The sequence below is a fragment of the Mytilus galloprovincialis genome, chromosome 12, assembly GCF_965363235.1.
Source record: "Mytilus galloprovincialis chromosome 12, xbMytGall1.hap1.1, whole genome shotgun sequence".
NCBI lineage: Eukaryota > Metazoa > Mollusca > Bivalvia > Mytilida > Mytilidae > Mytilus > Mytilus galloprovincialis.
Window position 1 is genome coordinate 42,672,571 of NC_134849.1, and position 144,179 is coordinate 42,816,749.

Genomic DNA, 144,179 nt, shown 5'->3' on the forward strand with positions numbered 1-144,179 from the left:
TACATCAAATTTAATATAATATAACAAATCAAGAAAACGCCTGTTCACATGCTTTTAAAAGAACTTGTAATTCAATGGTTGTTAGTGTACACAATATTTGTATTTCGTTCATTCTTTTGAACTGAACTCAGGCCGTAAGTTTTCCGTTTAAGTTGTTTCGTATTTGTCATGTAGGATACATGCATAACTTACTCTGAGGTATGGGTTTTACTTATTGTTGGAGGCCGTCCGATGTCATAAAGTCGTTAACTTATATGTCATTTGGTCTCTGGTTGAGATTTGACTCATTAGTAATCATCAACTTGAGAAAGGAAATGTGGAATGTGTCAAAGCGACAATAACCAGACCATAGAGCAGACAACAGCCGAAGGCCATCAATGGGTCTTCAATGTAGCGAGAAACTCCGGCACCCGTGGTCGTCCTTCAGCTTTAAGATATGTATACTAGTACAGTTATAATCAAAGTCAAACTTAACTACAATGTACACAAGAAACTAAAATTAAAAACAATACAAGACTAACAAAGCCCAGAGGATCCTGAATTATGACAGCCGCAAAATGCGGCGGAGTTAGACATGTTTATGATATCTCAAACCTCCCCCTATACCTCTAGCCAATGTAAAAAAGTAAATGGATAACAATACGCACATAAAAAAGAGAAGTCTGAGTCCGATGTCAGAAGATGTAACAAAAGAAAACAAATAAAATGACAATAATACATAAATAACCACAGACTACTAGCAGTTTAATGACAAGCCAGCGCCAGACCTCAATTAAACTCATTGAAAGATTATGTCTTCATTATATATATTACGTCTTCTTATTTGTTTAAGCAATTCCCTATTGTACCTCAACATATATTGAGAGATGAAAGTTAAAGTATGGCAAATGTTGATAAATCACGACAGACAGACAGACAGATCAGAAATTGTACACACGTCAAAACTCGTCGCTGTCAAGCTGATGAGCAAATATGGAGTTATTCAGTAAGGTTATTTTGGAGAAAAGTAACAAACATATTGTTATACCATCGGACAGAAGAACAAACAATGTGGCGTATAAAATTGTAATCCTGGTACTTTTGATAACTATTAGCAATATAGCTTTACTTCTAGAAAAACAAATAAGTCAATTAGCATACATATATACGCCGTATACAATGTATTGTAACTTATCTACTGATAAACTAAAGACCCTGTTCAATATTTTTTCTCTAATACCGGCTGCTGTACCTCCTATGAAATGTTATACTACAACTTCATTTTCGGTCGATTGAGGCAATATGACATGAAACTGCACGTCGGGGCCCTTTTAGGTTGGTCGTCTCCGTCAAACATTCAGTATGCCTTCGGAAAATACAAATACCAATTATGGTATAATTGTCAACAATTTTAAAAACATCCGGGAAACTGACTATGGCCTTTTTAAGCTGAAGATACGGTATCTGTTCTATCATTGTCGAAGGTTATGCGGTTGTCAATTAATGGTATAACCACTTAATTTATAGTTGGTTAACATTTTGCCATTTTGAAATGGTTTTGTCTATCCTATTTCAGTACATGTAGAAAAAAAGAACTAATATATCATTGAGATATCAGTACTAGTAGTAAACGAAATGGGGAATGTGTCAAAGCGACAGCAACTCAACAATAGCGCAGACAACATCCGAAGACCACCAATGGGTCTTCAATGTAGCAAGAATCTCCCGCACCTGTATGTGTCCTTCAGCTGGCCTCTTAAAAATATATATACTACATTTGTAGTACAGTGATAATGGACGTCATACTAATCTCCGAATTATACACAAGAAACTAAAACTAAAAATCATACAAGACAACCAAAGGCCAGAGGTTTCTGACTGGGGACAGGGGGGGGGGGTCAACATGTTTATGAGATCTCAACCACCCTATACCTCTAGACAATGTAGAAAAGTAAACGCATAACAAAATGCACATTAAAATTCAGTTCAAGAGAAGTCCGAGTCCGATATCAGAAGATGTAACATATTTTTTTTTTTAAATACACCTTTTTACCTCTATCAGAATGTTCTTCTTTGCCGTACATCTGACAATTAAAGTAATCTGCTTGAATCTTTTTGCAAATTTTGAACCAAATCATCCCAAAAGGTAAGTCGTGAAGGTACTTTTTTCTTTGCATATTTGGAAGGTACACATTGAAATTGAATTTCTGTCAAAATGTTAAGAAAAAATCAAAGAGGGATCTATACTGTGTCGTATGCCCTTAACACCTTATTGTGTCGACCTTCAACAAAACAAAATAAAAATTAAAAAAAACAGATATACAGTTTGTATTTGCTTCAATCTCAGACAAATACAAGACATCAGAGAATACGCCGACAAATTTAAATTCGAAAAAGCAATTTTGTTTCAAGACTTTTGAAAAGCATTTGATACTTTAAAATGGACCTATACGTTTTTTGATTGAGTTAGGCCTTCCATATGGTGTAATGGTATAAGATGTATAGTGCTATGGGGTATGGTGTAATTGGAATGGTGTAATGGTGTTTGAGGAATAGTGTGATTGTGTAACGTGCAGTCGATATGGTGTAAATGATGGTGTACGACATTTAATTGATTGAAAACGAAGTTGTTTTTATTTTATTTTATCGAATTGTAAAAATAAACAATATTAATAATCTTAATATATGAGATTTAGTTGCATTATGGGTAATATTAGATCATGTAGATAAAATGGTGAATGGTGTATGGTGAATGGTGTAATGGTGTATGGTGTAAGTGGGAAGTATGCACTATCCAAGGACTGTATACAGCAGTTTGGCAAACACTAATTTCGATCGTTGAAAATCTTGATTTTTCCCAATTTACATTATGTGATTAAAACACTCAGCTGATTTTTAAGAGTTAACTCTCTTAAGTGTTAAATACCCCCTTTAGGAGAATGAGTAGACCACTGTTAACAAAACACGTAGTACAAATCGATCCTCAAGTAAAAACAAATAGTTTATGATTGTAGTAAGAACCATGATAATGTTAACTTAAATTAAATCAACATTGGTATCTTTCAACAGGTTTTATTTTTTGTTTTATTTTACTTAGAAATAATAGCATGTTTTTTTTTTTTATAAAAAGTAAGATATTTAAAATACCGGTCGTAAAAGAAACTCATCATCGAATGTTTTTTTAACATAAACATTCACGCATTGTTTTGTAGATTCCATTATGAAATATTATTTTGAAGTTTTATTAATTTAGACAGTATTAAATGTTGCCCACGTCATATTTTTTGCAAACCAAAATGATCTCCGCTTTTTTTTTTTTTTACACTTCATTGCTTAGGTGTCTTTAGAACACAATATAATCACGTTGAAGGACGTTTAACCCGGTTTTACCAGATTGATTCATGTCTTAAATAAACATGTCATATTACACATGTTACATGCGTTGTATTTATAGTAGACTTTTTTTTTAAATATTGTTTTTTTAAATACATATTTACACAAGGATAGCGGCTTGATACGTAAGCTTTTTAGAATTACAATGTATTTGTATTTTTAACATCGTTATGATTCAAATTTCATATGAACATTATATTATTAATTTTTTTTCTCAAACATTTGTTGTAAACTAAATAACTTAAACGACCTCAATGCTTATCCAGTAAGATCTCGCACTCGGTCAGCTCTACGCTTTCACCTAGTTCATGATAATACAATAATTGTTGAAGCCTGTGGTGTTCTAGCAGGGACAGATTTAGCCATTTTAAAAAGGGGGAGTCCCAACCAATGAAAAAAGGGCGGGGGGGTATCCAACTATATGTCCCCATTCAAATGGATTGATCGGCAAAAAAAAGGTGGTTCCAACCCCCGGACCCCCCCCTCCCCCCTCCAACCCGCACCCCTGGATCCGGCAATGACTAGTCCAATAATGTAAGAATTTGGAGTTTCATATCATTTATCATTTACATTCTACATTTTTAATCGGATACTACTTTTTTTTATTATCAACGTTGACCCCCCCCCCCCCACCCCAAAAAAAAAAATATGTATCCGATAAAAATCGTTGAATGTAAATCATTTTAAACTCCATAGTCTTGTATCAATAGACTAATGGTTGTTATTCACTTTGGTTCAAATCTGTCACTTCACAAAATGGTATTTGTTTTTCGTAACTATTTTTTTCAAAAAGGCCGTTGATTTTCTCGTTTGAATTTTTTTTTGCATTTTTCATATCGGGGTATTTTGTGGCCTACACATTATGTTTTTGTCCCTTTAATAGCTGAAAACAGTTTAGTGTTAATAGTTATTGCTTACATCGACTTCATTTAACCAGTGGCGGGTAGTTGACTCATTGGATGTCATACCACATCTCCTTATTGTGTTAAATAATATAAATAGGAAAGTTATGCATTTGCATTATGTAGACGCTATATTCGTAAGGCACTACACTATGTAAACCCGTGTATACATAATCTCCGTGCATAAAACTGAGCACATACTTATAACTTTTTATTAGGTATTTTTTTAAAGCATCGAACAAGATAATTCTCATAAGGTCACAATCTTATATCATTAATTGTACACCAGTTAATTTAAAGCATTACTTCAAGAATTTCAATAACGACCGGAAAACAGACTAAAATCCGTGTTACCCCAACGGATGACTTGGGAAACGAGATATGGTCGCTTGGTCTTCTCCCGACCGGCAGTAAAACACTTGCCGAAGAGGAGCGTCCGTTTGGCTGTGCAGGATGTATTAAGCTGTCAATCCCGTCCGGTCAGAATGTAGACGCTAAATCTAATGCCTCGTGAAAAGAGAGTGCCAACTCTATGCCTATTTGAGAATTGCGAAAGTGGACTGTTGCACGGCAAAATGTCTGTCCCTATCGAATATACCCTCATTTTATAGTTACACTCCAAATTTCACAGACCATCATCCCGGATGGCCTCTATTATGAACAAAACTTCCTATTGTATTTATTGTTAACTTGTTCTCGTCCTGAACATGCAAGAAATATTTGCCACTGGACATTAAGCAACCAACAATTAATCAATCAATTTAAATCCTTAAATTTGTTTTTTTTAACAAATAATGCATGGATCAAACACATTTTTTCTTATGTTTCTGAAATTTCATTCAGCAAACATAACACCATTCTTTGTCATTTAGTTAAAGAAAAGGGAAAGTGATCGAGTCGGGGAATTTTGAAAATAAAATATGTTTTGGCAGAGATGCGTCTTGAGCATGTGTATAGCCATGACTAATGAAATATGTTTATAATGTAGACTATATTGTGTGCAAATCCTCCGATTAACAACATGCAGAAATGACGAACATAAAAATATGCAGAAAATAGGTCTACTTTTGTTTTAATACAAACATGCAGAAGTAAGATTGAAAACGAGGTGTATACCCGATCCTAATATTAAACCCGACCAATTCATTCTGACAACACTGCGTTAACCGGGACAAATTCAAACTCGATAGTTGATTCATAAAATAGTAAAACAATATATGCAAGCATTAAAAAAGGTTCGGAAATCACTCTAATAAAAAAAAGATGAAATTAAAGTCTACGGTAAATTTGTTTCATTTGCGGAAAATTTATTACAAACTTACATTTTCTTTTGCGACAGAATTATTCTTTAAAACTAGTTAGTTTATTTCCGTATCAATTGTATCAGTTGTAGTTTGTAGTTTAGTTTTTTTTCTCTATCGATTGTTTAATTTTGAACAGCGTTATAATACTGTTGCCTTTATATAAAATTTTAACTTTTTAATAAAGACATGTTATTTTAATCTGTTCATCTCCTGAGTTTAGAATATTTCATGGGAATAACTTTCACTCATTGAGATGTAGTTTTTGTAAATACTCATAATTTTGTTTCGAGAATATTTACGAATTGAACTACAAAAAGGACTCAAAAGTGTAAGAAGGACTCAAATAGACATTTGAATATACACTTTATTTTATTTTATTAAAATTAAATGATCACGTTTACCCTTTATCTAGCTGTAATAATATTTATTACATTTTTACATGTAGAAAAGGCCAATTGCAGATATGTTCAACTACAATTAACCCATACTGGAGCAAATACATTTAAGATCCAGCTCTTACCAGACCGTACGAGTATACTCATAAAGTCCGCCCGTACGGTTATAGTCGGACCTACGAGTATACGCATACAGTAAAAATACCCATATGGTTTGGAACATAAACACATGTCACAACATAGGAATTAAGATAAATGTGTAGTAAGTAGAAACAGAAAATTGTATTGTCGCTTTTAGTGCTGTTTAAACACAGCTAGACTAATAACTAGTGGGAATCAACGCAGCTAACACTACACTGTTTTCGTTGCACGGATATTTGTTAGTTGTCTTTGTGGTTGTTTATTCGATTGAGAGATACAAATTGTTAAATATAATAGATGCTCATTCAAATACATGTATGCCCCACCATGACGGAGATATAAAGAAAATACATGCAAAACGTACCTAGTTGACTCTTGAATGATAAAAGTATGGTATCTTTAACGAATACCAGCACATTTAAACTTATGTGTCATAACACATGACAACATAGGTTAGAAAAGGAAAAAAAAATGTTATTTCGAGATAATCATGACCGACTTAGTTGAAGGTAAGATTGACCCTGTTTGTTGAAAGGGTTGCAATCCACTGTAAAACCCTATAAGCCAATGATATTGAATTAAACATACTGCATGTTCTGTCGCACGTTATATATACATATGCATTGTCTTAAACATTTTACATATGTAATACTTTGTCATGACCTCACAAACAGAAAACGTTACAGGTATTAGTAAAAAAAGGAAATGTATGTTGTGATTTTTTTTTAATTATTTTTGATAGTTGGTCAAAAAGAAATGAGACAAACACGTACATCTTTACATGGCCTTTACAATTTTTGAATACAATTCAGGTTGCTGTCATATAAATGAATGTTTTGTTTGTCTCCATGAGCAGGTGTCTTTACTGATTTATTAGATAGCCTAGATTTTCACCTTTGTATTATCCGGTCAAAATCCTGATATTTTTACATAAACATTATGAAGTATAGTTTTAAAAAAATCCAACAATACATGTGATAGACCTAATCTTATTATACAATCTGAGTCACGATTTTGGGCGGTTATTGCAAAACCAAAATAAATGTGAATTATATCCTAATTCAATTTTATGATATAAGTCCCGGAATATAACAAAATTATTGGACATGTCTTACCATATAATACAAGAAAGATGTACAGTCTTTGGGAAAGTTTCTTCAAAATTAAAATATGTGCCCTTTTGTCCTTTGAAGTGTTATTTTTACAACAAAAAATGATCCCCCATTTAAAGTGTAGTCATTTCATTGAAGTGTTACTCTCATTCGAGGGGTTGTTCCCAAATCTTCCCAATCTTTTGTATACATTTCTTCATAACGACAGTTTTCTTCTCTAGACCATTGTAAATGATAAAGTGGAGAAGTAAAACTACGCTTGAAACACGTGTATCACTTAAACGACTCAAATCAATTATATATTTCAAAGTCAAAGGATAAAGTTATAAATCTTGCTTTTGAACATTTTTCGTCATAAAAACATTTTTCTTTTCTTGACTGTCATTAAAAGTTTGCTTCAAGCACGTGCGTCTCAAAATGATTAATACATCCTTTAAGTGACATGTGACGGACGCCATTTAACACATCATTTTGTCAAACAATATATGTACAACCAACACCTTTATAAATTAGTCCATTCTTGTCCATAGCTTGAAAAAGCAATCACCTGGGTATTGGTTTTCTGTCAAAATCTGAGTTCAAGGTGAATTCCGAGTATTTTCCGATCAGGTAAAGCAGGAGAAATCCGAAAAAAGTAAATAAATAAGTTGGTTGAAAACAAATCGTTATATATTTCTTTCGCCAAATTCTTTCGACAATGAAGAATTTTATTCACCACAATTATTATTTTTCCGCACATTGCGAAAATGGCGACCGCCAGCGGAAACCTTGTTGATTGTCAAAGGTCTAAAAGATGCAATGATGACATGTGCATATGATTCTGAAAATCCTCTATTAATAAGAGATTTCCGGATACAATATACACGGTTCAATTAAGTCTCTTTCGTAATAGGTGGCATTCTCCTGTATGCGACATCATTATAAAATCTTTGTGTTGAGAGACATTTTAACTGAGAAATAAATTAACATTGGTATTAACAAAGAAAACCATCTTTGTCATGTTTGTGCGAAAGGAATAATCAAAATACACTTCTCAACTGTGTCACTAATAATTTACATTAACATTTTCCCCGATAAAGTGAAAAGTGGGAAAATATATGGTCCAAAATTAGACCATGAAACAGTAAAAGCAACAACATAAGTAGCTTGTGGGTCAAATGCCCACGATGCAAATATAGGGATCTGAAAATCCAAACGTAAACATAACAACGTTTGGAACAAAGAAATGTTTACAAATTATATCAAAGATGTTTACTTCATACCTACACTATGTAGAATATACTGAGCTGTGATGGAATTATCCATGTGTGAAAGAACACCAAGCCCAAATCTCTGCAGCAAACTTGTCAAGTGACAATAATGGCATACCTCCAATTTCATTAATATAAGCTACTGCAATTTTATTTTCTGATCGTTTACCAATATGACAGGTTTTTGTGACTAAAAAATGTCCTAAAAGAGAAAATATATCCAACAATTCTAAGGAATTTATATAAAATGAGCATGCTGACAAGCTCCATCTTCCACCATCAAATTGTTTTTTAAATTCGGAAGCCCAGTTTTAGAATGAAGCATCTATCTTAATCCAACAAATAATTGTATGAGTCTTATAATTAATTTATCCATTTTCAGATTGTTATTGATAACCCACCAACACATTGCAATATTTTACTCTTTTCAGAGTCAAGTCTATATTACAACTATTCAGTGCTTACACTTTATTTCTCTCTATGTTACAATGTACTCGTAATGTATTGGTCCGATAGAATCTGCATTTAAAGCATGTACAATGATGTATAACAAGACTAATACATAATACAAAATACACATCTGTTGAAGAATTATTTTCTCAAGGGAGATAATTTTATTTATTTTTCCATCTCAGTTTCAGAAATGAGACCAACGAAAACAATACGTTTTGAAGAAATAAGGACAGATTTTTATAATTTATTTTGATCCATGATACGAGATTCATCAATGTAATAAATATAGCTAATGCTTTTGTTTTCGAAAAAAAAAAAATGCATAGACAGGTTTTAAATCATTAGTCAAAACGCTTAGTACAGAAGCCAAACTAAAATAAAGAAAATGAAATTCATATAAATATCCTTTCCATATGATATGCAAATATACATTATTGATACTTATACTAAAATAAGCATATGTGGGATCTGTGCATGTTAGATAAACATCCCTTTGAATTTCAACTAAAACAACTGATCAATGTTCTTGGTTAAAGATTACAAGGCACGAAATTGTTTAAAATTTCCAAATGGATAACAGGTCTTGAAGACACATTGTTCTAAGGAACTAAGAAAATATTGGAAAGACACTGGTTCTCTAATGATTCAACTTCTTCAGTAGCTCCCTTAGCTAGTAATTTGTGGACTTTGGAAATTATTTCAACCTTATGTAAAGGGAAATGTATTTAATTTAATAAATATGAACCTTGTATAACATCAAATTCAATTTTATAACCATTTCTAACTATATAATATCCATAGATCACTTGTAATATTTTCCATTCGGAATAATTAAGTTCTCTCACCTATTGCAAAAAACGGTTGTTCTGGTAGAACCCTTTCTGAGAGTTGTGACCTCTTTGAGATTTCCTTTCCCTGTCATGAAACTTTTCCTTCTGCCCCTTAGTGAGTCGAATTGCCGTCCGTTCTGGCGACCGACAGGGCCTCTGGAGAATACAGATATATATTGGTCTCTTCTATATTTTCTTTTGGCGCTACTATTGGCAAAATTTGATCCTCCGCCAACGAATCTAGGATTACCTACTGGAATCTTAGTGCAATCATCCAGTTCCTTCAGCTCCTTCATACAATCAGCACTAAAAGCAATAAATCAACCGGAACATAAAAATGGCAATTTGGTCTAAACTTATCATTAATGTAAGGTATAATAGCTGGGCGTCCACTTTGTGTCAGAGACAGAAAACAACAGCCTAACAAACAAATAGAATATGACAATAGCTTTCTAGTATTATCAACGTCTAATGGCTCATTCTTACACTACTGATTGTCAATCTGAACAATAGGGGTCAACCCATTAAAAAAAAATCTCTGAGTTTCCTGCCTTTTAGAATCCACACTGTAACCTTGTCTAAGCAGTGCAGTCCAAATCTTCATATTGATTTAAGGAACACAAAGGTTCCCACATTTTTCAGGCCGTTAGTATCTCTCCTCTATCAACTTTATACTATCACTTTGTACAACCAATGCTGCATTTACAGCCTTAGAAAGACCATAAATATATTTAAGGTCTTGTCTTCTTGTATGTTTTTAAAGGTGGGATTTCTCAAGCAAAATAATGATCATATTGACCTACCTGTTCAACAACAGGTTGACATACTCGTACATAAAGAGTGGCCCTAAAAAGGTACCAGGGTTAAGATTTATTACGCCAGACGCGCGTTTCATCATCTTGAAACCCTAATGCAGGTCCAAAAGAAGTGCAAAAAACAAAGTATTAATAATGTGTGATTATATTTTTTTTCTTTTTTCTAAAATTTGTTCCCTTGTGATTACCACACTCTGACTATTAGCGCAACACGCTAGTGTGATCTGCTTTCCCGTCTATAGTACTTTGATCACTCAGATTTGAGGAGAAGTTCGAGTTTATCAGTAATTATCACTGTTTTATCGACTGACTTCGCCATATGTATCTTTACGTCTGCTTTTCTGTGCATCTTTGAAAGCTATAAAATATATCTTAATACCAATCTCACTTTAGCGCAGGAGCCGGGAACTTCACTGAAACTGCAAGCCTGTGTCTGCTATAAATGCTTCTTATTTTTCAGACAAAATGAATCAACTGATATGGATTGTTTTCCTTACTGAGATAAAATTAGCATTACTCGTCAGTGGTCAGCTTTCAGGTTTGTTACAATGTTTTGACATTCATTTTGACCAGTTACTCTGACTGTATTCCTATAACACATGTGGGTTAAAATGCATAGTATATAGAATTATTATGTAAATAAATTAATAAAACATGTTTCATCAAGCAATCAATAAACAAACATTAATTTGAAAGAGACACTGGTTAAAACACTTCTTAATATTTTCCAGACGACGATTGGTAGTTTTGTTTTTGTAAAATTGAGAACATGACTAATAATTTTAGAGAAAATTTTCAAACCAAATTGGATGCATTAGAAAATGTATGGCACATTCATTCAACTTGACTGCTCTACATATGAACATATTCCTTGTTAGCATACTAAAATTTAAAGACATCACCTAAAATGTATACGCCTTATGTTTTATTAAACACCTATTTATTTATTTTTGAATATTATACTACTTTTTAACGAACATGTTTCTTGTCCTTTTTGCAGGTAGTTTGCGTTTAACTGCGGGTTACGCTGCGAACGCAGGACGATTGGAAATCTTTCATAACGGTGAATGGGGGACAGTTTGCGATAACCACTTTGATAACATCGATGCAACAGTAGCTTGTAAAGAACTCGGATATTGGTTTGTAAAGCTTTAAAAAAAAAGAATCACAAATGATTAGTTTAAATCCTTTTTTTAAATTTGTAGCCATTCCATGAGAAAAAGAATCAGGGCTAAATGTTCAAAGATTGATATTTAATAATAAGATCCGGTTAAATAATCTCTGACATTGTGCCAATGATTTATGATCTTTAGTATATATTAAACCAATATTAATAATGAATACCACACATCGATACAAATCATACAACCTTGTTCAACAAACTTAATAGTTTGTACAAAACCTTCTTTTTAAGTTTACTCAGCAACTTTATCTGCCTTATATACATGTTTTTATTCAAATTTTGTTACATGCTTTTTTGTCGATAATAATAGGACATAAACTGTTATTTAAACACCGAAGCGAAGGTAAGATTGCCCTAAGTATAGCTGTTGTAGTTAACACCTGTAACGATAAGGAATATACATTACAATTAAAAAGGTGTTGCATGAGTTATTGTCAAATAACCACTATGAAAAAGGTGCAATCCTTATAAGTAATAACCCAAACATATCTTTTTTCGTTGTCTACTATTTACTCTCATATCCACTGTTGATACGTCGTAACTAAAGTTTCTGCCGGCATTTGCAAATGCTGAAATTGACAAATATGCCAATAGTGCAAAGTGATACATTATCTACCTCAAATTAACCTGGGATAGAATCCGAACTTAATATGTATAAAAAAGTAGATATTGTAAAATTGTGAATGGAAAGGGGGAATTGACCAAAGAGACAACAACCCGACCTTAGCAAAAACAACAGCATAAGATCACCAACAGGTCTTCAATATTACGAGAAATTCCCACACCCGGAGTGTGTTAGATAGTGTATACGTTGCTCTCATTTATTTATAGTTCAGGAATCAAGCATCAGGCAGATCGTATAAGTGATGGTCACGGTGCCATCTGGTTAACTGACTTAAATTGCACTGGTTCAGAGAGAAAACTGCTGCATTGTGCATACAATCCCGATTCAACGCGATGTCGTCATAATGAAGATGTGGGAATTCATTGTTTTCTCAGCTGTTCAACAGAGGAAGATGGTACGTTTTTGATCAAACAAACGTTCTTAACTTCCGTAAGGTATGATACCACTTATGTTTAAGCCCCATTGCTTTTATGTATAACTCTGAAATTCCAAGCATCAAAGGATATTGTGTCTTAAGTTCAAATAAAGGGGCAGTAATATCATGTCAACACTAGATATTATCCTAATTAGTGCTAAAAATTCAACATTCCTCCAATAACATTTTGAGCATTCCTTGTTCCCGAAAGCGTGATAGTTCAACCAAATTTTTTTCCAAACAAAACCTTAAGGGCAAATGAACTCTCGCTTTCTTTGAAATCCGAACGTCCAAATATGTCATCTACTAACACAAATACAGCTATGCGTAGGACCTGTTTTGTTTAAACTATGTAGTATCTAATCAATAGTGTAAATAACGGATTACAAATGTTTTGAGGTTTGCTATTGAACAGATGTTAGTATATATTTAGAAAAATGCCGGGATATAAAAGACGTTTATATCCCCAGTAAGAACCCCATAACGTCATCATAAAACACTATGTGACGTAGTCGAACGCTATACAGAACACAAGTGAGTCAGAGACTAACAGATGGAAAATAATGACGAACATCAGTCCATTATATATCTTTTTAATACCAGATCACGCAATTATTCGCTTTAAATGCTTAAATTTAATGTTAAAAGTGTTTTATAGATTATTACAACATGTACAAGCTCGATAATTATTTTTACCGCAAATTACAGCATCCTTCTTATGCCAAATTTATCTAGTTGGGTTTTTCATTAAATATGTTGTAAAAAATAAAGCCACACACATTTACAAACTCACAATATGAAATATAATTTTTTTTTTATCCGAAACATTTTCCAAACGGAAAAAAAAGGAAATATAATTAGAGGTTCTAACGAGCCTGTGTCGCTTACATTGGTCAATTTGCATATTAAACAAAGGACACCGATGGATTTATGAAAACATTGTATTTTGGCGATGGTGATGTGTTCGTAGATATTTGACCTGTGATGCCATATTATTTTACGGATCACTCTTGCTGTTTACAATATATCTATCTATAATACACTTATCCCAGTACTTACAAAGAAATACATTTTGTAAAAAAAAAATACCAAAATGTACCAAAATTATAGAAAAATGTTTAAAAATTGACTATACATGCTATAAGGGCAATTACTCTATAGGGGGTCATCTGACCATTTTGTTCATCATGACTTATTTATTAATCATACTTTTTTGTACATCATTGCTGTTTACAGTTTATCTCTATCTACAACAGTTTTGAAGATAATAACCCCAAAACAGCAAAATTTCCTTAAAATAACTAATTCAGGGGCTGCAACCCATCAACCAGTTGTTCGATTCATTTGCAAATTTCAGGGCAGTAAGTTCTTGACATGTCAAACAATTGTACCTATGTCAGATATGTTCTAAATGCCTTGGATTCAGATATATAAGCAAAAATCTACATTTTACCCCTATGTTCAATTTTTAGCCAGGGCGGATAGTTGGCATACCTGGTCACTGGACATATGTTTTAAAACTAAATACCCAAATGATGATTTTGGCAAAGTTTAGTTAAATTTGGCTTCGCAGGTTAAGAGGAGAAGATTTTGGTAAAAGATTACAAGAAGTTGAGAAAAAAATGTAAAATTTAATATAACGGTCAATAACTCCTATGGGGCAAGTGACCATTTTAATCATGTTGACTTATTTGTTGATCTTACTTTGCTGAACATTATCACTGTTTACAGATTATCTCTTTCTATTTGATATTCAGGAAAGACACCAAAAACTGCAAAATTTCTTGAAAATTACCAATAAAGGGGCAGATTCCCAACAACGGATTGTCCGATTCATATAAAAATACCAGGGCAGATTGATCTTGACTTAATCTTAATAAACAATTTAAACCCGGTCAAAATTATAAGCCAGAATCTACATTTTACCCCTATGGAAAGATGTTATGGATATACATGCTGCATTATCAATGATTGATAAATAGGCGTACCTTCACTGAAAAAAACACAATAACAGAGGTAGTCTGTAATATATGTGTAGTCAAGGTCTCAGACAGGGTATACACTGTGAAATTCCCGGCTTAGCACTTATATTCCTCTCGCCTTCTGCACAGTGGGTATAAACTATAAGCCGGAAATGTTACAGTAAATACCTTGTCTGGGACCTGAATAACATATAATACTGGGGTGCTAGCCAATTACATAAAATGAACGAGTGTTCATGCAGTGTATATGTTACAGCGAATTTGTATAATCAGGGAATATGTAGAATCCCTGTGCTTTTTAGGGAAAGTGACGAATTTAATTTATTAGTAATTATGTATAATTCTTGAAAAAGACCAGTGATTTTGATTAATCACTGAACATTTTAATAATTATTCTACAATATAATTTCAGGGATTATAAATAATTAAAAGATCCTTTGTTTGATAAAAAAAAATTAGATAAGCTATCAATGTTTACTTTTATATTCTTTGCAAAATGACAATTCTGCTTTCAAATAAGTAGTATTTGAATATTGATACAATGTTGACTGTCCTTCTGGTTGAATTTGCCCCCTTTCTTAAGATGGTTATAGTTTGCCTAATGTAAGACTTTCAAAGTAGTGCCACATAACTATTTAACTTATATTTTTAAAGACTGACACTCAATCAAGTATGATTTAAAACTGTTGTTTGGTTCGGAAGAGCTCTTTGATTACTGAGCGATACATTAAAAATACAAATGTACCGTCTTAAGTTCTCAGTGAATATTCAGACATAAGATATGTAATCAATAATAACAAACTATACTTACCAGGAAACAATAACAATCAAAACTAAGGAGTAGAAAAAAGACTCATATAATCAAAAGAACATTTACATCAACAGCTATCAATAATAATTCTAAAAAGATCATCTAAGTCATCTAAACACAATGCTTGACACGATTTTCACAGAAACAAACATCTTAAATCTTATTAACAAAACTGTTTCTGTAGGTGGTTTGCGTATAACTGCTGGTTACGCTGGACATCAAGGACGACTAGAAGTTAAGTATAGAGGTGAATGGGGAACTGTTTGTGGTGATCACTTTGGGAATGTTGATGCAGAAGTAGCCTGTAGACAGCTCGGATATTGGTTTGTATCACGTTTAAACATAATACATGTAGAACATTAAAATCATTCAGAAATCACTTAGATAGTAAAAATATTAAACTATTTGACATGAATATTGCAACAAAACAAATATATTGTTTTAAATTGTTTTCTATAAACTCTTTGATAACATAATTAAGAATACATACTTTCATGATAAAACCCGTATATAATATATATCGATTAAATTTATAATGATGCATTATTTGTAATGCATTGTAACCGCATTTCGAAAAAAAGAATAATTCTTGACGTGATTTTGAATTAGACAAGTTTATGACAAGCACATCTAATTATTCAACATTTGTATTTTACCATTCACAATCTTAAGGGAGTATTTGCAAGTTGATCAAAGCACATCTGAAATGTATATATGTATATGGACAACATTTCGCTTGTAATTTGAACGAGCAAGTGTTAAAATTTTCAGCTGAATTGAACTGAAATCTTGAAGTTCTATGTTAATGAAAGATTCATAACTAAAACGTAACTTCTATTCACTATTTCTGTGTGTTTTTCATTTTCTCTAGTTCTGGAATTATGCAGCCTGCAACACGTATACGGTCTGGACAGGGCGCCATCTGGTTAAATGACATAAACTGCTCTGGTTCTGAAAGTAAATTATTGGACTGTCATTTCAATAATGTGACATACCAATGTTATCATTGGCATGATATTGGTGTCCATTGTTTTATCAACTGTACAACAGAAGATGAAGGTATGATAGTCAAAACAAACGTGTTAAGCATTATTTTCTTGAAAAAAAATACTATACAGTGAAGATATTAATTTTGAAGCAAACTAACTAGTGTTATTGTCATATGTCTATATTGCAATATTCTTCGCAAAAAATATCGATTTCGGTTGAATCTGTGTATGTTGTAATTCAAAGTGAAAAAAGAGCTGCATATTATAAAACCTCTCTTATCTGCCGTGAGTATTCGTACATACATTATTATATTTACCTTAAAAGAGTTTGGGGTCTGATTAATAAAATCGCAAAATAAGTGATGTATTCCGAAACTCGCAAATGAAGCCACATAATAAAGATTACGGAAAACTATACAGAGATGTATAAGAATACAATGAAACGAATACATTTTCCTTATGTTGGTGTAAATAGATAATGGTTTTGTCTTCCGTGCAAACATTTCATACTATGTAATTGCTAACAATTTTCAAATCAAACATTTTGATACGCTAAAACGGGTTTTGGTTGCATTTCTGTAAATATTGACAATGCATTTCCCCATTGGACCTCCCTTAAAAACTAAAACATTTTGTAAAACTGTACCACTTTTACTGTGAAATTTTGAAAATAAATCATATCCTTGAATTGAAAGATCATATATATTACTAGTGTTTTCAAATGTCAAAATATAGGGCTGTGCCGCATATTTTCAACATTTATAGGCCCCGAACTTCATAAAATTGAAACTTACACTCAACTTCTTAACTATCCCTACCTCGACAGTATAGTTACCATTGGTTTCCATATAAACAAATTTCACATATGTATCTACTGGCAACACTACCAATATCAAAAAGAAGATGTGGTATTATTGCCAATGAGACAACTATCGACATAAGACCAAAAATAACACAAACATTAACAACTATAGGTCACCGTACGGCCTTCAACAATGAGCGAAGCCCATACCGCATAGTCAGCTATAAAAGTTTTGTCTCTATGAGATGCAGCCTATAGATCAGAACTGGGTACAAGTATGTTAACAAAAATAATCATTTAGAAATATTCTTAATCTCCCCCAAAAAAGGCGTGGTTTGAGAAACAGTTGTATTTACAAAGTGCAACCTTGAACCTATCCAAGTTTCTACATGGTAACCCGGTTAATCTTACGAACTTTGGTGTTCTGTTAAATCATCTTGCATACTCGTTTTTTATAATTTCTATTTATAATGGAATATCTTATTTTGATGTCAATATTATCAACATTTGTGTTGTTCTTACGCAAACACTGTTGAGTGTTCACTTTGAATATGAATTTAAGAAAAAGAAAAACTTAAATGTTTTCGCTAATTGATGAATAAAACAAGTGTCTCAGAGACAAACAGCTGCATGTTATCAATTGATTGTGTTTAAGATGATTTGCGTATAACTGCGGGTTACGCTAAGAATCAAGGACGCCTGGAAATAAAGTATAGAGGTGAATGGGGAACTATTTGTGGTGATCACTTTGGGAATGTTGATGCAGAAGTAGCATGTAGACAGCTCGGATATTGGTTTGTATCACGTTTAAACATAATACATGTAGCACATTAAAATCATTCAGAAATCACTTAGATAGTAAAAATATTAAACTATTTGACATGACTATTGCAACAAAACAAATATATTGTTTTAAATTGTTTTCTATAAATTCTTTTGTAACATTATTAAGAATACATACGTTCATGATAAAACCCGTATATAATATATATCGATTAAATTTATAATCATGATAATGATGCAGTATTTGTAATGCATTGTAACTGCATGTCGAAAAACGAATAATTCTTGACGTGATTTTGAATTAGACAAGTTTATGACAAGCACATCTAATTATTCAACATTTGTGTTTTACCATTCACAATCTTAAGGGAGTATTTGCAAGTTGATTAAAGCACATCGGAAATGTATATATGTATATGGACAACATTTCGCTTGTAATTTGAACGAGCAAGTGTTAAAATTTTCAACTGAATTGAACTGCAATCTTGAAGTTCTATGGTAATGAAAGATTCATAACTAAAACGTAACTTCTATTCACTATTTCTGTGTGTTTTTCATTTTCTCTAGTTCTGGAATTATGCAGCCTGCAACACGTATACCGTCTGGACAGGGCGCCATCTGGTTAAATGACGTAAATTGCTCTGGTTCTGAAAGTAAATTATTGGACTGTCATTTCAATAATGTGACATACCAATGTTATCATTGGCATGATATTGGTGTCCATTGTTTTATCAACTGTACAACAGAAGATGAAGGTATGATAGTCAAAACAAACGTGTTAAGCATAGTTTTCTGGAAAAAAATACTAAACAGTGAAGATATTAATTTTGAAGCAAACTAACTAGCGTTATTGTCATATGTCTATATTGCAATATTCTTCGCAAAAAAATTTCGATTTCGGTTGAATCTGTGTATGTTGTAATTCAACATGAAAACAGAGCTGCATATTATAAAACCTCTCTTATCTGCCGTGAGTATTCGTACATAAATTATTATATTTACCTCAAACAGTTTGGGGTCTGATTAATAAAATCGCAAAATAAGTGATGTATTCCGAAACTCGCAAATGAAGCCACATAATAAAGATTACGGAAAACTATTCAGAGATGTATAAGAATACAATGAAACGAATACATTTTCCTTATGTTGGTGTAAATAGATAATGGTTTTGTCTTCCGTGCAAACATTTCATACTATGTAATTTAATTGCTAACAATTTTCAAATCAAACATTTTGATACGCTAGAACGTGTTTTTTGTTGCATTTCTGTAAATATTGCCAATGCATTTTCCCAAAGGACCTTCCTTAACAGCTAAAAAAATTTGTAAAACTGTACCACTTTTACTGTGCAATTTTGAAAACAAATCATATCCTTGAATTGAAAGATCATATATATTACTAGTGATTTCAAATGTCAAAATATAGGGCTGTGCGGCATATATTCAACATTTTAAGCCACGAACTTCATAAAATTGAAACTTACACTCAACTTCTTAACTATCGCTACCTCGACTGTATCGTTACCATTGGTTTCCATATAAACAAATTTCACATGTGTATCTACTGGCAACACTCCCAAGTTTTGTCTCTATGAGATGCAGCCTATAGATCAGAACTGGGTACAAGTATGTTAACAAAATTAATCATTTATATATATTCTCAATCTTTCAAGAAAGGCGTGTTATAAGAAACAGCTGTATTTACAAAGTGCAACCTTCAACATATCCAAGTTTCTACATGGTAACCCGGTAAATCTAACGAACTATAGTGTTCTGTTAAATCATCTTGCATACTCGTTTTTTTTAATTTTTATGTATAATGGAATACCCTATTTTGATGTCCATACTATCAACATTTGTGTTGTTCTTACACAAACACTGTTGAGTGTTCACTTTGAATATGAATTTAAGTAGGAGAAAAACCTTAATGTTTTCGCTAATTCATGAATAAAACAAGTGTCTCAGAGACAAACAGCTGCATATTATCAATTATGTTTAAGGTGATTTGCGTATAACTGCGGGTTACGCTAAGAATCAAGGACGCCTGGAAATAAAGTATAGAGGTGAATGGGGAACTGTTTGTGGTGATCACTTTGGGAATGTTGATGCAGAAGTAGCCTGTAGACAGCTCGGATATTGGTTTGTATCACGTTTAAACCTAATACATGTAGAACATTAAAATCATTCAGAAATCACTTAGATAGTAAAAATATTAAACTATTTGACATGAATATTGCAACAAAACAAACATATTGTTTTAAATTGTTTTCTATAAACTCTTTGATAACATAATTAAGAATACATACTTTCATGATAAAACCCGTATATAATATATATCGATTAAATTTATAATGATGCATTATTTGTAATGCATTGTAACCGCATTTCGAAAAAAAGAATAATTCTTGACGTGATTTTGAATTAGACAAGTTTATGACAAGCACATCTAATTATTCAACATTTGTATTTTACCATTCACAATCTTAAGGGAGTATTTGCAAGTTGATCAAAGCACATCTGAAATGTATATATGTATATGGACAACATTTCGCTTGTAATTTGAACGAGCAAGTGTTAAAATTTTCAGCTGAATTGAACTGCAATCTTGAAGTTCTATGGTAATGAAAGATTCATAACTAAAACATAACTTCTATTCACTATTTCTGTGTGTTTTTCATTTTCTCTAGTTCTGGAACTATGCAGCCTGCAACACGTATACCGTCTGGACAGGGCGCCACTTGGTTAAATGACATCAACTGCTCTGGTTCTGAAAGTAAATTATTGGACTGTCATTTCAATAATGTGACATACCAATGTTATCATTGGCATGATATTGGTGTCCATTGTTTTATCAACTGTACAACAGAAGATGAAGGTATGATAATCAAAACAAACGTGTTAAGCATTATTTTCTTGAAAAAAAATACTATACAGTGAAGATATTAATTTTGAAGCAAACTAACTAGTGTTATTGTCATATGTCTATATTGCAATATTCTTCGCAAAAAATATCGATTTCGGTTGAATCTGTGTATGTTGTAATTCAAAGTAAAAAAGAGCTGCATATTATAAAACCTCTCTTATCTGCCGTGAGTATTCGTACATACATTATTATATTTACCTTAAAAGAGTTTAGGGTCTGATTAATAAAATCGCAAAATAAGTGATGTATTCCGAAACTCGCAAATGAAGCCACATAATAAAGATTACGGAAAACTATACAGAGATGTATAAGAATACAATGAAACGAATACATTTTCCTTATGTTTGTGTAAATAGATAATGGTTTTGTCTTCCGTGCAAACATTTCATACTATGTAATTGCTAACAATTTTCAAATCAAACATTTTGATACGCTAGAACGGGTTTTGGTTGCATTTCTGTAAATATTGACAATGCATTTCCCCATTGGACCTCCCTTAAAAACTAAAACATTTTGTAAAACTGTACCACTTTTACTGTGAAATTTTGAAAATAAATCATATCCTTGAATTGAAAGATCATATATATTACTAGTGTTTTCAAATGTCAAAATATAGGGCTGTGCCGCATATTTTCAACATTTATAGGCCCCGAACTTCATAAAATTGAAACTTACACTCAACTTCTTAACTATCCCTACCTCGACAGTATAGTTACCTTTGGTTTCCATATAAACAAATTTCACATATGTATCTACTGGCAACACTACCAATATAAAAAAGAAGATGTGGTATTATTGCCAATGAGACAACTATCGACATAAGACCAAAAATAACACAAACATTAACAACTATAGGTCACCGTACGGCCTTCAACAATGAGCGAAGCCCATACCGCATAGTCAGCTATAAAGGTTTTGTCTCTATGAGATGCAGCCTATAGACAAGAACTGGGTACAAGTATGTTAACAAAAATAATCATTTAGAAATATTCTTAATCTCCCCCAAAAAAGGCGTGGTTTGAGAAACAGTTGTATTTACAAAGTGCAACCTTTAACCTATCCAAGTTTCTACATGGTAACCCGGTTAATCTTACGAACTTTGGTGTTCTGTTAAATCATCTTGCATACTCGTTTTTTTTTAATTTCTATTTATAATGGAATATCTTATTTTGATGTCAATATTATCAACATTTGTGTTGTTCTTACGCAAACACTGTTGAGTGTTCACTTTGAATATGAATTTAAGAAGAAGAAAAACTTAAATGTTTTCGCTAATTGATGAATAAAACAAGTGTCTCAGAGACAAACAGCTGCATGTTATCAATTGATTGTGTTTAAGATGATTTGCGTATAACTGCGGGTTACGCTAAGAATCAAGGACGCCTGGAAATAAAGTATAGAGGTGAATGGGGAACTGTTTGTGGTGATCACTTTGGGAATGTTGATGCAGAAGTAGCATGTAGACAGCTCGGATATTGGTTTGTATCACGTTTAAACATAATACATGTAGCACATTAAAATCATTCAGAAATCACTTAGATAGTAAAAATATTAAACTATTTGACATGACTATTGCAACAAAACAAATATATTGTTTTAAATTGTTTTCTATAAACTCTTTTGTAACATTATTTTAAAGAATACATACTTTTATGATAAAACCCGTATATAATATATATCGATTAGATTTATAATGATGCAGTATTTGTAATGCATTGTAACTGCATGTCGAAAAACGAATAATTCTTGACGTGATTTTGAATTAGACAAGTTTATGACAAGCACATCTAATTATTCAACATTTGTGTTTTACCATTCACAATCTTAAGGGAGTATTTGCAAGTTGATTAAAGCACATCGGAAATGTATATATGTATATGGACAACATTTCGCTTGTAATTTGAACGAGCAAGTGTTAAAATTTTCAGCTGAATTGAACTGAAATCTTGAAGTTCTATGGTAAAAATTAATTCATAACTAAAACATAACTTCTATTCACTATTTCTGTGTGTTTTTCATTTTCTCTAGTTCTGGAATTATGCAGCCTGCAACACGTATACGGTCTGGACAGGGCGTCACTTGGTTAAATGACGTAAATTGCTCTGGTTCTGAAAGTAAATTATTGGACTGTCATTTCAATAATGTGACATACGAATGTTATCATTGGCATGATATTGGTGTCCATTGTTTTATCAACTGTACAAGCGAAAATGAAGGTATGATAGTCAAAACAAACCTGTTAAGCATTGTTTTCTTGAAAAAATACTATATAGTGAGGATATTAATTTTGAAGCAAACTAACTAGCGTTATTGTCATATGTCTATATTGCAATATTCTTCGCAAAAAAATGTCGATTTCGGTTGAATCTGTGTATGTAGTAATTCAAAGTGAAAAAAGAGCTGCATATTATAAAACCTCTCTTATCTGCCGTGAGTAGTCGTACATAAATTATTATATTTACCTCAAAACAGTTTGGGGTCTGATTAAAAAAAATTGCAAAATAAGTGATGTATTCCGAAACTCGCAAATAAGGCCACATAATAAAGATTACGGAAAATTATTCAGAGATGTAAAAGAATACAATGAAACGAATACATTGTCCTTGACTTTCAGAAGAAAAATCTGTTTTTTTTTAATTGATGAATAAAACAAGTGTCTCAGAGACAAACAGCTGCATGTTATCAATTGTGTTTAAGGTGATTTGCGTATAAGTGAGGGTTACGCTAAGAATCAAGGACGCCTGGAAATAAAGTATAGAGGTGAATGGGGAACTGTTTGTGGTGATCACTTTGGGAATGTTGATGCAGAAGTAGCATGTAGACAGCTCGGATATTGGTTTGTTTAATATTTAAACAGAATAGCACATTAAAATCATTAAAAAAAACATACGTAAAGCATCAAAGCAGCACCGATATTGTTCAAATATAAAAATTATTGGGATGAATATACAAATAAAACAAAAACAAAATCTTTAAATTGGTCTCTATAAACTCTTTTATAACATTATTAAGAATAACATACTTTCATGATAAAACCCGTATATAATATACATCGATTATATTTAATGATGCATAATTCGTAATGCATCGTAACTGCACTTCGATATAATAAAAATTCTAGACGTGATTCTGCAATATACAAGTTAATGGCAAGCACACCTTATTATCTTACATCTGTATTTCATCATTTACCTTCTTCTTAAGGGAGTATTTGCAAGTTAATCAAAGCACATCGGAAATGTATATATGTATATGGACAACATTTCGCTTGTAATTTGAACGAGCAAGTGTTGAAATTTTCAGTTGAATTGAACTGAAATCTTGAAGTTCTATGGTAAAGAAAGATTCATAACTAAACATAACTTCTATTCACTATTTCTGTGTGTTTTTCATTTTCTCTAGTTCTGGAATTATGCAGCCTGCAACACGTATACGGTCTGGACAGGGCGTCACTTGGTTAAATGATGTAAATTGCTCTGGTTCTGAAAGTAAATTATTGGACTGTCATTTCAATAATGTGACATACCAATGTTATCATTGGCATGATATTGGTGTCCATTGTTTTATGAACTGTACAACAGAAGATGAAGGTAAGAAAGTCAAAACAAACATGTTAAGGTAGATGGGGTGTCTAAATTATAATCCATAGATTTTTTAAATAATTTGCCAAAATAAAGTTTATATTATGCCCTTTAAAAAAAGAGGAATAAATAGAATGGGTCACCGGGCTTATTTCCATGCTACATGGTGTTCAAAATTGACAAATTTTGTATAGATTATGCATGGAAATCTAAATGTTCTGCAATAAAGCGTAAACTACACCATAACATTTTGAGATAACATATGAGAAGATAGCTTTTATAATATGCTTTCAGTTAAGAAAAAGAAAAATGGGGTCAATGGACCCGTTTTCTTGCTACATAATAAAATAAAGAAATTCCTAACACATTCTATTGTAAAAGTATTTTAATCTGAATTATCTACCCTTGCATTTGAGTTACCTCCCCTTATGTGGCAAAGTTGGGGAATTGTTTTTTTTTTCAAACAAAAGATTTCTGTTTTTTGTAAAATATAACCATAAATATGATAAAACATGTCATTTTCTATATACTAGTGGAAGTTTTTACATGTGAATTACCTACTACTCTAAAATTTTGCACATTCTACCTAGACCTTGTTTTCTGGTATTTCCAAATTCAAGATGGAGGAAGACACCTAGCTTTTGAAGAATACCAAGCACCGAACACGTTTGTTTGATGTTGCTTTTAAAAGATTATGGTTTGGTTTCTTCCGTGCAATACATTTCTTCCTAACTGATTGCTAACAATTTTCAAACAGATACTCATCTCCACTGGTTTTCTCCGCTTCGGAACCTCAAATCCGTGTTAAACATAGCAGTGTTTCTACGTTGTAACCTAGTTAGCAAATAAACATAGTGTCATGCCAAATCTTATTGCATACTCGTTTGTTTCTAATTTCTATTTACAAACATACTTTGAAGCCCAAATTGACAATGTTGGTAGTGTTCTTTAATAAAAATGGTTGATATGACTTTCAGAAGAAAAATCTGTGTTTTTTTTAATTGATGAATATAACAAGTGTCTCAGAGACAAACGACTGCATGTTATCAATTTTGTTTCAGGAGAGTTGCGTATAAATTCGGGTTACGCTAAGCAACAAGGACGACTGGAAATAAAGTATAGAGGTGAATGGGGAACAGTTTGTGAAAATCACTTTGGGAATGTTGATGCAGAAGTAGCATGTAGACAGCTCGGATATTGGTATATATTGATGATATTATATGTAATCAAAATACCAGTTAGTCAGTGTATCTATAACAATTTCATGCATTTCAATATGGTCCAAGTGCACCTGGTTCTAGTTCAAAAAAGTAATATCTAACCTTTCAATGATCTTTTTTTTGACAGCTCAATTCATTAAAAATTGTAATACAATATATAGAAAATGAAGACAACAGGTTTAAATATTTCTTTTGTCCGACGCGCTTTTGTTAAACTGTAGTTGTTAAACTTTGAAATTACACAATTAAAACATTTAGTCAGCAGTGAGATACTGAAACTATGAGATCTGTTGATATCAACTTAAAACTAAACAATACTATGTAATAGTTGGTTTATATAAAGTCTTTATAAACATAATATAATTAAGAATAACGCACATTCTCTATGTTATTGTAATCTCATTGCATTGATATATTATTTGTTAATTTATCATTAACTCATTTTGGGAATTTTATTCTTGTTTTGTTAGCATATAAAAAAAATATATACCATGACAATAGCACACTTAATTATGTAAATAAGTTGATAAAACATCGATTACCACCGTGTATCATCGTACAGCGGATATAGGTACTAACCAAGCGGGCGTGAGCGATTTTGGTCTTACACGGTAACGAAACTCTTTGTTTTGTTCACATAATATCAATATGTACCTCAATCTAAACATAGTAGCTGTTTTAAGAAATGATTTTGTCGTAGGTTGATGATCAGAGATGTCTTATTATTTTCCCAAAACAAGACGGATTACTAAAACATTGTAAAAACATTTGTAAATACTTGTCGACGAAGTTGGCCCTCGTCTTATCTGATATAATTCTATACTTATTGCAACTCTTTTTCTGATAGAAGGTCAATGTGTGTGTTTAATAAGTATAGCTGTTTCAATAATTGGCATTGAAATCTTTCATACATGTGTTATTTTTCGATATTTTATCCCTAAAGAAGCGTTGTGTACGGTGTTTAGCTGACAATACAAATCCTTATGTACAGTGCATAGTTACGTTGTTGTACACCGTACACAAAAACTTTATTTTCATACTCGTTTATTACCCAAAAAATTTCAAGGAATGAGTAATCACAGGTAGGTTTATGTTTGGTAACTATTACTGTTGCCCTGTATTAGGTTTATTTCAGATAAAACATGCAAATGTCTGAACAACTGTATCGAAATTGAAAGTGCATGTTGACATTCACAACTATTTGCACATCCACAAGTTAATTGTTCTTATTAGAATATCAAAGTTGTTTTATGAATAGGTAAAAATCGATGCGAAAATTATTTTGGAGCAGGAATTTCAAATGTTGAGAAATGTACACTGAATATTGATAAAACAAAACAGAGATTTTCGTTACCGTGTGAGGTCAAAATCGATCATGCCCGCTTGGTTAGTACATATATCCGGTGTACTGATGATACACGGTGATTACACAGATATGAAACGTATCAATCTTACAGCTTGGTTATAGCATATACATGTTGAAACCTAGACAACATTTTCATTATACGAACAGGTGTAAAAATGTTTCTTCTGCGTTAAACAGATAATAAAGTGTTCAGAATAAAGATACCTGAATAGAAATGTATGAAAATAATCTATCTATGTATGTCTTTAATTTATTTATAGTTCTGGAATCATGCAGCCTTCAAATCTTATATATGATGGTAAAGGTGCAATTTGGTTAAATGACGTAAATTGCTCTGGTTCAGAAAATAAATTACTGGATTGTAATTTCAATAATGTGACATACCAATGTGATCATCGTGATGATGTGGGTATACATTGTTTTCTGAGCTGTTCAACAGAAGATGAAGGTATGAATGTCAGATCAAACTTTTTACGCAATTTTAACATATGCAGAATACTCTTTGGTAGAGTAATGTATTAAGGTACAAAACACATCAACAAACCCTGCGTTATGTATGTATAATATATTTGCCTTACATTATATTCCTCAATTTTTGGTTGAATGCAAAGTCGAGAATGGTAGAAATATGCTTTAATTAAGAAAGCAATTGTTAACATGTTTTGATTACGTAATCTGATGCAGGTTTCAGCTAAACAATGTCAAATCTTTTTTTTTGTTTGGTTTCGTGTATCTGAAACATAAACAAAACGTATGTCTTTGTGTCTCTCAGAGGAACTCAGAGGAAAATCAATACGGAAAGTCCATAATCACATGGCAAAATCAAATAACAAAACGCATCAAAAACGAATAGACAAGAACTGTCATATTCCTGACTTGGTACAGGCATGTTGAAATGTAGAAAATGGTGGATTAAACCTGGTTCTATAGCGCTTACCCTCTCTCTTTAATAACAGTCTCATCACATTCCGTTATATTTACATGATGCGTTAAATAAACAGTCACAATTAATAAAATAGTCAAAATATGGGTACATCAGTCATCATCGCATAACAATTTTAAAAGGGACAATTTAACAGAACACAAAAACATCTATCTACGAACACATGGATTGACTTGAGTGTCTGACGTCATAAAATTTGTATACGTCACATACATTTGTCGTTCAATGTGCATACAAAACGTTTTAAAATTTACATAGGCAATGTAAGCATACAGAGTTAAAAAATCAAAAGTATGTAAGAACAAATTACAGAAATAGACCGAGATTTAAACTAGTCCAAAAGTTATAGGTAGAATTTATGAGAATCCAAAAATAGTTAATTCCACTACGCAATTGAATGATTTTGACGTTTGTGGTTCAACGTATATAGTAATTCATAATAGAAATATATCCTAATGACATATAATAGACCAAAATAATACTGACGGGATCATAACTTAACATTGTAGTTTTATATCACCGCTAGTCTATTGCTTATCGTTTCAAATACATTCTTATCAAATAATTTATTTTATGTATTTGAAACGATAAGCAATCGACCAGTGGTTAAAACAAACTACAATTTGTTATTATTTTACAAATTATTTTTGTTTATTCCTAATGACCTATTTCATGTACTATATAAAGACTGTATAGGGCAAATATCAAATTGATTCAAAATATGAGTTATTGTTCCACCAAAAAAATATCATTGAAATCCGTCAGCATAATATTCAAACAACTGCATGTGATGTATTTGAAACGATAAGCAATCGACCAAAGGTGATATTTATTTAACTAAACTGTTTGTTGTCAGACTACACAAATCACATATTCACAATAAAACTAGTTGTGCCGAACACTAGGCTTATGATGCAGAAAAAAAATCTGTATGAGTATAAACAGAAAAAACCCCTGATATCTTTTGTTTAGCAAAGCTTTTGTGATTTTCTTAGTGTCCCACTTCAATTGATTGAGGAAGCCAGATATCCCTGAGTAAAACCACACACCTTCAATAGGAAAACTGACGATCATTCTCAATTAAGTCTAGAAACGAGTGCACGAGAGGGGTTCGAACTCACAACCGGTGTGCAGGATGAATTGTAAATTACACTATGAAATTATAAATTAGCAAATTTTAATATCATTGTATTTAATGTTGTCACTATTTATGGAAGTATTCAGTTGTCATGGATTAGATCTTGTACATCCAGCTTTTTTGTTATTGTGCTATGGTAATTTTTTGCATTCTGATCTTTCATTTTTGATTATGTGCTTTGTCTTGATGCCTTTTTGTCTGTCTTTGTTGTGTTTTTTTTTTGGTTTTTATGTAGTTTTTAAGAACATATCACACTGTTGACTGACGTACCGTTTTTTTTAATGTTTACCTTTTTATGTCTGTTTTGGGTTTTGTCCACACATCATTGTCAATATAATATAAAATTGAATGCAACTTTAATAGAAAATAGAGACTTAAGTTACAAGAAGGACAGTCAAACTCAAAGATAGAAAATAAAATACAAAGCCATGGCTAAAAATCAAAAGACAAATAATAGAACAGCAGACATAACCTAGAAAACTTAAGACTAAGCAACAGAGATGTATAGAAGGTTTGCAAAAAGTTTTAATCCACTGTTTTCTATAAAGAAAATACTTGTACCAATGAAGAAATATGACATTTATTATCTTCTTAGTTGTTGTGTTTAATCATTTTTAATTGCCAGTTTCGTTTAGAGTTTTCCTCCAAGTTTTAAGTATTTTTGAAAGTCCACTTTTTCTAGAGTGTGAATTTGCTTATCTTATTGTATTTCAGGAAAAGAAGCTATTCGCAAAGCTAACAAAAAAAAACTATGTAAACATGAAAATTAACAAACTCTGTATTATATACACATACTTTTGACTACCATTCACAAAATATATTAATTAACATGCAGAACCCTTCTCTACAGGTCGTTTGCGTATAGCTGATGGCTACGCTATGCATCAAGGACGACTCGAAGTTCATTATAAAGGTGAATGGGGAACAGTTTGTGATAATCACTTTGATGATATCGATGCAGAAGTAGCATGTAGACAGCTCGGATATTGGTATGTACTATACTGAACGACATTAAAAACGCAACACTCATTTTGTTGATTTTTGTTAACGAAATCTTTTTTGATTCTCTTACAACTTTTCATGCGTATCATACTTCTTTCTCTTTACAAAAAATCAAGATCTGATATACCTGAGGTTATTAAACATACCGAATTTTTGAAGTCGCACGAATTTCTTAAAGCGAAAATTTGGACCCGTGAAAGATTTTTCAGGTTTTTTTTGTTGCTTTGTGACACAGTTCTTCCAATCCTTTGTCTCACTTAAATCACTTAAAACATGTTGCATCTCCAAATTGCCAAGACTGAAAAATAAAAACAAAATGCATTAGCCCTTAAGAATACTGCAAACATGAAAACATAAACGTGATGCAACCATACTGTATGACTTCAGAAACTCGTCTTACTGTTCTTCCGTTCACGATACAAGTAGACCAGATTTGTTGCTGGCCATCAATAGACAAATCAACGTGTAGTGACAATGAAACGTCATTTGCCAGACATGTTTACGGTCGCAATGTCAACTGCTAATTAAATTGTCGAGTGCCATTGTGTACAGATTCATATCACAATGTTTCAATCATCTGAATTGCCAAAGAATTGATTGAAGGAAAACATTTAAAGCCATCAAGTTCAGACCGCATAATTGCAAAAACCAATTAATGGGTGGAACAAATGCAAAATCAGAAGGTGTAAAACAGAACCAAAAACAATGTCAGACAGAATTTGTTTACCTTTCTGATAAACAATTTGGCGTTCGTAAACGGCAGTTATTGCTTTTTCACGGTGACACATTCATTCAAATATAACAAAACAAATAGTCTAGTAGTTTGGTCAGTATATGATTAAAGCCCATGACACAAGATATTTCAAATCAGTTATGCTATCTCTATTTGTACAAAAATCAACTAAGATCAGTTTGAAGCCTAATACTTAACGATTATAAAGTCTTATCTGACATCAGAATTTGACAACAAATGATTTTAAACAATTTATTAATTCAAGAGCCTAAAACAAAAACAGTTAATCAGCGGTACAATACGACTATTAAGGGGGTACCCAACACTATACCCCAAAAAATTCCTGTCGTTTAATTTTTCTTAATTTTTTTTCATTGATAAACTAGGCCAACCTTAACATCTTGTAAAAATTTTAAAAGATTTGAACCATAGGTTTAAAAGATTTGGCAATTCAAATATGGCATCTTTTACATACTAGTATCGGTCAAAATTGGAAGTTTCTGAAATCTGGGTATAGGGTTGAATTTGTAAAAAAAAAAAAAATTTAATCGTAAATTGACAATAGCATAGCTAATAATGATAGCTGAGGAGAATATTAGTTCACTGATACCCCATTCTTGTAAGTTTTTTATTCCGGTTAAAAAAAATTGTCAGAACTTTAATAGGGGGTATCAGAATGAGCCCCGAAAAGTGAAGGCTGTGCTTCTAGTATTTGAAGAAGAATTTTTTTTTTTAAAAAAAATGTGTCGTTTAATTTTTTCATAAAACTAAGCATTTGGAGTGCTATACTAGTCGGTTGTTCTTGCAAATTTTTTTTAAAATTTAACCGTTAGAATTTTTGGAATTTAAGTTTAAATTAGGCCCCACCCTCAAATTGGTTCATTAAATAAGAGCAAAATCTATTCAAAAAGTACATAATGGCCATAATTTTGTTTGTCTTTTGAACTAGGCCTTAGCTATTTGGCATGTGGATTTATCATCACAGGGTTAAGTGTCTGGCATCATGATGACCTTTGTGTGACCTTCAAATGTGACCTCAAGGTCAAATTTATGGGTGTTTTTCCGTGAAAAACACAACCATGTAGGCCATAACTTCTTTGCCTTTTGACCTAGGCCTTACATCTTTGGCATGTGGATGTATCACCATGAGGTAGTGTGCCTTCTTAAAATTTTGACCTTCATATGACCTTGAACTTTGACCTCAAGAACGATATATGTGTTTTTTTTGGTGAGAAACACTTGTACAGGCTATGACTTTCATGTAGTTATGAATTCATATTTATTTAAAACAAAATCATATAACAAATGCTTTAATCGACCATACAACAATATAGACACATTTTATGACATTTCAAGCCATTCAATGCACACGGAATACATAATGGACATGTAGTGACATAGAATTGTTTGAAAAGGGAATAATTTCTATTGAAGCGCAGTGTACATACTAAAATACTCAACAGACAGCGAAGTGAAAACTTTCTAGGAATCAAACAATAGGAGGAGTTATGCCAAATAACTATATATATACCAATAATACCAATAAAGGGACAGACGGACAGGGGTAACAACCCCCCCCCCCCCAAACCGACAATCAGTTGCAGGGGGAACAAAAGGATGTAATTGATTTTTGATTTGAGATACGAGCTGTTGAAATTAATAGCATGACACACCAAAAGTACACCTGATACATACTTATTAGGCAAAAGCTTTAAAGTTGGCAGATGCTTTACATGATCAAGATTTCAATTTATTGGTCGTTTGGCCAGATTCCAAAATATACGATTCAAAACATAACGTCAAAACCATTGGTGCAAAGAATTACGGCTTATGAGAGATGAAACAGAGCTGACTGTGCAAAATCCTTATACTGTTAAATCAAGTTCGTTAAACATAGACCATTTTTTAGTATTTATGCAGAGGTTTATAAATATGACAATTAGATACAACTGATTTTTAGTTAAAAGCACGGCAGTTACAAGTTTCACATTATTTTTGGGCCCCTTATTATGATAGAGAATGATTACTCTATTCGGTAATAATCTTGAATTAACATTTTCACTTGTCACTTGCAATAACATCACACTTTCTTTTTTATATTTATTTCAAAATTGCATTTGATAAAAAAAAATATCGGAAAGATACACAAACATGACTATGGAACAACAAAAGAAAATAGCAAATTTTGCTATCCCTTCGAAATTTAAGTTCGATAAAGTGAAAATAACATGTTCTATTTATATCATACATGTGTAGTTTCAGTTTCAACTATGATTCTAAATATAGACTTTACTTTCCCTAAAATTGCGGACGGAATAGAAGACACCCGTTAATTTTCTACTCATGTCAAGATAAAGGTTGGAAAAAGATACTAGAAAGATAAAGTTTTTTTAGATGAATTAAGAAAGCAAAAATATGTGTAGAATTTTTTGGACTGAATGAGATGTTTTTTTCTTCTTTTTGCCTTGTTCCGTGACATTTTAATGATGCACTGGTGGTTGAGTATCCCTCTGGGTATCTTCAAACTTTTTACATGAATATAAATCATTCAATAAAATATTCAATTGCACTTTAAATAATATGACAGCAATTATAAAATCATGAAGTATTCGTAATCTTTTTTATATTACTGTACTACATGTATTACTAAGGTCATAGTGTATTTTATTTAAAAATACTAGTTTTGTTTAACAAAAAAAAGTATGAGAAGTCAATTCAGTTTTGATTTAATCAAGTTGATAAGAAGATCTACGAACATAAGCATTGTGAAATTGTCCAGGGATTCTTATTTATTTGGTTAAAATTTTATTGTCGGAGGGAGCTACCATTTGAGAGGAGGGTAGGAGGGGTCCTGATCCCGAAATCCCGGCTTAAAAACATGAAATCCCGAGGTCCCGAATTTAGATAAATTTAAATCCCGATATCCGAAAATAGAATTTCGGATCTCGAAGGTTCAATCCCTAAATCTTAACATTAGAAACACTCGATCCCGGAGTCCCGATAAAGGTCATATCCACCCTCATTTGAGGAGGGGGGCTTGGATGGAATTTGAAAAAGGCAAGACAGGCTTTGTAACAAACAAAGGCAGGATCAGTAATTTAGCATAACAGGAAATGAAAATTACAGGTCCGCAAAGAATGAAAAATAAAAAATGCAGGACAATATAATGAGTTCAACTATAAAAAAAAAAATGCAGGACAAAGTTTTATAAGTCCTACCCCCCCCTCCCTAATATCAAATGGTAGCATCCTTAGACATTTTGCACTTTATTTCATTTTATTTAAGACCTACATGTAGGCATTGCCAAGTAAAAAACGAAAACAGTTATGGTCCCTTCTCTTTCTGTTTCCCTCCTTTTCAAACGTCCTTGTTTTCTTTTGGTAAATTTTTTTCACTTTGAAATTTCCCTATTATGTCTCATTGACGGTTCATTTATTGAAAATGATTGACTTTAAATGATTTTTAAGGATTAAATGAATAACAAAGGGTGTACAGCTGGTCTTAGCAATAATGTAAACATTCTGATCATGATCTTTTAAAAGCTTGCATATTGCCGATAATTTTAAAACGCAGCAATGAATCAGACTATGAGTAAGAGTTATCTTTTCTTAGGTGTTCTGTACCCCCTTAAAGCCTTTTAAATGAATATTAGAACAAAAAAAAAAGAAAAGAATTGTATCAAATTTGGTTCAGTTGCACTTTTCAGAGATGACAAAACATGGCTTTTGTTTTATTATATTACAACAATTATAAAAGTCGCTTCACTTTAAAAACATGATATTTTGGTTTAGTTCGTGTCATCACTTTATGACGTCTCATAATAATGTAATGCATTTCATTGCGTATGTTAATTCATTCATTGGAAGGACAAAGTGGTTCATTACTTGTCTGAATGAGAACTATGACCACTTGAGAGTCAATTTAGAAACGAAAATTTATCTTTTATGCATAAGTAGCTGCAAAGCCGTCTTACAAATCACAAAACAAGTCGTGCCTTCATGCAGAATCAATTTACTGAACGGAAAGCAATTAAACTCTAGCCCTGTATTTTTTATTCTATTTTTTTTTATAAATTTTAGTTCAGGAATTTTGCAATCCAAATTGCTGATAAGGGATGGTCACGGTCCGATTTGGATAAATGACGTCAATTGCTTGGGTTCAGAAACAAGATTACTGAATTGCATATACAATGCAGATACATCAAACTGTCGTCACTCTGAAGATGTTGGCATACATTGTTTTCTCAACTGTTCAACAGAGGATCAGGAAGATGAAGGTATGGTTTTGGTAAAAATAAACGTTCAAAACAACTGTAGCATGATCGTTATACTGATACATTTCCCAAATATTCAATTAAGTTACTCATCGATGTGTTGTAACATGTTAGCCATCCGATTGAATCCAAAAACTCTATTTTTTCCCTTACATTTTAAGATAGTATGTTGCAGTGCAAACAATTTATAGTTGATCGTGCGTTAATTAAAAACTTTAAGCTGTTTAAACAAAGATTTTATAAAAAACCAGTGGTTATTATAATATTTGGTTTTTTTAATATGTTTTGTTAACCAGGGCGTTTTTCAAAATAGAAGTCATGGTAGTTATTTTAAATGTACTATACAAAAACGCCCTTTGACTTTTCGCGTAACTGTGGTTTTAATTTATACAGCATGTGCATGTTTTTTGTTGAATTCGAAAATGTAAGAGCTATATCTTTTGATATCATTAGGCTCTGTTTTATTGGTATTTTTGTTTGCAAATGTACTGAAACATTTTGGAATGGTTATAGAAATGAAGTTGGCAGTAAATGACAATGAATAAATTGAACATTTAAACAGACATATTTGAAAGGCAATGTATTTAAAAAGAAATGTATTTGAAAGGAAATGTATGTTAGGCCGTTATTCAAACATTGTCCAAATTATCATAACTTCTTAAATGGTCGAATGTTTTCAGAAAAAGAATTAAATGTATACCCAGTCTCTTTTTTTGTCAGAGCTGTTGATGTAACGTTCGATACAAAATTGAGTTAAAGTCTGGTTTGAACAAAAGTATAGCTGATATTTGATTTGAACAAGAGTGGAACACGTGCATTATTTTCGAAAAAAAACTAGGGGGAACGGAGAAGTTAACAAACACATGTTTTTTTACTTATTAGTTAACTAATCGGAAGTGTAACGTTTGTCTGAATTCCACATGTAATTTGTGCCTTGTTATGATTTCGGTGTTGACATGTATATCAATAATGTGGTCATTTTTATAAATTTTCTATTAACGAAACTTTGAATTTTCGAAAAAATAAAAATTTTCTTATCCGAAGAATAGATTACCTTAGCCGTATTTGGCACAATTTTCTTGAATATTGGATCCTCAATGCTCTTCATCTTTGAACTTGTTTGGCATTATAAATATTTTGATATGAGCGTCATTGATGAGTCTTAAATAGACGAAACACGCCTCTTGCGTTCTAAATTAGGATCCTGGTACCTTTGATATCTATTATAGTCTTTTGTCCATGGATTGATGAGTTTTGAACAGCGGTATACTACTGTTGCCTTTATTTAGACGATAGTAGAACACCACGTATCGGAAGAGTTTAATCTTGGTCGGCTGATCACATTTTAAGGTGCTTGTGTACCATTATACTTTTTAAGATAAAAGCCAAAAGCTACAAAATGATAAAACTCATTGTGAAAAAAGTATAACTCATATACAGAGTCAACTTGAAAGTTCAGCCTTGATGATTTGTTTCACATATCATTTCTTTGTAATCAGATTTGATATTTGATCTGGTATCTATATATCTACTATGATTTCAAGATAATCAGCGAAAACACAACAATGCAAAACAAAAAAAAAACATTGGCACAAATTGAATGAAAAGTAATGAATCTTAGAATGATAAAAATAGCAGTAAAATTCATCAAAAATCGATAATGAGAAGTCGTCTGACGATTTAAAACGGTAAACACACGCTTTAGAAAATATTTTTTTATTCTAAAAAAAAAAATGAGTAAAATTTCACCAACATCTTATTTATTAGTATCGAACCAATATTGTCGATTAATCACAACTGATAGCAGGATTCCTTTTTTTAATCAGTTATCATATTTAACACGTGTAAAGCGATTCACTGATTTTCCCCATATCAAAGAAAACAGTCACGTGTAAATATTGTTCTATAAAATTTGAAATACATGCATGAAATAACAAAATGTTCCATAAAACGAAACCAAATTACACGTAACAGCACCGGATTTAGGCTTTAGTGGCATGTTATAAATCCTGTGTGCACTTAAGACTCCTTCGTAGTGTTTCGACGCACCTTTAAGTTATCAAATATATATTGGTCATGATTTCTAAAACTCAGAATTGTCAAGTAAATTTTAGACTCAATTCAAAATATTCAGAATATATCAAGCCATACTGAGAAAAAATAGGAATGTCGAAAGTATGTCGAGTAATTTCAAGGCAGAAATTTGTAAAGTTAAATTCATACAAATTTTATAAAAATGAGAATTTGTCAAGAATAATTAAAAATATAGTTCATACTTTTCGAGACGATTCATGAAAATTAGGATAAAAATATCATCTTTTTAGATTTTATGTCTTTTGTAGTGTAACTGACTCTCAGTTATGAATTGTCCTTGCAGTTCGATATTTTTGTTCTTTTACTTATTTCTCATATTAAGGATATCCTGTATATTATATTCATTTTGTTAGCCAACTAACAAATGCATACGGTTGCTCAATGTATACTCGGATATAGTTCGGTATGATCATTTAACTTTTTATGCGAAAAACAGGCAAACATTTTAATTGAATTTTCTGTATTGCAAAAAACACTTTCTCCAACACAAAATGCAAATGAACTTGCAACATTTTGAAGATACAAAACAATAATGTGCAACATTTATAATAAAATAGTTGATGTTTCGATCAAAGAAAAATATCATAGTCGCAAAATCAGGAAGGTCAATTATATTTGTTAAAGACACTATAACATAAAACTGTAATTTCAAATCCACAGGTGTCACACCGCATGATAACGTCATACATCCAACTAGTGATGTTGTAGTTGTTATAATTTGTGCTGCTGTTGCTATCATTGGTGCTGTAGTTTTGCTACTGGTGTACTGGTGCCGACGGCATCACTCTGGAAGACACTATGAACAACCTAACAATCAATCTCCAGCAAGAAATGGAAGACCCGTCGGAGTGTCTAACACGAATCATATGTATGAAAGTATTCGTATCATAGAAGGTACTTCAAACTTGCCTCATTTAAATAGAGGATATATAGATGCAACTCATTGGGAATCTTCTTCTAGTGCAGACCTCCGACATGTCTACTTCGAATTTTAACGGGACCGGAGATTCGAGCATGCCTGAATCAAGAGTGATCAGAAATGCTCATTCAGACATGACTGAAGCAAGTGTGATAAGAAATGCTCATCTGAATATGCATCAACCAAGTCTGACAGGAAATACTCATCCTGATAAGCCTAAATCAGTTCCATAGCAAAACATCACAATATTAAAAAAGTTTTTTTAATATTCATTTCACTTAGCTCGGTTATTGTACTTCCCGTTTTTATGCTAAAGTGAAACATGTTTGTACTTGTTAGTTTGATATTTTGCAAATGTGCTTTGTCTATATGCCGTCTATATTTTTTTTGATACATCTAAAACGTTTATCGTGAAATTGTACTATGGTACATAATTAAAAATTATTACACTGTGATGACTTTTCTTCTCTTATTTTGTTTTGCATTTTTAGCTATCATGTTTGTTTGATTATGTTCACACATTGTTGTCAATAAAATGGAATGTATAGCTACTAGCAAACACATAAGAGGTTTGACTATCTTTACAACAAGGTTTAATCCATCATTTTTTACATTACAAAACGCATATGAGCATTTGATTTTGAACCTTTCCTTTTGTATCTTTCCCGGAGTTCAGTATTTTTGTGTTTTTTTACTTTTTTTTCTTAACACTTATACTATCAAAACAGTTGGAAAGCGTTTCGAATACAGTCGAATATGGCGTTGTTCATAAGCAGTTGGCAAGTGGAAACAACAAAGAAAAGAGACGACCATGTTATTAATGGAATTTGACGAACTCCTCAGAGTTTTTTTTTATTACATTAGTGTTAATGGTTGATATTTATTTTAATGTTTCTTAATCATTAATACATTCTTTATCTGTAGTGTAAAATTGACCTTTCTTCATAAACGTGTCGTAACATATTTCAAATGTCTTGAATAACTAGTTAAACATAACATATTTTATACGTTTCCAGCTCGTATACTAACATATTTGCTGCATTCGGTGAATATTACTTCCACACATATATTATGTATTTACAGCATGACAAACATATTTTGGCGTTTAATTAAATTGTATGTTTTATTTCACGCTTCTTTTTATAATTAATATATATTGAAAATGATAAATTTCATATTAAAGTGAAAGATTGTAAACTACATTTATTCTATCATCATCCATGTTTGCTTTGACCTGATGCAATTTTTGTTTTGCTTTGATCCACAATGATAGAAGACAAAAGTATAATGTTTTGTATTGTGTAAAACAATGATAAGCATTCATTGAATAAAAATGAGATCTCTAGTGAATGTCACTTTTACAGTTGTAATTGTTATAAAATAGCAATATTAGAACAATTTGTATTACTAATGCAGCTACTAAAAAATCAGGTCAGACCTCAACATGGATGAAATTAGCGACACAACTGATACAATTAAAAAAAGACATATGGTGTTATCATTGAAGATGATAATGCATAATATATCATAGATGTAGTGCCTTAATATGATACAATATATGTGAAACCATAACTTGGAAATCAAAAGACATGTGTTTACAAAACGATGTATAATAATGACATTAACAGAACGACATAAACAATGATGAAGGAGAAATGATACACACAGGTAACAAAAATCTACCATCTTCATCTTCTCGTCCTTTTGGAGTGCAAACGACGTAGTTGTAAACAACCTTATCTCACCACATGGTCTTCAACAAGGAACATTCTAATAAAAAATATGGTCTTCCAGAGACCTTCATCAACCATTTCAAATTAAAAAATAACTCTGATCATCGATATTGAACATTAATAACATGTGTATGAAGACATATATTTCAAATTGATCACAGTGCTCTATTCCAGTATGACTTTTTTTATCAGTCAGGGGCGTTACTTAAACAAGTTATTTTTTTTAATTACTTATATAAGTAATTTTTTATTTTAAAAATAATAAAATTACTTAATAGAGTTATATTAATTTTCAATAGAAACATAGACTAAATGTAGTCTTCATGATTTTAAACAACATTTTATATCACAAAATAAAGAATTTATCAGATTTTAGAGGAGTATAGAGATAAAGGGTTACTTTGAAAATAATGACAAAAATATTACTTGAATAAGTTATTTTATACATTTTTGAAAAAAATAGCAATTACACTTATCTAAGGCACATATGTAATTGATTTAGGTTACAAATTATAAATAACTTCAGGTCTTAATTAATTCACAAGTATCTATCTATTTATATCAGTCTACCTTCAAGATTTTAGAGGAAAATGATAATTTAATAGTCCCAAGAGACCAATCTTTGACCCAGAAGCGTCGGTATGAAAGATAAGTGCGTCGGAAAGTTAATTAGTGTTTCTGAAGAATTAGTTTTTATATATCAAGGGAAAATTAACCAGATAACTGTGAAAATTATCTAAAGCTAGTAAAATCTGTATTCTTGGACACCTATAAAAATAATATTAAGAAAAATAACTTATATAAGTTATATTTAAATTAGCCTCGTTTTCAACATTACTTGTATAGGTAATTTTAATTGTTTCTTGTTTAAGTAATGCCCCTGACTGTTTATAAGAAAAATGTTACAATCTACATACAATTTTTTTTATGATATTCATAAAATTTCAATACTGTCTAGTACCAGTTACTTCTTAGGAAGACAGATAAGAAGTCAGCAATATCCTTTAATTTTTTTTTTCAGCTATACAGATGATTTTCTTTCTCTTAATATTTACAACATTTTGTAGCATTGTCGAACGAATCAATTCAATCGAACTAGAGATAAAGGGCAATATTAATACTACAGATATGGTTAAGTCTGCCTCATATCTTGATCAACATCTATAAATTGTCAATGAAGTTGAAAACAGAACATTACTCAAAAGAAGATGGTTTAAGCTTCATCAATTGTAAACTTTGCATTTCTATGTTGCAACACTTTAGCAGCGCCTGCATACAGATTAATGTTTTTCCAAATTGATGTGATATTTCCGGGCTTGTATTTCCTATCATAATTTCTTCGATAGAAAATTGCTGCTCACAAGACGCTATTAAACCAAATGTTCCAAATGGGGAAGATGAAATCATCCCTTCGTGATTTTTTCGGACGCCATCACCAGTTGGTTGACCGTTATGAAATAACCGTTTAACAGATGATTTAGGACATGTGCCTTATGTCGTAATACAATACCCTTTCTTTGCCACGAGTATTCATGAATTAGTCTATTTATCGGATGCTTTATAACATAACCAACATGACAGGCTCACTTCAGGAGCACCTGAATCCACCCCAAGGTTTTGGTTCGTGTTGCTCAGTCTTTTGTTTTCTGTGTTGTGTCGTCCGTTTACCTTTATATTTTTAGCCATAATGTTGTCAGTCTATTTGCAATGTATGAGTTTGACTGTCCTTGTGATAACTTTCGTCCCTCTTTCAAGTTGTTCGTTTGCGTCAAGTAAAACACTAAAGTAGTGAATCATTGAATAGAAGAGAACATTATTAAGATAATATTTTGACAGACATCAACAGCTTTTTTCTTTTAATTTGATCAACTTGAATCCTATGTATGAAGTTATTTTTAACTTTAACATGATACATTCAGTATGATTTTTTTTAGTTCTAAATGAAAGCCATGGTCAATGCGTGTCTATCAGTTGTGTAGAACCAACGTCCAGCAAACGTTCTTACTATTTTCAACTTTTACTTTTTTTTTGTTATGATCCAAACTACACGTATGAAACATGTTAAAACATATTTAAGACATCGAATTTTCCTAAACTATATAGAAATACTAATAACTTCTTCTACAAACGACGTTTACGACCTTAATTATCCATAACCACATTACATTGACAGTTCTATTATATCACCGAATTCAGAATTTTTCTGAAATTGATTGAAGGCGTCTGGTTCAATGTTTTATATTCTGCTTATATTTATGTTGAAGTTTTTTAAATGACTTGTGATTGTTTTACATCATTCCCTTCATCTACCTCATTGATTTGAAAGGTGGTTTTTGTGTCATTGCAATTCATAACGTGTTTATTTATTTTTTTATTGGCTTAAGAAAAAGTAGTGTATTTGATTTATATAATAGTCAACATAAAATACGATACACTTGTTTTAAATATCATATATCATTAAGTATAATAGATAAAAAGAACTATATTTTTCACTAGAAAAAAATACTAATTTAGAAAGCAAATGGGAATACTTTACAAAATTTGAACAACTTAAGAAAGTTAGAAGGGACTATGTACTTGTGAGTATCATGTACGGTGTATGTTTTAGTCTTAATTATGCAGAAAAAGGGGCAACGAGTAGGTATAACAAAACAGTAAATCTGGTGAAATGTATATCCGGGTTCTTAGTTTGAATTTAGAATAGACATATATATATATATTCACAAGAGATTATACGCTGATGCAGTGTTCTTGTTTGTTCAAAGTCGTGCATTTCGTTATTGACCAATTATTGTACAAACTATAGTCTACGTTGTTACTGAAACTCCATTTAGCGGGATCGAGACAAGATATTTTGTCAGATGAAATTGCTGAGATGTCTTATATGCAACGTGTGGATTAGACAACCAATTGATTTTGATGTAAGCTATTTGAGCACAATACGTCAAAAGAGACTTGAAAGGAGATCATGTTGTCAACTATGCGTTAACCGACAGGAATTCCAACTCGAAATCTGATTCAGCAAAAATAGACAATCATTTCAACAACGATTAGAACCCTGTCTTTTTCTGAAGAACAGATGAAGTTCAGTCTACAGTTACGTACTTTCAATTACACTTTATCTATTTGAAAATATGCTTGTTTTTACGTAAAACATATATCAATGTCGTCAGTATATTTCCTTCTCGAGTGACCAAAGCGTTTCGAGCGATCGATCAATTAAAAATACACGATGTTGTTTTTACACTGTAGAGTGACGACATAACGTGGTAGCGTAGACGTTGTGACGAAGTTACTTTAGAGACAAGCAACAACGCTAAGGTTTTCCTTCTCAATAAAGTCGACTTTGATTCGCTCGAAAACTGCCTGTTGTTTATCATAGGTCTCCTATGTGTCCTTTGTATCTTTTGTATTTTTTTGTATCAGGCTCTAAATTTTAGAAGCTGTTTAATGGATTAACATGGTGGAATAACACATCAATGAATATACTAATGTTGGCCATATACCTATATTGATTTGAACTTAGCTATTAACTTATATCATAGGCGGATTTAGGGGGGGGCAGGGGGCCCGGCCCCCCCCTTTTTGTGAAAAAATTTGGTTGCTTATATAGGTAATCACTGAAGCGTGACTGGAGCGGGCCCCCTCTTAGGTCAGTTAGTGGGCCCCCACTTATGAAAATTTCTGGATCCGCCACTGTATATTACAATTGTTAATATACAACCTCGTAAATCATTTATATATACTCTTTGTACGCCTTGATGTAAATGTAGAATTTGCTTTCATATCCTTCAATACATGTTATAAATGTACCTCGGATTTTGTCATTGGAATGTTAAATATTCATAACGAAATCATTGGGACGTGGTATGTTATCACGATAATGTACAAACGACGCATACATTAAAATATCAAAGCACAGGATAGGAGTTCTGCTTACTAACGCAGTCATACATAAAATACTTAATAACAATATTGAAAGCCGAGGACAATTAAGCACATTCGGAGAAAGGATGTAATGGGCTAAAATATCACTGTTGCGTAGTCGATGTGATCATATAATATAACTAATTCATGAGAAAGTAAAGTTTCAACTTCCTCAGGCACAGTTGACTTTAATTGAATTGGACTATTTATTATAGGTTTTTGTGTCATATAGCTCTTAAAGGTTTCGGTTCTTATACATTCTCGGATTTCAAATGTTTGATTTTGAGCATTCCTGATGAAGAAAAATCCAGAAAAGCGCTTGGGACGCATACAATTGTTTGACGTGGTTTTTTTTTTTATTCAATCACTATGTCGATAACTCTGCTAGTTGATTATCAGTCCCTGAGCGTATCATCATCTCAGTAGTCAGAGCTTCGGTACTTACATGATTTAACAAACCTTTTTAAAATTGTCCGTTTATTAATTTTGAAATTATTAAGAAACTAAGGTTACAACTCTCACAGGCAAAATTTTCTTTTTGAGTCAGGTCGTTTTGTGTTTTTTTTTAGACTGTTGAGTTTGAATTTCCAACTGTTACCTTTTGCCTCTTGAACATATAATAAACAATAATGTGTTCCAAGTACACGGATATCCTATCCGCACTATCCGTTTCTATATTCAGTGGACTGTAAAAATGGGGAAAATCTCAAATTAGGCATTAAACTAGAAAGATCCCATCATTGGGAACATGTGTGCTAAGTTTCACATTGAATAGACTTCAACGTCGACCAAAAACTTTAACCTGAAGCGGGACAGACGGACGGACGGACGAACGAATGAACGGACGGACGGGAGCACAGATCAGAAAACATAATGCCAATACAATGAACAAACGTTAACGCTAACCAATGAACTATGCAACGCAGGCAAATGAAGTAAATATCAGATGCAATCTACAGACGGACAGGTACACTAATTAACATAAATCTACAATCGTTTTTTTTGTCAACATATATTTGACTTTCTGCTCAAAGTATCGAAACGAACTTTATTCTAACAAAAAAATAATTGACCAATAACCATTTTAATAACGTCTTAAACGTCATATGCCAAATTCGCCGGTTTGACATGGCCACGTTACTACTAATCATTTTAGGAGATTTAGTTCACCTGTTACTTAAAGCATCAACAATATACCAAATGAAGAATATTTCATATTGACCAATAAACCATGAACCATGAGCAGCAAATGAAAGCTGCCAGACGGACATGTGTTCTTACAAACGGCCCTTTGACAAATTGAGCTTTAGCCTTTCTTTATTTGCATTCGATATGCACTGCTGTATAAAAATGATAAGTATAACTAGCTACAAAATCAGGTGTTTTTTGTTTACTAATTTCCAATTTGACAGTTGTTTTGCATTCGTTTGAGGTTTTTGTGCTTTGGATTTTCCCATATGATAACATACTTTCTGTTTTGAATTCGATTTTCATTTCATTTGTTTGTTGTTTTTACTTTTGCATGATGGGATCATAGCTTGACAAAAACATTGTTTATCGACTTTAGGCTTTGGGTCAACATGCTTTTTACCTTTAGTGGTCATAAGGCATAATGATTTATTCAAACAATTGCTGTCTAACATAAGATTTTATTAATTTGATATTTAAGCAAGAAACAATTGTAACATCAAAATAACAGTTTAAATTTATGTAGAACAATGTTAACTCATATTAAAAATTAAAACTGGTTGGTGTTCGTATTAGTCTTAAGTTATTCTTTAATATGTCTTGTGTACTAATTTATGCAGCTTTGTCTTTTTTGTTTAGCCGTTCCGTTGTCAGTTTATTTTCGATGAGCTTGAATGTGCCTCATGTATCTTTTGTCCATCTTTTATGATATGATCGCAAATGAGACAATTCTCCATATGAAACAGATTAACAAAGACATGGCCGTTTAAAGGTCACCATATGGCCTTCAACAATAAGCAAATCCCGTATCGCATTGTCAGCTGTAAAACGCCCCGAAAAGCTGATGTAAAACAGACCAAACAAGAAAAGTAACAAGCTTCATGTTCTTGTTTTGTACAACATAATGAACGAAAAACGAATTTTACACAGCAACAAACACAAATCACTGAATTACAGGTACATGTGTACTATTGTTTTTCTGTTTGTCTTTTTCATTTTTAGCCATGACGTTGTCAGTTTGTTTTGGATTTATGAGTTTGACTGTCCCTTTGGTATCTTTCGTCCCTCTTTTCCTATTGTTTGACAACCACATACATATTGTGACGAGGTTAATCTTGATTTAAAAAGCAAGCCCTTCTCCTTGATTGGGACACCGATGTAACTGTACAATTTAAAAATCAGTTAAGAAGCGTAACTTATTAGATGAATACAAATGAAATACATATAATAAAACACAAAACAACAGATTGTTCAAAGTGAATAATACCTTCAAAAATATGCTATGCACCTACGACAATGATATCAATCAGTACATATTCAACATCAAATGGATTAAGTGTTAAGACGTCACAAACAGTCAAAGAAAAACATGACAGTGTGCAATACCAATAATCAGATTGTAGAGCCATGCATGTGCATACGAATATAACATTGATATTTATTTTAATTTTAATTAACTAATAACGAAATTGATAGTAATACCAATAAAAACATTATTCAAAGATATAATTGTAGTGTTAAATCGGTTACTCCGAAGAACAAGTTTATTTCCGGGGTCGGTTCAAAACATCTCCTCAAACATAAGGATGTACTATCCGTTTGAAATATGTTTGTACATGTACAAATTAACTTACAAATGAATCTGTATATTACTGGACGAATAAGATAACGTTGTAAAGTATTTGTAATTTGTGATAACGAGATTACTGACTTTATAATGTTCAATTAATAGATTACGTTTACTGAAATATCAAACTCAACAACAATCACTGGACATAGTGAATGAGTGGTTATATATAATCACCTGGAATTATTTAAAAATATAGTGTACTTGTCTACATTGGCTACAAGTATAGGGGGAGGGTTGAGATCTCATCAACATGTTTAACCCCGCCGCACTTATGCGCCTGTCCTAAGTAAGGAGTCTCTGGCCTCTGTCAGTATTATTTTTAATTTTAGTTTCTTATTTACAATTTCAAGTTTAATATGGCGTTCATTATCACTGAACTAGTATATATATTAAGAGGCCAGCTAAATGACGCTACTGGGTGCGGGAATGTCTCGCTACATTGAAGACTTGTTGGTGACCTACTGCTGTTGTTTTTATTTTATTTGTTTGTTTTTTTAAAATTATAAAACTAATCTTTGGAACCAAATTTAACAACAATATTCAAAAACAGTATTTCTACTGGAAAACAAGTATCACTGTTTATTGATATTCGATCACTAAGGGGAAGATTAATATACATAAAATTAAACCATGAAACCAATCTAAACATTGGTGCTAGGAACATATATAAAATATTTTTCTACAACAAACTTGCCAAATGACACTGATAATGTAGAAGTATCAAGTCTTGTGTACACAATTACGTCTGTAAATTAGATCCATATTATTTCAAAAGATATATATATATATATATATATATATATATATATATATATATATATATATATATATATATATAAAAGTCTATAAAAACGACCAACCAGCAAATTTACTATGTACCGGATCGTCTAGAATAGGCGATACTATGCAGATAAGGAAAAAATTTAGACTGATATATATATATATATATATATATGTGTATATGCTTAAGATCTACAATCTCCAGTCGGGGAAATTGATAATGCGGATGGTCTCTTTTTAATTTCATCAGTTTACGACTTTAACAAATTAAAAAAATCGGATATTCAAATTGCTCCATCAAATTTACAATGAAATATATCAAAAGAACTAATTAAGACACAAACACACAATGCTATATTCATTCTGTCAATTCATCAGCATGTTGGATAAGTAAAGACATTAACCTCTGCCAAGGCTAGATGTTTTGTTCCATCAGTAATGGTAAGTTTGATAAACCTGCCGTCTGTATACCGTTTGCTCTGAAATACCAGATGCTCCCCCATTTTTACCTGGTCCTTTGTAATGTGTAAATAATGAGATATCAGCAAGGCACGTTCCAACAGCTATGTCAAGATCACGAAGCCTGAGGCCTATGTACAAATATAAGTGAGGAGTTTGTTTACTTATAAAACCAGATACAAATCAACAATTTCTACATAAGGAAATACGTATATTATTAAGTCAGGATTACTATGTGTTTGACCTTTGATTTAGCCATAATTTAAGGACTTCCTATTTGAATTTACCTTTGAGTTTTTTTTTCTCAATTATATATGTTATACACAAATCAACATTTAATTGTATAAATACTTAGGCCGTGTTCACACTAAACGCTGCGTACAGTAAACATGTTTACATTTGGTTTAATGTAATCTACACTTGTTTCACGTTAAATTTGTTCACATCTATACACCTTGTTTAGATACCTGAACATAAGTTTTGGTTACACTTGTAAACTATATGTCATTTAAATGTTCATTTCGTAGAACAGAATTCAAATTTTCGAACATCTTTTCTAGCGTTAGGGAACGACCATTTGACTTTAAAAAAAGGGGGGTGATTTTACCTCAATTTGATTAAAAAAGAATCGGGTCATACAGATGATTTGAATGAACAAATATTCTGAATCTAAAGTTTCCCCATACATTATAGTGTCAAATATTGAATTGGTACTATAGAAATATAAATAAATATAAACTTTTGCGCGAGAAAAAAAATTCTGACTCAGAAGGATCACTACATTTCTATCTTTTCTGTTTATTTCAAATGGTATTTTTTCTCCGAGGAGTATTTGGCAAAAGGAGGGGGTAATGTTTTGTTTTCGTTTTTTTTTTATTTCTAACTGTATTTTAACGGATCTGAGATACTACACAAACAAACAATTAACTTCACCCTGATGAGTGAATCGTTTGAGTAAAGACCAGTGGCAAATATTTCTGTCAGTGTGTACGTCCAGTCGAATCGGGAAGACCTTTTCAAATGTGTGTTCGGCAATGATGATGGATGAGTCTTGTCTGTCTTGATAAGGGGTTAATAAGGCTACGTAAAGTGTTTTTTAACAATAAATATATCAAGTTTAGACAAATATTTCTGTACAGAACTTTATGAATGGGTGTTATAAGTATCAATTTTATATAAAATTGCTTCTTTTTTAAATATACATGGGATATTAAACTTCTGAATGCCTAGTTTTGTGTACACTTAACCTACACAAGGCCTACATCGACTATCGCCTGCATGTAGACAAAACATGATTTACACTACATGTAAACATTGAGTTTTATCAATGAGAACGTAATTATGTTTAGTTTATGTGTGAGTTACACTAACACAACACCGAGTTTAGGTCAATGTGAACACGGCCTTAAATGATGTACCAAATCACAATAAGGCTGTAATAATACATCTTGCAAGATCATTTTAAATAGAAGTTCATTGTCACCAGAAGGTACAGGGCTCTTGACAGTTCTAAACAGGCACTACATCAGTTAAGGTTTATAATCAAAATGAAAATGAAAAGGCACTTAGCTCTACGGTAAACGTTTACATGACTCTTGGTCTTATGTTTAACACCATAAATGCCTTAAAGTAGTATTTTTTTTTCTGTATGATGTTTTTTCGTTGTTTTTTTATATTAGGTATCAATATTGTGTTTGTTGTGATGTAATGTGGTTATTTTTATATATTATTATTTCTAGATCATGGAAATAAATTAAAAACATGCACAAAGTTTAAATCTAATTTTAGTTTTAAAAATTATTTATCTTAGGAGGACTACAGAAAAATAAAAAAAAAAATAACCAAATTTCGAATAAGTACTCATGATCTAGAAATTGAAAAAGGTCGACATTCTGGAATTAAATCAAATCACAGATTATGTAAATAATGTTCATTGGAAGTTGAAGATAAACTTCATTTCCCCTAACATGTCCTCAGCTAGATATTATGAGAACTTAATTCTCATTTAAACCAAATAAGCTTAACATTTAAAAACATTGTTCAGCTAAAATATGATGAAAAATTTATATGGTTAATGTCATTATAAATATGATCGATTATATACATTTTATATGCAACTTAAAGTATTGAAAGTTTAAATTGTTAAATACTTTAAAAAATTGAATCACTGTACATGTACTTGTAATTTTTATATACATCTGTTTGCATGTTCACTACCCTACATGTATGTTATTTTATATCAATATTAATACCTTTTTTCAATATTGTATCAATCCATATTGAATTTTGTGTTTTGTATGATTTGTGTTTGTATTGGAATTTAGCATGTTTACATTTCTGCTCAATTTGGGGCGCTCATTGCAAAATCAAATTATGTGGATTTGTATTGTAATTGTATTTGTATACAATATAAGGACAATGGGGAAGCCCAAAAAGACAAAAAAGCATCTGACAAATGTATATAAAAACTAAACCACTCAAAATACTAAATATTATTCATAAGATTGCAGTCATGTAATTGACTGCTACATATGCTTACACGTGAAACAGTTGATCTTTTAAAAAAGCAAAAAAATAAACGTAGAATAAATATGGAGTATGCGTTTCGGATGAAATTTTGTGTTTGCCCGTCTTGTGCATGTTGTGTTTATCATGTTTATAATTCAATAGTACCCCCAAATGGTGGACACTGATATGCTTCAAAAAGATCGAACTGAAAAACCTAGAAACTTTAACAAAATAAAATTGAAATAAACATACAAATTTACATTTAAGGAAGACTACCACCCATTTCATTTCAGTACTTTATAACATGGTTATTCATAGTGTTCTCTTAACATGCCAAACATTCTGAAATATTTAACTTATTCCTATGGAAAAGCTTGAAATGTTGTATTTCACAAACTGTTAACATTCATTTAAACAATAATGATGGACTATATAAAGGATATACTGTATTTGTAACAAACCGTGTGGTAAAGGAAGAACTGCAAAGTGTTTTAACTCAATTTTTATGCCCCACTTACGATAGTAAAGGGGCATTATGTTTTCTGGTCAGTGCGGCCTTTCGTTCATCCGTTCGTCCTTAGTTCGTCTGTTTGGTCATCCGCTCGTTCGACCGCCTTTCTATTCCGCTTCATGTAAAAGTTAATTGGTCAAAGTAGATTTGTATCTATACTATTAAACGAGAAGACCTCATTTTTGGTGTCGCTTCTCCTCCTTTCACAATAAATTAATCATCATGCCTCTGTGTCCTATAGGTAACATGTATAGTCGCATTTGTCATCCATTCTTATGATCATTAAGTTTGGGTTATTTGGGATAAAAAACGAAAAAGAATGCGTCCGGATATTTTCCCGTCATTGGACAAAACTTTAAGTCAGATTAGACTTCCGGTTTGTGTTTTTCTGTACTTCGAACATACAAAGACTATGAAATAAAGTATATGAATTTGCTTTCTGCTATCATTTTGAGTACTAGCATGTATCATCCTTGCTTAACGTGTTTCAGTTTGGGTTATTTTGGGAGGAAAACGAAAATGAATAATATTTGCTATTTACTATCAATTAGTTTACAGTGGCGGATCCAGAACTTTTCATAAGGGAGGGGGGCGCTGACTGACCTACGGGGGGGGGGGGGCGTTACTCTCATGCTTCCCCATATAATCAACAATTTTTTCCAACGAAAGGGGGGCAGGGCCCCCCAGCCCCCCCCCCCTGGGATCCGCCTATGGTTTACTATCAACGGCGGTCACTGCGGATATATTTCTATATACTTACATACATTTACTATGAATTACTGTATTTGTTATAATTTACTATAAATTCCAATGGTTATCTTGGGGGGGGACTCTTTACTATTCATGGCGTTCACTGATATATAAGTACCTTTGACTTTTGATACCTCTCCTGAAATTCTCTGTATTGAGTAATTAAAGTATATATGCATGTTCATAGAGTACAGAAAAACAGAAGGTATAAAAATCGGTATTTGGAAAATAGGAGGAGGGCAAAAAAATGTGCCCAGTCCCTAAGTACCTTTGAATTTTGATACCTCTCCTGAAATTCTCCAGTCAGTATATTTTTTTTACAGTCTACATACGCTCTATTTCCCCGCGATTTCGCGGGTGTGTTCTAGTGTTGTTGAAACTTGGTTCTTATGTTCCTCAATATATGACCTTTTTAATTTTACTGCTAAATGAGAATTTTGATTACTGTTTAAAGTTCCACTGAACATATTAAATGATAGTGCGAGTCAGGCATCAGTCTAAATGTTTATCAATGTAAGCCATACTTACCATCATAGTTTCGGTTGATTTATTCAATTCGCATAATGATGTAAATTGTTTCTAGATCTACCCACCAATACGGTAACTGTTCACCATACGTATGTGAAAACGTATGTGGTAAGCCATCAACCGCATGTCCTGATGAATATGTCCATCCTCCATCCATATATGTTGAACTCTGTCCAGTGACCTTTCCAAGCGCAACATTTGTTGGATCTCCGTCCGGAATTATACAATCTAAAACGAACCAAAGTAGTTTTCAATCAATTTAAAAAAACAACAACATTTGCTTGTATTATAGCAAAGTACAAGTGTCAAATTAAACTAGAGTTATACTAAAAAAAGAGGCATTTACGAAGACAACCACAGCACCTGCATTGCATGGACTTTCCATTTTGAATTTTCAAAGGAGTTCAATATTTTATTTTTTGTGACTATTAGTGTCTTTACCTACCATTCAAATCAAAACGAAGAACAAAAGTACAAACTGCTTAATGGATTTCGATATTGATGTACATGTTGGTAAACAATGATCATATTCATTATGTTAAACAGTCAAACTCGAATTATAGATAACAACTTCGAAATTCCGTACAAATAGATACTAAAATATGACAGCAACCAATTTGACATTGTAATATGACCACATGAATTGGCCGTTCAAGAATTTTTAACCAATTAGGACGTTATGGTGTACATGTTTGAAAATGTTACCCAAGATACATTAGATTCTGAAACGGCGAATTACAGAAAAGGTTTGTCACATCAAAGTTAAACTACAATTTTATTTGATTTTACCCTTAAATATTTATATTTGTTTCACATCATTATCACTTAACTCCTTAAATATTACCATTAATTTAAAGAGTCATTGGCAAAGTCTTTATCAATACCATGATAATTAAGAGTACTAGTTAATCAAAATTGTAACCAATAAATCAACTATTTCATAAACAAATTCTACAACCAAAATATGATTCTTTTAAATTTTTGCTGAAGCCTGCAATGTTAAGAAATCGCTCAGTTATCAGTCAATTTTAATCAAATGTGCGTGTCTATAAGTAATACTTCGTCCAAATTGTTCAGAACCTAAACGTTGTATAAATGATTTCAGTATATTTGACTTAAAGTTTCGTAGGCACATTGCATTTGACACGTTGTTTTTATTCATATTATTTGAAAATATAATTATCAAAACAAATCGTTTAAAACATAAATAAACATGAAACATTACTTCAACAAAATCTAGGAGTTGATCCTGTACTTTAAACATGTTAAACACACCTAAGCGTTTGGATGTTGTTTATTTTCGAAAACTAGTTACCGAAACATAAATGTGAGATAAATTGTTTTATACACATGCAGTCATGTCAAGGCATGTAAAAACTACTCCTAAATGACATTTTAAAGACTCAAACTTACGTTATAGTTTTAAAATTGATAATTCCCTTGAAAGTTTTCACTCCAACATCTGAGAATCAACTTCTATTAAACGCTTTTTGAAAGACACATAATGCAGATGTCGTTAGTATAACTTGATTTATTTCACTTTACTAGGTGGGGTTTAACCGGTTCGCTTACTAAATACAAGTCTACCTATTGACAGTTGCTTTAAGATAAACTCATCGACGACATGTCCAATTAATCTTCCTATAGAATATAATCAGTTATTTTGCATTTCCGTTAGGTGACATTGATAAATGATTAAAAATCAATAATAATTATAACGACAATCATTCTTATCTCACACATCTTCAAAAAGACTGTCATTATGCAAATCAAACGTAGGCTCCGCTCAATTAGCTGAAATAACATTTAAAATACAGATATAGATTTGCCTACTTTGCTTAATGACACTGACATTATTCGTCAACAGCAATTCAAAAAATAATCAATTAAAAGCTAGTCGATTATATCTTAACTTTTGTTGCGCAAATCAGTTTTGCTATCGATTGTTTTACGCGACTTATATGGTTAGATATAAAGGAGCTTCATGAAGGAATCTTGATCATGTAAGACGATATACCAATAATAAACAATCGTGGAAAGTAACAAATATGTTAAACATTTGCCTAAATTAAGATTATGAAAAAAGAAAGTGTGAAATACCAAAAATCTACGTAATCAGTTTTCTAAACGGTGTCCACTTTTTAAATGAATAGTTAAATTTCATAATGTCATATGTGTAAAACATGTAAAAAGTGCAACTGTTTAACGTTGAAAAAGATGTAAACAACAATTAATAAGAGTACAGTCGCCATTTATATTCTGAATAACATGCACAACGTCATAAAGTAACACAATCATGCTGGCGTTCTTAAAAGTGTTGAATGTGTGACTCTTACTTTTACAGTTTTTTTTTAGCTCTCTTATAGGGATCTCCATGGCCTGTTTAACGATGGCGCCCTGCCATCGTTCAAATGTCTTGCGCAATCGTCAAATGACTTGCGCCATCGTTCAAATGACTTGCCCCATCGTTCAATTGTCTTCCGCCATCGTTCAAAACAGTGGTTGTTTTATAGCCTGACGCCATTTTTGTAGCAATTAAAATCAAATGCATGTAATTGCATAACCCTCAGGCTTTTTTATAGTATAATCCAATACAGTTCTAACGCCTGAGAGATATCCGGATTAAGATCGCTAATCACTTGTACCTGAGCTGTTACAGGTAGATCAACAAACCAGACAGGATAAGATTATCCGAAGATAGACGATTCATTTGTCGAATTATTTTACTAAGTTTCCGCTAATGCTTATGATAATTCAGATTAAATAAATAAATTAATAATCCAGCTACAAAGTTTTAACAAGTCGAACACGTGCGGTTTTTTTTTTACTTACGCAACCAGCAACTCCCTTTTTAAGAAGTACAAAATAACACGTAAAACAGTAATTATTATTTCATCGCAAATAACTCGAGTACTGCTGTATTGTAACGATAATATAGAATTACTTTAAAAGTTAAAAGTATAAACTTTAATATTTCCTGTCAAGAAGTATCGTATCGTAATTCCGAATTCATTTCGCTAAACATTCAAGTCATTAAAACCTTTTCATTTGACAGCGTTTGCTTTACAAATCTTTTTTAACCTTTTACATCCCGTACGACTCGTTTTGTCGTTGCTGCAAATCAGCCATACCGGTAATGGTTTCATGACTTCTGAAATTGACATTACCGTAAAAAGTAAGCTCCAATGATTTTTAACCCCCATAACAATTACCAAAAATAGCAAGAAAACTACATGGTGACCTTCGTGATAGCTATTGGTCATTCTCGACTAAGGGAAAGGGAGGGGGCATGAGGGCTTGTCCTTTGAAGAGTTACAAACGGCAATTATTGAAAATATATATACTTCTATATAGTATTTATAATGAAAATTTAAATACATATAATTTAAATAAGCAATGAATTTGCATGTTCACCTTTCCTTATGTGGAGGAATGAAATACTTTCGATCGCGCTACACTGTACGGCGTAGATACAGTTTATGATGGTAAAAGTTCCTCTATGGTTCAATTTTCATCCATGGAGATACCTGCTCTTAAATACCTCAACTATCTGCCAAGCAAATATCGATACGAAATACAGGATCTAAAACATCGTCTCAACTGGGATATAAGCAACACAAACCCAACCAAAGTTGTGTTGATCTCAGGTGCTACGGAAGGGTAGGCAGATTATGTTCCACATGTGGCACCCGTCGTGTTTAGACAGTACGTATACACTAAAAATATGAATGCATATGTATTTGTTCTTTATATGGCTGTTTTCCAACTGATTTCATTCGGGTCTCCCTGGTGAGTCTTTTGTAGACAGATTATCCCGACAGTTTTCAAGAAACGTTTAACTGATTCCATATGTAACTTTATGCTTTACCTTATCAGAGGCTGTTCTTCATAAAATCTTTCACTCTACCATAAACTCACTATGCTAATTTGTCTTGTTATCCCTTATACGTCTTAGTAACTGTATATACTGAGTAACACAGCCCATATTTTGAATAATATTTACTTACAGTCAAACCTGATTAAACCAGACCCTGAATAACCCGGTTTCCTGTCCATTCCGGCCGAAAATGAAAGTCCCATATTTTTCCATTCAAAGTCTTTGTTAAAATACTCTTTGTAAACCAGACCCTGTGTATTTCGAATTCCGGTCTAATTATGAAGTCCCAATACTCTTAATTACATTAATTATTACCTGTCAAAACCGGTTGGTCTAATTAATTTCAATGATTGATATGCAATCAAAACATATTTGATAATCAATTAGTCAGGTGTCAAACTGGAACTTACAATCGTACAGTAGTGAGCTGTGTTATTTATTAAAACATTATAAACGTGTCAATTAAACAAAAAGACACACCGAATATATCTCGGATTGAACTTACGTTTTAACTTGGATAAGCAAATTAAAATCGCGGAGTAAGAAATTCACATCGTGATTTCGACATCCTGGGTTCCCTGTTGTGAACCCCTAAACAAATGACCTTGATAATGAAACACCCGGATGACAAAAATCAATGCATATTGTACACTGTACGACAACGTTTCGAAAGTTATGAAATTGCGTTAGATAATATTCTGGCGTTTTAATCGGCCATTCCAACATTTCAAATTATTGATCATGGGAGTAAATCGAAACTCTCGTCTTACCATATAAACAACGCGACCATTATGATACAAATGCAAACAATGAACAACAAAGTGATTTGAAGTATTTTAATTTATCAGATATAATTTACAATCAGAGAGAACTTTTAAACGCAAAATGTCAGACGTCACAAGTCATTAACTTCCGGTCAAAACGGAAACCTGAATAAACCGGCTCACTGTCCAAACCGGTCCTTTTACATAGTCCCGTAGCCGGCCGGTTTATACAGTTTTTAATGTATTATAATGCTATCGTCAGTAATGTTTTTATACCTACCGTCTGATACACAAATCGTGTCTTGATTCTTTAGGAATTCACATACTTCACCTCCTTTACATGGATTGTCTTTACACGGGTCGAAAAGCGGATCCTAAAATTTATAATTGTATACCTATTAAATACACAAGGTAATAGCCAAAAAAAATCATATCATTACTTTGTACAGTATATTTCTTATAAGTGGTGTACATTCTTTGTTTGAATGGCTTACGGGCAACTTGTTGTCACCCTTCAATAGCATGACTTTTGGTCAATTTGTTCTCACTGTTCATTAGAATGGTTCACGGACAACATTTTTACACTCTTCATTGGAATGACTTTATGTCGATTTGTTCTCACTGTTCATTAGAATGGTTTGGGCAACATGTTAACACTCTTCATTAGAATGACTTTAGGTCAATTTGTTTTCACTGTTCATTAGAATGGTTTAAGGGCAACATGATAACACTCTTCATTAGAATGACTTTAGGTCAATTTGTTCTCACTGATTATTATAATGGTTTACGGGCAACATGTTATTACTCTTCATTGGAATGACTTTAGGTCAATTTGTTCTCACTGATTATTAGAATGGTTTACGGGCAACATGTTAATACTCTTCATTGGAATGACTTTAGGTCAATTTGTTCTCACTGTTCATTAGAATGGTTTAAGGGCAACATGTTAACACTTTTCATTAGAATGACTTTAGGTCAATTTGTTTTCATTGTTCATTAGAATGGTTTAAGGGCAACATGTTTACACTCTTCATTGTAATGACTTTACGTCAATTTGTTCTCACTGTTCATTAGAATGGTTTACGTTCAACATGTTTACACTCTTCATTGGAATGACTTTAGGTCAATTTGTTCTCACTGTTTATTAGAATGGTTTAAGGTCAACATGTTAACACTCTTCATTAGATTGACTTTAGGTCAATTTGTTTTCGCTGTTCATTAGAATGGTTTAAGGGCAACATGTTAACACTCTTCATTAGAATGACTTTAGGTCAATTTGTTTTCACTTTTCATTAGAATGGTTTAAGGGCAACATGTTAACACTCTTCATTAGAATGACTTTAGGTCAATTTGTACTCACTGATTATTAGAATGGTTTACGGGCAACATGTTTACACTCTTCATTGAAATGACTTTAGGTCAATTTGTTCTCACTGTTCATTAACATGGTTTACGGGCAACATGTTTACACTCTTCATTGGAATGACTTTAGGTCAATTTGTTCTCACTGTTTATTAGAATGGTTTAAGGGCAACATGTTAACACTCTTCATTAGAATGACTTTAGGTCAATTTGTTTTCACTGTTCATTAGAATGGTTTAAGGGCAACATGTTAACACTCTTCATTAGAATGACTTTAGGTCAATTTGTTTTCACTCTTCATTAGAATGACTTTAGGTCAATTTGTTCTCACTGTTCATTAACATGGTTTACGGGCAACATGTTTACACTCTTCATTGGGATGACTTTAGGTCAATTTGTTTTCACTGTTCATTAGAATGGTTTAAGGGCAACATGTTAACACTCTTCATTAGAATGAATTATGGTCAATTTGTTCTCACTGTTCATTAACATGGTTTACGGGCAACATGTTTACACTCTTCATTGGAATGACTTTAGGTCAATTTGTTTTCACTGTTCATTAGAATGGTATAAGGGCAACATGTTAACACTCTTCATTAGAATGAATTATGGTCAATTTGTTTTCACTGTTCATTAGAATGGTTTAAGGACAACATGTGTACACTCTTCATTGTAATGACTTTAGGTCAATTTGTTCTCACTGTTCATTAGAATGGTTTACGTTCAACATGTTTACACTCTTCATTGGAATGACTTTAGGTCAATTTGTTCTCACTCTTCATTAGAATGGTTTAAGGGCAACATGTTAACACTCTTCATTAGAATGACTTTAGGTCAATTTGTTCTCACTGTTCATTAGAATGGTTTACGTTCAACATGTTTACACTCTTCATTGGAATGACTTGAGGTCAATTTGTTCTCACTCTTCATTAGAATGGTTTAAGGGCAACATGTTAACACTCTTCATTAGAATGACTGTAGGTCAATTCGTTTTCACTGTTCTTAAGGAGACTCAAGGGTATTAAAATTCAGCAAATATTTAACCATTTTTTTCATTACAAATTTTATTCTTTACACTATCAGAGGTTAATATATGATATGGTACAAAACAACAACCAAACAAATCAATTTGTTTTGGCCCCAGATGACTTTTGAAATATTTTTATCATTAAAAAAAGCTCTAAATTATCTCCCTTTGATGAAAAAATGCCATTTTTTTTTGCATTAAAATTGAAAGATCTTTTTTTAACTCATGAGTGAGGCTGCGAAGGGGCTTAACAAAAACTAAAAGCATATATATATATATAGATATATATATAGAGCAGCAAGACTCTTATTAAGACTGAATATGACAGTACCTTATTCTGCATTCTTTCATCCTTTCCCCTGATTGCTGACATGAATGGTTCTTTATTTCTTTTACTTCCAGGCAATTTTGGTATGAAAGCACGTACCATCTTTCAAGCTAAGTGTACCCATGGTTTGTCCTGGGCGTATTTTGATAAAAATGATAAATGTTGACTGCATCTTTTGGTGTCTCTCTTGTAAAACAATAATGCAAAGTCTCTGTGTGTTGTTTAAAATTACAAATCAAAGGAATTAACCAGTTACATAAATTGTATTATAGTTTCACTTCTGAAATACATGTATTCCTGACCGGTGACTGTACAGTTTCAGCATATTTTCCTTTGTTCTTAATTTTTCTGATATTTAGCTGAAAGCAGGATCAATGAGAATCTTCATGTGTGTGGCCAACAGGTACTTACGACCAGAGAACCTGAAAAAAAATTATCTGTTGAGTTCTTGACTAGTATCATTTATTTATCCATTAAAGAGATAGAGCTTTGTTAGAATATAGGTGGAAGCAGGATAATTACTTGAATACACTAAGATATGTAATAAATAAAACAAGAATGTGTCCATGGGACACAGATGTCCCTGCTTGTAAATATATCTCCAACTTATCCTTTTTCCTATTAAACTAGAGGCTCTAAAGAGCCTGTGTCGCTCACCTTGGTCTATGTGAATATTAAACAAAGGACGCAGATGGATTCATGACAAAATTGTGTTTTGGTGATGGTGATGTGTTTGTACATCTTACTTTACTGAACGTTCTTACAATTATCTCTATCTATAATGAACTTGGCCCAGTAGTTTCAGTGGAAAATGTTCGTAAAAATTTACAAATTGTATGAAAATTGTTGAAAATTGACTATAAAGGACAATAACTCCTAATGGGGTCAACTGACCATTTCGGTCATGTTGACTTATTTGTAAATCTTACTTTACTGAACATTATTGCTGTTTACAGTTTATCTCTATTTATAATAATATTCAAGATAATCACCAAAAACTGCAAAATTTCCTTAAAATTACCAATTCAGGGGCAGCAACCCAACAACAGGTTGTCCAATTCATCTGAAAATTTCAGGGCAGATAGATCTTGACCTGATAAACAATTTAATTCTGTCAGATTTGCTCTAAATGCTTTGGGTTTTGAGTTATAAGCCAAAAACTGCATTTTACCCCTATGTTCTATTTTTAGCCATGGCGGCCATCATGGTTGGTTGGCCGGGTCACCGGACACATTTTTTAAACTAGATACCCCAATGTTGATAGTAGCTAAGTTTGGTTTAATTTGGCCCAGTAGTTTCAGAGGAGAAGATTTTTGTAAAAGTTAACAACGACGACGGACGACGGACGACGGACGCAAAGTGATGGGAAAAGCTCACCTGGCTAAAAAGTAACATATTCAGGATAATATGAGAATGATGAAAGTGACTTGATCATTGTTTAGTGTTAACAAGCATTGTGTAAACATTCCAAAACACTTAATGGTTGAGGCAAAGTAAAGTTAAAGTGCAGTTTGGGTTTTGAACAAGTTTTCAATTACTTTAAGTTCCAGTTAATCCCTGATATATTCATTAATGTTTTTTTATTGCAGTACAGTAATAGTCTGATGGTACAAGAGAGCACAAAACCACTACTAACAACAACATGTTTATCAAAATATTATTTTCATTTTGTTCTTTCTTAATATTATAAAACCACAGAAGAAAAATAAATTTCCATATCTTGCGCTGTTAACTAGTTGTAATAAAAATTATTCATCAAATACACAGGATAAGAATCTGTGGGTAGTGCTCTGAGGTTAAATAATTGACTTATTTTCATAGGTTTATGACCACTGCCCAGCTATAACAATAATGGCTATAGAAAGTAGAGGCTCCAAGGGGCCTTTGATGATGCATGAAATAATGCATCTGTTATACGTTTGCATTAGTTTCAGAGATATAAGTAAACACTGCATGTTCCCCCTATTTTTTTTATTTTTAGCCATGTCTGCCATGTAGCTTGGTAGGGTCAGCAAACACATTTTAAACTATATATACATACCCTAATGATGATTGTGGCCAAATTTGGGTAGATTTGTCTCAGTTGTTTCAGGAGACGACTTTTCTAAAAGGTTAAAAAAAAAAATTGAAAAATTGTTCATTATTTATTCCTTTCATATTTCTCTGAATAAATAAATGATGAATGGGACACAGATTATCATATGCCCCCCCCCCCTTTTTGCATATAACTTTTTAAAGAAAAAAAAGAAAAAAACATACAATAGATTTTATACCAATATGGGAATTAAAATATTAAGGTACAATGTAATGTATGTGCCTGTTCCAAGTCAGGAGCCTGTAAAGCATGCAGTGGTTGTCATTTGTTGATGTGTTACATATTTGTTTTTTGTTCATTTTTTGTGCATAAATTAGGCTGTTGGGTTTCTTGTTATCTTGTTTACATTTGTCATTTAGGGGCCTTTTATGCAGTATGGGCTTTGCTAATTGTTGAAGGTGGTACAGTGACCTTTAGTTGTTAATTTCTGTGTCATTTGGTCTCTTGTGGAGAGTTGTCTCATTGACAATCATACCACATCTTCTTTATATAAGCATAAATCAAATAAAGTTAAAGTCATATGAAACGAGTGAGTGGTGAAAAATAATGTTTATCCAATTCTTGAACCAATGCATGTATATATCAAAAACTTAGTCCTCTGTGCATGATTTTATCATTATTTTCGCAAATATATCATATAATCGTCAATTTTTTTCTCTGTTTGTTATGATTTAACAAATATGGCTGCTCATTAAATGCCGTGTTTTGAAGCCGAGTTTTATCGATTGTCACCTTATAGTAAACAAATCACAAAAAGCATGGGTATTGAGCACGTGTTTAACATGTATAATCAAATATTTGTTTATTTCAATGACAGACCCATGCGTATTGCGATCACCGGATTTTTACGAGGAGGGTTACGCTCGGGTCACTATGCATACGGAAAATATGTCGGCAAATTGCTTCCTGGAAGCAAGCAATTAAAAATAAGTAAACTTCTTCTAAATGTGGACAAATTAAAGAATTTTCCTCAGAAAAAAGTTTATGTACATAAGTTGTATAGTGAAAACTATCCCTTTAGGTATAAAAAACATATGTATATTTTTTTTTAATTTGAGGTTTCTTATGACTTCAAGTACGACATTTAAAAGTGTTGACAATGGTTGATGTTAATTACATTTTATCAGATTTTCTTGAGAATATCTAAAATATGATTTTTTGAGGGCTTGGATCCCACTAACATGTTTAACACTGCTATCTTCTGTGCCTGTCCCAAGTCAGGAACCTGGACATTATCAGTGATTGTTGTTTGTTGCTGTGTTGCATATTTGTTTTTAGTTATTTTATTTGTATATTAATATTTAGTTCATTAGTTTGGAATTATTTTACAATTGTAATTTCAGGGCCTTTAATATATATCACTATGCAGTATGATCATTGCTGAACGCTGTACTTTGACCTATAGTTAACTGACCGACTGAGGGACAGGTGTAAAACAATATGCCTGTCAACTTTTTCTTGCAATTTCATACATTTCCCATATCATTGACTATTTTATCCTTACTTACATCTGTCCATTATTATACTGTCTTTTAGGTCACATTGCATTTCAAGCTGATGTTCAATACTTGCACAGTTGTACACCTAGAAACAAAAAATATACAAAATTAAGATAAGCTAGTCTTGTGTTACTGTCACACTAGTTTAGATAGAGAGTCGTGTGAGTTTCTAACAGAAAATTTACATCACATGAATGAAAAATTGAAACTAGAGGCTCTTAAAAGCCTGTGTCGCTCACCTTGGTGTATGTGCACATTAAACAAAGGACACAAATGGATTCATGACAAAATTGTGTTTTGGTGATGGTGATTTGTTTGTTGATTATACTTTACTGATCATTCTTGCCACTTACAATTTTCTCTATCTGTAATAAACTTGGCCCTTTAGTTATAGAGGAAAATATTTTGTGAAAAATTACCAAAATTTACCAAATTCATGAAAATTGTTAGAAATTGACTATAAAGGGCAATAACTCCTTAAGGGGTCAACTGACCATCTTGGTCTTGTTGACTTATTTGTAGTTCTTAGTTTGCTGAACATTATTGCTGTTTACAGTTTATCTCTATCTATAATAGTATTCAAGATAATGATCAAAAACAGATAAATTTCTTTAAAAATTATCAATTGGGGGGCAGCAACCCAACAACCAGTTGTCCAATTCATCTGGAAATTTCAGGGCAGATAGATATTTACTAAATAAATAAGTTAACCCCTTGTTTAATTTGCTTTGGTTTCAGAGTTATAAGCAAAAATCTACATTTTACTCCTATGTTCTATTTTTAGCTATGGCGGCCATCTTTGTTGGTTGGCCAGGTCATTGCACACATTTTTAAAACTAGATACCCTAATAATGATTGTAGCTAAGTTTGGTTAAACTTGGTCAAGTAGTTTCAGAGGAGAAGATTTTTGTAAAAGATTACAAAATTTACGAAAAATTACGACTATTTAGGGCAATAACTCCTTAAGGAGTCAACTGACCACTTTGATCATTTGACTTATTTGTAGATCTTACTTTGCTGAACATTATTGCTGTTTACAGTTTATCTCTATCTATAATAATTTTCAAGATAATGAGCGAAAACTGACAAAATTTCCCTGAAATTACCAATTCAGGGGCAGCAACCCAACAAAGGGTTGTCCGATTCTTCTGAAAATTTCAGGGCAGATAGATCTTGACCTGATCAACAAATTTACCTCAGCCTTGGTTTTTGAGTTATAAGCCAAAATCTGCATTTTACCCCTATGTTCTATTTTTAGCTGTGGCGGCCATCTTGGTTGGTTGGCCGGGTCACGCCACACATTTTTTAAACTAGATACCCCAATGATGATTGTGGCCAAGTTTGGTTTAATTTGGCCAAGTAGTTTCAGAGGAGAAGATTTTTGTAAAAGCTAACGACGGACGACGACGACGACGACGGACGACGGACGCCAAGTGATGAGAAAAGCTCACTTGGCCCTATGGGCCAGGTGAGCTAAAAAGTAAAGAAAATTATAAAGAAAATTATACATTTGTCACTTTCGCTGTTGAGGTTACATGAGTGCATTAGCTGCCTTATTTTTACATGTTCTGCTTATGTTCACAAATCAGTATCCAGGAGAATAGTAAATATATAGAGGCCCTGAAATTTTGTGCTCTTAAGGAAACCAGGTGCTTTTTTTAAGTAAGGAAAGAGTATTACAAATATCCATGCATGTCCTCACATCTAAAGATGATTTAATTGATCATTAAAATGTGTATCAGAGTAAGAACTTCTCAATGTTCATTGCGGGGGGGGGGGGGGGGGGGATATTTATTACCCTAATTTAATATTTCTATTGTCTTTAATTAAGTAACTGAGACAATACTGAGGATAACATTCTCATATCTCTTCATTTACATATACACAAATTCTAATGATGTATCACATTGTGGGGGATTCAAAACCAAGATTAAAACCCATGAAATTGAAATTTTTCACACATAATTGACTTATAGTAGTAATTGGGAAGGAAAACATGTAATAATGTTTTCCCAGTAGGCAGTTTAACCAAACTTATAATAAGATAGACTAGACATAATAAATATATTATACTATATACACAGCATGCACAGTGCTCCAATCATAATGATGAACTGAGTCCATACTGTCCCTTTAACATGTTTAACAAATAATGAAAAGTTTTTTTTTTATTTAGATTCTGTGATAACTTTGCTTGAAATAGATAAAAGTTATATACTTACTCATCTGTAGAATTTTTTTATTAATGAAAAAAAAAGAATTAGCTTAACTGATATTTAGGTCACATTTAGGCTTTTTACCCTGATGATCGAAGCTTGTCTAGAAATTGCTTCAGATTTACTTTTAAGCAAATAGAACAGTTTTGAACATTCAAAAGGTCCCAAGTACATGTAAATATTAATGTCACACATTTTTGATGACCAACAATGTATGAAAAATTTTTCAAAGAACTTAAAAATATAAAACACAAAAAATCACAATATAAATCGAACATAATGTTTCTGTTTAAGCGCTTTCACTGCATCTCTTACAGTTTATCAGACAGAATTGTTATCGTTACTAGTAACAACTTGTGATGTTAACTAATAGTAATATCATAAGGTAGTATTTCTCAGACCGAATTTCATTTCCTATTAAAAGTCTGATCTAAGCTTATACAGTTAAATGAAATAGCGTTCCAGTTGGCTTCAAGTGGAATTTTATCTTCAGTCCACATCTGAAACTAGAGGCTCGAAAGAGCCTGTGTGTTGCTCACCTTGATCTATGTGCATATCATAAACTAAGGACATAGATCGATGTGTTTTGATGTTGGTGATGTGTTTACTGAACATTCTTAGTGCTTACAAATATCTCTATCTAATGAACCTATGAATCTAGGTGATGTCTTATTTGGAGGTCTATAAAATTAGCTCTACATTATTGCTGTTAACAGTTTATCTCTATTTATAATAATATTCAAGATAATAAGCAAAAGCTGCAAAATTTTTATAAAATTACAAATTCAGGGGCAGCAACCCAACAACATTTTGCCTGTTTGTTACAGGAATTTCAGGGCAGATAGACCTAGACCTAACGAAACAAATTTAAACGCGTCCGATTTGCTTGAAATGCTTTGGTTTCTGAGATTAAAAAAAAAACTGCATTTTACCCTAGTTACAATTTTTTGGCCATCTTTGTTCGCAGGATGGCATCATTTAACACATTTTTAAAACTAGATATTCTTATGATAATTGTGGACAAGTTTGGTTAAATTTGTTTCAGTAGTTTCAGAGAAGAATTTTTTTGGTAAAAATTGACTATAAAAGGCAATGACTCATTAAGGGGTCAACTGACCATTTTGGTCATGTTGACCTTTTTGTAGATCCTACTTTGCTGAACATTATTGCTGTTTACAGTTTATTTCTTTCCATAATAATATTCAAGATAATAACCAAAAACGGTAAAATTTCCTTAAAACTTTCAATTCAGGGGCAGCACGATTACGGACGCCAAGTGATAAGAAAAGCTCACCTGACCTGAAAGGGATATAGTTTAAATTTTCCCTTTCCATATTGGTCAAAGTGTTCAGAACATGGAGAGTTTCTAATTAAAGGGACCTTTATCTTCTGTTTGTGAACGCACTCACTCTATTAAATGGTTTGACCTATGTAGTTTTGATTACAATTTGTAATACAAATAGGACAGGTTGTGCAATAATTAATATTTTCAGATTTACAGTTCATGCTTTTATTCAGTTTAATTGCTGTTCCTGATTTCAGAGTTTTACTTCTAGCATTTAGCACGTTCCACATCTGGGATCCCCCAATTTTGTATTTCTGCCACCTTTTGGGTACTGAATTTTGCTCGTGTCAAGAAGCTTCTTCAGATTTGATGCTTGTGGCAGCTCCCAATAAGTCATGATTCATCGACTAGATCTTTCATTTTCTTTGCTTGATGCAAAATAGGTAAAAAAAACCTTAGCAGAATTAAAGATCAGTGACTTTTTTATTATCTCCCTTTAAAGGACACCTTTCACTGTGAAAAAGTCCTCTTATTGAATGTCAACCTTGTAGGACAGAATACTTTATCATGAAATAATGTCCAATTGAAGGACACTTTTCACACCATCCGACAAATTAAAATAATTACATTTTGTGTGAAAAAGTGTCAAGTTGGTTGATAGTAAACAAATTAGGTATTGTTACTTAAAAACCAAACAACCTATTCATTTCTACCAGTGATTTTTTCCTTAAAATTTAGTGTGAAGGTATTTCATGATTTGAGGAACTGGGGGTCACCGACTTATTTTTGTCACTATAGCAACCTTAGTTTCTAGTTTCCTGAATATTAACATAATATTTGCTTGTTATCTAAACTCTCAGAAAAATCCTTTATATCAAACCTACAAGCATAGTTCTTGATTCACGTTAAACAGTAGATTTGTATCTATCAAAAACAGATTAAAAAATTTAAGACTTGTATTGTTTTGATCTGTCAAAATATGATTTATTTCATTCCCCCCCAAAAATAAAAACGTTTCCAGTTTTGAAAAATGTCTGCCAGTGATTTATTCATAAAAAATTTCAAGAAGGAAAGTGCCATGTGTAATCTTCGAAATAAAGCAAAAAAAGTGTATGTCACCAACCTTTCAAAAAAGTTATGAGTAATTTTATTTTTATTTTTTATCGTTTGTTTTGAAGAAAAGAGTTATTTATCATTAGAACATTGCATCTAACGTCATAGTACAAACTTTTCTTGCTGGCGCAGTATTTGACAGAAATTGCAAATTGGACTTTTGAAACTCACATTTAAATTTCCAAGAATAAACTAACAACTATATTCACCTTCTTTATTATCCGGTAATACAAGAAATTTTAAAAATGCATGTATCAGTATCAGATCTTATGATGCTGTTGCTGCATAATATTTACCTTCAGAAACACCATCCGTCGGAATGGAAAATTGTTTGAAATAACCTTTCACACCGCTTTTGTTATGATAATCTGTTTTTGTCCTCTGTCCCTCATTAGCTTAATTATTAAAAATACAAAATATGAAAGATGGCATTGGCTATATCAGACTAGAAGTGCATGTGTTTGGGTTTTTTTTGTTCGTGTCAATTTTAGAAGTTTGCCATAACGAACTTATTCGCTACTGTTGACAGACGGACACACATTGACAAAATCATGAAGGAACTTCTTTATACCTTTATTTTTTTATTAAATTTATAACTATTTAGTTTTAGTTTTAACCACCGAAAAATTTGAATTTATTTCACATTCGCTGAGTATTCATTTTATTTTTATGTTTTGCCTTACAGCTAATTTTCTAATGTATGTAGGGTAAAACTTTAGTTGGCCTCTTTGCTTTGTTTGTATAAATGTTTATTGAAGCTTTGTAATTAAGATTGACATCTTCATATATAGGTATTTAAACCTGTATATAATATTTAAATTCAATTGGACCTTATCAAAAAATAATTATACAAAATATACAAACAAAGAAAGCAAGCTAACCAAAGTGTTGATATACATAAATTAGGTAATTAGCTTCAGTGAAATCAGGGGAAATGGTTCTCTTTTCTCCTTAAGACAATTTGAAATGAAACAAATGACAAAAAACAATGACCCTCTGTCATAATTTTATTTTTACTATTATTTTGTGAAATAAGCAGTATAAAATAATAAATTTTAACTTCATTGCAAGATCTGACATTATTTTACGAGAATCATCCAGACAATAGTTTCATACATACGTTGCCAGTATGTCAAAACATCTAGGAATAATTGTTAATCTGAATACTCAATTTTTGAAAATTGTGACATAAATTTAGAAGGATCATATCATAAGTAACATGTGTATTAAAAGTTTTAAATTGATAGGACTTCAATTTCATAAAAAACTCAGCCTTGACCAAAAACTTCAACCTAAAGTGGGACAGACGGACGAACAGACACAGAGACCAGAAAACATAATGTTATGGTGCATAAAAATAACTTTCATCTATCTAACATTCTAATTAACATGTACACAATCGGTGCAAATGAAAGACAAAATCTACGCTTGTGAAAGATAAAAATAAGAAATGCTGATCCGCACAAATACAAGACAACATCTATACGCATGTGAAAGAATAAAAAAATGAAATGCAGATCGGTGAAAATGCAAAAAGTCGAGATCAAAATTTATATTTGACTATTTTTATTAGAACGAAGGTTAAATATAGTGTATAGTATCTATTGTGTCCATTTTTGTTAAATTTTACATAAGACTAGAACAAACCCGTGAAATCGCTGGTCCGTGAACAAATTAAAGTATATATATAACTATGTGTAAGCCTTATTTTAGCCTGGATATTTAGTCATCTGATAAAGTCATGCTGATTATAAGATGCACAGTTTTCTATACTCTGTTTGAAACCATCGACCTGGAACTTATCAATTATTGGTAATATTAACTATTTGAAAAACATAAGGGCCTGGAATGAAGTAATTTGTCATCAACAGCATTGTCCAATATTAATTATAAATAAAGTCGAATTCTTGGTTTTGCTGTTTTGCGTCATGATGGCTAACAAATTGGAAACTGGACCTATACGCTTTATTTTGTCTAGATTTTTAGTATTTTTATTATCATCTTTTAAAGTCATACTGATTAAATTAAAGAACCTTAGTGAGCAAGCTCACATACCCCACGTCCCCACATTGTCATTTGAGAAATTAAATAAGTGTAAGAAAAAATAATTGTATAAGAAAATATGACTAATAATTTCCTGTCAATATGCACATCTACATAGTATGTCCTTATTATCTACAAAATTTCATGAAATTCTGCATGATCGGATCTGGAGGAATAGAAAAATAGGGATTGTATGCAAGTAAAGCTTAGATTTATGTAAAAAAACAGAGACTTTTAATTAGTTTGATCTATAACAGATTTCCATTGTGATTAAGTCACTAATACAAGTATGATATATTCATGCCAGCATTTGTTGTTTACAAAGAGTCCTACACAACTTCAATTTAAATACAATCAAAAGTCAAGAACACCCTCGACCCTAAGCCAAAGGTGCACCCTTAGCTAAAATAAATGGTCTTTTACCATTCAAATCCAATTGTTTTACCATTTAAAACCCAATTTCCATTAAAAATCCATTTAATTACCATTTTTTTATAAATTACATTGTCATTGATTTTGCAAACCATATATTTTCCCATTTGTTTACCATTTATTCACCATTTATTGAAAAATGGCATTTGAAATTTGGGAAAATAGCCATTAAAACACATTTAAAAAAATAGTAATAAAATTGCTTCCATTTTCGTGTTATAAGAACCATTTTTTTACCATTTATTTTCTTTACCATTTTCTCTCAACTAAATGGTTGGAGTTTTTCAAAAACTATATATATTAATTGCATATATATACTGTAACAAGCTGTATGGAATCGATTCTTTAATTTCCCCCTCTCAAGCTGCTAATGTTTATTTGTTTTTCTTTTCCCAACAGGAAATTGTTTGTATTGAACATGTATGTAAAAAGAAAAATAATTGCTTAAATGATATGTTGAAATTTCAAAAAAATCAACTTAAACATGTTAAAGCATTATAAAGGAAAGGACAATTTAACAAAATCAACTTTAACATTTATTTGTTTCAAATTGTCAAATACAAAATTAATTTTCAACCAAAATATACAAAAATCAGTTCTTAAACATAAAAAAAATCAAGTTTATACACATAAAAAGATGCAACAAACCCTTTTCTTAAATATTTAAATAGTCTGATACAAATTGAAATAAAAAGAGCTAGCTAGACTGAGCATACATGTATATATATGTATAACAAATAACAAAAAGTTACATAATGTAAAATAATATATTTATTAAATATGAATTAAAAATAAGATTTTATCAGAATAACTTTTGAATCATTGAACTATATATATAGTCTTTCTACTTTGTTAAATAGTTGACTCACTTTTGATCTTAGACTAGCATGTTTCCAATGCATATAAAACAATTGCTGGCAAAATAAAATTAATCTTATTTTTTCTAAAAGGTGCATTATATTTATTCTAGGAATAAGCTTTCAGTTGTCTCCTTTGTATTTTACAAACACAATTTAAAAATAAGGTTTATGTCATTTGTATGTGTATGTACACAATTTACTTTAATAATCTTTACAATAATATATATATTGCTTTGTTACTTTAACCTGTATAAGACTGAAGACCAATCCATTTTATGTTTTAATCCTTTGCTTTAGTGTCTAAATAAAGCATCAATACCTCTTGTATTTATTAGGCAAACATTTTATTTGAGGAAAGATAGTAAAACATGAACACAGACAGGAATTAATGAAGGAAGTTTTAACTGTATTTTGATCTATTTTCAATGGGCAACAGTTCAATCACGGTCATAACGATTTGGAGAGGGGCAAATATACTTCTTATCATTTATAACCAAAAAATTGTTAACATTCAAAATACTGTTTATAGGTAAAAAATCAATTTCATCTACTTCCTCCACTTTCCAGACACAACCTACTGGCTGTATTTTTCTAAACAGTTTTAACATTGCTACATTCACAGTACGGGGTGGGTACTTTTCGTCTGATTGAAGAAATGTTAAAACAGAATAAAAATGCAAATTTCCAATCACTATGCATGTTACTATATGTTGTTGTCTTTTCTGAAGTCTTCCGTAACTTTGACTGTATACATAAAACCCCTTTTTATACATGTTAATCCTTTGGAAGCACTTCACCAAAGTGTTTCGAATGCCGCATTTCAAAACAATCAGTGCATGGTCTTTACTAATTGTAACCATTGAAGCACTCCCTACTGGACGGATGCCATCCTCAATTTCGCAATCAAACTGGTGCCTCCCACGCACACTGTCTGTTAGCTCCTTATATAATGAAATTATTTGATCATCTGGTGACTTTTTCAAAAACTTATCGTACATTATTGGGGGAACCTTCAGCATAGCTATAATATTTGTTAGCTGTGTGTCAACACCTTGCGTTCCATGGACGTGTTTAATAATGAATCCATTCAAATCTTCAAAAATAAAACAGTTATTTACATACAAAGGTCCAGTATGCCTTACACAGTCTGCAAGATGTATGATTTGATGAAAATTTAAGGTCATGTATTTCTGGCTATACAAATCTCCGTAAAGTTCTACAAATAATAACAATGCTTTTTCTGTTGTTTGTATTTCGTTCTGCGTCACACCTTCCTTTGATAAAATAAAAATTGCTCTCGCTAGAAGGCAGAAATGCACAAAGTATTCACTGCTTAAAACGTTTTTCAGTATTGGTATTCCCCAATACAACAAAAAGTTTCTGAATTCTGATGATTTCCAATGCACAATATCATCTAATGTTCTAGGAATTCTTGTTACAAAAATTGTTGGTTTAACTTGACGCAAGTATTGATTTACAGATTCCCTTTCATTAAAGAATGAAAAGTTTTCCGACTTGATTTTTTTATCGAACCATAAGGTCAATAACTGCTTTACTATACCAAAACATATACCATGCATATAATCAATCACACAGCTATTTATAACATCGAAAGTGTCTAAATACATAAACCAAAACTTTCCTTTATGACCGTTAACTGTTGTTTTCTGATTTTTCCCATCACGAACTTTATCAGCTGCACTTTGAACATCTCGTCGCACACTCTCTTTTGTCCGTGGAATACCTTTTGGGCATGTTTTATCAAAGGGAAAATATGGGAGATTCCACCAGTGTCATGTTTATATGTTTCTCCTCTTGCTAATCAATACCAACAACTATATTTACCATTAAACTGATTTGAGTTATAACAATAGCACGAGCCGGGAGATCACAGGTACAGGTAAGTAATATACACTTTGAGATAAATTCGGCACCACTGAAATCTGTAAATGTATGACCAATAGTTTCCAACTCCTTAAGTTCATCATATAAAGGTTTTAAAAACGACCACATTTGAGGTTTTTTGTTGCTATCCATACGCCATAGAACATTGAATGTTGACGTTTTTTTCTTTGAGCTATAGGTAATTCGTTTATCAGCATGTACACTGGCCAAATACTAACATTGGATGATTTAAATAATGGAGCATCATCTGTATTCATTGAAAACGAAATATTATTTTTGCCATTCAAAATACCACCATTATCAAAATGCTTTCGATACATTTTTCCGTCGTATATATCAAACAGTTTACTGTCATTATTATTCTTTAAATGTTCAAATCTGTGGTTTCGAACCATATCACAAAAATCCTGGTTCTTCCATAACGACACTAATTGTGAACACAATTTCAGTTGAACAAAGTATGCCATCGAACCAGACTGTGTAACCGATTTATTACAAGAAGGGCAACTCTTACCCTGTTTATTGACAGAGGCATAACAAACATTGCAATAATAAAACACTGTCGGCAGAACATCAAACGTGAACTTCTTAATGAAATTTCTGAAATGGTAAAGACTTCCCATTAACCGATGACTTACTGGCAAAAGACAGGTTATAATTCGTAGCAAGTATGATATAGCCTCGTCCGGGAGACGAAACCGAATCATGAAGCAGCATATTAGTAATACAGTCACTCCTAGTGTGTGTGGAGAGTTTCAATACAAAGGCTGGTCGCTTTTCTCCTCTTTATTACCATCATCCCCCTTTTCAATTGTCGTAGCAATATTATTTTCAACAACTTGTCCAAAATGAACAACTGTCTCTGGTTCGTACGTATCATTTGGTTCTTCCTCGTCAGCTAGTAAATCGTCATTTCTCTATTAAGCTTCTGTCTGCAGCATTTCATTAATTAGATCTTCAATCTCCTCACCCAACGGCTCGTTATTTGCATCGATGTTTGTTTGGCCGTCACTGGAAGTTTCAAGTTCATTTGTCTGTTTTTGAGCAGCACAATTCACTTCAATGGTGTCTGTTACTTCCATCGCTTCATACAATGCGGTGACAGGATTATCGAGTTCTGTCATATTCTCGTTTTCATTAATTGCATCAATTAACCTGATGTCTTTTTCCAAAGGTTCATTTGATAATTCTGTCATACTCTCGTTCCCATTATGATCATGCATATTGTTGACAGTTTCCAAAGGTTTATATACTGCTGTGACAGGATTTATTGAACATGTTATTGCATCATGAAAACTGTTGACTGGTTCAAAATAGCTCGAAGAGGATACAGCTGGTTGTGTGAAACTGCGAGCTACTGCTCACTGATGATACCCCCGCCGCAAGTGGATAATATTAATAGTGTAAAAATATGCAAGTGTTCGGTAAACAGGAAGTTGTCGAGTGATGAATCTGAAAACGCATCACACGGTATAGCTGACTTATATAAATCCTTAAACCAAATTTCAGAAATCTTTGTATTGTAGTTCCTGAGAAAAATGTGACGAAAATTTTCAACTTGGCTATCATGTGTAAAATCATACAAGTGTTCGATTAACAGGAAGTTGTGGAGTGATCAATCTGAAAACGCATCACACGGTATAGCTGACTTAGATAAACCCTGAAACCAAATTTCAGAAATCCTTGTATTGTAGTTTCTGAGAAAAATGCGACGAAAAATATTCATGGGACGGACGGACTGACTGACGGACTGACGGACGGACTGACGGAAGGACAGACAGAGGTAAAACAGTATACCCCCCTTTTTTTAAAGCGGGGGTATAAATATAATGTCAATTGATTGTTATTCACATAAAACCTTAAGATAGGGTAACAAATGCAAATTTTATTATGCACTATTATCATGGTCATTTTTTCTCGATGAAAAGCACCCATGGGTCAAGGACTTTTAGTTTAAGAGGTTGCAAAAATTACAGGGAAAAGTATGTTTCATAAATTTTACTGAATAGCGAAAAGAAAATAAGTAAAGGGTGGTGAAAAATCTGAGAAAGTTTCATTAAATAAGTGGGTTAGGCTGTAGATACAAAATGGGGAACCCTATATGAGACAATGACAAAAAAGAAACTATTTACAAAACAAAATAGGTGCACATTATGATAAAAAAAAGTTAGGAGGAGTTAAGGATACAAATGATATTTGGAAATGTTATGCACCTGTTATGCATGCTTATACTCCAAATATGACAAAGTTCAACTATCTCCCAAAAGAGCAAATATTAATAAAAATCAAAACCCTGGCCACATGCACACCTTCAATATATATGTACAAACAGCCAGCAAAGTGAAAACTTCCTAGCATTGAAACTGTAGGAGGAGTTATCCGGAAACCCTATGCACCTCTTGCAAGTATATACTCCAAAAATGACAAAGTTCAACTATCTCCCAAAAGACCAAATATTAATAAAAAATCAAAACCCTGACCACATGCACACCTTCAATATATGTACAAACAATTTGCAAAGTGAAAACTTCCTAGCATTCAAACAGTAGGAGGAGTTATCCGGAATAACTATATACCTATAATGGGACGGACGGACGGATGGACAGACGGACAGGTGTAAAACAATATGCCCCCCAACTTTTAGTTGTGGGGGCATAAAAAAGATATGGTGTAATTGCCAATGTGACAACTCTTCACAATAAACCAAATTACACAGAAATTAACAACTATAGGTCACCGTACGGCCTTCAACAATGAGTCATTGAAAGTCCATACCGCATAGTCAGCTATAAAAGGCCCCGGAATGACAAATGTAAAACAATTCAAACGAGAAAACTAACTGCCTAATTAATGAACAAATAAAAGAGCGAAAAACAAATATGTAACACAGCAACAAAAGACAACCACTGAATTACAGGCTACTGACTTGGGACAGGCACATACCGTGATACATAATGTGGCGGGGTTAAGCAGACTGACAATCGCAGTATATACATATATATATATGCACGAGTTCGAATCCCAGCGAGGGAAGAACAAAAATTTGCAAAAGCAAATTTACAGATCTAACATTGTTGGGCTGTTATTTAGAGTCATTATATACTCGTCCGAATGTGCATGTGATATTTGCGACTGGTTTCTTTCAATACACTGTGGTATGGGACTTGTCATTTATTACATGCAAAAATGGCGAGGCTTCCCATCTCTGATTTAAAAGTATTACTGAGAAAAAAAGGTACCCACTAGATCATGTTTAGCTGGGGAAAAAATGTCCTTATCATTTCAACCAAAATCGAAATTTTTCAAAAAAATATTGATAAGTAACTACATGACCGATCTTTATAAAATAATTTATACCATAAAATGTAGAAATGTTAAAAGTTTTGCTATCATACATTTGTGTTCTCTTCATCAGTAAATGAAAAAAATCAACACGAAATTTATGGCCAAATAAACAGTTAAACTTCAGACATTTCTCAGTGGCGGATCCAGAGGGGGGGGGGGGTTCTTGGGGTGCGCACCCCCCTTTATTTCGGCCGATCAATGTATCGGGTCATATGTTTTGCACCCCCCCCCCATTTTTTTGCCCTGGGTTAGCACCCCCCTTTCGAAAATTCCTGCATCTGTCCCTGCATTTCTGCACCTTTAGGTATATATTTGATCAAAATCGGCAATGGAGTTTCTCTGCAATATTTTTTTGAAAAAAAATCGATTTTGGTTGAATTGATAGGACTATTTTCGAGTGGGACCTCACTTTTGTCCACTGACTCACGGTACATGACTTGAAAAAAAATAGCTCCCAGTCATGGGGGATTGAGACCTTCTTTTTTTCTGGTGAATAAATTAGAATACCCCACGCCTTACTAACTGGACGACGTGGTTGCGATTTATTGAACAAAGACTATATGATGACACACCCCCCTCCTAAAAAAAAAGTAAAAAAAAGTAAACAAAGAAAAAAAAAACACTTAGCCACCAAGGTTTTTACTTATAATATATATTATATGTGTACATATGTATTTCTGATTTACCTTTCGTCCTGATTTAACATATGGACCTCTCCTCTTTCCTGTGCCAGCCGGACAGCAAATCTCATAATGGCGTCGATTTTATTATTCTGGTCACGTGATTTTCAGTTCAAAAAATGGCATTTTTTAGCAACGGCAATGACGCCACGAAATCGACGGCGTAAAGCTATTTTGTGTATTTAGCATGCTTAACCAAATACATCATTAAATACGGCAGGTTTCAAACTTTAACTACGTTATTCATTTAAGAATGAAAAAATAGAATTTCCTTGATTATTTGATTGGGAAAGATGAAAAAACGTGCCGCGGCCGTGACACTTCTCGGTAAATAAATGTAAATTGAAATGACACACGGAATGGTAACGTAGTTTCCTTTATAGGGATGATACCTCCTGATATTATGAACATGAAATGCCTATTGATACAAAAACTCGCCAGGTAAAACGGCATTGTGTCTATTCAACAAGCCCAAAACTAGCGACCGGCCAAAGGGAGATAACTCGAATGAAAAGTCGTTGAAGGGACGGCTGATCAGAAACGAGAGAAAATAACCATTTCGCTCAATTTTAGTAAGTGAAAGGGTTCATTCTGGGGTAAAATATCCAATAATTTATCAGTGTGCGAAGGAAAATGTGTAAATATGAAAAATACCTTGGATATTACAATTAATCATTGGAATGAGGGCACCTGTGAGGTATCAAGACCCAAACAGTGAGAGAAAGTATAATAGAATGTATGTCTGCTTTGGTAAATCACTATTTAATTACATATTGCATAAAAATATCTGATAATCATCTAGAAATCGGGGAAATTGCAAATATTATTACATATTCAGTTTAAAAAATATATTACTACAGCTTCAGAAGAAATATAAAAAAAAGTTTTCTGTATGGTTATTTTTTTACATAAAGTGAGGGGTTTTGGACCAGTAAATTGTTAGAAAAAAAATACTTGCCCAAAGCTTTGGTGTTAAAATTCCATCATTAAAGGGGGGAATGTTGCAGAATATTCCTTGGTTGCATGTGTATACCTCTATTTTGTCATATATATATATATATATATATACTTTGATGGAAATAATTATTTCATGGCATACTTTTTAGAAGAATCATAAATTATCATTCTTGAATACACATAAATTCTTCATTTTGACTCAGCATTCAGTGATGCAGAAATATATTGTTTCTTAGTAGATCTACATAAAAATATATTTTATAAAGATTATGGGTATAAAATGTACAATTTTGCTGTTATATATTCTATTCTAGAATAATGTTTTTAGAGAATTTCTGTTAAGTTAAGACCCAATGTCAGTTATATCTGTGAACTTATTAAATGTTTATTTCCATTCTAAATATGTTTATCTATGCAAGTAATTATTTTAATATGTGAGGCCTATTAATGATGAACACTGAAATGTAACAACTTCTAGTCACTGGCGATAGGATATCATATATACCCTTGACAATTTTGATTAAAAATTGAATTAATCAAAGTACTCTATAAGAAGGCTTTACCAAAAATGTAATTTCTATGTGTTTGTAAGTAGCAATATTACAAAGTAATAAAAATTTAGAAAAAATAATAAATAATAAAAACAAAATCAGGGCTTTATTTCATTTTGTATTGAGAGACTGATTAAAAAAGTAAAATCTATGCCTAAAATCTATTCCTGAAAAAATAGATGTCATAAAAATATTGCATTTTATATTGAACTTTGTTCTCTGCAGTGGTTTTTCATTCTAACTATATATTTAGATTTGGCCTGATAGTGACACTGTCATGTGTTTTGTTGTGTGCTGTCTCATTTTAGAAAAGGGGTTATATTGTAAAATATAAATTCTGAAATGTAGTAGTTTAAACTTTCTGGGTTTTTTTTTAAATCATTTGGCTTAGATATTATATAAATCCAAGCATAGAATATGGATACCCATACAGTCCTCTTGAGTCATGTCTGTTTAACATTTAAGATAAAGTAAAATTTTATATATTTTTCTAGAATAAAGTAAAACTGAAAATAGCTTTCTCGCTAATTATATGTAATTTAGTGGGATAGTAATGCATGTATTCAAATTGAAAAAAAAACAATCACAACATTCAACAGCTTGAGCCATGGAGTGTGAAAAATAATTATATAATGAATATAACCTTTTTATATAATTCATATAATCTATAGTATAATATAGACAATAGACAATATTTTATTCGCACAAACACATTTACATTAAATGGTTATGGCATACAAAATTAAAACAATAAACTGACAATAGTTAAATTGATTATAACTATATTAGAGTGACAGTGGTATTCACAGCGAAGAAGAAAAAGGCTATAAATATCAACAGTTTACACATTGTTAATGTTCATGAACAATTATAAAAAAGAACACAAACAAAAATTAGGTTGCATATTAAACAAAGTTACACAGATGTTCTTAATAAAAGACAATCATTAATATACTTTATGGTGATTTTTATAATGACTGGTAGACTGCTATTTAAAAGTACAGTCAAATGATTTAATGTTATAGTGGACTGTAATTTAATAAAATTGAAATTAAGATTTTTATTAATATTTTGTATATATATTGACATAATGTTCTCAAATAATATATACCATATGAGACATATGATATATAACCATTTCTGGTAACATATATATATAGACTGAAATATGTGTAATAATGAAGAATTAAAAAAAAAAATACCATGTTGACCTGATATATAAATCCTCAATCATCAAATGCAGGTGCATGCAGCTTAACAATTGTGAAAAAAAAATGAACTAGACTAAGTATTCATTAATAGAGATTAATTTACTAATAGGTAAACTGGATACAGATTGAACAATCATCTATGGAACAATAATTATTATTGAATGACTGCTAGAACCTGGAAGATGAATAGGGAACAAGCACAAGCAATATTATATTATGAAGTGATATCATCTTCATTCATTTGAAATTACATCTGAAAGCTACAAAATAAGGTTCTGACTCTCTTCAAACTGTTTTCCTCTGTTATTTATCTATGATATATCTGATCTCAGAATGTTTACACTGGACATGTCATTCTTTCACTGATTCAGGACAAAACCTGACAAGTGTCACAATAATTTACACCTGGACTTCCCAAAAAATAATGCACTGCTATAAAGGGATGTTATTGGGAGGTTCGTGTACATTTTATTACATGTTTAATGCGCTGAATTCATAACATTTGTGTGATTTATATGAAAGTAAAACAAATTTTGTTCATTTTTAGTATTTTTGTGTACTGGGGCATGAAAAAGGAACATAAATTACACAAAAAATAAGATTTTGTTCATTTCAAATGACATGTTGACTGTCTTTTCATTAGTGGCAAGTCTGTCATATTTCGGAGCTGTTTTAGTCAAGAGCAGAGCAGTTTCATCAAAAAGAGAAGGGAGTCCCCGCAGGGCCTTACCAATTTGTGATGTGTACTGGAATTGTGCTCGTGTGTAAACAAGGAAGGGTAACGTCATGTGACTACCCCATTTCTGTTCTCCATGCTCCAGTTTATCAATATAAACTTATCATATTTATTTTTCCTAAGTAAAACGGGTTTGTGTCAATTCGTCCAGAGTTGAATATTTGTCAATGACAGTCGATGTTGAAAAATGGCGGTTCCGAAGGCTGAAAATAAATGACTTGAATTTCTGATTCAACGATGAAATTACTTGACTTCTCATATCTTTTAAATACTTGTTAAAATTATCATATCATGCATACCGCTCGTGATACGTTTAGTTTCTTATAATTTAACAAATTCGCGATTTCCTGCCGGGTCGTCTTCCGCGGGGAAATATTTTTCTACGCAGCGACATCTGTTGACGACGTTCTCTTAAATTATCTCCACTTGATTCTCGATATCACGTGACTTCCGGTGGTGGTTGACACATTTTTTTGGTGCAGGGAAAATTCAATGATTTTTGTGTTGTATAGTGTGCAATTGAACATATAAAAAAACATTTCTATGACATTTATGAAAAACTACAAAACAAGCCAATATATAAACACTTTTTATCTGAAATAGAAGCAGTTGAGACGAATATCACAAACTCAATTTGACTTTCGCGGGGTCCGTGCACTTCCTGTCTGCGAACTTCAAAACAAACTTTTTAAGATACTTCATACTTTGATTACAATACCATAAACAGAAACATATAGATTCCATATCATATCTCAACATACATGTTAATTCAAAGAAAATTAACCAAATTTCTGCAAAGGAGCAGGCTTGCCCCCCATGGGACAAAAAAATATACTCCCATTATAATCACTGACAGTAAGGGGTATAACCTAGAATCCCAAGCATCAACAACAACTGAGCGTGATATAACTTGGTTCTGTAGAAAAGGTGCTAGAATTAGAGAGTGTAGAGAGTGGCTGGAGAGTTCCATAGAAACCCTAATACAAGAAGAGGGCAACATATGGGTATATGTATGGGCTGGTACTTGTGACTTTACTATAAAAAACGGGCGATACATATCTTTAAGAACCCATGACGATTCAGTTGTAGATGATATAATAGCCGAAACTAATCTAATTACACAATGCATCGAAGCACACCCAGGGTCTAAAGTGACGATACTGGAAATACCTTTATATTCCATTGTCGATTGGAATTGGGCTGCAGGAATAAGTAAAAATCAGATTCAAAGTTTTTATCAACACAACAAAGATTTAGAAGAACAAATAGTCAGTGTTAACAGAAAAATCAGAGAAGTTAACACAAGCAATATCTCCTACTCTCCAAAGTTTAGCTCTGATCTTACATTAATACAAAAGCACAGGAAAGGTGATCGCCACAGAGTGACAAGACGGGTGCAGCATAGGTTTGAACTGTACTTTGATGGTGTACACCCAAGACAGCTACTGTCGAAAGTTTGGTTAAGAAAAATTGAACAACAAATAATTAAGGACTGTTGGGAAACTTCTAATTGAACAACCTGCATACCTACATTGTACAATACAGTAAGCGTGGGTTACGCCACACTATGCTGTATAATATATTTTAGATACAACCAATAAATACAACAATTAGTTAAGCTGTTTCTTTATCTATAGCAAGCGTGGGTTACGCCACACTAAATTGGTACACGTTCAAAACTGAAATTAACATCTGCATCTACACTTGAATGATATTAGCGCTATATATATATATATATGTGTACATAGTTTTTAATCTACCAACAGGAGTTTGGCCAATAGATACTTTTGCTGTACATAGTTTTTAATTTAGCAACAGGAGTTTGGCCAATAGATACTTTTGCTGTAAGCTATATGCAATGCTATGAATTACCTGGAATTATATTCCCTATTAACACATTAGAGCAGTGAGCGTAGGTTTCACTACACTATACTGCAAAACAATAGAACTGGTGCAACAACAAAAAAAAACAACAACAACAAAACAACAACATATAGTAAGCGTGGGTTACGCCACACTTAACTGAATCAAATTACTCTACTTTGAAATAAGTGAATTATCAGAATGGCCTTAGTTACAAATAGTAGTGAAAAAATAATTGTTGATCCAAAAACTATACAGGATAACGCAAAGGATAACAACCATGTCAATCAAGTACAAAATCAAACTAAAACTAAAACATACTCTCTTGATATAGATAAAGTACTACAAAACAAACTAGAATCAGCAAAGAGGACTGATATCTCATATAAAATGACTAGTGGAGGGCTCACTGTTACATTAGATCTAGCAACATTTGAGTTATTTATTGCTGCAATATCCAGCTATTATCAATGTTATCCACTTTCAGCAGGTGAAATTACATTTCAATCTGAACATGATAGAAGAGGTGTATTAGTTCAAAAAACATTTAAGGTTCAACTAAAAAGCAGCCAATCCTATACCATAAATGCCTATACAACAAAAGCTACCTTACTGATTAATGGAAAATCTATAACTCATTTTATTGAAAATGAATTACCAACAATCCACGGCATGATATGCAATACCTATGTAAATAACCAACAAATGAATACTAGCACTATTAATAAATTGCTGGAAGAACAATTGCAATACATATTGGATAACAGATCAACCAATAACAACATGAAAGCTAGATGTAGAAAATGCAATAGAAATGTTATCACAAGGGCTGTACAGTGCAACAGTTGCCAAATGTGGGTGCACTACAGGTGTGAAGGTCTTAGGCCGATTGATATTGACAAAATTGAAAGTAATAACAATACGTCATACACATGTTCATCCTGTCCAAATCCAACTAGCACTGCTATTGAAAACATTTGTTCAAGTACATCACCCCAAATCAACAGTCGTGAAATTGACAACATTAGTGCTAGCATGATAAATACAACACAAAAATGTCTAGCCTTGGTAAATTCACAAATGCCAACTAGTGCAGAGATACTGCTGAATGAAGAAAGATCCATGCAAATATGCTCTAATTGTGACAATGATATACAAGAATCTGATGAAACTGTTTGTGATAGCTGTAACAATGTTGTACACTTAACATGCATAGCTACAAACTGCACAACACAAAAATGTCAAGCATGCTTTGGTCTAGAAATACAAGATCAACAAGTTGAGAAAGCCTCAAGCTATGATACATCAAAAGAACTTGATAATGATCATGACGATACAATCATGAAAACACCATATGTTGTACAAACTGAAACTCCATCAATCTGTATTGACAATAAAATGACAGTAGAAAAAGAACAAGTAGAAAATATTTCAAGAACAAAAAAATCAAAAAAGAACTTAAATACAAACAGCAAACCTCAAGACGGCACAATTGTTGAACAAAGTACAAGATCTAATAACAAAACAGAAGATGTGTGTATAAACCAGAGCAAAACAACTGATGACGCACAAATAAAATTTAAAGATTTAAGACAACTTGAGTTAAAGCTGAAGAAACGAGAAGATGACATCCGATTGAGGGAAATGAGAAATTCAGAACTTAACGCTGAAAATATCCGCCTTCAATCCACCATGCTCATGCAAGAAACTAAAATAAAAGAATTGGAAAACACAATAAGAATTCTTAACAGAAAAATAGTTGTACTAGAAGATACTGAGTCTGAATCCAAAAGAACAGATGCCAACTCACCAGTACAAAACTGCTGTCACCAGAAATGTGTCACTGAAACAGACAATTTACTACTAGCTATGCGTGAAAGAATGACAAAGTTAATACTGCAGAAGGTGGATGCTCAAATAAACCAACTCGAAAGCGAACAAATACCTGTACAGTCAACCGTATCAAACGATATGCTGCCAAAAGGTAATACAAATGAAACACTTGCAAAGGAACATGTGTATACCAACACAAGTACAGAACATAGAGGCACTGTTAGAAATTCTGAGGCTATTCCTCTGGCAATGAATGTCATACATCAGTCTCCACAGTATCATGTCTCTCATCCACCACCGACAATAAATGGCACACATCAGCCTCCGCAGTATCATGTCTCTCATCCACCTCCAGCAATAAATGTTGTACATCACCCTCCTCTGAGTCGTGTATCTCAACCATCGCAATATAAATATTACACAGCAAGTAATAAAGAAGGGAATGCAATGCAACAACATCCACCCTCTTTAATGAACAACTCGAATATGTTTACTTCGGGTATGATAAACTTGCAAGACAGAACGAAACTTGTTCATGGTTGTCCAATTTTATACACACCTACCGAGTTGCCCAGGCCAGGATTAAACAATTATAGGGATCAAAATTTTTTTCATCAGGAAAGACTCTTACAAAACAGAAGTTAGCACCAGCAATAATGAGAAATGTAAATAGCGATTTTAAAGTTTACCACTTAAACATTTTATCTTTTAACTGTAAAAATATCAAAACCTGTGATCCATTATTCTCTGAAATTCTTTTTAACTATGATATTGTGTTGCTGCAAGAACACTGGCTATTCGACTGTCAGCTACCACTTTTAGATAATGTTCATATTGATTTTAATGGTATTGGAAAAGCAGTTGATTCTGATGATCCGCTACCACCTACCCACTTACCAAGAGGATACGGGGGGGGGGGGTTTGTATATTATGGAAAAAGACCATCGATCACAAAATCACTAAGGTAGACTGTACTAATAACAGAATTCAATGTATTGAAATAACAAATACATGTGGTAAAGACATTCTGGTGATTTGCGTTTATATGCCATGCAAGGATAATAGAGTTGAAAAATTGATTGAATTTCTAGATTGTACTGAACAACTTCACTCGCTCTGCTCTCAATACAATAATACACATCATATTGTTATAGGTGGCGATATAAATGAAAATATAATTGATAAAAGTGAATCAAAACGCTACGAGGCAGTCAGAGCATTAATGGATGACCACTGCTTATATACAAAAGATCTGGGCCGAACATTCATAAACTATAAGCATGAAGAAATATCCTCAATTGACTACATATTTCTAGATAAAGAGCTGTTTGAGAACAATTCCAATTATCTTAAACTTGACTCCTGTAGTTCTTTAGTCTCTGATCATTATCCTATAACCTGCAGACTAAATGTCAAAATAGAACATAGGCAACAAAGTACAAAAATATTGCCTACTAATAGGAAAATTAAATGGAGTACTATTGACGTGAATCTATACGAGGAAAATATTAACAAGTCACTAACAGCTATTTCAAGTGAGATTCAATCGGGTCAAGAGCTAACTAAAGTTATAACACAAGTTAATACCATTGTGAAAAATGCAGCAATAGAATCAGCACCTAGAGCCAAGGTATACAACCGAAAGAAACAAAAACCTAAGATAAGATCCTTTAAAACAAATCAAGCGAGTAAAAGATGTAAAGAAGCTTTTGCAAAATGGAAAGCAAATGAAAGACCAACATCACCGAACAACAAAATATACTGTGATATGAAATTTGCGAAATACGAACTTCGAAAAACATGTAGAATAGAGATAGCGATGAAAGTACTCAACGATAGACAAGAAATTCTAGATGCTAGAACTAAACATGATCAAGTATTTTACAAGTTGCTTGGTAAAAAAAAAGGAAAGCTGAAGAATTGTATATCCGAACTTAATGTACAAGATAATATATATAAATCTGACAATGAAATTATAGTTGGATGGAAACAGCATTTCAATAAATTAGCTCAACCAGCAAATGATCCTGAATATGACGACGAATATTACAAACAGCTATCATTAGATCTAGACAATATAATTGATATATGTAACAATCAAACTAATACCATCTCTGTAACTGAAAAAGATGTTAAAGATGCCATAAATGGATTGAAAATAAACAAATCTCCAGACATTTACAGCATATCCTCTGAAAATATCAAATATGGTGGTGATAAGCTGCAAACAGTTATAAAAAATATGATAGTATCATCATTCAAATTAGGAGTAATACCTGAAATACTCAAAATGGGTCTCCTCACTCCTGTATTCAAGAACAAAGGAAGTAACAAGAACGCTACTAACTATAGAGGGATACCTATCATGCCAATACTGCTGAAACTAATTGAGTCTGTAGCAAAGGCTAAGGTCCAACCTAAAATATTGAAGGAACAAAATAGACTACAAAGAGGATTTACTGTGAACTCAGCTCCAATGAACTGCTCCTTCTTTATAGAAGAATTTATCAGAGAGTGCAGGGATGCTGGTAAAATAATATATATAGCGCTTCTAGATGCTAAATCGGCATTTGATGTGGTAACGCATGAGAGTATCCTTAGAAAGCTATACATAGCAGGGGTAGAGGGGCTACTATGGAAACTTATACATAGTCTTCACATGGACTCTAGCAGTGTAGTTAAATTTAATGGTCTAATATCTGAACCATTCTCAATATGTCAAGGCGTAAAACAAGGTGGTATACTGAGCGCCGACCTGTACAAGCTGTACATCAATAATCTCCTAACAGATATCGAGCACTCAGGATTGGGAGCAAAAATAGGATCCATTTGTTGCGCAGCTCCGACTTGTGCAGATGATGTGGCACTAATGAGCGACAACCCTGAGGAACTACAGGTACTTATTAACATGGCATACAACTACAGTCAAAGGGAGAGATATAAGCTTCAACCAGTGAAGAGTGTTATTCTGCCAGTGTATCCAAATCGTAGAAAACAACAAGAACCTTCCTTTCCATGGAGTATAGGTAACTCAATAATGCCAATAGTTAGCCAAACAACCCATATGGGGGTCTTACGCACATCAAAACCAGATGATCCTAATCCGTTGTATGAAAACGTGAAAAAAGCTAGACGAGCCATGTACAGTTTAATGCCAGCTGGTTTGCATGGGAAGAATGGACTGGACATACAATCCTTACTACATATATTTAACATCTATGTCATTCCTGTACTTCTGTACGGCCTGGAATTAGTAACTCCTACAGGAAAAAACTTGGATATTATTGACATATTCCACAAAAAATGCATTAAACAATTACTTTCTTTACCAACAAGTACAGCTACGCCCGCCATATATATTCTTTCTGGACAACTACCAATAGAGGGCCAAATACATAAAAAGATTTTATCATTATTTGGAAATATATCTAGACAACCACAAAATAGTTTAGAAAAACAAATTGCATATAGACAACTACTTATGAAAACAGATGATAGTAACAGCTGGTTTATTATTGTTAAAACGATTCTGGCGAAATACAACTTACCACCTGCCTTATATCTATTAGACAGTCAAATTCAAAAATTAAAATGGAAGACCATGGTAAATAAAGAAGTATCAAAGTATTGGAAACATTTTATCGAGGGTCATTGTAAGCTGTACCCCTCACTAAAGTATTTAAATAGTCAATATATACCAGGAAAGACACATGTATTAGTAAACCTATCTGCTAGTAATTCCATGCAAGAAGCTATGAGAATACCCGTAAAATTAAGAATAGCAACAGGAAGTTATATACTCATGGCTGACAGAACAAGGCATTCAAAAAACAAAGGACTATTGGCAACGTGTCCTTTGTGTCAAACATCAGATGAAACCTTGGAACATTTCTTACTACTCTGTCCTGCACTGTCGAACCAGAGAAAATCAATCTTAAGCAATATCCAACTGCTACATGAAAAGCTCAGTATTCAATTCAAACACAACGGTAGCGAAGTAAACCTTATCCAAGTGATAATTGATTCAAGCACAATTGGATTACTGGAACCCAGTTGTGACAATTCAATCCTAATGGACATAGAATTTCAATCAAGGAGACTATGCTTTCTACTACACACAAGCAGGTCGAGAATTCTCAATGATATCGATCCAACATCAAGTTAGCTTAAAAGACACCGTGAGCGTGGGTTACGCCACACTCTACGGACACATCGATAAAGGAATCTAGACATTAAGGTTCATCATAACAAACGGACAAATATGGCTGTATTTACATTCCAAAAATTACTCTGAGTACAGACTTACCTGTAAAGTTGGAAAAGTTTTAATGCCTAGCATCCACTAGATATAATAAAGTTAAATGCATTTTGTGTTTCAGAAAGATAAAATCTCTTTTGGATTTTGATGGGCATTTTTTTCCTTCATGCAAAAGGTGTGAAAATTGACTAAGTTGTGGTACAACTTTGAGATGCTCCCTCAGGTAAAAAACCGGTTTGTATTGTTTTCATTGTCCTTAATTGACATGGACACCAGGTATCTTCACGGCTATAGGTGAGTTAAAGAGTTTATCTGAGTCAGTGAGTGGACAGTATCAAAGTAATTCAGGTGTTTGTTTATTTTTGCACCTTCTGCAGAAAGGAAAAAAAAATGCCCATCAAAAACCAAGAAAGATTTTATCTTTCTTAAACACAAAATGCATTTAACTTTTATATATCTAGTGGATGCTAGGCATTAAAACTTTCCAAACAGCACAGGTAAGTCTGTACACAGAGTAGTTTTTGAGGTGAAAATACGGCCATATTTGTCCATTTGTTATGATGAACCTTAATACAAAATGAGCGTGGTTTTCGCCACACTTGTTAACTCAACCATAGCCTATAATGCCTTCTAAAGCGTGGATCTCGCCACACTTTACTGAAGATGCTAAATATATATCGTTATCAGAGAATAAGCGTGGATCTCGCCACACTTTAATGAAACTATAATACTACAACTCAGCCCAATAAAGTCCTATGAAGCAGTAAGCGTGGGTACGTAGCCACACTACACTGTATACAGATAAAGGTTAACTATCCTAAATAAAACCAGCAAACATGCAGAAGAACGATTTATGCTGATCATATATATATATACATGTAAATAAACTGTAAATATCGAGGAAGTATTTTAAATTTTAAATTTAATGACGTTGAACTAGCTCATATTTTTATGTCGATACATGTGTATATACAAAACATTTTAAATATTCCTTTTAATAATGATAGATATCTACCTGTGTGACTTTTATATTTTAAAGATTAAGATATATGTACTTTCGAACTGGTGGTGGAATACTCATTGATTGAGGTGCTCCTTTATTGGAGGAAGTTATGCAATACAAATACAAATAATAAATCCGGGTTTTTAACGGACAAATCAGGGATTCGCTGTCCGGCTGTGCTGTTGTTTTTGTTTTCCATTTTGTAATGACATTTATGCACTCGATCTTTCTTGCAATCTATTATAATATGGCCTACATGTACTTTGGGGAATTCGGTGATTTTTTTTTTTATTCATATTAACATTTTCTACAGTATGCAAGAAAAATTAGAGATGTGCTTAACTATTTATTAATAAACTGAAACAAAAACAATTTCGGGTACTCAAATAATAAATAAGAATTTTAATTGTAATCCTCTAAAAATTTCCCCCTTCTGCCCCAAATAGAAATTAATTTTACGTTGAAATCTAAGTGCAAAAGAGTAATAGCAGCGTCTAAAAATATTGTTGTTCTGTGTTTAGTTAAGTTTATTCAAAATTTTGACATTCCGTGTACAAAATATTTGTGATATATGGCGTTCTTTGACAGAGATGATTCCCATTTTTTGGTATTTTTTGCTTTTGACAAAAGCACAAAATTATTAATAAAGCAAAGAGTGGAATTCGGAACGGAGGATGATCACTGGTGGTAAGCGGATGGTCGTAACTTGAAGTTACGACCATCCGAAGATGGGAGACAACTCTAGGGATAAATTTTTCTTTTCCGATTTTCGTGCAGTAAAAAAATGTTTCAGTAAAACCGCTTGTCTCATACATACTAATCGTCAGTGCGTTGATATTGAAACAAAATTTGATACATAAAAACATTCCAATTTTCGTAAAATGATCATTCAATAATTCGAGCATGATGGTCGTAACTAAAAAAACAAAATTGTTCAGGATGGTCGTAACTTAAAATTGTGATGGTCGTAACTCTTTATTAAATAGGACCTAATAAGACAAATCAAGAGTTTTAAACGTGTCTTTTGTTATATGAATATATTATATGATATATTTGTGAAGTTGATTTCACTAAATGATAAAAACTAAAAGAGGTGAAGAGAGGGATACCTGTATAGTGCGAAAGGAAAGAAAATTGGAACGAATCGAAAAAAAAAACCAAAACAAAACGAAATGACCAGTCACTGTTACTTAAAATATAATATATAAAATCAACCAAGATGCAACTAATTATAAGCTGTTAAGTTTAATAACAATATAAATTTCTCAAAAGTGGAGAATTCATTTTAACACACAGCTCTGGTTATGATCATTCTTAGTTACGAATTAAGAAAAGGCGCTTTTAACAAATTTGACATCACATGAAATAACAGTATCCTGATTTATTTTCTTTATATTTTGCATGTATTGAAAAGATAAACTTTTTAAAAACTAGTATGTACCTACTAGGTGGAATTAAAACTTAAGCTATTGAATATAGTTAGAGAGTATGGTAAGAGATCTCTTTAGAACTAAAGTTGGAGTAAAACAGGGAGACAATTTGAGTCCAAATTTGTTTAAATTTTTTATAAATGAAGTTCCTCATTGTGTTAAAAGTTCCCCTGATCCAACTGTTGTTTATCCACGACCAGCCTATTCTTTACTATAAATATGCTGATGATCTTGCCATTTTTTTAACTTCAGCAAAAGGACTTCAAAGTAAACTTGATGGATTAAGATCGGTGTTTGAAAATTAATCCCAATAAAACCAAGGTGCTTGTATCTAACAAGACAGGCAGACATATCAAACATGATTTTTATTTTAATAACAGACTTATTGATTGTGCTCAACATTTTAAATATTAAGGAATAACTTTTAGTGCATCTGGATTTTTTTCCTTCGCTCAGAGAGAATTGTATAATAAGGCGTTAAAAGCCTACCATAAGCTACGCAAGGACTTTCTGTCACTGAATCCAAGTTTAAAAAACAGCCTTCATGTTTTTGAGCATATAATAAAACCTATTCTCTTATATAGTACTAAAATTTGGGGATATTTCAACCCTTTCTAAAAAAAAAATAAAAAAATCTATGACTACAATTGTAGATCAGGCTTATCCTAAGATTCTTTCAGAAAGACTACGCATTGAATTTTGTAAACAATTACTTGGTGTTACCAAAAGAGAAACACATTTTGCCAATCTTTTTAACTTTGTAGATTCACTCTGTATTTTGTCAATGCAAAGTCTATGATCAGATACTGGCACAGGCTTGACAATTTCAAGAATTTGGGATCATCTTTCCACTACTAGAGGAGGCATATTTAGAGTCAAAATTACTTCACGAGTTAAAAAAAATTCCTTCACAGTATGGATCTTTAAACTTCTTTATAAAGAATATTAAAGGGGTTAGCAATTTACATTGTTTACTATATGCTGATGATCATGTATTGTTTTTGAATTTCAGCAAAAGGACTTCAGCAAACAGTATTCATACATAGCTTGTAGCCAGGATAATATTTAAAAGATAGATCTTTATGCTTCAACTCAGCGTGCTTGTCGTTTAAATCTGAGTACATTCATACAATATAAACATATAACATAAACATTATTTTCAACCTGCATATATATGTGATAGTTGCCGCAGTACATTTAGGTCTACCGTGTAATATTATCTTAGCTACAAGGCTGGCTATAAACTACTAATATTTGATCTGACTCTTAAATTCAGAGCGTGTATCATTGTAAAATATATACCTGCATACATGTATGTAATATTTGCCGCAGTACATTTAGTTCTACCTTGTAATATTATCCTGTCTACAAGCCTGTCTACAAACTACTGGTATTTGATCTTACTCTTATATTCAACGCATTGTAAAATATCTCAACCTTATTCATACTTTCTAGGTTAAAACAATGTTCATTACGACACCATGGATTAAGTTTTTATTATGAACCAATACTTAGAATACTTATCAATGTTATACCGCAAGATCGTCATGCAATCGATAAAAAAGAAAGACAACACGATAAAAACACCAGACATTTGTGGATTTTCAATAATCATGATTCACCAAAAGACGAATATTTGAAAGCCAATGGTTTATAAAAACTGAAATAGCTGTATAAAAATTAAAGAAGATTGTTCAAAATTGTACGTTCAATAATTTCATCTGCCGACATGATTGCAGGAAATAAAAAGTCGTAAAAAAAAAAATCTGAATGCAAATATTCAACAATTTTATGCCTTAACGTACACTAAAAATATATTAATACTCAACCCTAACATACTATTTGGTTTAATGCGAGTTGATTAGTTTTCCCGGTTTCTCCTAACTGATGGTCGTTTGGAACATATCAAAAATGTATGATTGATAATTCTTTAACTTAATTTCTGCATACCATTATCAGAGTAACAAATGAAATACTATTTTTTATAGTAAACTTTATATAACAACTGAGTTTATTAACATGGTTATGCATGTGCACAGTACTTTTAAAATAGCTTGATAAAAGTTCGTCTAAATACTTGAGTTACGGTCATCTTTCAAAGTTACGACCATCTTGTGTCGGTTACCACCATCATCCAAAATACTATAGTTGACATTACGACCATCACAAGTTAAAGTTACGACCATCATGCTCGAATTTTTGAATGACTATTTTACGAAAATTGGAACTCAAGGATTTTATGTGTCAAATTTGGTTTCAATAACAACACACTCACGATATGTGTTTATGAGACAAGCGGTTTGACTCAAATGAACCTTTTACTGAACGAAAATTGGAAAAGAAAAACTTATCCCTAGAGTTGTCTCCCATATTCAGATGGTCGTAACTTTTTAGTTACGACCATCCGCTTACCACCAGTGGATGATGTAAAGGTTTCGTATGAAACCCTGAACATAACAGAAGACGGCAGCGAAATTCTCGAAGACGTTTTCTATGATGGAAAAATTATTTTCTCAGGAGGTAAGTGTTTATTGTATTATAACTTGTACAGTATAATTCAATTCTCCATATTGACATTGTACACATATCGCAACAGTTTCTCGTATATGGTCGGCAACCACAATGTTTTTTAATGTCTGATCTTCATATTTATTTTAACGTTGCATGTTGTTGTTGATTTTTAGCACTTCATACTTTTTAAAAACATCGTAAGAAACTGACACGGGTGGAGGAGGGGGTGTCAACATCAGAGGTGGATACTGTGTGTGTGTTGGGGTGGGGTGGGGGTCCGGGTGATGAATTCTAGTCAAATCGGCACTTGGTAAATCGGCACCTGGTCAATTCGGCACCTGGGCTGGTATAGTCAAATCGGCATCTGGTCAAACTGGCACCTGGTTAAATCGGCACTTGATATAGTCAATTCGGTACCCATGTTAGATTTGTTTAATATAATTTTTTTACAGTATTAAAAACAGTAAAAATAAGGAATGGGTTGTCCAGAAATTTTACAGTATTTACTCAAGAATAGGTAGATAAGGAAGGGGTTGGCCAGAAATATTAACCTAATTTTATCATGTTTGTTCACATTTTTAAGGGTTGAATTATTTATATGTATTATCTTATTTTTGGATGCCTAATTGACTTTAAATAGGTGCCGATTTGACTTTTTCTATGGGTGCCGATTTGACCAGGTGCCGATTTGACTTGTACCCCGGGTGATGTAGATGTTTCAAAGTTTTATTATTTATTTGGTTTTCTATTCATGCTAATTTTCACTTTCTGATGAGTTTAACACAAAGACAAATGTTCCTGAAAAAGTTTGCTATGCATTATCTAACCAAAAATTAGCTGCGGAACCGTAGCTCTTTAGGTCTTTATATATGTATTTTTTTTTTTATTTTTGAGGACCTAAAGAGCTACGGTTCCGCAGCTAAAATCGTAAAATTTTGCATTTCTGTTCAACGTGTCCAATGATGAACGTACGCCATAACGTGTCCTCTTTATAACGCAAAAAAACGTTCCAACACATTTAGCGGCTCGCAAAAACATCGGCTCATTGATGCCAACAAGACAACTATCCATCGAAAACCAACTGTTTTACACACAATTGTCATTACAGTATAAAAGGACACCTCGTTACAAGACACTTTATAAATTATCTTTTAATTTTATCTTTCAGGAGGTTGAACTTTAAATGACCTTAAATATTTGGTAGCAAAATTAATCTTAATAAATCTGTATAATTATAGAGCATTTTTTAAAGTATAGAAATAAAAAGTAATTTGCAATAAATATATTTTTGTATGTTTAAAATAAGTTTTGACCATAAAGAGACATTCTTATTAATATAATTTGTATTAAAATGATCTAGCTATTTCCATTTCCAATTATAGATAATATTTTGGGTGTACAAATTTGAAGTAAGCTAAAACAGGGGAAATAACTAAAAAAATAGGCTTGAAATTTGGGACTATCAAAAGGGGGCTCCCAATGTTTAAAAGCAGTTCAAAGTTTGAAAAAGGGATTGGTCAAGGTGGGGGCATGACGCATAGGGGGATCCAGGGGGGGGCACCCCCTCTTTCCTGGAAAAAATTTGGTTGATTATATAGGGAATCACTGAAGCATGACTGGAGTAGCCCCCCCCCCCCTTAGGTCAGTCAGCGGGCCCCCCTTATGAAAAGTGCTGGATCCGCCACTGATGACGTTCCTCAATTTGACATATATATCTAATATAAAGTCTATGAATGATTGTTTCCATACGTTTTGATCAATTACAGCCTTCTTCATTGGAATAAAATTATGATTATACTACTACCACTACAGGGGAGGTTTAATGACCTTAAATAATTGATAGCAAAATTACCTTAAGATTTAAATCCAATGAAACTACTAACTGTAATGGTATGATTATGCCAAATCTTACTATATATACACATGTGAGGGCCTCAAGGGAGAATAGTGTATGTACTATTTGAGCATATACATAGGGCATGATGATAGGCCTAGGGGTACCGTAAAATGCAGTTTTTCGCTTATATCTATTTAAAGCATTTAAAGCCAATTTGATGAGGTAAAATGTTTATAAGGTCAAGTTCTGATGTTTGCAGACAAATGTTGGGTTGCTTTCTCTAAATTGGTAATTTTTAGAACATTAATTTTGCAGTTTTTGGTTAACTTGCAGCGTATTCATTAAGAACCGATTGCCGATTGAAATGGTCGTTTATAATCAAATCCCCATCGGTTGTTTTTCTGATGTCAAAAAAATATAAATCGTACTTTTAGTTTTAGATCGTCGGTCACTATCTAGGACAATCTAGAGAGATATATAACGGCATTTCTGATTGGTTAATAAAATTGAATTTCCGGTAAAATAGATGCTGGTTGTTGAGTTAGCTGCAAAGTACTATAAGATTTTGTACTGAAACCAGGAAATGTATGCATTTGTAGTAATAACGAAATTTTGTTACCAGTCAATAAAGAAAAAGTTTTCAGATTTTTTTCAATCAAAAACAAAGCGAAAAAAAGGTTTGTTCCATGACATTTATAATCAAATATTGAGACACCCTCCTTGGTAATTCTGTATATGATCTTCACCTCCTTTATAGGAGATCAGTGATTTCAGGAAATCGTCCTACCATGAAATGAAATAAAGAGCAATGTCTTGTCTCGTAAAAGCAGACATCACATTATTTTCATTAAGTGATTTTCATTTTCTTGTTTTCAAGTGATAAAGCCTCTTAAAAGCAGACTCCTCATTTTTACCATAAATCAAATGTATACCTGCCCAGTGGCCCTTCTTTTGAAATAAAAGAAAAAATTGTAGATACTTAGAAATCGATTATCTAATAAAATGCTCCAAGCCTGTATGAAAATTATGCATGTTTGTATAAATGGTCCTGATATGGAAAGTCTAAAAAAATCCAATGTTATACCAAAAGCAGTAGAAACATTGATAGGAACTGAAAACAGGAGGAAACTTGCAGTTAAACAAAATTGTAGAATGATAAACTAACAAAATCCTATTCCAAAAATAGACAGAGCCTGTTAAGCATGATAACTTTTGTCCCTCAAAATACATGGGTAGATTTTTTATTGTCAGTGGAGCTAAGCCATGAATGTTTCTCATTGATAGTCATAAAACAATATAGATTAGAATGTAAATATTTATACTGTTACACATAAAAACATCTCAGTCAAAATGCAAATATGGTATGATGTATGGGTGCAGCCTATGTTAAATTATAATATTTATTCATGAAATACAATAATATGCTTTCTTGTGACAGACACAGTTAATGTCTTGCAGGAAAAAACACTGAACCAAGAGGATTGAAATTTATGATTTAATCCTTGTACTACACATTTTCAAAACTTTTTTTTTATGCTTTCTGGTAACTCATCAAAGGTACAGCATTGAAAAAAATGCCAACATTACAAGTTAGTTTTGATTAATTTGACCTATCTCTTTTTCCTTAAAACCCAGGAGCTTCTGGGGGGCGTTGCCCCCCTGGACCCTCCACGGGGCTTCGCCATCGACCTGACCGGGGGCCGGAGCGGCCCCCCGGACCCCTCGCTTGATCTGCTACTTTTCAACTTCAATCAGTTACTTCAAAACTTATTGAAAACCCTGACTTGAATATCATGATAGATAAGACTAACAGCAAAAATGTTCAGAAAGTAAGATCAACAAATAAATTTAAATAAAAATAAATTAAAATGCATCTTGTTTTTATAAAATTAAAAAGAAATTTGATTTAAAACTATAGATTTTGGAAAAGCCATAGATATTTATATCATCTTTAGCTGAGATTTCCTAGTCAATAATAATGGTTACATCAAATGACAAATGAAAACTTTATTTTCATGTTGTAGGTGCATCAAAATGAAGGACATTTGAAATTAAAATAAAACAGTCAATAGATTTTAGTAAAGAACCCATTCATATTGTCACTAATTGTCAAAACCTGGCAAAAGAGGTTAAAGCGTGTGGTAAGCGTGGTGCTTGTATGCGGCTAAAAAGGGCATTAGAGGAGGAAAAGGAAAATGATAAAAAAATCTAAAAAACCTAAGGAAAGTGTTGCTGTAACCTCAAAGATAGAAAAAAAGAAAGAAATTAAAGGTAAAGGTAGCATTCTAAAGGAATTGAAATTAAAGGAAGTCATGGCATTTGCTGGTATTGAGGAAAAGGAAAAAGAAAAGGATAAGGAAATAGAAAGTGAGAGGGAGATTACAAAAGAAAAGGAGAAGGAAAAAGAAAAAGAGAAAGAAAAAGAAAAGGAGAGGGAAAAAGAAAAAGAAAGGGAGAATAAAATAGAAAAGGAGAGGGAGATGGAAAAAGAAAAGGAAAAAGAGAAGGAAAAGGAAAAGGAGAAGAAGGAAAAAGAAAAGAAAAAAAAAGAAAAGGAGAAGGAAAAAGAAAAGAAGATGGAAAAAGAAAAAGAAAAGAAGGAAAAAGATATGGATACAAATACTGATCAAGCGGTCGTGCCTTCCTTAGGGGAAGTCCTGTCCAGCAGTATAATTTTAATAACCAATCAAGATCAAGATCAAGATCTTTTAAATCTTGATAACAGCAAAGATAATAGAGAGGAAGAGATGTCGAATCAGGAACAAAGTAAACTAGATAGTGTAAGTTTATTTTTTGAGGTTTGAACAATTGATACAGAAAGAATTGAAATAAGAATGTAGTTTATGATAATTCATAAAGTAAGCTAGCCTCAAGACCATATGTAAAAACTACTGGGTATTCTCAAGTTTAGAGATACTTCCCCTTTTTAATCATGTTTTTAAATTACATGCACAACTGTGATTTTTTGGTTCAAAATATAAGTTGAGTAAAAGTAAACAAAGAATAATAATTATTTTAGAAAGGTCATTAAATGAATTAAACATTCTTAGTATACATGAAAAAAGAATACATCATATTTGAACAATAATTTAGAAATCTTTTCACATCATTAATTGAAATGATATATCAGACCCCCAATTTATTTGGGTACTAGACTGTAGACACTATGGTTATACAATGGCTTAATTAATGGTAGAATTTTAATACAAACTGAAGAATTAAAAAGAACAATAAAGAAAAATTCCACACATCAATTTTATGTATGCTTGTAATGTTTAATTTGGATTATTTCAGTTGCCACAAAGTGACAGAGAAGAATTTGGCTTTAATTCTTTTATGCAAACAGAATTCCAATTCAAATCTTTTGACAACATTGCAGGTACATGTATTTAAATATGGCAAGCTAGTCTATATGAAAACAAGAAGAGGCATGATTGCCAATGAGACAACTCTCCATTATAAATTTTACTAAATGTTGTACATATTGTAATTAATAAGGGCACAGTATAGAACCCTTTCAATGCAGAGTCACACAGCGAAGTAAGCTAGTTTGTTTGCCCTACTATTTGATGACAATATTGGCCATTTTATTTTTTCATTCACTATACAAATTAATAGTTACTGTTTTATTAATTAATGTTTTTTTAGATATAAACGGAAATTATTATATACAGGGAGATATAATGATACTTTGATAAACACAACTAAAAAGTTAAAATTATCTCCCATTAATCATGTTAATATGTTTAACACTTTTATGAAAATGTCAATATAAATCTTAGCTCCTATTCATGGTTCACTTTTGCAAAAGATATTCTTTCTGAATCTAACATTGATATAGATAGACTAAAAACCTGTAATAATTTAAAACAATTAAAAAATATTAAAAGCTATATTAAACCCCAAATAAACTCATATTACAACAACCTGTTGATGGATAAGTTGAAATCTATTGATGATAAAAGTAAATTAAATTTTTATAAAGGACTTGAGCCAAATCTATTGATCAAACCTTACCTCTCTAACCCAAACTTTGAATTTAGAAAATTAATTACAAAACTTAGAATCAGTGACCATTCATTATTAATTGAAAAAGGAAGGCATTTTAAAATTCCTCGCGAAGAGAGACTTTGCAAAAAATGCAAAGTACTAGATGATGAGAAACATTTCTTAATAAATTGTTCTCATAATTCAAATATTAGATTAACATATTTTAATTGCATTAACAGAGAAAGTAATTCATTTGCTAATCTCACTGACAATGACAAAGTTATATATATACTTAACCCATCAACACCAACACAAGTGAATAAACTAGGATCCTTTATAAAAAAGTCAATGGAACTGAGGACAGGGGACCCTTTAATATTTACCTGAATTTGTGTATATATATTGAGTTACTTAGTTATTGTCTTTATTTGTTTTTGTTGTTGTTATATGTCACAAACTGTATAGTTTATATGGCAATAAAATTTTGAATTGAATTGAATTGAATTAAAAATATTGCATGCTTATAAGATGGGGAATATCACAATATTTAAAAACTGTTCCTTCTATCTACCTTTCTTCTGTTCAAACAATCAACCTTTGCAAAGAAGACTTAATTTTGGAAGGATTTGCTTAATACCATTTTCACTTAATTGCAATGAATAGAAATATCTTTTTCTATGCAGTGTTTATATGATTCAAATCTGCAAATTTGTAATAATTAGGCCAAATTTAAAAAATATTGTGTTTGCTGTTACCCTACCTACCTACCTACCCATGGATCAAAAATGTGGGTAAGTAGTAGATAGGAACACATTTTTATTAAAAATATTAGTAAACCATTAAAACAAACACAAGAATAATGATAAAATTTATAATTTTACTTTAAATATAATTTTTGTTGGAAAAAACCAATAAAATTATTTGAGTAGGGCCAATATTTCTGGGAATGTAAGTGAACAGCAAACAAACATATTTTATTTTCAGCCTTTATAGACCTGATGAATTTTGAATGTATATGCATTAAATATATTGTTTTTTTTTTTAAAGCTTATTATCAAGGTCTGAGTTATAGCAACAAAACAACAATTTTAGCTTTTTTTAACACCTTGACAACTGAATTACACAATATGACATATGGAAGTGGAAGTGGAACACCTGCAGGAACGGATCAGAAGTGTAATGAAGGACATTGTGTTGAAAACACTGTTGAGAAGAAAGAGGTATGCACATTATTAAGTCTCCAAAACAAAGTTTGGAGACATTGTTTTTGCTCATTCTTATAATTTCTTCTTCTTCTTCTTCTTCTTCTTCTTCTTCTTCTTCTTCTTCTTCTTCTTCTTCTTCTTCTTTTTCTTCTTCTTCTTCTTCTTCTTCTTCTTCTTCTTCTTCTTCTTCTTCTTCTTCTTCTTCTTCTTCTTCTTTGGCTGCTTTAACGATGAACTTGTCCGCAGGGGTTCTCAAAAAACGCTTGTCATATTTACTTAACATTTCATAAATTTTGAGACTTACACAATAAGGATAACATTTTCCAACTAGGGGCCCAAACTGTCACAATGTGAAAATTAACATATTAAAGCACTATGGGCATTTTCAAAAATAATTTATCTGCCCAACCAAATTTTCAGTAGCATTGGCTACTCAGGGCCTCTGTTAATCTTTTCCTTTGTGTTACAGATACAAATACTTGCATATGATGGTTCAAATATTAGATATAAACTTAAACAGCAATTAATTGTTACTTATTTTTAACCAACATGCCATTTACTAGTATCATTGTTTATAGCATATTAAATGTATTTCAGTTGTTTCCTGTAATTAGTTAATACTTCAGCTTTATCATGTACATTTTTTGAATATTCATTTTATTAAATTTACTGTTTGCTAAAGTATAAATTACTCTAAATTATAGGGATTTTCTGGTTACTTAACAGAAAACCCTTAATTGCCGTTTTTGGCACAACCTTTTTGATCTTTTGGTCCTCGATGCTGGTCAACTTTGTACTCGTTTCGGCTTTCAAACTTTTGTATCTGTGCGTCACACATAGGTCTTGTGTGGACAAAATACACTTCTGGCGTATTAAAATTTTGAACTTGTTGCCTTTTGTTGGCTGTTGTTCGTGTGATTCTTTGTCAATTGTGTTCTCCAATTTATTTATATTGTAGTCCTGTGTTGTCATTTTGATGTTATATTTCACATGGCCATAAAAGTGCGAGGTTTGGCATGCCACAAAACCAGGTTCAACCCACCATATTTTCCTTTAAAAATGCCCTGTACCAAGTCAGGAATATGGTCATTGTTATATTATAGTTCGTTTCTGTGTGTATTACATTATAACGTTGTGTCGTTTGCTTTCTCTTATTTTTGAGTGTAAATTCACATTGCGATAAGACGTGTTACGGTACTTGTCTATCCCAAATTCATGTATTTGGTTTTGATGTTATATATATATGTTATATTTGTTATTATCGTGGGATTTTGTCTATGTGTGTTACATTTTAGTGTTATGTCGTTGTTCTCCTCTTATATTTAATGCGTTTCCCTCGGTTTTAGTTTGTTATCCCGATTTTGTTTTTTGTCCATGGATTTATGAGTTTTGAACAGCGGTATACTACTGTTGCCTTTATTTAATGCAAACTTGAGTTGTTTTTCACAAGTCTGATCATTTCCACTGTCACTCTAACTTAATTATTGTCAGATTGTTATTTCAAATGTTATTATAATTTTCTGTATGCCATAACCATTTAATGTAAATGTGTTTGTGCAAATACATATTGTCTAAATTGTCTATTTAAAAAAAATAAATAATGAACTGGCTTCACTCTAAAAATATTCACACTTGAGTTATAGTTTAGTTTCTAATATCTTTTAACTTTTTTAGAGAAAGCTGCCAATTATATCAGACCAAAAAGGAACTTATTCCGATGTATTGGTTAACCCATCTAGACTCAGGAGTGCAGAGATGCAAGCCTCCAAATCCAAGAAACCAGCATCGTACCTGCTAAACAAGGTTATAGAAAAGCCAAGGGGGTTAGCTCCTTGAACCAACACAAATTAGAAGCTGTTAAAGGTTATTATCTTATATGAATTAAGTTTTCAGTTTAATGCATTTTTCATATTATTCCAAACTGACAGGGGCATCAAAACTATATACCTGTTTCCTGTATATTGATAGTTCAAAATAGATTAGGTTATGGCGCTTGCTAAAATATGACTTTAATACTATATAAGGTTAAACAAGAATTTCTATATCTGACAGAATCTTGAATTAATGATTATTCATTTGATATGACAGCTTATACATGAAAATTGATAGTGAACAAATAAAACATAATGGTTTTCTTTATTAAGGCAGCAACCATTTGATTTTCTGAGGGGGGCTATGGTTTTTTTTGAGAAAAAAAAGTTTGTTTCCAGTTTTTGGAGAAAAAAATAATTTGTTTTTGATTCTGAGAAAAAAAATGTTTGTTTCACCCTCAGCTGCCACTATATGTAATGCTAAAATTGAAAGAAAAAAATTGTTTTTGACTTGTCGTGAAAAAAAAAAAATTGTCAAGAAAAATAAACCATAGCCCCCCCAGAAAATCAAATGGTTGCTGCCTAAATAATATCAGATTATTACATGACATTTTTCATATATCAGATATATATTATAAGCCCAAGGTTGAATATCAGCCCAAGAGCTGAAGGCTAGAGGGCCAATTTTGACTGAGGGGGGGGGGGGGGGGGGGGGGGGGGGGGGGGGCTAGGATGAAATTTGAAAAAAATAGGCAGGACAGGAGTTTTGAGTAAAAAAAAGGCAGGATGAGACAATTGCCAAAAAAAAAAGTCAGGACGACAATTTAGGTAAAAAAAAAAGTCAGGATAAACCCCCCCCAAAAAAAAGCAGGACCAAACAGAGTGAAAAATAAAAAGGCAGGACAGAGATTACAGCTAAAAAAAAAGGCAGGACACAATTTTTCATCCTACCCCCCCCCCCCCATAAAAATCAAATGGTGGCTCCCTAAGCACCGTTTAGAAAAATATAAAATTCACGTAAAATTATTGCTATTATCATAATGTAAAAAATATATATCTTTATTGCAAAATTACACCCTTAAGGGTCAAGCAATACACACAAACAATGATACAATTAAATACAATACATTGCAATACAATACAATACGATACAATATAATAGAAAGAGTTCAATTTATAAATTTATGTAAGAAAAAAACACAATCACAAACTTGTCTGACATGAATCTGACACCCTCAGTTCTAAAGACTGCTTAATGAAGACTCCAATATATATATGACAAACAAGTTCAAGGGTGGGGTTTAAAATATGTTATAATTTATTAAATTCATCAAGATGTTGAAATGATGGTACATTGATCTTTTAGATTAAAGTGAGAAAAAAAAATGACTGTAATGTTTTGTTAATAAAAAAAAGAAATGAAATTCGTCATCTAAGACTCCACATTTTTTACGATCACTTAGTCTAAATTTTGAGAGTAACTGCCTATGTATAACATTATTGCAATTTAAATATTTCTCAGACTGACAATTAGTTTTTAATTTCCCATAAAGACAAAGTTTAGATGAGGAATATGTTAATATTATACTCTAAGTATATGAAAATGAAAAATATTTCATTTTTTACCTATTATTTTATATTACATGAGGCGGTTGACTTATTTATTGTTAAGCTAAATTTTGTTGAAGACTATTTGCCTTGAACACAAGTCAGGAATATGACAGTTGCTTTCCATTCTTTTGATGTGTTTGAGCCCTCCCCTTTTTGCCATTTGATTAAGGATGTTTGTTAGAATTTTCCTTGGAGTTCGGTATATTTGTTATTTTACTTTTTATTTTATAATTTATATGTACATGTATACATGATAATGAAGACATTCTCAACTTCAGAAATGTTAGGGCTCGTCTACAAAATGAAACTTCCTTTTGTTCTATTTTTATAATGATATTGCATTAACATACTGGTTTTTAACTTCTTTTATCTGTTTAAACCTTACTACAAATTTGTTATTAAACCCAAAAAAAAGTTTTGGAATCAATAAGTTTAATACATAATGTAAAAGTATGTACAATTAAGTATATATCATTTTTCCACAGAATTGTATAGAATCTATTTTATTATTTCAGAGTACATGTATGCAAGATCTGTGACCCTTCAGTTCGACATGGTGGATCCTAAGACATTTACAGTTCTAGTACAGAACAAGATGGGAAACATTCGTCACCGATCAAAAAATTCTGTTGAACTGACACCAAAACAGCTTTTATTTCATTAAATATTAATTAATTAGGCACAACAATTCATTATGTTTTTATTTGCAATTTCCAATCTTGATTTATCACGCAAACAGGATAAATTATATCTTTAAAATTGCTCTATTCATTTCCCCCATGGTTATGTCATATTCATTTGATAGCTTTTCATTGGTGTAGTAAGCTACCATTATTCAACTGTTTTTTTTTCTAAATGGTGAACTCATTTGCATAAATTGTATATTAATGGTTTTTCAATGGTATTGCAAGGATACCATTTTTTCACCCATTTTCTATGACATCATATAAATGGTTTACCTCATTTGCATAATTCGCTGAATCAATGGATTTCGAATGGAGTTTGAATGTAGTTTGAATGGTTTTTGAATGGTTAAATGGTTTTTATCCTACTTATTTCTGAACCTTATAATTTTACCTGTAAATATAAAAATGGAAAAAAAATGGAATTTAAATGGTAAGAAAAAAATGGTAAAACAATGGTATTTAAATGGATTTTATTTTGGTAAAACAAAAATCATTAAGGAGGATCAAAAGAAAATTGCCTTCATTTTTGGGTCATGCTCATTTTAAACAGGGATATAAATCTTAGATTTTATATGAATTTGAATATACATAATACACATATTGCTGAAGGACATCAGATCATTTATATCAATATTTTTCTTTGCTTAATATTTTATGGAAAGAAAATGACAGCAAAAAGAACCTAGAAAATCTGTCTTGAATATTGCTTTTTCCTTGTTCACAACAATTTCTTCAGTGTGTCGTTTTGTGTTGCACATTTATTAATATCACACTTTTTCTTGAAACAGGCCAGAGAAAAAACTCAGGTAAGATATGCTTTTAGTCTGTAGAATGTTGTAGTCATTTATTAATAAAACATTTTTTTATATATTTAACATGTAGTATGAGGTTATTTTCTTTATGTGCTGGAGAACCATTAGGTTAACATTACTTACAGATACACATTCTATGTGAGTTATAAAAGTCATTGTGTGGATATGTTATTTAACACACCTTACAATTCAATTCACTTCATCACAATCTAAAGGACTAAAGATTCACACTACAGACTACAGACATATTTGAAATAAACACATTTGGTTGTTTTTCCCTGAAAGGATACACCATATACATTTTAGAAATTACATGGTCTTCCTTTAAAAAAACATTGAAACAGTAATTTTTAAAGTATCCAATATATTTTGTGGAAAGTTATAGTTAATTGTTGCCATGGTAATTGACTATTTAGGGATAAAAAAAACTATCATTTCCTGACCAGTAAATATATCTTTAACATTGATAAAAGAAAAAGCATGCAAAAAAGTCTCAGAAAACAAATTTGTGCAAAGATAACTTGGAAATTGAATATTTAACGGGTTGTACGATGGTTGCTTCAAATTAGATAATTGAAAAAAATGGTAACCATGGTAACAAAACTCAATTTCCACTAAAAATATTGCAATTTTGACAGTGCCAAATGAAAGAACATGCCAAATTACCCTGGTAGCCAAATTTATAAGGAGGTAATGCAAATAGTAACGGAATTACAGCCAATTCAAGAGAAAAAATGCTGGACTCTGTCGTTTCTGCAGTGAGGACACATTTCCGAGGGTGCTCGAAGACCTATTTGTAGTGTTTATATTTTTGGAAACTTTGGGTTTAAGTAACTAGTAAAGACCATACCAGTCTAATATATCCCTAAATAGAAGATTTAGAGTTTATTTAGGTTTTGTTAGCAACAAATGTGGAGATAATAGCCTCTTAAATTAGAGATTTTATCATTTTTGTATCATATATAGCAAAAGTGGCAGAAAATATCGCTATTTTTTAGATTTGTTTTGGTCGTAACTTTTGAACCGCTAAAGGTATCTTCATATTTTAAACACCATTTTCTTTGTTTTTATGAGCTCTGTAAGTTAAAAGCATTTATATTATGAAAGGGATGTGTTAAAAAAATCATGTGTCATACCTACCATCTAGATGAACTAACTGATTATGGCATCAAATAAGAAGTAATAACTGTAAAGTGGCACTTAAATGACAAAGTGTTTAAAAATAAGCCCACCACTGTAAAAAGAGAGAATGCTTTGATAGTGACAGATACTTGCAAATTGGCAACACAACAGGTCAACTTGACCATGTTGACCGTCAAAAGAGTTGTTGGAAGGGTTCTGGAGTAACATTATTATATATAAAATTAATCCTTTGAGTATTAATGATTGTAAAATGTAAATACCCTGTTTCAGAATCAGAATTTTGGGGAACATTTTCAAAGCAAAGACCAAAATGTTGTAATTAGCTTAAAACTTACTAAACAATGGAAATTCAACCAATGACATAAGTTTATTTTTATTTTGGTCTACAAACAATGCGATTACCCATAATGTATATGGTGTATCCTTTCAGGGAAAAACAACCAAATGTGTTTATTTCAAATATGTCTGTAGTCTGTAGTGTGAATCTTTAATCCTTTAGATTGTGATGAAGTGAATTGAATTGTAAGGTGTGTTAAATAACATATCCACACAATGACTTTTATAACTCACATAGAATGTGTATCTGTAAGTAATGTTAACCTAATGGTTCTCCAGCACATAAAGAAAATAATGGCTCAGAATTGTGTTTGAAACGAGAAAATTTTGGCAATGAATCTCTTCCAATAGGTGGATTTTGTTTTGCTAATTCTTTAAGTGATTTTGTTTTTTCATTGTGGAAGCCTAAAAGTACATGTGCACTGCAATAAAAGAAATTAAGTTTTGATATGTCGTTCTCATTTAAATCTTCTGTTAATTTTAATTTTCTCCATTCATCAATAATTTCATTTGTTTTTTTCATCACGCTTGAACGATCACTCATCATAGCTGTAAGTTGCAACAATAATTTATTAATAGATATGCTTTGAAGATCAGCAAACTCATTTAAAGAGTCTTTAATTGTTTGAGCAACAGTATCTGAATCCTCCCTTGCCACTGATTTATATCCTAATGATAATGTACCGGATTTTGTATGTACTCCTAAATCTATTATTTTTTTTCCTTCACGACCAGTGCCATCTGAGAAAATGTCAAATTGCTGACAGTTAGCCAATGTTTCACTCACATGATGTTTAGCTAAAACATGTCCTTCATCACATATATTTGAAATTGTCGATCTACATGGCAAATCTGATGGTACAGAGTCGAACAAGTTGTTGCTTACAATATTTATAACATTAGAAATTTTGTTTGCAGAAATATCACTGCCATGGAGATCCATAATGCATGTTCGCATGCTATCAGAGTATCTGAAACCTTCCTTTGTAGATACTTTTTTATTTTTATTTTCTGCCTGAATTATATCTAATTGATCATTTGCAACACTTAACTCTCTATTTAGATTTAATGTTTCAAATTTTTTATTTTCTAAATCAACATTTTGGCTGTGTAATTTCTGTTTGAGTTTGATATTAAATTTCTTCGCATGAGATAATCGGTTTGACAATCTGTGAATTTTTTTTTTTTTTTCATTCTTTTTTTTGGCAAAATCTAATTCAATAGCTCTTATTCTTGCATTTAGACCACTGTTTTCTCTGTTTAAAGCTTTATTCTTCTCTATTATTTTTCTTTCTTTCTTTTCAAGCTTTTTCTGTTTTCGCCTTAATCTCTTACAGAAATTTTCCTTTTTCAAAGAGGTCAAATTTTCTTTTAAAGATTTAATTTCTTCTTTTAAGTTTACATTTGCCTCCTTTGTCAACCTTAGTTTTCTAAGTTCCTGGTTTCTTTTCACTGATTCAGATTCATTATTCCTGATGTTTTTCTTTTGTTCAACAATTTGTTCCTTTAACACTTCATTTTCAAAACACAACTCTTGATTTTCAGTCAAAACTTCTCTTTGATTTGCTACAAGTTTTAAACAATGCCTTTTTAATGATCGATCATTTTTCTGCATATCTGTTTGTAATTTTGGTTGTAAAGTACTATTAAGAAACTTAAAGAATTTGGATGATTTAAAAGTGTCAAGATCTTCATTTTGTCTATTTTTCATGTAACTTTGAAAATTGTCATTAATTTTCTTGTATAAATATAGAACTTTATGTTTGTTCACAAGCATGCCTTCTGGCAACATATTGTTGGTCCATTCAGCCACATCTGACCATGTATAGGAATACCGGTTTTTGAAAAGACAGATTTCATGGAAAGCTTTCACAGTTAAAAGAGTACTTGATAAATTTTCTGGTGGATGGAGTAGAGTTGACCGGCGTATACCTAATGCATCACATACATTTCCTATACTTTCATTATTAAAAGTTGTAGGCTTTTCTTGAGGAGTTAACTGATAAACAATATTCTTTAAATTTATGTTTTTATTCACATTGTTCATTACACTTCTGGTGATATTGGCCCATTTTTTTGGTACCGTAACAGCAGGCATGGCATAACGTAAAACATCTTCAAGGGTTGCATATATAGGACACTCCATTTCCTGCACCAATGTGAAAAGTAGGACATATTGTACATTTGTGATTGACTGTATTCCTACAAAAGAAAACACATTTATATACATTGTAACAAGTATTAAATAAATCATCAGAAAATGCTAAAACAAAACAGCAGTTACCTGTATTGCATTATTTTATTAGTACAATTTTAGACCCATCTATTAAATAAGATCCAAATGACTTTTAAGATTTATATATTCAGAATTTATAAACAGGTTTTTTTGTTCCTTTCAATAATGTATTAAAATATGTATAATATCTGCACATTAATCCCCCAAAATTGTCTCTCTACACAGAGAAAAAAATAAATAAGGCTATGACTGACGACGGAAAAATAAACTATTTGTCTCAGAAGTTTTATCCCTCTTTCCTGCTGCACCCCCCCCCCCCCACCACCACCATCAAATAAACCTGGGGAAAAAACTAAGTCCAGACCTGTGGAAAATTTGAGCAGCACTTCCCCTACAATAGACATGTTTTAGTTTCACCCCCACCCTATTTCACCCAGGCCAGAAGGAAGGAATATGTTTGCGATAAAAAAAAAAATACAGGAGAAAGATGTGCATAATTTTAAAATATTTGCCACTGGATGTTCAACAAACAAATCAACAATCCATCAATTTAGCAATTAATTACTCTGATACATGAAATTGTTTGTCCAGTTTGAATTCATTTCCATTTTTATTTAGTACAAAATTGAGAATGGAAATGGGGAATGTGTGAAAGAGACATCAACCCGACCAAAGGGCAAATTACAGCTAAAGGCCACTCATCAATGGATCTTCGCTTACTTTTCTTTTCAAATTTGGATTATCAGAAGTTTTATTTATAAATGTATGTATAAATAGACTAGGTAGGACAAACTTGAAATCCAATATCCAAGTGTAAGTTACTTTGAAGTTGCTGTGACACATATATACGTGTTCTGTTTAATGTATTGTTTGTGGTTAACGGAATCTGTACTGTTGATTAGATATAGGAAGATGTGTTTTCAACTGCATGTATATCTATTTTTAAAGGTGGAGGAAAAATAGTACATTTTTAGCTCACCTGGCCCGAAGGGCCAAGTGAGCTTTTCTCATCACTTGGCGTCCGTCGTTAGCTTTTACAAAAATCTTCTCCTCTGAAACTGCTGGGCCAATTTTTACCAAACTTGGCCACAATCATCATTGGGGTATCTAGTTTAAAAATTGTGTCCAGTGACCCGGCCAACCAACCAAGATGGCCGCCATGGCTAAAAATAGAACATAGGGGTAAAATGCAGTTTTTGACTTATAACTCAAAAACCAAAGCATTAAGAGCAAATCTGACATGGGGTAAAATTGTTAATCAGGTCAAGATCTATCTGCCCTGAAATTTTGAGATGAATCGGACAACCTGTTGATAGGTTGCTGCCCCTGAATTGGTAATTTTAAGTAAATTTTGCTGTTTTTGGTTATTATCTTGAATATTATTATAGATAGAGATAAACTATAACAGCAAAAATGTTCAGCAAAGTAAGATCTACAAATAAGTCAACATGACCAAAATGGTCTGTTGACCCTTTAGGAGTTATTGCCCTTTATAGTCAATTTTTAACCATTTTTAGCTCACCTGGCCCGAAGGGCCAAGTGAGCTTTTCCCATCACTTGGCGTCCGGCGTCCGTCGTCGTCGTCGTCCGTCGTCCGTCGTCGTCCGTCGTCGTTAACTTTTACAAAAATCTTCTCCTCTGAAACTACTGGGTCAAAATTAAACCAAACTTGGCCACAATCATCATTGGGGTATCTAGTTTAAAAAATGTGTGGCGTGATCCGGCCAACCAACCAAGATGGCCGCCACGGCTAAAAATAGAACATAGGGGTAAAATGCAGTTTTTGGCTTATAACTCAAAAACCAAAGCATTTAGAGCAAATCTGACAGAGTGAAATTGTTTATCAGGTCAAGATCTATCTGCCCTAAAATTTTCAGATGAATCCGACAACCCGTTATTGGGTTGCTGCCCCTGAACTGGTAATTTTAAGGAAATTTTGCTGTTTTTGGTTATTATCTTGAATATTATTATAGATAGAGATAAACGGTAAACAGCAATAATATTCAGCAAAGTAAGATTTACAAATAAGTCAGCATGACCAAAATGGTCAGTTGACCCCTGAAGGAGTTATTGCCCTTTATAGTCAATTTTTAACCATTTTTTGGTAAATCTTAGTAATCTTTTTCAAAAATCTTCTTCTCTGAAACTACTGGGCCAAATTAAACTAAGCTTTGCCACAATCATCATTGGGGTAATTTGTTTAAAAAATGTGTGGCGTGACCTGGCCAATCAACCAAAAAGTGCTACGGCTAATAATAGAACATAGGGGTAAAATGCAGTTTTTGGCTTATAACTCAAAAACCGAAGCATTAAGAGAAAATCTGACAGGGTTTAATTGTTTATCAGGTCAAGATCTATCTGCCCTGATGTTTTCACATGGATCGGACAACCCGTTGTTAGGTTGCTGTCCTGCATTGGTAATTTTAAGGAAATTTTGCCGTTTTTTGTCATTATCTTGAATATTATTATAGATAGAGATAAACTGTATACAGCAATAACGTTCAGCAAAATAAGATCTACAAATAAGTTTACATGACCAAAATAGTCAATTGACCCCTTAAGGAGTTATTGCCCTTTATAGCTAATTTTTAACATTTGTCATAAATTTTTTGTAAATTTGTAGACAATATTTTCCACTGTAATTACTGGGCCAAGTTCATTATAGACAAAGATATTTGTAGCAACAAAAACGTTCAGTAAAGTAAGATCTACAAACACATCACTATCACCAAAACACAATTATGTCATGAATTTATCCGTGTCCATTATTTAATATGCACAAGACCAAGGTGAGCGACACAGGCTCTTTAGAGCCTCTAGTTCGTAAATCTTAGTTATCTTTTACAAAAATCTTCTTCTCTGAAACCACTGAACCAAATTAAACCAAACTTGGCCACAATCATCATTCGGGTATCTAGTTTAAAAGTTGTGTCCGGTGACCTGGCCAACTAACCAAGATGGCTGCCATGGCTAAAAATAGAACATAGGGGTAAAATGCACTTTTTGGCTTATCACTCAAAAACCAAAGCATTTAGAGCAAATCTGACATGGGGGTAAAATTGTTTATCAGGTCAAGATCTATCTGCCCTGAATTTTTGAGATGAATCGGACAACCCGTTGATAGGTTGCTGCCCCTGAATTGGTAATTTTAAGGAAATTTTGCTGTTTTTGGTTATTATCTTGAATATTATTATAGATAGAGATAAATTGTAAACAGCAAAAATGTTCAGCAAAGTAAGATCTACAAATAAGTCAACATGACCAAAATGGTCTGTTGACCCCTTTAGGAGTTATTGCCCTTTATAGTCAATTTTTAACCATTTTTCGTAAATCTTAGTTATCTTTTACAAAAATCTTCTCCTCTGAAACTAATGGGTCAAATTATACCAAACTTGGCCACAATCATCATTCGGGTATCTAGTTTAAAAATTGTGTCCGATGACCCGCCCAACGAACCAAGATGGCCGCCATGGCTAAAAATAGAACATAGGGGTAAAGTGCAGTTTTTGGCTTATCACTCAAAAACCAAAGCATTTAGAGCAAATCTGACATGTGGTAAAATTGTTTATCAGGTCAAGATCTATCTGCAACAACAAAAGAGAGTTTTTAACGACCTCAGCTGGCTATAGAATCCTTGCACAATCAACTGAATTTTGCAGAAATCATTAATAGGATGGATTGCCCTTATATGATAATTTTTTATTATATTTGTTTTTTTTTTGGCAAAGGGGAGCAGGGGGTTGCGCAACAACAAAACAACTTCACAACTTTCTCATTACTTTGCATTTCTCGTTAGATAAATTTTACAAAATTCTCCCTTGAAACAACTGTCAGATTTAAACAAACTTGGTTTAAATCACCACTAGGATATCCAGGAACCACTGTGTATGATGACCCTGCCTGCCCACATGGCTGAAATAAAACAGGTTTCAAATGCACTTTTTAGTATTATATCTCTGAAACTAAACGACAGTACAACAGTTGCATTTATCATGCATCAATTGTAAATAAAAATATCAGGTGAGCGACACAGGGTCCTTGGACACTCTAGTTGTAATTCTTTTGATATCAATTCTGAATTCAAACCTATAGAAAATTTGTACTGCCTTTATTATTTGAATGTGCGGAGGACCTTTAGCGGTCAATAAATTCCTTAAAATCGGTATCCCACAAATTTTACACATGTTTTGCTATCCTTCATTTTATCCTGCAATTAAAGATCTTCAAGACAAAGCAAAAGCACACATATGATACAGTGACACTACAATTTGAAAGAAGCATATAGCTGATATGCTGAATAAAAGATTTGTAGGATAGACTATTATAAGACATCAACCCAACAAATAATGATATCAGAATAAAATTAAGAATGTAAATGGGGAATGTGTCCGAGAAAACAACCAGACCAAATAGCAGAAAACAGCCGAAGGCCACAAATGGGTCTAGTGATATAAAAATCATACTTCAAACAATATATAATCCCAAATGCCTACCTTGAGGAGAAAATGCAAATGTAAAAAAAACATTCTAGTAGAGCTAAAAATCAAAATTTGAATAAAAAAAAAAGGTAGGCATGCCAGTTTGTTTGTCCACTATAACTGAGCAAGATGGAAGTGTTGTGAAATGTTATATAATATATTGTTTCTGTGTAGTGCACATGGTGTAGTTCTGAAACCGCACAGGTAGGTGTTGGACATGATTATCTTTCCTTGAATTGCTTGGTTTTATATCACGATTATCTCCCTTTATAATTGATAAGTTTGTGTCATAATGCATGCTGTAGATTATACTAGAGTAGAAATTTTACCTTATGGTCACAAAGCAATTATGATAATTAAGTCTATATATAGGCAGAGTATACAATTTCTTTAGTGAGCACTAAAATTTTCACCTTTTTGTCCGATGTTGTACAAGACCAATTGCAAACTAAGGATATGTTTTACAGTGACTTAAAAAGTGTGTTAAGGATGTACTTAGATGAGGGTTCTTGAAATTAAAAAAATCAAGAATTTAAAATTGATACTATAAGTTAAAAGAGCATTAGTTAAGGAACAAAATAAGCTAAAAATATTGATAGGTCATTGAGCTCCTTTTCGAGATATTTGATTTTTAAAATATGGCAGGAAAAAGCTGACTCAGACTTTTACCTTATATTTGCATTGGTATGATTTGGGTCTCATCATTTTTTCTGTTGAACTAATACTGGAGAAATAGCGGTAATATCGAAATAAAAAAAGAACTATATTACAGAAATTGCTTAAATTATACAATTATTTAGTTTATGTACAGCCTATTTGAAAACAACAATAAAAAATATAGGTCACCGATGAGTTTAAAGAGATATTTCAATTTTAATGCCAAAAAAATGGCATTTTTGCACCAAAGAGAGATAATTTGGAGCTTTTTCAATGATATCTACATTTTTAAAGTCACCTTCCACGGGCCTAGGCCAAGTGAGCTTTTTTCATCACTTGGCGTCCAGGGGCGTCGTTAACTTTTACAAAAATCTTCTTCTCTGAAACTACTGCGTCAAATTTAACCAAACGTAATGGCCACAATCATCATTGGGGTATCTAGTTTAAAAGTTTTGTCCGGTGACCCGCAAAACTAACCAAGATGGCCGTCATGGCTAAAAATTGAACATAGGAGTAAAATGTATAATTTGGCTTATAACTCTGAAACCAAAGCATTTAGAGCAAATCTGACATGGGTACAATTGTGTATCAAGTCAATATCTATCTGCCCTGAAATTTTCAGATGAATCGGACAATGGGTTGTTGGGTTGCTGCCCCTGAATTGGTAATTTTAAGGAAATTTTGTCCGTTTTCAGTTATTATCTTGAAAATTATTATAGATAGAGATAAACTGTAAACAGCAATAATGATCAGCAAAGTAAAATCTACAAATAAGTCACATGATCAAAATGGTCAGTTGACCCCTTAAGGAGTTATTGCCCTTATTAGTCACTTTTTACCAATGTTCGTAAATTTTAGTAAATTTTTACAAAAATCTTCTCCTCTGAAACTACTGGACCAAATTTAACCAAACTTAGCCACAATCATTATTAGGGTATCTAGTTTAAAAATTGTGTCTGGTGACCCACAAACCAACCAAGATGGCCGCCATGGCTAAAAATAGAACATAGGGGTAAAATGTAGATTTTGGCTTATTATAGTTATAACTCTGAAACCAAAGCATTTAAAGCAAATCTTACAAGGGGGGTTAACTTGTTTATCTAGTAAATATCTATCTGTTCTGAAATTTTCAGATGAATTGGACAACTGGTTGTTGGGTTGCTGCCCCCCAATTGGTAATTTTTAAAGAAATTAAGCCATTTTTGGTTATTATCTTGAATACTATTATAGATAGAGATAAACTGTAAACAGTTTTAATGTTCAGCAAATTAAGATCTACAAATAAGTCAACATGACTAAAATGGTCAGTTTACCCATTTAGGAGTTATTGCCCTTTTTAGTCAATTTTAAACAATTTTCATTAATTTGGTAAATTTTGGTAAGTTTTTACAAAATGTTTTCCTCTGTAACTAAAGGGCCAATATTCGTGCAAGTTCATTACAGATAGAGAAAATTATAGTTAGCAAGAATGATCAGTAACGTATGATCTACAAACACATCACCATCACCAAAACACAATTTTGTCATGAATCCATCTGTTTCCTTTGTTTAACATGCACATAGACCAAGGTGAGCGACTCAGGCTCTTAAGAGTCTTTAGTTTGGAATTATTTTTGTACCATATGATAAAGTAACAACTACTAATGTTTCTGTTTATTTTTTCTGAAAATCCTATACCCGCAAGCCTCCTTAAGTCATAAGGTAAAGGATATGATGTTCTTGAAGAACCAAAAGATGGTAGACAATATTAAATTTAAAAAGGGAAAATATTTCTGATATAGTTTCAGTGAAAAGTGGTTTAAACACTGATAAACATATGCATGAAGATAGGCAAATACAAAATCGGCTGCTCTCAAACATTTTTCTAGATTAGTTTTCATAGAAATCAGAACTTTTTTTTCTATGATGCAACTATAGGCTTATAAAAAACTTTATAGAAATTGTATTTTACAATGCTACTCAGCTTATTGAAGACTCTATAGAAATCAGAATAAATCATAATCTTTAATGCTACTAGGCTTATGCATGACATTTTTTTATTGCAAACATGAAAAATAATTTATTACTCAATGTATTCTTATTACTTGTACCATTTAAAGAAATTTGAGAGCATTGAGAGGTTTAATCGTCTTTTATTACCTGGTTGAGTAATTGAAAGTATATTGTTGTGGAATATCAATGTGAAAAATTGAAAGGCAGCTGCAAATCAGATATGAAGAAAATGATAAAAGTAATTAAACATTCATATTTTTAAACGCTTATTTCTTTTTCATATTCTCATATGAAGCCCTTTATTTGGACCTAAATTAAAATATTCTTGGCAAATCCTTTAATTTATGATGAATCCTATTAATGGCATTTCAGTGTTTTCTCCAGGGAATTATCAAAAATATTTATTATATTACTCATTACTTAAAAAAATGTGTTAATTATCTCCCCTTTAGAAAATCAGATGAACTGGATCCTTTGTTTTAACATATGTACTGCAAAATCATCACTTCCAAATGATGTCTGCAAAAAAAATTGCAATTTTAATGACATTATATTTTTAATTTGTTTTTTATGCGTATGAAATTTTTATTTTCACAGGAAGGAAAAGATGTATGAAGGATCTGGAACAACTCCAAAGAAAGCATTTGATAGATCAGGTGGTGCCAGTAATGATAGTGGTCTAGATGTGGATACTCTGGACAGTAGGACCAACAGCAAACCATATTCCCTCCAACCTCTGGCACAGGGAGACCAGGAAACAGAGAGAAAGAAAAGGAAGAAGGAAAAGAAGAAACGTTCAAGAAAATCAAAAGTAGATGGGGCAGAGAATCAGGGATATGTGGCTGAAGATGAAGGATTTGAGAAAGTAGAAATGAAAACAGAGTTGTAAAAAATCATGAGGCAATTAATTAATTTCAATGAATTAGAATTAATATTATTATGTTAGATTTTTTTATGATCTTTTTGAAAATATTTAAGGGCTATTGTAACTGTTTAGCAGATAGGTCAAATTTCCAATTATTTTCCCCAATCATTTTGTGATATTAAAGCTTTCATGGGTTAAGTGGCTAATTTAGTAAGTTCTTCAATGATATTCATATCTAAATTGGAATTCGTAAGTCTATCATTGAGTCTAGTAAATGAAATTATAATGACTTTTATAATGACTTAGTTTTTTTGATTTTAATTCAGTTATAAACACAGAGAGACAACTCTTTCATAAAACTATGATCACTGAAAAATTGAAGTGACTATTTTGATACATTCCTGTTTTTAAGGGAACGTGTTTTTTTTTAAATTAATCAAACTGCTGACAGGCCGTACTTATGTAGAGAATACAAGCCAAATAATCTCATTGATTGGTATGTACAAGAAAATGTAAGACCTTTTTATTTCTTGTACAGTCTTATTTATGTTTCATTGTTAAACCTGTTGAGATTGGCCAGTGGGATATTAAATTTGTGAACAATAATTTGAACAAAGGTTTAAGAGAATTTTGTTATGTTGATATAGTGTTTTCATATTTTGTATGAGCTGCTTGTTTTGAATGAAATTGTTATTTATTGTGTATGACTGAACTGTGATAGATTATACACTCATGTCTTATTAACTTAATGTCTTTCAGTTCTAGAAAGAATGAAAAAGTGTAAAATGTAATTTATTGTAAAATGATTTTTTTTTAAACGACATTTAGAAGCATTGATTTCAATTTATTTGAATCAAATGTAATTTGAAATTGAACTTGACCACCATTTTTCAGTTATAAAGTCTATACATTTTTATAAATGATAGTATTTTGATAATTTTGTACATATTCAAGTTTTAGTCAATAAAATATTTCTGATTAGGGTACTATATATTTCACAGCTCAAAGCAAGATTTATTTAAAAAAAAAAATTATTAAATGTACATCCTTACAGCTTACAAATACTAGTCCCTTATTTCAACCAAAAACATGACATAATGATAAGATGTTTATTATCAAAAATGTAAATAGAGCAACAGAAGCAATGTTTCATAATCAAAAATATTATATAAAAAAGCCAAAACATATATTTATGAATAATTATGTTTATTTGTAGAAAAAATGACAATATTATTCTGTTTCATTATTAGAGGGACTCTGGGATCAGGTGTTTATAAGCTAGGGATATTGATATTGATCCTTTCAGGATCCAGGAATTATTTTTTTGAATTTTGGGATGTCGATATTTTAATTTCTTTGAATTCGGGACCTTGTGCAGGATTTCATGTTTTTAAACCTGGGATTTCGGGATCAGGACCCCACCCTCTCTTATTAAAAAATTTTGATAAAGATTTACATTTATTATTTGCAATCAAATTCAGATAATAGAATAAACTAATATTTCCTTAAAGTAAAATGTCATGCATTTCTTGCAATCAGTGACCTTTTTATGTCATTTGGTTGAAAATATGTAGAAATTTAAAGTTTTATCTTTTTTCATTGTTTGTTTTTTCTTGAAGTGGGATCATTGTTGGGTTTAATCTTCATGAAAATTAGAATATACAATAAGTAAGATTTAAAATATTTCTAGATTGCAGATATATAGAAACCAGCGTAACAACAGTTAGTTATAATTTACTGTAAATAATGAATGATTTATAATTTATTATAACTAGGGTTCTTTGCACAGCATAATATAGACTATTGCAATAGATAATAAGACTTTTTTTTAAAAAGAATAAATGTTAATATATATATATATATATATATGTATGTAAATCTTTGTTGCACTGAGTTTCAAATATTTAATGTTTTATCTATACAAAAAAATCATAAACATGTTTTATGTTTTACTTCTTTTATATGTTTACATGTAGATCACAGAAGTCTCAGAAATATATTTTTTACCAACGACATTTTACCTCACATTCCATCCACATATTTTTTTTATATTTTAATTTGTTATTTTTATTATACAGATGAAGAGTTAGTATAAGTGCCATTTTTGAAGCACTTTGAAAAAAAATTATCCTCACAAAAATATATTATATATCATGTAAAATGGGTATACAATAATTATATTGACCAATCATGTACAATATAATAAAGTCAACGTAGATGGTCTGAAAATTATAGCTGCTATTTTGATTTTTTAAAGTAATTGGATTCTTCTACATGTATAACATTTTGTATGAGCACTTACATATAAGGTTTGATAAAATCATATATTTTTTTTCAAATGCATTCTATACAAATGTTCATAATGAGTAAAACGGATGAATGTATCAACTTTAAAGTGAACGGTGGAGACAATATTATTTGTTGGATACCAATTTTTTTGTAGATTTAGTTGGTACAGAACCCCGAAATTAAATTTTTAACAAATAACAAATTTTACAAAACACTAGTATGCAGACTTCGACACAACTAAGAAATTGAATGTCAACAAAAACTGGAATTCCAATGGATCCACAGTAAATAAAAAAATAATTTCTACTCTTCAAATTTATTATTTTAGCAAAAATTTTTGTACTATACTTTTTTATAGTAACCTGTACATATTTTACACGCTCATTAAGTTTAATTGTCCATTTTATAGTACAATGTATTTGTTGAAATTCTTGTAAAAGATGTTTATTCCGTACCCTCAAGCCTTAAGCTCATAACTTTGTTTTCACTATTAAGACCTTTCATTTTGTAAACATAACGTTAAATCTGCTGATTAATTGTTCAAACAAATTATTTGCCAGCATCCAATACATTAATGTATATTGATAAACAAATGTAAGATGTTTTTAAAATTAATAAGAGGATTATATTTAAAATAATAATTATTTTATCTGGAAATATGTTTTTTTAAAGGGCATTCCGGTCAATTCTAGGTATAAAACATATTAAATATGATAGCAATTTTAATGTACATGTATAAATAAATGTTTTGAAAAAAAGGTTGAAATTTTTATAAATGAAAATTAAGTAATAAAGTTATATAATTTTAATACTTATGTTTTAGATTTATCCTTAGTATTGGCAAATGGAGTTTTTTTGTCTAGCCTGTGACTTTTGTCACAGAAAGCATAACATAGGGATGGTGATCCAGCAGCTGGCAACGACGGTTTTAGCTCAAACTTGTTAAAAGCTTATTATTTCAGGGGTGGAACTGGATCCTTTATACTTAGTATATAGATGCCTCTTGATATGAAGTTTCTGTCTGTCATATGATTTGGACCTCTTTTTCATGGTTTAATAATACTATGAGCAATATGTCTACTATATTTTGTGTATGGCACGTGTTATAACCTTGTTCATGGTTCAGTGGATAAAGTTAGGTTTTTGCGGTTTTGTCTGTTTTTCTAATATCTATGCAATAGGTCTACTATATTTGGTGTATTGGATGATATTAAGGTGTACATGTCTATCTGCCAGGTGTCATTTGACCTTGACATCATTTTCATGTTTCAGCAGTTAATTTTAATTTTTTATACGACCACGAAAAAGTTTTGCGTCATATAATTGGTATAGTGTAGTTTTTCTTCAATCTTAAATTGCATAGTATTGGGCCAAAGCACAGTATTGTGCAATAGCAAGCAATCTTCAATTGCACATTTTTACGCAATAGCAAGAAATCTTCAATTGCATAGTATTGCACAAAAGAAAGAAATATTCACTTGCATAGTATTGTGCAATAGCAAGAAATATCCAATTGCACTATTGCACAATAGCAAGAAATATCCAATTACGCAATAGCAAGAAATATTCAGCTTAAAATTAATACAAATATTATAACCCATTTAATATTATTGAGACCTCTTACCACAAATATTTTGTATCAAAAACCTATTTTATGTCAAATGTTTTATCACAATCCAAATTCAGACAGTATCAAATTTGAATATTGTGTCCAAACTTGCACCAACTGTTTATGGTTCGTATCAGGCTGTGCTCGTCAAAGCATTTTATTAACCGGATTTTTGTGACAAAAATGTCGGTTATTGATTTGGGGATGTACGGCGGGCGGTCTTCGGGCGGGCGGCAATCAAATGTTGTCCGTTCATTAACTCATGAACCGTTCAACCAAAGCTTTTAAAATTTTAATATGTTATTACTGACAACTATACGAAGGTCAAGTTCAATAATGGCGATTTTGACTTTTACCGTTCAGGAGTTATGGTTCTTGAAAGATTGAAAAATGGAGTTTCTAGTCGTGTTTGTGCATTTACGCATGAACTGTTCTACCAAAGCTTTCCAAATTTTAATATGTTGTTACTGATGACAGAATGGAGGTCAAGTTCAATAATGACGATTTTGACTTTTACCGTTCAGGAGTTGTGGTTCTTGAATGATTGAAAAATGGAGTTTCTAGTCGTGTCCGTGCATTTATGCATGAACTGTTCTACCAAAGCTTCCGAAATTTTAATATACTGTTACTGATGACAAAATGCAGGTCAAGTTCAATAATGACAATTTTGACTTTTACCGTTCACAGTTCAACATTAAAATCTATTGAGAAAACAAGAGAACTCTCTGTTAGAAAAAAACTGTCAAACATCCAAATATACTATGCACACTGATCTGTGTCCACACTTGTTTATTATTAAAAAATATTCACTTTTAGATATTAATTGATATTGAAAAATAATATTCAATATTTAAAAATATATCCTATATTATTAATATTTAAAAAAATCATTTTTGTCGAGCCTGCGACTTTAGTTGCAGAAAGCGCGACATATACAGGGATAGTGATCCGGCCTACTGCGGCGGGGTTAACTAATTTCTTAAACGCTTTATATTTTAGAAAGTTGAAGACCTGAATGCTTCATACTTTGTATATATATGCCTTTTTTTACGAAGTTTCCGTCTGTCACTTGTCCAACGAATGTCCTTGACCTCATTGTTAAGTTAAATTAAGATATTTTGTTATGATAATTTATCTCTTATTATGAGTAATAGGATAACTATATTTGGTATGTGCGTACCTTGCAAGGTCCTTATACCGGTCTGACAGTTTTCACTAAACCTAGGCCTCGAACTAATTTCATGTTTTCAGATCTTTTCAGTGAACAAGGTTAAATTTTTGTGGCCAAGTTCATATCTCAGATACTATATAATCAATAAGTCTAGTACATTTTGTGCATGAAAGGCTTGTAAGGTGAACTTATCTAACTGGCAGGTGTAATCTGAATTTGCTTTCGTTTTTATGGTTCAGTGGTTATAAGTTTATAATTAAGTTATTGTGTTTTGGTCTGTTTTGGTTTATTTTTCTGATACTGTATGTAATAGGTCTACTGTATTTGGTGAATGGAATGATTGGAAGGTGTGAACGTTCAAGTTGCAGTAGTAATCTGACCTTGACCTTATTTGCCATGTTATGTAAAATTTTAGTTTTTGTGTATTGGTCTTTATTTTTTTATTACTATATGTAATAGGTCAACTATATATATTTGGTGTATGGAAATATTTTTTGATGGTTGTTTTGCAGTTTCGCAGATGTATTTAACACATGTCATGGATCATATTGGTCAATATTCAGTTTTTTTTGTTAATTTTGTTTCTTAGAAACTTAAGCAAAAGCTGATTATATTAAGTGTATTGAATGTTTGGTGAACATGTATTCCTCGTTTGGTTTATATGACCTTGATTACATTTTATTTGATCATGTTTAGTTTATGTGACAGTTGTAGTGAAGCTTTATATTTAGGACTATCAACATTATATCAATGGTTAATATAAAAGCGAAACATTTCAGCACGTAAACTCTTGTTATCATATATATATCTTATTAAGTTTTTACATTTGTCAAAACCAATCTTGCAATGGATATTGTAGGCATATACTTAAACAGATAAGTAATGGTGAATAAATTTCAACTCATGATTCAGCTAGTCAGAAAAGTTATAACTAAGCTTTTGTAAACAAAACCTTTGAAGCAATAAAACTAATGTGGAAAAAAAATACAAAACCGGTGAGTAGAATGAATCTTGCAAGAAAAGAACATTCATTATCGGTGATAAATCAGTTTTAACTATTTTACTAAAATAAATATTTTCCAAATACTTTGGAAATCACGAAAAAGCTTATAGTAGAGGTTGGTCATTTAGAGACGTATCGACCGTATCATAAACGTTGACGTATATGTATCTGCAGATATACCAAAAACATTAGGTTATTCCGAGCTTTAATTGTATATACTTTCAATAATGCAGAAAGATCTATAAAATTTGTTTCGATGTGCAGAATATTCAAAACGTATCTATTTCACCTTTATAGCATGGCTTATCTGGTTTTCTCGCGTTTCGATGTACAAATACTTCTTTTCCCGAAAAATGTCTATGTATTGATTTCTTTCCCCTGAAATACATACCTTTCGGGTAAAATAAGCTATATACTTATACGTGTGATTCACTTTAGCTGATTTCATATTAGTTTCAATTGAAACTCGTTTTCACTTGAAGTTCACTTAAAAACAATAAGGAAGTATCGATATTTTGTGGAACACGTAATCCTACTTTTAATATTCAAAGGTAAGTAGTTTACAGGAATGATAGGAGTGAATACGGTAAAATCTTTTGGAAATGTGCTAACTTGTGCGCTCGTAGAACCAAATTGTTGTATGACAAATAAAGCGATGCTCAGTATGTTTGATTTTTAAAATTATAGTATTCATATTATTCATATTACATATGAAAACAATTTATGTATCTGTTACTCATATTTGGAAAAAAACCGCAAATGAACAATATTCATAGCTCGTACATGTCTATAAGTAGTACATTTGATTTATTTGTGTTTATGCAGGTAAGAACTTGCAATATATGTACGTGTTTTATAAAAGGTTTCATGTCACTGTCCCACATTCGATCCATTTTGGTAGCGTGCAGAAATCGTTGATGGACGCCTTTTTTGCAAAACACCATCACCGCAAATATTAAAAACTTGTGTTTGATTGTTTTGAATAGAATCCATTTTGATAAAAAAAAAAAAATGATGCTCAATGTATAATAGTTTAAGCTCGGGATCACATACTATTTTTTTGGTATGTATGCAGATGCGTATACGTCAACGAAAATAGTACGGTTGATACGTTTTTAAATGACCGACCTCTATCGTATACGTCAACGAAAATAGTACGGCTGATACGTTTTTAAATGACCGACCTCTACCATTAACAATTATGGATACTAAGCTGGTGATATATTATCACACAACACAATAATTCAAACCAACAAATAACACTAAGAATAATCAAGATATACACCCTATATATGTAATTCCATAAAATAAACCAGGCAAAATAAAAAGTGTCAAAATAGAACTTAGAATTTTTCTTGGAATGTCTGAATATTGGCCTGTTATCAAGTAAGTCAATGTATACAATGTACTGCGAGCGAAAACATCTTTGCAACTAGTATTTTGGAATAATAGAGAAAAAAATTATTATGGAATACGAATGATTGTATAATTGGAAAATGTAAATGAATAATGATTTGCTGTTGGAAAGTGATAATGATTCCGAGGCAATAGACAACTTTCGAGTTCGATGCATTTCCGTCAAAAACTCTGATTTTAGTGAACGTCATTTGTGCGTTTAGGGGGGCGGCGTCACTTCCATTTCAATATTGAGCGAGTGGTTGGAAAACAATAATTCTATATTGTACGAATTATTCGGCAAATTGAATTATCAGAATGGACAATTAGCACTGCCTTCATCAGGGATTTGTCATTAAGTACCTACCGAACAACAATTATTTCTATTTTATCCTGCACAATGACGATCACTAAGACGCTTGATGAACGTGAATAGTGCAGGGATACAGGCGATCCCCTCTATCTGGTAAATGACGTCTTAAAGGCGCGCATAATTGACGAGTTTTTTCAGGTGACGGATGAACTCAAAAGTGGTCTATTGAATTGAATTTCTAAAAGATAAATGCATATCAAATCAAATAAACAAAATAATATTGTTTTTTTTTAATAATTCCAAATAAAAATAGAGAAACAAATTTTTCTGTTTAGTTCGGAAAATAGTGTTAAAAATTATTTTCATTTTTTCCCGCGGGTAACTTTACTTAATAATTCCTAATCCCGAAGAATCATATAATTACGTTTATTACATTGAATACTTGTTGCAATTCAATTCAATGCTTAATTAAATGGAAATATTTCTTAAGGTAATATAACTACATGAATAAATGATCATGAAACAGTAAGAACAAAATGGCATGCCCCTTTTAGAAAATTTATCGAATAAATCATAATAGAATATTCAACCTTATTTTAATCAGTAACATATTATTAACTTCCTCAAATCTTCTTAATATTCCTATCATTTTAACATATATAAGTCAGAAAAAGCATAGTTGAAGGTTTTCTTGCCGTATTTTGATCTTTGAATTTTATTTTTATAATTATCAGATAATTTAAAGCAACTCAAAGTTAATGTTATATACATGGCAATGTGCATTTTTATTGATTTACAATTTGTCGATTCCTGTATCTTGGCATTGCACAAGGTAATTTTCTTTCTCTGACTGTTTATGACATCTTTACACTAAATCCATGGATTTTTTATGTGTACTGATTGATAAACAAGTGTACATGTTAGATGTATGTTTTTTATTAGTTTCCTTTGGCTTTGAACTAGCTGACTGTAACGGTGAGTACCATCGGATCTGTGTCTTTTTGTTTTTATTGTTGATACCTGGAAGTACTCGGCCACTTAGATTTATTTATATCTGTGTCCATCTAATGAGTTAAGCCTTTTCCAACTGTTTTTATAGTTCCTATAGTTCTGATTACCTTAGCTGTATTTGACAAAACTTTTATGAATTTTGGTCCTCAATTCTCTTTAACTTAGTACTTTATTTGGCCTTTTAAATTTTTTGGATTCGAGCGTCACTGATAAGTCTTTTGTAGACGAAACGAGCGTCTGGCGTATATACAAAATTTATTCCTGGTATCTATGATGAGTTTTTTTTTATGTTGTACTGTTACAAAATTGTACCCGATTAGGGGAGGATTGGGATTCCACGAACACATTTAACCCCGCCACATTTTGTATGTATGTGCCTGTCCAAAACCAGGAGCCTGTAATTCACTGATTTCCGTTTGATTCTGTATTACATATTTGTTTTTCGTTCTTATTTATGTACTTTTTTTAAGCCTTTAGTATTTGTTTGGATAGTTTTACATTTGTAATTTCGGAGCCTTCTATAGCTGACTACGCGGTATAAACTTTGCTAATTATTGAAGGCCGTACGATAAGCTATAGATGTTAATTTAAGCCAACTGTGAAGGCTATATCATTCTTCGGCTATCTCAAAATTAATTTTATTGTACAATAACTTTTATATTTGAATTATGCGTGGGAAAGGGGACAAGCTCATATTAACTGCATGCTGTAAAAATAAACATAAGGTAAAATTACAATAGAAAATAGTAATTGGAGTGGAGCATGCGTAATACGCTGTTAATAAAAGGAAAAAGTGACAGTCACCATTTTAAGATTTGGTAAGTTTGTTTTTTTCGATTTGCTTAACATATATCAATTATCACATATACTATTAATCTTGGTATCAACGTAAGTTTACATCTTTCAGGGACAAAACAAAATCTGTTTGACCTTTTTTTATACTAAGAACTTAAAAATCTTTTTATTTATTATATACACATACTTGAATGATTGGTTGGTTGAGCATGATAATCAAACGTACTTTTGTTTTAAACAAAAGTAATTTAATGAAATACACATGAATGATTTGTAACACCTGTATGTAGAGAAACCTACACAGACCTGATATGAAATTTTTATTATAACTTGACCAATGCCAGCCTCCTTATTACACATTATAAGTTTCCAGTATTTGTCATCGAATCAAATTATTCAATAAATTGTTCGAATCAAATCTTAGAAGAAAAGGAATAATTAGTATTTGGACCATATGCGTATTGTTATGATCTTATACGTATACTTTTACAATTGACCAAATGATTATACACTTTTTTTTAGATAAACAAGCAAGACCATGTGATTTTTAAACCATACGCATATTGGTATATTGCAAAAAAAAATCCTAACGTCGTTCGCTGGCCTAGGAGCACGCAGCTCTGTACTAGTTATCTACTGAAATTCGTTATCGTTTAGGTGTTTTTTTTAATATCGATGAATCTTTTGAAGCAAAAAATGGCAATGCCATCACACAAATGAATTTACTTTAATTTTTGTTTGTGAGTAAATAAACTCAACATAGATACCAGGATTAAAATTTTATTTTTACGCAAGACGCGTGTTTCGTCTTCAAAAGACTCATTAGTGACGTTTGAATCACAAACAGTTGTAAAGGCCAAATTAAGTACGAAGTTGAAGAGAATTGAGGACTTTAAATTCCTAAATGTTTTGCCAAATACAGCTAAGGTAATCTATTTTTGAGGTAAAAAAAAAACCTTAGTTTTCAAAAATTCAAAGTTTTGTTAACAATTAATTTATAATTATGAACATATCAATGATAACTCAAGTCAATACAGAAGTGCTGACTATTGGGCTGGTGATACCCTCGGGGAAATACATTCCCACTAGTCTTGGCATCGACCCAGTGGTTGTAAATAAACTCATCATAGATACCAGGATTAAAATTTTACATTTACGACAGACGCGCGTTTCGTCTACAAAAGACTCATAAGTGACGATTGAATCAACAAATGTTTTAAAGGCCAAATAAAGTACGAAGTTGTAGAGCATTGAGGAATAACAATTCCTAAAAGTTTTGCCAAATACAGCCTAGGTAATCTATTCCTGAGGTAGAAAAGCCTTAGCATTTCAAAAAATCAAAGTTTTATTAACAGTTAATTTATAATTATGAACATATCAATGATAACTCAAGTCAACACAGAAGCGATTACTACTGGGCTGGTGATACCCTCGGGGACATAAATCTCAACAGCAGTGGCAAAATGCACTTATTTCATTAAACATGTAGCAGTGAATACCATTTTATAAATAACCAAAATTGCAATTAAGAAACTGTAAACTTGAAGGCTTATGGATAATATGCAAAGAACATCGTATTAAATACTGGGACCATACGTGTATGGTCAAATCATATGAGTATATACGCGTATGGTCATGAGCATACGCATGTTGTCTAACTCATATGGTCCAGGACATACAAAAATATTATTACTTAGAAATAGTATTGGTAGGCAGCTATTGACAATACTATTTCCGTTATCAATTATTATCGGCAAAGTCATCAAACTGACTATGGATTGCTTTGTAATACAAATTTGCACAATTAAGATGTTTCATCAATGCAAGTGTTACGACCTATGCATGATTTTGTGTTAGTTTGAAGAAGAAAAAAGACAGTCATTTCTTGCTTATGATTCCGAACGTTCTTTGCATTGTCATGCACTTTTGAATTGATTTAAACCAGTAATTTCATGATTATAAAGTATATCATATAGGACATATATTCAGCTAATATCAAACGTATCATTTGGAAACAACAACGCTATTCAGAGGCCATTTTGTCAAGCCTGCGACTTTTGTAGCAGAAAGCTCGATAAAGGAATAGTATGCCGGCGGCCACTGCGGCGGCCATTGCGGTGGCGCTAGCTTAATTCATCAAAACTTTATATTTTAGAAGGTGTCAGTCCTGGATGCTGCATACTTTGTATAAAGAAGCCTTATTTTACGATGTTTCTGTCTGTCACATGTTCATTGTCCTAGACCTCATTTTTATGGTCCAGTTACTACTTGAAAAAAATTAATATTTATGTGATGGTAATTTTTCTCTTATTATGAGTAAAAGGATAATTATATAATTATTGCTATGTGCGTACCTTGCAAGGTCCTAATGCCCGTCAGACAGTTTCACTTGACCTCTATTTCAACAATAAGCATAGCCCATACCGCATGGTCAGCTATACAAAGACCCGAAATGACAAATATAAAACAAATCAAACGAAAAAAACTAATAGCCTAATGTATGTACAATTAATGAACGAAAAACAAATATGAAACACATCAACGAACGACACTCACTGAGTTAAAGGCTCCTTACTTGGGACAGGCACAAACAGACAGAACGTGGTGGGCTGAAACATGTTAGCGGGATCCAAACTCTCCCCTTACCTAGGAAAGTGATGTAACAGCACAATATTAGAACGATTATAAAATCAGTTGAAGAAGGCTTAACTCATTAGATGGATACAAATAGGAATACATCTAACAAAGTTGAAGTAGACGGGTACTTGTATATCCCAAAGACAAAAAAGTAGTAATCTAAGAGTTCTTACAGCTACTGATAGCTCGTTCAAAGCCACTAACAACTAATAAACAAAAATCATGCATCTAAAACTAAATTTCTCAGAAACTTTAAGCAATATTTCAGCTATATTTAGTGTATTGAATTATTGTTAGATGTACATGCATTTCCTGTTTGTTATTTTGTTAAGTTTATGTAATAGTTGTAGTAAAGAATTATATGAAGGACTAGCAACATAATATCAATGATTAGTAAAGAAGGCGAATCATGTATGTGTGTGCACGTTTGTTCATGTTATGCTATCATCTTTCATTTCGCGTATCTGGAGTGAGAAGGCGCAAGGTAAACGTTATTGTACGTGTTTAACAGATAAGATAAATGTAATCCATAATGATCTAATTGATTTAAAGCGTCGACAATATTTGTCCCAAAACGGCAAACAGACCAGTGATTCAGACGTCAATTATTCAGAGACGTCATAAGCCATGCTCTTAGCGGAAATTTGCTACACGAAGTCTTATATAATTGTAATTGCATAATATTGCAAACACTTTTAAATGTAATTATGAATAGAGAACTTTCTGTGTTGGCCGACACAGAGGAAATTTTACGAGAAAAACAAATGCCAATAATATATCGTAGGTAAAAAAAACTACATGTATATACTTGACTCACATGATTATGCTATTCTACAGTTGTGTGTACTGTACTAACAGTATAGTCTGTAGAACTGATCAAATCAATGGTTTAGACCTAATCTGGTTACACTTGTACCGCATATTTGAAATTCGTTTTTAAAATCAAAACAATATTAGTCGGTTTTTAGTAGTCCAATGAAAAGTTAATTGAAAAATAGATCTTAGAAAAAAACAGAGGAACGTTATCGAGCAGTGCAGTATGACTAAAATATTCATTAATACGACATTTGGTCGTTTAAAATACCGAATTCTGACCATTTGATAACTGGAATTTAGTAAATCGAATGAACTCCAAAAGGAACATGATCGGATGCGTCGATGTTAATAACGTTTCCTGCTATGCAGACATCTATCGGCATGCGAATTACGTTAAGTCAAAATATCATAATAATAATGCACAGTTTTGGTCTAAATAACGGATCAGAGGACTTTAAAATAGGGACGAAAGATACCAGATGAACATTTAAACCCAGGGATCAAAAATAAACTGACAACGTCATAGCTATTTAGAAAAAAGATAAACATACTTAAAATAGTACTCAAGACACAACATAGAAAAATTACGATTATTCAAAACGAACCCCACCAAAACCGAGGGATGATCTCATGTGCTCCAGAAGGGTAAGTAGATCCTACTCCATATGTGGCACCGTCGTGTTCTCATGTTATTAAAAACATGATAACGAGTATAATTCAGTAGGTCACATTAGTGGAAAAGAAACGGGATTGTAGTTACGACATAAGGAACATATCTGATATCATCTGTGAAACGGATATTCTATAACGATCAACCAACTCGTGACGGCGTCCGTAAAATTTACGAAGGAATGATTTCAACGCCATCATCTGAATCTCTTTGTTTATTAGCTTCCTTGTTAGTAACAACACTTTATGAAGGAAATCTTGATCGGAAATACAAGCGCGTGAATATCGAATCAATATATTTATACTGATATCTAAAAGTCTAAGAAATTGAAAAATATAACACATATTATAAATTTGTCGATCATAACCGAACTATCGTTGTTACACGAATTTTGAAATTTTTCATAACAAAAAAAAAAGTAGGAATTTGTATCGTTATGTCCTTTCATGTAGAAAAAGTTATGGTAAATGAACTGATGCAGACGATCTTTCAATTGAGCAAGGGGACAGCATTGACACATGGGTTTTTTGCACTGTAAACTGGTCAAGATTGTGTTTGAAAATTGAGAATGGATCTTTAAACATTTTATGAACCAACCTTTTGAGTGTCACTCCGTATTCTTTTGTAAAAAATGGTTGTGAGAACCTTAGAGGAATGGTTATCATGGTTATTCAAACAGCTTTATATTGTTCTTTTTACGGTTCTTTTTTAAAGTACAGGTATGATATATAGTAATTTGAGATAGTCAACAACATTCTTTTAATGTTAAAATAGCATATGCAAAAGGGAGAAGGGAGCATGTTTGACGTTCTAAGATCTCATCTGTCATGAATGATGTCACCGAAGTAGAAGTGAGATGTAAAGTTTTATTTTCCTTTTCAATAGTTTTTGGTGAGGCTATCCAAATGTTTTGTATATAATAACAATATAGTTTGAATCGTAGATTCTTTGTAAACAAACATTTTGTCTTTTTTTTGGTTAAGGAAGTAGTTGATGAAGTTGAAGTCCAATCAACTTGAAACTTAGTAAACATGTTCCCCATGATATGATCTTTCTTATTTTTATGCCAAATTAGAGTTTTTACCATAATTTCACGGTCCATTTAACATAGACAATTATAGTGCGAGTGGGTCATCCGTGTACTGGGGATACATTCATGTTGTCTATTGACGTAAGCCCCCTTTGATTTTTTTTTTTTTTAGAATTCAAGTTCCCAAGTCCAGGGATTTTATTCATAAACTAGAGGCTCTAAAGAGCCTGTGTCGCTCACCTTGGTCTATGTGCATATTAAACAAAGGACACAAATGGTTTCATGACAAAATTGTATTTTGGTGATGGTGATGTGTTTGAAGTTCTTACTTTACTGAACGATTTTGCTTCTTACAATTATATCTATAATGAACTTTGCCCATTAGTAACAGAGAACTATATTTGGTAAAAATTTACATATATTTACCAAATTAATGAAAATTGTTAAAAATTGACTATAAAGGGCAATAACTCCTTAAGGGGTCAATTGACCATTTAGGTCATGTTGACTTATTTGTAGATCTTACTTTGCCGAACATTATTGCTGTTTACAGTTTATCGCTATCTATAATAGTATTCAAGATAACCAAAAACGGCAAAATTTCTTTAAAAATTACCAATTGGAGGGCAGCAACCCAACAACCAGTTGTCCAATTCATCTGAAAAAATTCAGGGCAGATAGATATTGACTTGATTAACAATTTAACTTCTTGTCAGATTTGCTCTAGATGCTTTGAATTCATAGTTATAAGCCAAAAACTGCATTTTACCCCTATGTTCTATTTTTAGCCGTGGCGGCCATCTTGGTTGAATGGCCAGGTCATCGGACACATTTTTCAAACTAGATACCCCAAAGATGATTGTGGCCTAGTAGTTTCAGTGGAGATTTTGTAAAAGATTACTTAGATTTATGAAAAATGGTTAAAGATTGACTATAAAGGGCAATAACTCCTAAAGGGGTCAACTGACCATTTTGGTCATGTTGACTTATTTGTAGATCTTACTTTGCTGAACATTATTGCTGTTTACAATTTATCTCTATCTATAATAATATTCAAGATAATAACCAAACACAGCAAAATTTCCTCAAAATTACCAATTCAGGGGCAGCAACCCAACAACCGATTGACCGATTCATCTGAAAATTTCAGGGCAGATAGATCTTGACCTGATAAACATTTTTATCCCATGTCAGATTTCCTCAAAATGCTTTGGTTTTTGAGTTATAAGCCAAAAACTGCATTTTACCCCTATGTTCTATTTTTAGCGGTGGCGGCCATCTTGGTTGGTTGACCAGGTCACGCCACACATTTTTTAAACTAGATACCCCAAAGATGATTGTGGCCAAGTTTGGATTAATTTGGCCCAGTAGTTTCAGAGGAGAAGATTTTTGTAAAAGATTAATTTAATTTATGAAAAATGGTTAAAATTGACTATAAAGGGCAATAACTCCTAAACGGGTCAACTGACCATTTTGGTCATGTTGACTTATTTGTAGATCTTACTTTGATGAACATTATTGCTGTTTACAGTTTATCTCTATCTATAATAATATTCAAGATAATAACCAAAAACAGCAAAATTTCCTCAAAATTACCAATTCAGGGGCAGCAACCCATCAACCGATTGACTGATTCATCTGAAAATTTCAGGGCAGATAGATCTTGACCTGATAAACATTTTTATCCCGTCAGATTTCCTCAAAATGCTTTGGTTTTTGAGTTATAAGCCAAAAACTGCATTTTACCCCTTTGTTCTATTTTTAGCCGTGGCGGCCATCTTGGTTGGTTGACCAGGTCACGCCACACATTTTTTAAACTAGATACCCCAAAAATGATTGTGGCCAAGTTTGGATTAATTTGGCCCAGTAGTTTCAGAGGAGAAGATTTTTGTAAAAGATTACTTTAATTAACGAAAAATGGTTAAAAATTGACTATAAAGGGCAATAACTCCTAAACGGGTCAACTGACCATTTTGGTCATGTTGACTTATTTGTAGATCTTACTTTGATGAACATTAATGCTGTTTACAGTTTATCTCTATCTATAATAATATTCAAGATAATAACCAAAAACAGCAAAATTTCCTCAAAATTACCAATTCAGGGGCAGCAACCCAACAACCGATTGACCGATTCATCTGAAAATTTCAGGGCAGATAGATCTTGACCTGATAAACATTTTTACCCCGCCAGATTTGCTCTAAATGCTTTGGTTTTTGAGTTATAAGCCAAAAACTGCATTTTACCCCTATGTTCTATTTTTAGCCGTGGCGGCCATCTTGGTTGGTTGACCGGGTCACGCCACACATTTTTTAAACTAGATACCCCAATGATGATTGTGGCCAAGTTTGGTTTGATTTGGCCCAGTAGTTTCAGAGGAGAAGATTTTTGTAAAAGTTAACGACGACGGACGACGACGACGACGACGGACGACGGACGACGGACGACGACGGACGACGGACGCCAAGTGATGAGAAAAGCTCACTTGGCCCTTCGGGCCAGGTGAGCTAAAAAGGGGAGGGGTTCAATTCTTCGAACAAAGACTCATAAATTCTTTGAACAGTTTTCAAGAAACTATCAAATTGGTGACTAGTTTACATTTATTTAGTTAAGATTCCTTTAGTTTTTTTATGACCCATTTATAGGCTTTATGTGTTATAGTCTCTGCGTCTGTTCGTTCGTCCGTTCTTTCGACCATTCCTCCGTCCGTTCATCCGTCCAGCTTCATGTTAACTTTTTTGGTCGAGGTAGTTTTTAATGAAGTTGAAGTTAAATCAACTGGAAACCTAGTAAACATGTTCCATATGATATGATCTTTCTAATTTTAATGACAAATTTTATCCAATTTTCACGGTCCATTGAACATAGAAAATGATTATGCGGATGGGCCATCCGTGTACTTGGAACACATTCTTGTTTAATGAGTATTCGGACATTGTATAGTACATGTAAATTTGATGTTTGGCGAATTGCCATCGTATTAAGATATAAAATATATTCATATAGAATTTATTTTTGGAATTCAAAATATTAATTCTTGTTTTACGAAAAATCTCAAACGAAACAGTTCAGAAGCTATATGAGCAAACAGGGCTTAAAATACAAGCCAAGTATCTTTTTCTGTATACTAGTAGCTTGTTTATGATCATAAGAAAGTATCCGGAAGAAAAGTTTGTAAAAACACAATTCATGTTTTTCCGTATTTTACTTATAAATCTGCCAGAAAACTTTACATTCACTGGGTTATGTTCTTCTCATTAATTTTATGATAGTATGATACTAAACCCCTAACGGGATGGATTGTGCCGGATATTCATATGATGAAGACATAATCTTTCAATCAGTTTAATTGAGGTCTGGAGCTGGAATGTCAGTTAACTGCTAGTAGTCTGTTGTTATATATGTATTATTGTCATTTTATTTATTTTCTTTTGTTTCATCTTCTGACATCGGACTTGGACTTCTCTTGAACTGAATTTTAATGTGCGTATTGTTATGCGTTTACTTTTCTACATTTGCTAGAGGTATAGAGGGAGGGTTGAGATCTCATAAACATGTTTAACCCCGCCGCAATTTTGCGCCTGTCCCTAGTCAGGAGTCTCTGGTCTTGTTAGTCTTGTATGATTTTTTATTTTAGTTTCTTGTGTATAATTCGGAGTTTAGTATGACATCCATTATCACTGTACTAGTATACATATTTTTAAGGGGGCCAGCTGAAGGACGTTTCTCGCTACATTGAAGACCCATTGGTGGCCTTCGGCTGTTGTCTGCTCTATGGTCGGGTTGTTGTCGCTTTGACACATTCCCCATTTCCTTTCTCAATTTTACTCTGTCGTTAACGTTTTTGAAATTTAAATAACTTTCTTAAACTATTATGGATTTGAACCAAACTTGACAGAAACTTATTTATGATCAAAAGCTAGTATCTAGAAGAAACCTTTATTGAAATTTCGTTTTTGTTTTTTCTTTATTTTAATTATAAGTGGACGAAGTGTCCCTTCCAGTTAACATAACATACAGCCTGCTGTAAAAGTGTTTAAAGCATTTATTAGATTCATAAACTATACTGGATTATTACCAAATTTGAACAATCAAAAGATAGTATTTAGAGGCACATCTTTTAAAAAAAATTTCCTCATTTTTGTCGAGCCTAAGACTTACAGCAAAAGTACGCGAGACACTGGGTTCCACAGCACCCTTACAATTAATTTTTTACATGTTTACCTTATTATGTCTGTTTATTTTGTTCACACATCGTTGTCTAAATAATGGAATTTAATGGGACTGTCATACAAGTGACGAGTTTAACTTGTTTTAAACCAGATTTAATTCTCCATTTTCTATATAAGAAAACACCTGTACCAAGTCAGGAATATGACACAGCTGTTATCCATTCGTTCGATTTGCCATTTGATTAGGGACTTTTCTTGGTGAATATTTCGCGGAGTTCAGTATTTTTGAGATTTTACTTTTTATGAAATATAATTGAATAAAATCACAATATTTTGTTATAGAGGTTTTGAGAATCAACAAAAAATATTTAGTTTTTAAGAAGTGTGAAATATGAATTGTCTATTCAAATAGTCAATGATAATTTGAACTGGTGACCTTAACCGAATTCAACCAAGTTTGATGAAATTAACATAAAATATCACATAATCAGGCATTAGGAAGTATACAATTGCTCTTTTCAAAAATTAATGAATGGTGCATATTTCGTAGACAGAACGTGTATTCACCAATAAAGAGTACAGGATAGATGTATGTAAAATCTTACAATCTCTGTTTTAAAAAATCGTTTAAAAGTCATAGTGATTCATTGTTCATCGCAAAACTTAATTTACTTAACGTTTTGTAATTCATATTGAGTACAAAACAAAACATATTCAATAGATAATTCCTAATTAATCAAGCTGAACTCTTACGGCGTTTTTTCAACAAGAAATAAATTATGTATGTATGAGAAAGGTGGTATCGCCTTTTATACCTTTTCTTTTGTAATTTTATTGGGATTACTTATCAAATACAAAAGTTTTTATAAGCTTATTGTGTAAATTGAATGACTGATCATGTAGCATAACATACATTTGTATTCCATTAGATCGCACTGGTATTATATTTCTATATAGAAAAATTCAACATATTGAATATTCTAAAACATGGGTTATAAAGGTGGTTTAGAAAGGCAACATTAATTAACAGATGTTCAATTTGTAAATAGATTAGGAAGAGACAAATGAAGGCAACATGCAAAAATTGGGTGAATCACAAAAGCGTCAAATGTACCCAAATGGTTAAGTTATCCAAGTAAATCAATACTCCGTCAAAGTTTCACAATCTGGAAAAGGACACATTTGATAAAATTTAAATTCAAAAAAATTTTCTGGTGCTTGAGATAAAAGACCGCGGGGATGCCGATACATCGAATCGGTCAGCAAATTTGTAAAGGTGACCGAATAAAATATTTAGCATCGTTTTTTGTTGTTTTTTTCTTTTTCAAAACTTGGTTAGTTCAGTTTCTGTGTCAGGATCATATTTCTGGTAACAACTTCCGTTTACTATGAACATACAAGAGCGTATCGTATTGAGTGATTAATGACGGAGCAATATATGGGTATTTTACTGTTGAAGAGTACGGTGACCTTTATGTGAGTTTATGCAACAACGTTGTCGTGTGTACATATTGAACAAAGTTATAGTTGAAAGACTATTTGTACAGTTAAAGTTGGGAGTATTTTTTGCATAACTTAAATCCAAGTCTCGTTTTTTACGCTTTTTTATCATTTGTCTTGTTAATCATATTTTGTAAATGGGCACTATATTTGAAATACACACACCAATTGCAGTCATTATAAAACGAAACGAAATGTTATGCAATGATATGTGTTGATATAATACAAAAAAATAATATGTAAAAACTGATTAACGTTTCTTCGTCTCAACAAAATGTTTTAGATTCAAGCAGGTGATGCTAGGATGGTTAATCAAAATGTGACATTTTTTCGTTCAGTTATTTGATATTTTTAAAACGACTTAAAAACAGTAATAAATATATTGAATAAGTTTGAAGCTCAACGGTAATTGATAACATTCACCTATTACCTTGGTAAATAGTCGACAGAAAAGTATTTATGCTTATGGGCTCCCTAAAAATATAAATGACAAGTGTTGTGCTATTTTCCCAGGGCACTTAAAAAGAAAACGATTTTGTAAAATTATTTATTTGTTTTTCAAACCTTTGGCGCTTCACACCATAAACTGTGCACTTGTATTGCTCATTCCTTCATTGTTGTATGTGATAAATGTAAAATTCTTAAAAATTCATAGTATGAACTGAAAATATCAGCTAGAGGTTACCCAATTTTTGTTGAAAGGTGATAGTTTCTACCAATATCCACCAAAAAAGTATTTACCTTGATTAAGGTTATACTACATGTTTGCACTTAACAAACTATTTTATACTTATGTAATATAATCTTGTTTAAAAAATATTATATGATTCTTGTAGACAAACACATTTTCGTGTTCATTCATTTACATTGGCTTCAATGTATTGAGTTAAGGTATATGCATGTCACATCACCATTACCATCATTAATACTTCATTTCATAATAAGTTAATACAAAATGATGCAGAGTAGTAAAAACAATATGGTTTCCATTTGGCATTGAATTTTTGTTTTTGTTTTGTAGAAATTAAGATATCATGGATTTGAGCTCTCTCGCATTAATAAGTGCAAAGATAGCTGCAAAGGTTGGATTGAACATTTTTGCTCCTGGATCTGGTTCTTCGGTAGATTTTATAGAAGCTGTAGTGGCTATATGTAACGGAGAGTATGTTAGTGCAGGGATAAGTGCTGCCACAGGTTAATTCGATATTTTCAATTTAGGGTTATGGAGCGCGTATAAGTATGTTGCAAAGGAAGCTGGAAAAACTGCCGCAAAAAGTGCCGCAAAAAGTGCCGCTAAAATAGCAGCAAAAGAGGCAAAACTGAAAATATTCGAGGATGCAGTTCAAAAAAATGGCATGGGGACTTCCAAAAAATGCAGCAGCAAGTTTTTATCAAATTGCAAGCAAACAAGCCACGAAATGAATCGGTATGAAGTTTGGTAAGGAATTAGGAAAAGGAGGGATAGAAAAAGCAGTTGAACAAGCAGCAAATGAAGTTACAAAAAGAACATTTGAAGATATTCTAACAAAAATAACTCTAATAGGAATCGTAGAGGGAGGTGCAAAAGATGCAATTAAAGCCGCGATTTATACGAACGTGGTTATTGACTCAATAGAAGAAATACTTAAGAAAGCACCAACAGAATCAGTAAAGAGTGTGAATACTTCTGCAGCTAAGACTGCTGCAAAGGAATATTTGCAAGTGGCAAATCAAAATGTGCTTAAGATATGTAGAGCCAAGTCCGTTGTCATTGGCATTGTGGCAAAAATGTATAGTTCCTAAGATGACTGTAAAAGACAAGTTTGAAAAATAGATCTCCTTTCACACATACTTGATCACAAGCTTATGTTAGATAAAGTTTAAGACACTAGATTTATTGAGACGATGAGGGACAACCACAAATTTAAATTATACAACAGAGACATTAAAGAAAAAATATTGTTATTATTACAAAATATATATTGTCCTGCTTCTGCATATTAATGAAAAAGACTGTATAAAAAATTTATGACTTATAATTATATAACATGTATAAGAAGATGGTGTATGAGTGCAAATGAGACTACTCTCAACCCAATTCACAATTTTAAAAGTTAGAGGTCAAATTAAAATACGGTTGACTTGACTGTTAATAAGATAAGCAAAGTCAACATTGTGTTATATTGTTTACATGATCGGGAGGGTATATTATGTACTATTCGATGGATTTATAATAGTCTTAAAAGTGAATTTGGATCTTGAAATTATTTGAAAATCTGATAGTTGTTTTTCTTTAATTTGTTGAGTCTTTAAATCCAAGCAAAGATTTACCTACTACGATAAGTTGGAACTGTTCAGACAATTCGCTGGATGTCATACCAGTGACTTGTCCGAAAACTTAGCATGACGTAATTGTGAACAACTTGATAATAAATACAAAACATACTTGATATATTATTATTGATTGCAAGATACAAAATGTAATGTCTGAACAGTACTGCAAGTACCGTTACGTAGTGAATAAGTCTGAGTTTTAGTATTTTAGGAAATCGGTGTCTGTGACCAATTTATAGTTTCTTTTATTTACTTTTTTTTCCAGACTCAAATCTATTTTGATTTCTTAATTTGTTTTTGTTTTATATTTGTATTTGCGTTTTTTTTTTTTTTTTTTGGTTTCAACCACCTGCATTACCTTCTTCTAATGCAAACAAAGAACAAAACAAAATTATGTTATTCTTGTCAATACATTTAGGTAATATGTTTATTTTTATGGTTATGAGTCTGATTATCAAAAAGACTGTTAATATCTGTTTTAAAATGTTGCTTCATATTTTGTTTCAAATTCACGTTTCTATCATTTATAAAGTTTAAAACATATTTTGTACATTGTTTGTTACTTTAACACACTTTCATATACATTTGTAGTATATGACATCGTTTAAAACTGCAGTATATTAAAAGTAGCAACCTAGGAGATGTATCTTTTAAATTGTATTACAGGTTTCATAAGCTAGTTTTTTTTTTATATATATAAAATGTATCATACAAAAGGAAATGTTCGCCTCTTGCAAAAATGATATTTGAAATGATCAATTTGACAATTTTGACATAGAAAGGCTATGATACAAAGGTACAGCAATTACGATTTGGATATATCAAATAAAGGCAACAGTAGTAAACCGCTGTTTAATAGTCATAAATAGATTAAGTAGCACTCCACAGGTAGGTATTTATATATAGTTTCACATTTTGGCCCCTGTAGCTAGTGTGCTAAAATTCATTTTATTATAGCTGAATATTAAATTAGCCTTCAAAGGAGTTTGATAGGAACATGAAGACTATGTAAAAAGACTCATCATAGATACAAGGATTAAAATTTTATAACTACGCCAGACGCGCGTTTCGTCTCAAAAAGACTCATCAGTGACGCTCGAATAAAAAAAATGTTTTAAGGGCCAAATAAAGTACGAATATGAAGAGCATTGAGGACCAAAAATCCCTAAATGTTTTGCCAATTACAGCTAAGGTAATCTATTCCTGGTGTCGAAAATCCCTAGTTTTTTTCTCAAAAATTCAAAGTTTTGTTAACAGTTAATCTATAATTATGAACATATCAATGATAACTCAAGTCAACACAGAAGTGCAGACTACTAGGCTTGTGATACCCTCGGGGAAATAAATCTCCACCAGCAGTGGCATCGACCCAGTGGTTGCAAATAAACTCATCATAGATACCAGGATTAAAATTTTATAACTACGTCAGACGCGCGTTTCGTCTTAAAAAGACTCATCAGTGACGCTCGAATCAAAAAATGTTTAATGGGCCAAATAAAGTACGAAGTTGAAGAGCATTGAGGAACAAGAGGTCCTAAAAGTTTTGCCAAATACAGCTAAGGTAATCTATTCCTGGTGTCGAAACTCCTTAGTTTTTTTTCTAAAATTCAAAGTTTTGTCAACAGTTCATTTATAATTATGAACATATCAATGACAATTCAAGTCAACATAGAAGTTCTGACTACTGGGCTTGTGATACTCTCGGGGAAATAAATCTCCACTAGCAGTGGCATCGACCCAGTGGTTGCAAATAAACTCATCATAGACACCAGGATTACAATTTTATTACTACCCCAGACGCGCGTTTCGTCTCAAATAGACTTTTCAGTGACGCTCAAGTCAAAAAATGTTTAATGGGCCAAATAAAGTACCAAGTTGAAAAGCATTGAGGACCAAAAATTCGTAAAAGTTTTGCCAAATACAGCTAAGGTATTCCTGGTGTCGAAAATCCTTAGTTTTGCAAAAATTCAAAGTTTTGATAACAGTTAATTTATAATTATGAACATATTAATGATAACTCAAGTCAACACAGAAGTATGTATTATGAGCTGTTTTCTGTATGACAGTCCGTATTTCCATATCCGTTAATAAATGCATCATTTTGCCATGGATACACAAAATAGGAATTATATTTCACAATTTCATTTTTTAAAATGAAATCTATGGAAGATACTGATTACATCCACATGCGCATGTATGACACAAACAGTTAGATTAATGCATTAGAAAGCCAGAAAAATAAGATGATTAAACATTTTGTGGTTCAATTTCAATTTTATTTTCTAACTGTGGAAAACAGGGACACAAACCAAAACATTGACAATAAGAGGGAAAATATTGCATTAGAAATACTGGGCTGCAACAATAACAAATAAAGGCAACAGTAGTATACCGCTGTTCGAAATTCATAAATCTGTTGAGATAAAAAAAGAAAAAAATCAAAAAAAAAATCCGGGCTTCAAACTAAAACTGAGGGAAACACAAATACAAGAGGAGAACTATGACACAACAGAAACACAGCATTAAAATGTAACACACACAGAAACGAACTATGATATAACAATGGCCATTTTAAGAAAATAAATAGTTGGTTGAAACTGGTTTTGTGGCATGCCAAACCTCTTGCTTTTATAGCATTGTTAAATATAACATTAAACTGACAACATTACATGACAGGAATACAATACAAATAAATGGGAGAACATATAGGTGAGAGAAACGCACGAATATTAGCTAACAAAAGGTACCAGGTCTAAAAAAGTTCGAAAGCCAAAACAAGTACAAAGCCGAAGAGCACTGAGGACCAAAAGCTCCAAAAAGTTGTGCCCAATACGGCGAGGGTTTTCTGCGTTGGATAACAACATTCTTATTATTTAGAATGATTCATACTTTTTTAAACAGTCAATTTTTATAAAATGACTATATAATAGATCTACATGATCAAATCGAAGTGGCGACTAACTACTGAATAAAAAGGGATAGATAACATAAAATAACCTATACCAGCACATACAAATTCACAGCCGAGTTATATGTTTCCAAAAAATAAGATAGAATTAGAATATAATTCAAGATTAGATTTGTAATACTGATATAACATTTATTAATAACAATAAAAATTACAATACTAATTGATATCAATTGCTGGTAGTAATTAGATGATTATTTGTATTCGAAATGTATCTAGCTATGTCGGTTTTTTCTTCTGAATCAAACTGTAAATCAAATATACCGTATAAATTTCGTTCACCCAAATTAAAATCTAATAAAGAACTGTGTGACTAACATGACTAATTATCTTTACTATAACACACGACTACAACAGAACAAAAATTTACAACTACAAACGTTAAGACTTTTGACAAAATCCGATGAGAATAACAAATATAACACCAAAACTAAATACACGAATTTGGGATATAAAAGTACCGTGACACGTCTTATAGCATTGCGAATTCACACTTAAACGATACAATAAGAGGAAAAATAATACATTATAAACACTGATCTGCAACAAAAACAAACGCCAACTTACATAGAAACTGACTATTTGATAGCAACTGCTATATTCCTAATTTAAAATCATTAATGTATTAATGTAACATATACAAACTAATAGTTTTTATTGTAATCAACATTATTTTTCTTCAGCATTTCACTTTTTAACCTTCAATAGGTAAACAGGCTATATTATTTGATCTATTACACTTGACTTGAGCGTCACTGATGAGTCTTATGTAGACGACACGCGCATCTGGCGTAATTACAAAATCTAATCCTGCTAATCCTGGTATCTATGATGAGTTTATTTTCATCTATAGACAGGTGTTTTGGGATAAATTCAGCAATGAACTGTCCAGATTTGGTTATTGATCCGGTAAAAATTTGTAAACATTATACATGTACATGTATTCGCAAAATTATTAATGAGACACATCCGTTGATTTTCTAGTGAAGCAGAGTTCAAAAACATTAAAAAATTGTCATATTTAGAAATTGTTGACATAAAAAAACTAAAACTGTAACGACAGCAGTTGTTAAATCAGCATATGTCGCTATTCTATATAATGATTTGTTTTGGTGACATTGATGCATGTGATAAGTGATTAGAAATCAGTAATAATTATAACAGAAATCATCCTGACTTAAAATACACATCTTTAATAACTAAGACTGTCCTTAGCAAAATGAAAAGTAAGCTCCGCCCGATCATGATCAGTTGAAAAAACATTGGTTATACAAA

General features: G+C 32.1%; 2 protein-coding genes, 1 long non-coding RNA gene and 1 pseudogene across 4 annotated transcripts; 2 read left to right on the forward strand and 2 right to left on the reverse strand.

The window, feature by feature from the left end:
- Nucleotides 1–6,050: 6,050 nt before the first annotated feature.
- Nucleotides 6,051–39,789, forward strand: LOC143053668 (scavenger receptor cysteine-rich domain-containing protein DMBT1-like). The gene is made up of 19 exons (XM_076226458.1): nucleotides 6,051–6,235; nucleotides 11,035–11,112; nucleotides 11,575–11,713; nucleotides 12,589–12,776; nucleotides 15,775–15,913; nucleotides 16,462–16,649; nucleotides 18,037–18,175; nucleotides 18,732–18,919; nucleotides 20,164–20,302; nucleotides 20,851–21,038; nucleotides 22,426–22,564; nucleotides 23,115–23,302; nucleotides 23,784–23,922; nucleotides 24,489–24,676; nucleotides 25,729–25,867; nucleotides 27,514–27,701; nucleotides 30,185–30,323; nucleotides 35,149–35,345; nucleotides 38,097–39,789. The coding sequence occupies exons 1-19, from the start codon at nucleotides 6,229–6,231 to the stop codon at nucleotides 38,429–38,431; spliced, it is 3,045 nt and encodes a 1,014-aa protein (XP_076082573.1). The 5' UTR covers nucleotides 6,051–6,228; the 3' UTR covers nucleotides 38,432–39,789.
- Nucleotides 39,790–59,735: 19,946 nt separating this feature from the next.
- LOC143055205 (uncharacterized) lies at nucleotides 59,736–63,513 on the reverse strand. Of its 2 annotated transcripts, none has more exons than XR_012971968.1 (3): nucleotides 63,331–63,513; nucleotides 61,769–61,831; nucleotides 59,736–59,913 (listed from the first exon to the last, which is right to left on the reverse strand). It is a non-coding gene; the product is annotated as an uncharacterized LOC143055205 (long non-coding RNA). The 2 variants fall into 2 exon arrangements; XR_012971966.1 differs by lacking the exon at nucleotides 59,736–59,913 and adding an exon at nucleotides 60,026–60,149.
- An 8,096-nt stretch (nucleotides 63,514–71,609) lies between these two features.
- LOC143053669 (uncharacterized) lies at nucleotides 71,610–74,257 on the reverse strand (annotated as a pseudogene).
- A 39,583-nt stretch (nucleotides 74,258–113,840) lies between these two features.
- On the forward strand, nucleotides 113,841–120,254 carry LOC143053814 (uncharacterized). Its single transcript, XM_076226603.1, has 2 exons — nucleotides 113,841–113,902; nucleotides 116,945–120,254. Exons 1-2 carry the CDS (start codon nucleotides 113,844–113,846, stop codon nucleotides 117,234–117,236), a joined length of 351 nt encoding a protein of 116 aa, XP_076082718.1. The 5' UTR covers nucleotides 113,841–113,843; the 3' UTR covers nucleotides 117,237–120,254.
- Nucleotides 120,255–144,179: the final 23,925 nt, after the last annotated feature.

Bases quoted from the DNA above. Each gene is read 5' to 3' on its own strand.
- LOC143053668 (XM_076226458.1), top strand. The intron at 11,714-12,588 runs GTTTGTAAAGCT...ATTTATTTATAG, and splicing joins TGTAAAGAACTCGGATATTG to TTCAGGAATCAAGCATCAGG. The intron at 30,324-35,148 runs GTATGTACTATA...TATAAATTTTAG, and splicing joins TGTAGACAGCTCGGATATTG to TTCAGGAATTTTGCAATCCA.
- LOC143053814 (XM_076226603.1), top strand. From the start codon at position 113,844: ATGTTATATAATATATTGTTTCTGTGTAGTGCACATGGTGTAGTTCTG. The intron at 113,903-116,944 runs GTAGGTGTTGGA...TTATTTTCACAG, and splicing joins GTAGTTCTGAAACCGCACAG to GAAGGAAAAGATGTATGAAG.